The 142,665-nt window shown below is 52.4% G+C and overlaps 1 protein-coding gene across 5 annotated transcripts; it reads right to left on the reverse strand.

Annotated features, from left to right (window-relative positions):
* Window positions 1-8,343: 8,343 nt before the first annotated feature.
* ST3GAL1 (ST3 beta-galactoside alpha-2,3-sialyltransferase 1) lies at window positions 8,344-101,390 on the reverse strand. Of its 5 annotated transcripts, XM_032415707.1 has the most exons (10): window positions 101,107-101,390; window positions 83,571-83,724; window positions 60,841-61,069; window positions 49,638-49,692; window positions 25,898-26,810; window positions 17,807-18,003; window positions 16,669-16,848; window positions 16,029-16,074; window positions 14,558-14,677; window positions 8,344-12,729 (listed from the first exon to the last, which is right to left on the reverse strand). In XM_032415707.1, exons 5-10 carry the CDS (start codon window positions 26,207-26,209, stop codon window positions 12,556-12,558), a joined length of 1,029 nt encoding a protein of 342 aa, XP_032271598.1. In that variant the 5' UTR covers window positions 26,210-26,810; window positions 49,638-49,692; window positions 60,841-61,069; window positions 83,571-83,724; window positions 101,107-101,390; the 3' UTR covers window positions 8,344-12,555. The 5 variants fall into 5 exon arrangements, with proteins under 5 accessions (XP_032271598.1, XP_032271595.1, XP_032271596.1 ...); XM_032415704.1 differs by lacking the exon at window positions 60,841-61,069; XM_032415705.1 differs by lacking the exon at window positions 60,841-61,069 and having other exon boundaries at window positions 101,005-101,390.
* Window positions 101,391-142,665: the final 41,275 nt, after the last annotated feature.

The raw sequence follows: 142,665 nt of genomic DNA on the forward strand, positions 1-142,665 counted from the left end.
GTATTCTGCCACCTCATAGGGCTCATCTTATCAAATGAGAAGATATAGGGGAAAAAAATTTATGTATTAGTATTTTAATTTTTTTTTAGTTTTTTTTAAAAATTTAGGTGAAATCCATTTAACAATCAACATTTTAAGACGCACTACCCAGTGGCATTTAGTACTTTTATTGTTCTGCAACCACCATCTCTATATAGTTCCAGAATCTTTGCATCAACCCAGAATCTAACCCTGGGCCCATGAAGCAGTCACTCCCATGGCCCGCCCGTGGCCGCACGGTGCCCGCCAGCCCTGGCCACCACTACTCAGCTTTCTGTCTCTATGGATTCACAAATTCCAGCTATTTCACATAAATAGAATCCTATAACATGTGGCCTTTTGTGTCCGGCTTTGTTCACTTCATATGATGTTTAAATATCAGGTGCATCCACATCATGACATTTATCAGTACCTTATTCCTTCTTATGGCTGAAGAATATTCCATTGTATGGACACATCGCGATCTATCCACTCTTCTGTTGAAAGACAACTAGGTGGCCTGGACCTTTCAGCCCTTGTGAATAGTGCGGCTAAGAACATTCACGTCCATATGTCTGTATACCTGTTTTCAATTATTTTGGGTATATACCTACGAGCAGGATACCTGGGCCATATGGCAATTCCATGGAACTTTCTGAGGAACCACCATGCTTTACTGCGTGGCAGGTCCGTTTCCACTTGCAGGGGACAAGCATTCCGGTGCTTCCACATCTTTGCCCACATTTGTCATTTTCTGTCTTTTTGATTACAGCCATCCCAGTGGGCGTGAAGTCGAAGCAATCAAAGTCCTGACTAACGATGTTGAGCATCTTTTCCTGAGCGCATTGTCCATTCGTATAACTTCTTTGGAGGAATATCTATTCAAATCCTTTGACAGTTTTTATAAACTGGATAATTGGGTTGTTTACCTTTTTGTTGTTGAGTGGTAGTTCTTTATATATTCTGGAAATTATCGGGGAGATGATTTGGAAATAATTTCTTCCATTCTGTAGGTTTTTTAAAATAATTTATTTTTAGTACCAGTTAGAAATAATTTAAAAGAAAACTATTATGTATTGGTAGCTATAACATTCCCTCATCTGTCTTTCTCCTTCCCTAGCCCTTTTTTCCTCCTTCTGTTTATTCTTGCTCCTTCTCCTCCTTCTCCTCCTCCTCCCCCTTCCCCTCCCCTCCCAATTCGTCTCCCTCCTCTCCCCTCCCCCTCTTTCTTCTTCTCCTTCTCCCCCTCCTCCTCCTTCTCCTTCTTCTCCAGTAAGAGATTCCAGTCATAACTTTCAGAAGTTTTCAACTCCTTTGGGATGCCTGGATGGTTCACAGAGGAACATTGCAAACTGTTCCTTTATGGAATAATGGAGCTGGTCGTCCTCCAAGTGATCCGTGATTCCCACCCATTTGAGGACCTTGAGCCTGGGAGTGCAGCAAAGCCCTGCCCGAGTCTTGGCCAGGAGCGAGCCCCAGCAATGGAAACCTGGGCCTTACCATCATAGATCCCTTCCATTCAAACCACTTAGCTCCTCACACTTGCACTGTGGGAATGCAGGGTGGTTGCAGTCACGAGGTGCTCACTGTCCAGCTGGGAGATAGCGGTGGGACTGTGTGCAGAGCTGGGGAGTGCAGAGGGGCTTTAGGCCGGCCTCCGCAGTCCCAAGTCCTGCCCTGCCTGCCTCTGACTCATGGGGTGTTGTTCTCAGCCAGATATTTCACTTGTCAGCTCGAGTTTGCTCACCTGTTGCCGGCTGGGTGTTGCTCAAGGAGAGCAAGAATGTAAAGCACCTTATAAAATATGCATTTTATGTAAATATGCTTTCAACCACCACACCTAGCATTCTTTTGGTGACGGCACTTTAGATTTCCCTACTCAGTCTGGTCTGCACCCTTCAGTGCTCTGCATTTTCCTGAGGATAAAGCCCAATATCCCCCAGATTCCCAAGAGAATGGGATCCTGCCTCCCTTCCTCAGTGTCATGAGCACCTTCGGCTTTGTGATTGTGCCACACACTCCTCACCTCCGGGCCTTTGCACACACTCCTCCCTCTGCCTGGCACCCCCTCCCACCCCTTCCTTGCTTGAGTCACCATCCTCACCCCTCACATCTCACCCGAGTGGCCTCTTCCTCCAGGAAGTCTCCCTTGATCTCCCTAGACAGGCTCAGGCCCTGGGCTCCAGGGAACTCTGAGCTCTGTAGCCACACGTCACACTGTTTTCTTTTTTTTTTTTTTTTAATTTTTTATTGTTATGTTAATCCCCATTCATTACATCATTAGTTTTAGATATAGTGTTCCATGATTCATTGTTTGACGTCACACTGTTTTCTGATGGCTTGTTTGACCATCTCCACCAGAAAAACAAGATGGTTACATCAGGGAAGTAAAGAACGTCCTCCCACGGCTGTCGCAGTGCCCTATACCCCACAAATGTGGGTGGATGAATAAATATGGTCCCTAACCCCAGGCTGTCCTAGGACACCTGAACCCCCAGGCAGGGGCCAGACCGAGGTATAACGCACACGGGGCCAGTTGGTATGTGCAGAGTCTGGCTCTCTTCTCATCTGACCGCCCTGGAGCCCTCCCAGCCAGCCTCTGTCCTCACGCCGGCGTGCCCCGGCCTGCTCGGTCCGTCGCACGGGGCCAGGGTCAGGATGTCCCGGACGCTGCCCGCCCCTCCCCTGGCCAGGCCGGGCCACGAAGGAAGCATGTAGCCCATCTCCTCTGTTATGTGGATTAAATGTGTGCTAACCTCAATGGCCGTCCCTCGATCCTGGATTTCCAGGTCCCGTCGCGTGTGGGCTCCAGGGAGAAAGAGGGGATGCGAGTCACGCCTCCATCCAAGTATCCACCAGTCTCTGAGCCTCATGCAGATGGCACCACTATCTTTTTCATGCGGCTGTGGGGAGACTTCAAGGAGAAAAGGCCTGATAAATGCCTGGCAAACAGAAAGGATTCAGACAGCGGTAACACTGCCCCGTTTGCCTTGCACGCACTCCGTCACTCAAATACACACATGCCCATTTTACAGGTTAAGAAACGAAGGTTCCCAGAAATCAGGATTTCCCCCCAGCTCACAAAGCGAATGAGTCACGGAGAAGGGCCGCAGCGGGAAGCCAGCAAAATTCCAAGATCTGGTTGTCCGTCCGGCCCACAGGCCCACAATGTCGTGTGTGGTGAGCGCACAGAAAACTTTCAGCCACTCCACGCTCGCTTGGGGGTTTTGACCTGTTCCAGCTGGGCCAATGCTCTTCCTCCTGACCCAGTTCTCTTGGCTGAGTGCAGAGATATCCGTCTCCTTATCTGGAGGGTTTTGGAATTGATACTTAAAGCCAAGTTTTTTGTTTTTTTTTGTTTTTTTTTTTTAAAGTTCTGATGGGTGTGTGTGTTTTCTCCTGTGGTTTTCATCTGCTTTCTGGGGCCCTACAAAACGCTGAGTGGGAAGCTGTTTGCGGGGGGCGGTGGGGGGGCGGTGGAATCCATTACGCCCTCTGGTGGTTGCCATCGCTGGGTGGCCCGGTCAGCGCTCTCGGCCAAGGTCACAACAGGAACCTTTTTGGCAGCTTGGGCTTTCCCAGGGCAGGACCTGTTCTACCACCTGCAACCAGCCCGCGGGGGCTCGTCTCCAAAGTGCTTCAGTCTGGAGCAAAGCTGACAGTCCCCTGGCCCCCTGCTCTTGTGGGAAACGGAGGTTTCTCATTCTCAGCCAGGACTCAGGAACTCAGGACCTTGCTTTTGAAGTCTTGGGTACACCCCTTCCTTGCTGGTACGTTACTCCACCTCCTAGGGGTTCAGCCTCCTCATTAAATTCTCCTCTAGTGGGGGATTGTGCGTCTTGGCAGGATTGATGCAGGATTAAATGAGATTAATGTAGGCAAAGCATTTGGCCCATGTGGACCCACTGCGAAAGGGAACCATGGTCATTAACAATCTCCCACTTTTCCTGTTGTTGCCGCTGTCTGGCTACCTGCCTATCCCCCCCTTTGGACTGTGGTCTCCTGATGGCAGAGACCTTGTCTTGTCCAGCCCCAGCCCCAGCCCCCAGGGTCCCTTGGTGGGTATTCATCAAATGAAATGTATGTAAACATAAAGTGTATTAGTTCTCCCCACTATCGCATGAGGCAGATAGATCAGGAATCATTCCCACTTTTGCCGAGAAGCCCCATGTCTGGATCTAGGTCTTGGACTCCTGGGGCGTGTGGGGGCCCGTGATCCAACCAAGCCCTCTTCATGGGGGGCCTTCAGGGGGAAGAAAGCTTCAGGAATCTACACATCTACACCAACCAGAGCTCCCTGTTTTGGATAAAGGTTCAGGAAAGCCAGTCCAGAGGTTATAAAACATGGAGGGGGAGGAGTTCTCAGAAGTCATGAGCAGCTACAGGAAGGCGAGGCTGGACATAGGCAGATCCGCAGACACCCTCAGGGCATTCAGCTTTCTGTAGTGTAGTTTACACAATCGGTAAGCTTCTGGAAGGCTTGAGAAAAGATGTTCTCAGTTGATAGCAATCACAGCCCCTGGCTCTGGTCTTCTGTGCTCCAGGAAGTGTACCAGGCACACGGAGGGAGCTCCCCGGCCTTGCCAAGAGGGAGGCTCGCTGCCTGGACCTTGGAGGCATGCCTGGGGGTCCTGAGGCCCCTGCTGCCGTCCCAGCCCCTGGCTGCTTTCCTCTGGCTCCCAGCAGCAGCTGCTGGAATGAGGACCACGTCCCTAGGGGCCCACACTTATGGTTCTGGACTTTATACCCCCCCATTCTCCCCAAACCTTTCTCTTGCTGCACCTGCCATCTGGTTACACCATTGTCCCTTCGTGCCCTGGTACCCGCCATCTTGCTGCCCACTCTCCCTCATTCCTGGTGGACTTTGCAAATTCGTTAAGTGTGTTTCTACCCAATTTGTGCCTTTATTCCGGTGACTTTAGTGTCCCTGGGGAGCTCATGTATAGAACCTGCCCTTCTGGGCCCTGGACATCTACACTCCCTCCACTTCCTCCCTCCACCTTCTGGCTCACCATCACCTGGAACAATTCCATCCTGAAGGCCACTCAGACACCTCATGCCTCATTTCTCCCTAAAGTCCTCTTGGCCCTGGCCTTGGGGCACCACAGAGCCCCAGGGACCTGTGGCCTCTCTATTCACTCCTTCTAGTCTCCTTGTCCTGTTCCTCCTCCTGAGACTGTCCCTACTCACCTCTTGCAGTTTCTCATCCAGACCCACAGCCTCCATGGTCTATAACCTGGCAAGGTCCAAGTCTCTGTGTCCAAGGGGCAGGGGTCATAGGGCCACAATCCCGCCTTCTTGCAATGAGCTCTGCGCTAACAGAGAGATTGATTCAGGAGCCTATTGCTACTTGTACTTTGGGTCCGGCTGAATTGGAGAACACGGCTTAGAATTGCGGCAAAAGATCCAGTTTGCTCTTGCTTATCTCATCGAGTTGAGCTGACTTTTCTATCCCTGGATGTGGCCTCCCATCTGCAGCAGGCAGGCCAGCCTGGAGTGAGCCCCTTGGAGCCCCAGAGATGGGAGCCAATATGGCGATGGTTTCCTGAGCTCCTCGTTGCTGCGTTCACATGGTGGTAGAGGAGGTGGTGGGAGTGGAGGGGGGCAGTTTCTTTTGTCTCTTCTTACAAGGGCACTAATCTCATCCTGGGTCCTACCCTCATGACCTGCTCTAAACCTGATCACCTCCCAAAGGCTCCTGTCCAAGTAGGATCAACATATGAATTTGGGTTAGGGCTTCAACATATGAATCTAGGGGACACGATTCAGTCCATAGCAGTGGGTTGGAGTTGAATACAGCCCGTCTCTGAATCATTCCGTGTGCTCGCAGAGTGTTAGGTGTAGCCAGCATTTCTGAGAAGCAGGTTACCTGGGATTCACCTATCCTGTGAGGACCCAGTGTTTCAGCTGAAGAAGACCAAGAAGGCTTCACCTTGTTCTACGGGGCTCCAGGGCGTGGGCAGGTCCAGGGTGGGCATTAGAGGGGACGGAGCGAGAGGGGCACATGAATACCTCAGCATCATCCTACAGATGGTTATTGTGTCAGGACCTGAGCCCCACAGGTGCCTCTACTTGGTAGGTGTTGAGTCAGTGAACGAAGGAGAAGCAGAAACAGAGGCGGGTCCTTCCCCAGCAGGTGCAGAGGGACCCTTGAATCAGTCGGGGGCATTTCCTCGCCAGGCCCTAGGGCACAGGTGTCCTAGACCTCACAAGACTTCTTCACTTAGGAGGGGATGGGTCTCTGAATATATAGAATGTATTCTTTTGTGACATGACCTGTAGTGAATCCTGGTGTCAATAAACCAACTGCCTAAGGCATGCCTGGGGACAGCTGGGGAGGTCCTGGGACACCCTCCCCCTTGCTGGGTGACACTGTAGTCTCCCAGGACAGGCACGCTTTGTGGCACTCACTCACAGACGCGGACAAAGTGACCTTTGAGGCAGACATCGAAATACTGCGGGAACAATAATGATGATAGAGGAAGGAAAGGAAAAACAAAAAAGAAGTAGCACAAGTGGAAAACATGCATGATGGTTGAATCTGGAGAACAAGCCCGTGGGGTTCATACACTCTCAATCCACGCGTATATTTAAAAACCCTCATGTTTTAAAACAAGAAGCAATTAGAACATCTCTTCCCAGGAACTTCTTTTTGATTCCATTAGCTCTTTGCTGAACAGTCAGGTGTGTGTTTGGAGCAGCCTGAGGGGTGCGCCGGGGAGGACCTTCCTAGGGTTCCCACCACCAAATCCTGGAGGACCTGCATTTGTGGGAGGCACGGAGGGTGCACAGCAAAGGGGGCTCTGGTTCTTGGCTCCTCTACCTGCGCAGGTGCCAGAGGGTCCTAAAGAAATATCTTTAGGTCCTCGGGTCTCTCTGTGGAGGGCCCTGGCTAATTCCTTTTCCTTCCCAGGCTCCTTCCTGCCTGGGACCAGGTGGACAAACCCCCACCTGGCTGAGTGAGCATTCCTGATGGGTTCTGCCTGCATGTGTCGCCACCTGGTGGCAGCTTTCCCACATTCCAGCTGTAATGGGAGCTCTCCCAGGAGAGAACTTGGGGGAAACTGGGTCTCTAATGGAGGGGGATGGGGGCCTGTGTTAACAATACCTGAGAGCAGGGAGCTGATAGGGTAAGGATAACGAAGTGATGCGGGGGGAAAAAAGGAAAAGGAATGCTAAGAGTTGAAGCAACCACTTGGAAAGCAATCAGAAGTAACCCCAAAGCCCCCAGCAATGGGGGTAGGAGCCGGGGAAGAGGTCCAAGAAAGAAGGGAAGGGGGCCCTCTGCTCTGAGGACTGCCTTCCAGAGGGTCACCGCAGACCCACTTCCCAGATGAACCTGGGAGACTCCTCTTGGGAGGCGGCAGAGTGACAGGGAGCCCTGGATCTGCAGAGGGAAGGCTTGCCTTGAACCCCACCTCTGCCCTCAGCTGGCTTTAATTCTGCACCCATTTGCACACATGGAAACCAGGCCAGCCCCACAGGGCTGCTGTGAGAATTCAAGATCATGTCTAGGGAGGCGTCATGCAAAGGGTCATCTGCCACACCCATCGGAAGGTATTATGATTTACACCAATTTTACATTACAGAACCCCAATCCTGGATTTCTGGATCTGTTCACAAGAGATTTGTGCCAACTTTGGATCAAACTTGGATCCATCCACAGATGTACCCATTTATTGGGGAAAAGATGAACCTTAACTCAGCCCACATGAGGCCCTGGCCAAGGCTGTTTCACTCAGCAAATGCTTAGAGCAGCTGGGGCAGATCTCCTCGGGCAGGCCTCCTGAGTTGCTTTTATTCTTTTTTTTTTTAAGATTTTATTTATTTATCTGAGATAGAGTGAATATGAGCTGGTGGGGGGGAGTGGGGAGGCAGAGGGAGAGGGAGAAGCAGACTCCCCGCTGAGCAGAGAGCCAGACTCGGGGCTCGATCCCAGGACCCCAGGATCATAACCTGAGCCAAAGGCAGACACTTAACCGACTCAGCCACCCAGGTACCCCGAGTTGCTTTTATTCTTGATCTCCCACCCCCTCTGACAGCCAGTACCGTCATGTCCCATTTGGCAGAGCGGGCAGTCGAGATTCAGAGAGGTTAGGGGACTCATCATAGTCACACAATAGCGAGAGGCACCGTGGCATTTGAGAGGCTCCCGCTCTGAACCTCTGGGCACTTGGTCGGGGGGGACACTAACCGAGGAGCCCCCCAGCAGGTGAGCCTTTGGGGCTTCTTTAGGACTGAGAAAAACCCGACTGGAAGCTGTGAGGGGCAGCAGGAAAGCACGGCCCTCACAGAAAGATGACAACCACCCCCGAACGATAAAATAGCTTTGTTTTAATTCACTTTGATTTGGATCACTGGAAATATTCCACAATAAATAAAACAGAGCCGAGGCTGGGGAAGGCAGACTCCTGCTAACTTCATTCAAAATGCATCCAGAGTAGCGCTCCGCTACCACACAAACATGGGAGCGAGGCAAGAGGGGAAAGAAAGCAAATTTTAAAATACCAACAACGAACCAAACATGATTGCAAAGAACAAAAAGTGCTCGAGAAACTTTGGCTTTGACGTGCATCCGGTGAAGTGCCAGCACCTGTGGGACGGCCCCTCCCGTCACGGGCCCGGGGTAAGCCTGGCGACTGGCTCGGGGCCGACCGCAGCTGGGCACACACGGCAGTCCTGTCCTTGGCGAGCAGCCGGGCAGTGGGGTCAAGTTCAACACGTTCAATGCAAGGGCCGGACGAAAGGGGACTCTCTATCTCTCTTTCTCGAAACCCGTCAGCCCGGACCGCAGGGGAGGATGACCAGCCAGTGGCCTGTGGGCACGTTTGCTTCCAACCAGATGTCCACGATGGACACGATGATGACCCCGAGCTCTCCGGAGGGGCGAAGCAGCGGCTGGTCCCCGATGGCACGTGGCCCGCGGCCAGCCACCTTTGGGCTTGCGCTCCCCTGGAGAAAGCGTTTTTGGTCATGCCCACACGAGGGACAGTGAGTTCTTTTCTGTTTTCCATTTTTCTTTGTGTTCAGGCTGCCTTGAAGAGAACTGTTAAAGCAAACATTACGGTTCTAAATATTCTCTGTGATTCCACTCCACCCTGGACCCAGAGGCCCAGTCCTTCTGGCCCCCAGAACTTGCAAGAATCGCCCTCCCCACCTTCTTGTCTGGCTTTCCCATTTTCAGTCCTATTTTCTTGAATCTGGCTCCTCCCATTAAGCACATACCCTTAAAAGCATCACTTTAAGAACTTCCTTTCCTGCCCGATGGTTCTGGAAGCCAGAAGCTACGAACCCACCCCACTCTCTGCCCTATCAGGTGGGTGAGGGCAGGGGCTCGGGGTGGGGGAGGGCATGTGGAACCAGGTGCTGATTTGCAGAGGTAACTCCAGCTCGAGAAAAATCGGTCTCCTGGCTCCATGGGGGTTGGGGAGGACGCTGAGCTCTCCCTTCCTCCTCAGCCCCGTCTTTCTGGCTTCAGGCTCAGCACTGACTGCAGGCAGGGACTGACTGCTCTCTGCCCGGGGCCTAGGACTGGTCTCCAGGGAGCAGGCAGAGCCCTGGGCTGGGAGCCCAACAATGGGGTGGACACTCGAGAGCCTCCTCTGGGGGTGGGGGGGCGGGGGTCTCGTTATCCTGCCCACAGCACGCAAACGCTCTGTGGGAAATACTCCTGTCTGATTCTCAGCTACCCTCGCCCCACGTATGGACGCCAACTGGCTTAAGCCCATCGTGCATTCAGTTGTCCCCCATGGGGATTGGCGCTCTTTGGTTAAGACCCCCTGGCTAAGCCAGTGAACACAGAGATGTCTGCTGGGGTGGTGGGAAGAGCCAGGTTGTCTCCCCCACGGGAGGGATGGCAGGAAGAGGCAGACACCAGAGCTCCCCAGGGCCACCACCAGCAGCCTGAGGAGGAGCCCGGTGGGGAAAGGCAGAGCTGCCAGAAACCTCTACCAGGTCACAGTTATTGAAGATGCTGGATGGAACCCAGCTGGGAAAGGCCACCCAGGATGCCTTAAACATAGAGCCAGTGGTGTTCTCTTTTTGCTCAAAATGTTCGACTTGCCCTCTCTGTCACAACTGACTCACTTTTGCAAGTCACATTCCTTCTCTGGGCCTTGCTTTCCTCCTCTGTGAAATGGGAAGGCAGGCGGGAAGGCCTCTCAACAGCTTGAACGGCCTAGCGGGAGGGAGGGAGGGACGGACGGCCAGGACCAGGCAGCCGGTACACAGTCTGCTCACTCTGGGGACCTGTTCTGACTCCACCAAGCCCACATGCAGATGGCGCGCTCTGAACGTGCCATCTCTGAAGGGACTCAGCTCCCAGGACTCGGGGAGGAGCTCGGGTGTCCTCTCTGCTCCCTGTCTCAGTGGGCACTTTTCTCAAGGGATGAATCAGCCAACCAACAGATGCCTGCTCTTTGGGGATTTACGAGCAGAACAATGACCTCATAGTGATGTATGAGCCTTTATCGGTCAAGGGAGTCTTTCGTTTTGGAGGTTTTTAAAGCTGGAACAGGTTTTTGTTTGTTGGCTTGTTGTTACTTTGTTTTTTGTAAACCACTGTCTGGATTCTACATCTCTGAGAATCTAGTAAGAGCTACGGAAGAACTTCTCAGGAAAATGCTCCTACGCACAGGCTTGGGGAAAAAAACACAAGCGTGGCATGCTATTCCTGGGGCCGCCTGTGAACCGCACGAAACCGCCTGTGGCCCCGAGCTCCCCAGATGCCTCCCTCCCTGTTTGTAGAGGGAGAGGCTGAAGCCGAGAGCACAGCTTGCCACAGTGCGGCAAGGAGCTGAGAGGACAGGACCCGTGGCTCCCGACACTGGCCTGCTTCCCACTCCACCAGGACACTGTCACATGTCCTCAAAGTAGCAGTGGCCTGTTAGGAAATGCTCTGGACAGGAAAAGTGGTTTCTCCGATTCAATGTCAGTAACTGGAGCCAACCATCACTGTCCTCCTGCGTGTGTGACCCCACTCCCCACCTGGCCCCAAGGCAGTCCCGCTGCGTTCTGGAGATTCGTAGCCTGAGACTGAACCCAGTCCACAATGACGGAGAAAGAAGGTGGAGCTGAAGGGAAGGAGGTACAGAGCACTCCACGAACCTACCAACCTGAAACCCCGGGATCCACCCAGCGGCGAGCCCCCAAGCCCTAGATGCCCCCCACCCCACGTCTGAGCTTGATTTAAGCTCCCCACACCCCGGCCGCCAGGTGAAGAAAGAGCAAGCTTAAATAAAACTCAGGACCAGCCACAGAGCCACAAAGTGCACGCAATGTCAGTTGAATTACCAAAAAAAAAAGAAAAAAAATCAATCAATCAATCAATAAATAATCAGGTAGGCTGATGAGGATGAATCAGAGCAGCCTGGGAGAGAGAGGATGAGGTATGTCTTCTCCCGCTCTGAAGGTCATGTTCCTGGGATGGCCCTGCAGCCCCCAGGACGCTGTGCCGGTGGCCAGTAGGGACTTGGCCCTGAGCGTGGGCTCCTGGAGAAAGTGCTGGCTGGTGGAGGTTCTGGGTGTGGCCTTGGAAGGTCATGGGCACCAAATCCAATAGCCTGTGAACATGAGTGACGTTCCCCGGCTGATGCGCCTCTGGACAGCGTTGAGCATCATCCTAGCTTTGTCCCAGCTCAGGCACTGTCTCAGGAAACTAGAAAAGATGTCCCCAGCTCTAGAGCAAGGGGGTACGATGCCGGGGGTCCCCCCCATTCCCGAGTCAAGGCTTTTGCCTTATTTCAGCCAATGCACACATTTCTCCCCCAAACACAAAGGCACATGGAAGTAGTCAGATCTGCTCTCAGCCGTAATGATCGCCACCAAGATCGATGACTCAAGGAGACATCAGCTTGGGAAGAAGACATCCGCTGGAGTCCAAAATTCTTTGCCAAGTGTCTATGAAGACCTTCGGGCTGGGGAGCCTCTCCTGGCCACCAGAAATGAGCTTTGGGAAGACAGCGGGGCGGGGGGGGGGGGGGGGGTTGTCACCCAAAGGGGGGGGGGGGCCAGGCAGCGTGCAAAGATAGGTGCCATCTCGCCCCGGTGTCCACGTGGTCCAAAGAGGCTCTGTCCTGAATTCCTCCTCACTCAGAAAGATCCCAGCAAGAGTCAGAGTCTGGGAGTCAGCAGCCCCAGACCCCCGGGGAAAAGGAAGGTCTCTGCCCATCCTCCCTGAGAAACTGTCCTTCACTTGGGAACACAGAGTCTTCAGTATCTGCCCCCTCCCCAGAAGCCAAAATGACTCTAGCGTTTGGAGACTGGATCTCCCCCGCATCTCCCCACCTTCCCCCAGCTGCAGGACAGCACTGAGGGGGGTCTCCCCATCCAAGGCCAGTTCTGACACTCGCTCTGCAGAGCCGGCAGGGCTTGGGGGCCCTGCTGAGTAGATGCTGCCAAATGCTGGGGTGCAAGAGGCCGCGAGGGGCACCTGAACACACCCCCGAGACCGGCCCTCAAAGTTCCCGGGTCAGAACGGCTCCAGCGAGAGGCTGGGGCTGGCCACGGAGAGGCGGGCTCTGGGGCTCTTTGGCAGCGTCATCTCCCCTTAAATATCCGGATTTTATTGATGGATGCCAAGGTGGCCGTCACGTTGGACTCAAAGTCTCCATCGTGCACCCCGGTCTTGCGAAAAGCCCCCGCCGATGGGTTGTTCTCCCAATAGTGATGCCAGTTCCCCTTACTGTCTGCCCCGAAGCCATACAAGTCCACCTGCGGGGACAAAGCACAGGTCAGATCCAGAGGGCGGGGCCACAGGTAGAACCTCTAAGAAGGGGGCACCTGCAGGTTAATCCTCGAATCTGCAAACACCATGTCTGAAGATTCATATAAGCCTTTCTCCCTATGAACCCTTCTAGTTCCTTACTGGACCTCCCAGGGGCTTCGTGCAGCAAAAGCAAGTTATGTGAAAGTCAAGTTGAATGCCAGAAGGCACAATGGGAGGCCCTGAGGGAGGTGGGGCAGGAGAACCTCCTCTCCAAGGCCTGTGGAGGGGGGAGGAGAGCGGGGTTGAGAGCAGGGCTCCCAGCTCTGCCACCTGCTGGTAGAGCCTGGGACTGCCAAACCCCTGCTCTGAGCCTCACTTCCCTCATCTGGAAAATGGGGCCAAAAGGAACTACCACATTGAGGCAGGTGGGAGGAGCTGATCTTTTTTTTCCCCTGACGCTAATTTCCACGTGGTCCAGGGGCTCTCACTGGCCAGTGGCCGGGCTGGGAGGGCTTTCCGACACATGACAAGCATTTACTGAGCCCTTATTCTGTGCTGAGCACTGCGCTAAATACATCAGAGTTCAGGCAGACCTTCATCGGGGCCACCTGCGTGGGTACCGGAGAAATTAGGGACACAGGAGTCAGCTGTCAGACCTCGGAGCCCGTGAATGACCATGAGCACCAGTGAGGGACGGGGGCTAACCTCAGGGCTCCCGCACACAGAGGAAGGCAGGGCCAAGGACTCAAGGGATCTAGGAGAGCAGGTGCCATTTGAATTGGGTCTCGGGAGGTGAGCTAAAGATGTCCAGGAAGGAATATTCGAGGGCCCCCCAGGGAGAGGAGCTGCTCTCTGGGCTGCAGCGTGGAGGGCAGATTTGGGGGTGGGGGCTGGAGACAGCTCTGTGGCAAGTGCAGCTTTGTCCGGAATGCCAGCAGGACCACAGCCCCCCAACAGGGGTGAAGAGACGAGAGTAGCATTTCTGAGGGAGCCAGGGGAGATAAGAGGGGGATGCGGCTTCTGGCAGAGACACCAGGTTCTCGGTGGCCCTGCGGGGTGGGGGCCGGGGGATGGTGACAGAACAACCCTCCCTGGGATTTCACCCAGGAGCCAGGCGGGCTGGCGGTGGGGGGGCAGCTGCGTGTGACCCAAAGGCACATTCAATGGCTCTGCCTGACGTGGGGCCGGGGAGGAAGTGTGGGGGTGCCGTGGCCCCTGCTGCTTCTCTGCCCGGGGCTGCAGCGAGCCCCCCACATCACTGATGGAGACGCGGGCACGGCCTGGAGGACGGTCAGGCAAGTCCACAAAGGGGAACACGAAGACGCTTGGCAAGATCACTGGTTCTCCACCTCGGGGAATACCGGGACCCCCGGGTGCCTGGTTCCCACTTTCTGGTGAACGTGGGCCTGGGCGTGGTCTGGGCGCTGGGATTTAGCTCCGGGGACAATTCTAAGGAGGGGCCGAGATTGAAACCACAGCTGCCCCTATTACGATCTGCTCCGTGATTCTGCCCCCCACCCCGCCCCTCCTGAGCTTCCACCCACTGGTTCTGACTCTGCCTGGGGGCCCGCACGGAGGGAGCGGGGACTCTTGCTCCGGAGAACATCACTACTCCTTGCCGCCCACCCTGAGAGTAGCACAGAGACACACTACAAGCAACAGCACAGAGACCAGCACTCGGAGCTTCCGCAGCAAGACCTATGTCGGGGCCCCGGGGCGGGGGCGGAGGAGGTCCGCCCGATGCGTCGGCAGACGCTCACACTACGCTCTGGGAGACGTGGCAGGAGGAGCCCTCGCGGCGGCCCGGTGGGCACGGGGACGAGGCTGGCGTACCTCATCGCAGATGTGTAGCGAGAAGATGATGGAAAGGATGCCTGTGGACGGGTACCGCCCGTGGCCCTGCAGCCAGCTGTCGAAGACGTACTTGATGAAGGCCGGGTGGTAGATCAGGATCTGCGGGAGGAGGACCCAGCCCTTCGTGAGCCGCTGCCAAGGGCCCCGAGCACCTGCGGGGTGCCCCCCACTGTCGTGGCCTCGGGGGACGGAGCAGTGCACAGGACCAGCGCCCCCGCCCTCGTGGGCCTGACGTTTAGTGGGAAGGACGGGCAGCAGCCTAACCACGGGGCGAGAGGATGCTGAACCACAACCATTATAGGAACGTGGAGAGAACTTAAGCAGACAGACAGTAAAACCGGAGGGGAGAAGCCTCGGGAGAAGGAGACATCCGAGTCGCATTCCTGTCAGGCCAGGGAGGTTCCAGGGAACAGTATGAGTTGGGGCTGGGGACATCCCTGTGACACTGCAGGAAACACAGGCATGGGGACACCCGCTCGGTGGGCTACGTGCTAGCCGTCCCCCTCCTCGTGTTACAGATGAGGAAACTGAGCTCAGAGAGGCTAAGCGAGGTGCCCAGCGTCACACAGCCAGGCTGTCTGGTAGCAGACCCGCCCTTGACTGCCCCCTCCCCCCGCCTTGAGGACAGCGAAGGGGCTTCTCAGGCAGTAGAGGGTATGCATGCAGGTCCAGGAGGCCCAACGCCAGCCCCCAGGAATAGACTGGAGCAGAGGACCATGAGGTCTCTGCTGAACCATTCATCTCTCCGCCTGGCCTTGAGCCACTGGCCGGGAGGCTCTCCCCTCTACCCACTCAGCCCTCCAGGGATTCCCATGTGGCTTCTCCCCTGGGCGCTGCACCCCAGTGCGAAGGGCAGGTGCTGGAGCGCTCCAGTTCCAGCCACACCATGAACGAGCTGTGTGTTCCTGAGCCAGTCCCTTGACCTCTCTGACCCTGATCTCATAGTGTGTGCAAAGGACCAGTGTGGTGGACACGTCACTTCTTTCATCTTCTGCCCTTTGCCCAGGTCTTGGCCAACCCCATTCCGGGGGCCCACTGGGGCAGATGGAGACGGGGGGCAGGAGGTGAGGTCTGGCTTCGAGAGGCTCACACCGTACAGCACCGGTTCTCACACTGCAGCCCGCATCAGCATCCCCGGAGGGCCGGTAGAAGCCCAGGCCGCTGGGCCGTCCCCTCGCCCCAGAGTTTCTGACGCAGTAGGTCTGGGGTGGGCCTGAGTGTCTGCATCTAGGACCGTATCCCAGGGATGCTGCTGGGCCGGGGTCCCACGTGGAGAAACTTTGCCAGGGTCAGTCTGTCGAGCAGGTAAGCTGCGTAGGGGCTCTGGCCTCCAGCAGCCCAGGGACCCCAAGGGCTCTCTGCACCCAGGTTGCTGGCAGAGGGGAGACGGGGCTTTCTGTCATCAAACTGAGCCTCAGCTCAGAGGACAAGGACCTAAGCCTCGACTTACCTTATTCTTTTTCACTTTGATCTTTGCGGGGACAGGAACATAGGTGCTGCAGAAAGAGAAAGAGCAGGTGGTTAATGTGGCGAGGGGGCCGGGCTGCCTGCATGCAGCTCTGGGGATGGACCCTGGAGAGGGAGAGGGCGGTAGGGACGCCCCTTCCCTGCCACAGCCCCGTGCTCCTGTAGCAGTGGCCCAGTATGGACACCAGAGGGCGCTCCTGGCTAATTTGAGAATGTTTTTTAAATGCCGCTTTCCCCCTACAAAGCTTAAGACCAGGGGACTTGCTCCGAGCAAGCCCGAAGGAGGCTGAAGGAGCACAGCTCACTGCTGAGGCACTGAATGATGAGCCCCACAAAGTCCCCCTTTCCATCTACAAGGTTATGTGTGCCCCAAGATGAAGGTGCAAATGCCCGGCCATCTGGCCTTAGTTAGGGGGGCACTTCACTCTCCTGATCCTGTGGGAGGGGGCGGGAGGAGAGGGCGGCTGCGGGCCCAGGGCTGGTGCATTCCAGAAGGAAGTCTGGCAGGGGAGGCATTCGGGTGTGGGAACAGCATGGTGGGGGGCACGGAGGATCAGTGAGGGGGTGGGGCAATGGCCTCTCCACCCCCCACATTCCCCCCCCGCCCCAGGGGGGGCACTCACTGAGAGATCGTGCCCGTGGTGGTGGCACTGACCACCCACTCCAGGTCGGTGGTCTTGAAGGGGACCAGGACCATGCTGACGTTCTCCGCCAGCTCCCTGAAGCTCTCGGGGTACACCAGATGGTGCGTGGTCTTGCTCCCGACGTCCATCTCAAAGCCCGCCGTGGGGGCCTTGTTCATCCTGGGGGAGAAGGGACAGAGGGACACGCATCGCATCACATGGGCGCTGCTTCTGGGCCCCAGCTCCCTCAGCTGGGAAATGGGGATGATTAAGACGCAGCTAGAAAGCTTTTGCTACTTTCTCTTTCTCGATCTCGAGCGAGCCCGGCCATTGTCACCATTGCTGACCTACCGTGTACAAAGCACCATCCTGACCGAGTAACGCAGCGCCTTGCACCTTAATGACAACCGTGCCCGGGAGGTATTCTGTGGTCCTATTTCATGAGGGAAGAAAACTGAACGCAAAGAATTTGTCCCGGGACACAGAGCTAGTGGGTGGCAGCCTTGAACTCAGGTCTGTCTGATCCAGAACCTGACACCTCTCCCCTCACCACGGACATTCCTGCTGCATGCCAGGTACACCAAGGCCCCGAGAAGCCAGGCGTGTGGTCTGAGACGTGTGGTCTGAGACATAAATGCGGAGATCACAGGAACAGGAGACCACTCCAGAAGGCGCCTGGGGAACAGCAGTCCCACCGCCAAGTGAACAGTCGGGGGGCGGGGGGAGATGACAAGAAACCAAGGATACACAGCTTCCCGGAGGATCTATTTTATTGGGTGACAGCGAAATGTATTTACGTTAAAAGCATATAGTTTTATTATGGCCTCGATTGCAAAATGGGGCCGAATTTTAAAGATTAAACCAGTCTTCAAAGAAATCTTGCCCTCTCGCCAGGCCTCTCTGTGCCGAGCTCCAGCCCCGCTGGCTTCCTCCCGTGTAGGATTTCCCATTGGGGTCCAGAGAGGCATGGCTGGTCTGCCTCCTTCCTACAATGCACAGGTGGGGAAACTGAGGCCCACAGGGGGTCGTGGCAGGGCCTGGGGTCTGCGGGGAAGTCTGGGCGTGCTAGCACTGGGGTCTTGACCTCCTGGCCCTGAGCCAAGGTGCCTCTGGGAGCTCGGAGGGGCCGGGCACTCACCTCAGCACGAAGTCGTGCCTGTCGATCTGAGGCCCGTACCAGGACTCCCTCAGGTTGCCGGAGTTGCCCACCACAGCACATCGCCGGCAGCCCACCGACCTCTTCTCCAGCAGGGGGTCCACATTCCCGGGCACCACCTGGAACAGCTCCCTGATGGTATCGTTCAGGTTATTGGGTTGCTTCTCCCGCTGGAGCCTCTGTGGGCCGAGGACAGAAGGAGGAAGGTCAGCCCAGCTGTGCTGCCTCTGGCCGGGGCCGCTCAGCCGCCCCCGTGCTGGGCCCCGAGCTCCCCACTTGTGCTCACGGGGCCCCTCTCTGCTGGGCACCTGGAGACGGACTGAGGGGGCTCAGACAGCCACTTCCCCCTCCCGAAGCCCGGGGGCCGCTCAAGGAGATGGGAAAGAGATCACCTCCTCATTCTGCAAATGCTTTTTGAGCACCTACTATGTGCTCGCTAATGACACCGGGTGAGAGGAAAAGGGACAGGTGACCCTCCAAGGCCACCTCCCTGGCCTCGGCTCCCTTCATCCTCCTGCCTACCCCCCGGGGACCACTGGGCTCCAGCAGGACCAAAAAACCAGCCCTTTGCTAGATGCATCAAGGCTTCTGACGTCTGCCTAGCAAATGTTTTCATTCTCTAAGACTGAGCTCCAGACTTCTGACTTCCTCACTCATGGTAAAACCTGGAGACATTTCCTAAGCAGTATCACCTCTGACCCTGTCACCAGCCGCAGTGCATACCATACCAGATTTGAACTGTAGACGAGAAGGACGCCATGGGGCCCAGACTGGTTGAACCACGTGTCCCACATCCAAACCAAGATTTGAACCCAGGCTTTCAGAAACCCACTGAAAATTCTCTCCCACAATACTGCCCGTCTCAGACCCTTGGAACCTGGACCTTCAGAAAGCCCATTCCCTGGGGCTGCAGGGCCTGGGCAGGGGGTGGGTTGGCAGGGGTGGAGGGGAGAAGTGGCTGTGGGGTGAGTCCTACCAGCCTCTCCCAGCCCCAGGCCCAGGGCAGTATCTGGGAAAGGAAGGTTAGAACTCGCTGTGGCCATTGTCTAGGAGATTTGTGAGGGGCATATGCGGAGATCCAGAGGCATGCAGCCCCCCACCCTGAGACAGGAGGAATCAGATCTCCAAAGGAGAGGCCCCCCAGGAGTGTGGCTCCTTTAGTTAAAACCTTCAGCGTCTCCTCCAACATGCCATGGGAGACCCGTGGGCAGCAACATCTGGACCACTCAGCACACCCCCTGGGAGGGTTATAATAAATAAAAAAGAGAAAGAAAGAACAAGTGTTGGAGAGGATGTGGAGAAAGTGGTCCCCTCGTGCATTGCTTGTGGGCACGGAAAATGGTGTGGCCACCATGGAGAACACACACAGAATACCCACGAAAGGCAGCGCTTCCGTTCCCAGGGATGCACTCGGAAGGACTGAGGGTCACACACAGTCTCGCACACCCATGTTCATAGCTGCATTAGTTGCCAGAGCCAGAAGGTGGAAGCGACCCACATGTCCCCCGGCAGGTGAGCATATGAAACAAGGGTGGAATGTCATGCAGTCATAAAAAAGAAGGGAATTCAGGGTCCTGGGATCGAGCCCCGCATCGGGCTCCCTGCTCAGCGGGGAGCCTATGCTTCTCCCTCTCCCTCTGCCCCTCCCTCCGCTCGTGATTTCTCTCGCTCTCAAATGAATAAAATCTTTAAAAAAAAAGAAGAATGGCTGGGCTTTAGAAACACACTTAGTGACCTAAGCCAGACACAGGACAAATATTCTAGGATTCCACTATATGAGGTCCCCTAGGGGAGCCAATTCATAGAGACAGAAGGTAGAAAGGCAGCTAGCTGCCAGGGTCCGAGGGAGGGGTGAGGGGAGTTCGCGCTGAACAGGGGCAGGGTTTGGGGGCACGATGAAAAACTGCTGGCTCTAGAGGGTAGTGTTGGTGACACAACGGTGTGAATATCCTCAATGCCGATAAACTGTACACTTACGAATGGTTACGATGGTAATTATGTTATGTACATTTCAACACAATAAAACATAACAATCCCCAGATTAAACACCTGCTTGCGATAAGATCTCCCGGGGCAGCTCCAAGCTCCCGGATGGGCGGTCACCCAGGACCTTGCTAACTCAAAGAGCCTGACTCAGTAGGGCTGGGCTGAACCCAAGATCCTGCACTTCCAACAGGTTCCCAGGCCATGCTGCTGCTGGTGCGGGTGGAGGGCCCCCGCCACGCTCTCCTGCAGGCCCCTCCACGGACGTCCCCGTGGTTTGAAGTCCTGAGGCCCCAGGAGACGTGACTTGGGAGCACAGCACAGGCAATGTCTTCACCTGGTTCTGACTGACTGAACTCATTTTTAATGGCTCATTTCAGAGAAGGAAAAAAAAAGTAAGTTCATTTTCAAAGGAAATCTCACATCCCTGCCACAAGTGGAAGGCAAGGATTACTTGGCAGAAGTAAAAAAAGTAATCGCACCCAACCATGGAAACAAGACAACGTTATTTGATTCCCGCTCATACTGCTGCTGGCCCGGGCACGCTGCCCACGCTTCGTTAGAAGGAAGACGGGCACGGGACTGGAGAAGTGCATAACCAAACATCGGGCCAGATTAAAGTCCTTGCACCCGCAAACAGCCAGAGAATCACCAAGGCCTCCAGTCCTCGCGCTGGGATGTGCAGTTCTTGAACGGCCAGCCCCGCCATCACCCTAGCCCCAGGCGGCGTGTGGTTCCACGTCGGTGATTTCGGACCTGTTACAGTGCTTTGCTGTCAGGAGTGGAGACTGAGGCCCAGGGAGGAGAAGGGCTAGGCCATCGGGCGCGTGCGGAGCCGGCAAGAGCTTGGGTGGGAAAGCCGAGCTGTGCTCCTGCAGGTTAGAATCCTAACTCGCGCACCTGCCCGCTGGGTCAGACGGGGCAGGGCACTCAGTGCTGATCTGTGTCCCTGTGCCTGTCCTCCTTGGGAAGGGATACTCCGATGTCCCTGACTCTTGTAAGTGATAGCAAAAGGACCACCAGGCTGCTAACTTGCACATGGGAGGGCATGTTGAAAAGTTCAAAGACATCCTCCCCCTCTCACTCTTCCGGAGGAGCTTCCAAGTATCCCTCTTGGGCAGCACTCCACAAGTGCTTGCCTACCGGGGGTTAGGGCTCCTTGAAGCTGCACCGTGACCTCGGGCAGGGCCAGCAAGCGGAGGCTAGAGTCAGGGGTACAGGTGCGTGGGGTGGGCGCTGGCCGCAGCGAGGGAGGGTGGGGGACACGGGCTCCACGGCGCGGTCCACTTCAGCGGGCGGGGGCCAGGGAGGCGCACGTCCGGGACACACACTCAGGGCACAGATGGGGAGAGCCTCACTCACTCCTCCTGCACTTCTGCCTGATGGCATGGGGAGCTTGGGGGTGTAACTGTGGCCCAGACTGTCCAGCCTGGAGGCAGGACGTCTGGCGTTCTGTACCCCCCGTCTCAGACCCCTGTGTTGGAAAGAGGTACCCTCTCCTCCCACCCTTCCTCTCTGCTCCGCCCAGTGAACCTTGCTCTTCCTTCCATGTCCAGCTCGCCATGCGGCACCTCCCACAATCCCCTCAAAATACTGGTCTTTGCCTTATGCATGTGCTTGGCACGCAGGTCCCCGGCCACGGGCGTAGTGTAATCGGCAGCTGCCGTGGGCTTGTCTGTCCGGCCCCGAGCATCCGAGCAGCAAGCACGGACTGACAGACAACACCCGCTCCGTGTGCTGAGTGAGTGAATGACCTCTGCCACGGTTGACACGCATTCACACATCCACCGGACCCATCGCTGCAGAGCCCCCATCGTGTGCTAGATGCCGCGTGCGGAGGGCAAGCGAGAGCAGGCAGGCGTGCCGGCCTGGGAACGCTCGTCACAGGCGGCAGTGTGTGTTCTGTGCTTGTACGCCAGGCCCCGCGCGAAGGACTTCACAGGCATTTCCTCATTACTCCCCGTAACCGTCCTATGAGCAAGGGCGTATGAGGTACCCATTTTACAGCTGAGCAAACTGAGGTTCAGCGAGGTGGAGTGGATGGCCCAGAGCCCCCAAGATAGCTTGAATACCCCGACCTGACTGCAGAGCTCGTCCTTGAACTAGAATGTCATCCGACTGTGCCCCTCACCAATGAGGCGGGCCTGACAAGTGAGAAACGGAGGCAAGGTGTCTTCACAGGGTGTGGTGAAGGCGGGGGGCGGGAGGGCTCTGCCTGGCAAGTTTGGCCTGGGGCCTGGCCAGAGTGGCACTTGGCATCGGACGGGGGTATGATTGTCTTTTGTGCACTGAGCACGATGCTTGGGGCAGGAAGCTGTCTCCCGTGGGCGGGTCCAACAGTGTGCGGAAATGAGGCCGGGGCAGAGGGGACCCTTGTCCTGGTGACTGGGACGGAGGTGGGAGGAGAGGCCCACAGGGTCCGCAGGCTGCCTGAGGGCGGGTGGGGGTGGCCCCGTGGGATCGCTCCTGTCTTCCTGCTCCCGCCGGAGCTTACACCTGCCCTGTCTCACACCTGCCTTGTCTCCTTCGCCTGCTGGGATTGCGATGCCCATTGATGGCGACCTTGAAGCTCAGAGGCGGGGTGGGAGCTCGAGACCCCACAGTTCTGGCCTCAGACTCCTCCTGGCTCAGCTGGCCGGCCCGTCACATACACCCCTGTTTCCTGGGGAAGGAGGCATGAAGGGTCTGTGGGCCTGGCTCTGCCCAGGGCTTCTCATCAGGATCAGATGGGTGTGGGTGGGGGCCGTGCCCAAGGGGACAATGGAGTCAGCACCCTGATGCTGCACTCACCAGGTGCTTTGCCATTCCCAAGGCACCTCAGTCCCTTAGCCTCCAGCTTCCCACCGCTCCTTCTCTGATCCACCCAGTCCTGGCCTCCCTTCCATGGAGCAGATGAGCAGCCGTGGGCAAGCGGAAGGGGAGGCAGGGGTGTTGGGACAGGCGGCCGAGTCCCAGGTCGGGCTTCGCACCGATGGCCGAGTGGCCTCAGTCTTCACGGGCCTGGGGGCTCCCTCGCACAGACTAAGTGGGAGAACAGGGACTCTAGCTGTCTGCTCTACCCCAGGGCTCTGAGGGGTCTGGGACAGAGTGAGTCTAGGGAGAGTTTGGGCCTGCCTCCTGGTCCCGTGGCACCAGCCACCTGCCGCTGGTTCTGTGCTCCCAGTGGGCTCCCCCCAGGCTCTGAATGTCTGAAAGGCAGGGGCTCTGTGGTCGGGGTACTGGGTCTGGATCTGCCCACGCGCTTGTCCCAGCTGCCTGCATGCAGATCTATGATGCATCTTGGAATTCCCAGGGTGGTTTTGATTTCAAATATTCTGTGTCTCTACGTGGAGAACAGGAGATCTTGTCCCATGTGGTATGATTCTTTACTCAAGACATGTGACCTCTGTGTTGTCCGGGAGCCCAGAAGCTCTACAGCCCTGCTCCTTTCTATTGATTTCTATTCACAAGGGCTCTCTATCCCCACCACCCGTCCCTTCCAAGTGGCCACGGGGGGCTGAGCTCCAGGGAAGAAGGGCTGCAGATAAGGGCTGGGGCTGGGGACATGGGAGAAAACTTAATAAAATACCAACAGTCACTTGGAAAAATTTTTGTTCAGCCTTGATAAGCGCTGGGAGGGGGGAAGCACATTCATTATTACTTGCCCATTCAGCCAGCAAAAATAAATACAAGTGTTAAAACCTAATGTTTGCAGTGTCATAGAGAAGCTGGTGAGGCGGCTGTTAGAGCCTCAATCTGAGGACTCAGCCAGACGAAGAGGTTCCTCAGAAGCACTCTTGATAAGACCTAGAAAATCAGGAGCAAAACCCAGGGACCGTGATGCCACATCCTAATTCCTAAGTCTAGAAGGCACAGAGCAGGTCCTGTGAAGATACACAGGTTATAGCAAGAAACCGAGGTTTTTTGTTTCTTGTTTTTTTTCTTGTACCTTTTTATCCGTCCTGGGCTAAGCCAACCTGAGAGTTTTTGAAACTGCCCTCCCCGAGGACCTTCAGGAAGGAAGCAGATGAAGTCGTCCTGGCTACCTACTCTAGAAGTTTCTCATCACTACTTCCAGGGGCTGAATGGGACGTGCTGTTTGGAGCAAGTCACTTTCTTTTCCGAGTTTTTTTTCCCTCCCCCCGTGGTTATGGGGGCAATTCTGCACCCCCTGTCCCCTGCCAGGGTCAACTGGCAATATCTGGAGACATTCTGGTTCTCACAGCTGGGGGGTGGGAGACTCTGGCATCTCATGGGTAGAGACCAGGGATGCTGCTAAACATCTTACGATGTGCAGGACAGTCCCAGAAACAAAGATGTATCCAACCTCAACTGTCACGAGTGCGAGGTTGAAACGCTGCCCTAATCCTTGTCAAGCCTGGTCCGCTGCCTCCTTTAGCAGACACTAGAATCTTCGAGGGGGTGAAGACCCTGCCTGTTCTGTTCTCTGTCACCTCCCCAGGACCACCCCAGGACCTGCACCCTGAGGTGCTCAACACAGCTTAGTGAACCAAGACTGAGCCCGGACATTCCGATCCACTTCTTCTGAGTCACTGTAGACTCTTCTAAGCTGTTCAAAGAGACCGTAAGCTCCCAGATTGCAACAGTTGCTTGAAGAGTTGCTGACTGGGAAAGCCGGCCTCTTGCAGGAAGGCCCCCCCTGATTTTCTCAGCCTACACGCAACTCTAACTTCTTAACATGATATAGGAAGAGCCTCATGAGCTACATCAATGGCCTCATTGCTCACACCCCACCCCTCACTCACATTCGGATTTTAGCCATGATGCTCTGCGCCTCCAGCAACCACACAGGCCTTTCTCACACCTCCAGGCTGATACGCACACTGGTCCCTCTGGAGAGCCCTTCCTGCAGTCCCCGCCAGGACAACCTCTCTGGGTCCTTTAGGAGGAGCTCCACCACAGTCTCCTCTGGGAAGCCTTCTCTGACAGCCCCCGCCCCGGCCCCAAGGTGGGTCTGGCGCCCCTCCCCTGGGTCTCCGCATTTCCTGGGCCACTTCCAAAGCAGCACATATCAGCCCGGCGTGTGGCTGGCTGTCTCCTTCTCTCTCGCCACCCCATAGACCAGAAAGGGGAGGCTGTCTTTTCGATCTCAATATATCGGTGCCTGGCATATAGTAAGTGCTCAATAAATCTGCAAGGAATAAATTCTTTCTTACTCCCCTTCACTCCATTTTGGGGTTCAACCACCGGAATAACCTTCAAACCACTAGATCAGATCATGGGACTCCCCTCAGATTCAAAGCAGCTTCCTGCTGCACAAAGAACCAACCAGAAGCCCCACCGGGGGGCTGCCCACTGCGGGGCCCCCGCTCCTTCGACAGACCCAGCGGATGCCTCCCCAGGGCTCCTACGCTCGCTGCTGTGTGACCTGTGGCACATTCTCTGGATCCTTCCATGCCCGGTGCCTTCTCTACCTCCGGTCTTAGCTCAAGTCCTGCCTCTGCAGAGACCTTCCCCGATGACCCCATTTACAGAGGCCCCGGACCCCCAGCCTCTCTCCATCACAAACCTCATATGACCTCCCTCAGGGCATTTCCACCTGAGCCTGTCTTCTTGGTTTCTTATCTGTCTCTCTCAGCCAGGACACAGTTCTGTGAGAGTGAGGACCGTGTCTCTTTTTTGCATCTCGGTATCTGTATTGCGTGGAACGAACCTCCACACAAGTATGTCCAAGTCCCAACTCCCTGTGAACGGGACCTGGTGGGAAAGCGTCTTCACAGCGGTTATGAAGCATCTCGAGATGGGATCATCCTGGATTTAGGGAGCCCTGAACGGAGTAACAGGTGGCCTTGCAGAGAAAGGCAGAGAGAGACGGGAGACGCAGAGAGGCCGAGAGGAGAGGGTCAGGTGGCGTGATGGGTCTGTCGTATTAAGGCACGCAGTTTGTGGCAACCCGCTAAGGCAGACACGGGAAGTGAATACAGAACGCCCTGCTCTGATTTACACATCGTGGACCCTCCATAAACGGTGGTTGCACGAACGAATGAATGCCACCACCCCGAATCCTGCTAGGCACCTGGCAGGGCCCCCCGGCCCGCCCCCTGCAGCCACGCCCCGCCCGCCCCGCCCAGCCCCGGCCCCGGCTCTCACCAGCCACCACCTATATGTGTCCTTCTCCAAGAACGCGTTCTGCGTGGTCAGCAGCGGCTGCATGGACCGGTTGAACCTCTCGTCGAACCAGGCCGACACCTTCTGCTGGCTGATGCAGCGGGCGCAGCTGCAGGGCCTGTGCGTGTATTTAATGAACTTCTTGAAGTTCTCCGAGAGCTCGACGACCATCTGCTTGGGAAACCAGGTGGTGGTCACCATGGTGTGGGAGTAGTTCAGGAAGAAGGAGGTGAGGAAGATGAAGAGGACGAGGAGGGTGAGCACTTTGAGAGTCCTCTTTCTCATGGTCACCATTTCTGCCGTCCGGACGGGCGCCTCCCGGGGCTGGCTGGGCTGGAGGAAATCACGCCTGGTCCAGGGGGAATTTGGAAGAAAAATCCCGGAGATGGAGGCTCGGTCACAAGGTGAGGCAGGGATTCCCAGGGGGGCCTCCAGGCCTGCTAGGGCCGACTTCACTCCCGCCGGGCGATGGCCACGCCTGTGTGCGGGACATCACCCCGTGATGGTCTGAGGCTAAGAGGACCCCTCTGGGGGGCTTGGCCCTTCTTGCATATAATTTGTCTTTTCAGGAAATAAGTAGGATGCTTTGTCAGCAGTCCTGGAACAGCCAACAATGTCTCTTGAAGCTTTAATCAAACTTAATAAAATGACTTCCTTTCCCATCCAAAGGGGTTGAGGGGTAATTAATCTTGGTGACAGTGCAGGGACTCTCGGGGGTGAGGACCTTGGAGGAAGGGTCACGGTGCAGGACAGAGGCACGATGTCTTTGCCACTGTCCTCCGGAAAGGGTGATGGGTGACGATGCTTAATTAGAACCGGGTCTTTCCCATGCTGTCACCAGAGATGTGGCCGTTAAGCAGCATGCCGGATGGAGGCACTGAGGCTTGCCTGTCATCTGCACAGAAAAGGAGGAAGAAAACAGGATGAAATTCTATTACCTTGTTATAAAACAATCTTTCTCTCTCCCCACCTCCTCCAGGATAAACTCCGTGATCTTCTGCTCTGGCGTCAAGCCAACATGGTGAGTGGCTCTGGACCATTTATTTACCCTCTTGAGCCTTGGTGTGTGCATGTGTATGATGGGATGTTAACGCCCATTCTGCAAGGTCTGCTAAGGGACACAGGGGTCACCCTGCCATCTTTCCTGCAACCAGAACTGGGTCCATTTAAGCATTCCACCAAAGTCGTGAAATGAGTCAATGATGCACATACAGTGGAATGCATACGGATTGCTGAGTACCTGCCAAGTACATGCTACTTTCTCTCTCCTTCACTCTCTTTTGGATTCTGAATTTCAATAAGAATTGTAGGCTCCTGCCCACCTCGGCATTCAAGCTCTGCCTGTTTGCCTCAGTCCTACAGAGTAGGCTTTAGCTGGCCCAGGTTCAAGTGCCGCTTTACCAGCTCTGTGGTCTTGGGAAGTTAGTCAGTCTGCCTGGCCCTCAGCCTCCTCTTCTGTAAAGTGAGAAAACAATACCTCCACTTACCAATGGTTACAAAGATAAGATAAAATGCTGTAGGCTGACACTCTGGAAAACAGTATGGACGTTCCTCAAAAAGTTGAAAATAGAGCTACCCTATGATCCAGCAATTGCACTACTGGGTATTTACCCCAAAGATACAAAAGTAGGGACCCGAAAGGGTACGTGCACCCCGATGTTTATAGCAGCAATGTCCACAATAGCCAAACTGTGGAAAGAGCCAAGATGTCCATCGACAGATGAATGGATAAAGAAGAGGTGGTATATATATACAATGGAATATTATGCAGCCATCAAAAGGAATGAGATCTTGCCATTTGCAACAACGTGGATGGAACTGGAGGGTATTATGCTGAGCGAAGTAAGTCAAACAGAGAAAGTCATGTATCATATGACCTCACTGATATGAGGAATTCTTAATCTCAGGAAACAAACTGAGGGTTGCTGGAGTGGGGGGTGGGGTGGGAGGGATGGGGTGACTGGGTGATGGACACTGGGGAGGGTATGTGCTCTGGTAAGTGCTGTGAATTGTGCAAGACTGTAGAATCTCAGATCTGTACCTCTGAAACAAATAATGCAATATATGTTAAGAAAGAAAAAAAAAGAAGAAGAAGAATGTAGCAGGAGGGGAAGAATGAAGGGGGGGAAATCGGAGGGGTAGACGAACCATGAGAGACGACGGACTCTGAAAAACAAACTGAGGGTTCTAGAGGGGAGGGGGGTGGGAGGATGGGTTAGCCTGGTGATGGGTATTGAGGAGGGCACGTTCTGCATGGAGCATTGGGTGTTATGCACAAACAATGAATCATGGAACACTATATCTAAAACTAATGGTGTAATGTATGGGGATTAACATAACAATAAAAAAATTTAAAAAAAAACAACAAAAAAAATAAAATTCTGATATCTGGACTAAAAAAAAAAAAATGCTATAGGCTGAGCTGCTGGGATCTATTAGGCAATTGCTAAGCTTTTCCTTTTTTCAATGCCTACATGAATGAGTATTCTTGAATGATCCACTCAAAGCCGGACACGATGGGCCATGCATGTACATCTACTTCCTCCAGCAGTCCTCAAAGTAGACTGCCAGCCAGATAGGGGGTCCCCATTTTGTCCTCAGAATAAACTGAGATTCAAGGAGATTAAATGACTTGCCCAAGGTCACGGGGAAAGGAGGAAGCAGGACCTGAATCCAAATCCACAGGCCTCTGATTCCATGTGCGTGGAGGGGAGGGGGCACCAGGAACTGGGGGCAGAGGGTCTACTCTGGGAGCAACACCCTGTCTCTCAACTGGTCTTCAGTGGGAAGAACAGAGAGAAAGGGGGAGTGTATTTCCATCAAAGAGAGCACCTCCTCAGATGTCCATAACATGAGCCCCCAGACCACACTGCCTTTGTGCTGTCACATCTCTTCACTTGAGCATGATGTCTTTGATCTTTTCTTGGAATGTGTCCCCTGTCCACGACCCAGTCTCTGTCTGGTCAATTCGTCCCCACCCTTAACATGTAGATGTCAATGAGCAGGATGCATTTTTTCTAGGAAAGTGACAGTTGAAGGGTTATTAATTACCTTTTGGTAGGAAAAGAGGGGGGTGCTCAAGAATCAGGCTAAACCCATAGTGCTTCCTGGAGACATCCAAGGTCCAAATGTGCGTCTACTCCCTCAACTCTTCAGCTCAGTTGGCAAGGGCATTTTGATTCACCCACTTCTCCATTTCTCATTGTTCAAAACAACCTGACTCGTATTTATAACCTAATGGTGTCCAGGGTCATCCTTTCCAGCCACCCCTTGCTCCTCTGGCAAGAAGCAGCTCTGTCACTGGAGTGAGATTAACCTGCTTATTTTCAAGGGTGGGCTCTGATTTAATTTGGCTGGCAGAGATTCCTAGTCCTCTTGGTCCTGGGATGGGTATGTGTGCTAATTCATGGAATCACACTGAAACCCCTGACTTGTAGGGAGGGAAGAAACTTTATTTTGTTCTAGCTATTTGATTTTTGCATATAAAAGTCAGGCTTGTGCTGGCCATTTCATTTTATTTTTTTACTATGTAATCTTTTTAATTTAAATTCAATTAGCCAACATATAATATGTGCTGGTCATTTTAATAGCTCATGTGGAAGAGGTAACAGCTGAACAGGGCTGAGACAAGTGGTGCTGACTCCCTGATCTAGTCATACCTGCAGTCTACCCTACACCTCAAATTTTTAATGACATGTGATAATAAATCCCCTTTATTGCATAAAGCACATTATTTATATAAAACTTGAAGCAATGTGACTGACCCACAGGTCACAGCTGCTCCTGCCCAGGCTGACCCCCACTGTGCAGAAAGTCCATCCCATCCTGCTTGGTTCTTACTCATTCTTCAGGAATCAGCTGGTGCTGACTCCTGGAGGAAGGCCTGCCCTCTCCTGGCAGGAGTAGGGTCCTCTCTTGGCTTCCACGGTGCCGTGGCTTCCCCTCCGCCAGCACTGTTTACTTATCTGCCTCTTCCCTGGGTTGGGAGCCCCATGAGGATAGGAGCTCAGTCTCACTCATTGTTGGGCGCCTGTCACCTGGCATGAAGGAATGCAGAAGCGAATGAAGGGAAAGGCAAGGGCCAACAATTCAGAGGAGAGATGTGAGCAGAAAAGCACAGACCAAGAGTCAGAAGACTCTGATTCTCAGGCTGCACCACCCATTTGCTGTGTGACTGTGAACAAATTACCTGCCCTCTCTGAACCATTTCTTCAACTGGAAAATGAGGATAACACCGATTCTGTCCACTTTTCTGGGCTGTCAACCGGGCAAAGTCTGTCTCGTTGTCTGATTCACTCACTATCTATTTTCTAGGGGCCTGTGGTGGGCCAGGCTCTGGGACAGGTGATTGGGACACATCATGAAATATTCTAAGGTGGAAGCTTTGTAGGCATCTGCAAGACCCTGGTGCCTTCAGGAGAAAGGAGGCTGGTACCCCTGGATCGACGGAAAGGAGAGGAAAGGAGAAGAGAAGGCATGTGTGGGGTGGGGTGGACAGCGTGGGGCTGTGGAAGCCATTAAGCAAGACTAAGTTTGCTCTGAGTGACGTGGGACCCACTGAAGGGTCTGAGCAGAGGGGCAACACGGTCTCACTGCATCTGTCTCGGTAATGAGCACAGCCCAAGACGCTCTCGCTGACTCCGCATCCTGATGCCAAGGTCAGAGACAAGGTCACTCAAATAGATGACTGTTGAACCACACAGACCAAATACAATTCTGAACGAGGGGTCAGGTTCCCGACAATGTCCTGGCTCTGCAAGGGAGGTATTCATGGTCTAAGCTGATGCTGGGGTAGGGTGAGAGTGGGGACAGAGGGCGAGGCTGGGCTGCAGAGGCAGGAGAACTGTGACACCCCCCTCCCGTCCACTCAGCACGTGGTGGGAGCCGCATCTCTGAGGCCAGAGTGCGTGCTCGGGTCCCACCGACCTGCAGAGGCTTCTGAGCTGCTATCAATTAGTGCTTTTCAAAGCCTTTTGAAATAAGCTGCAGTGGAAAAGCAAGAACACCCTTCCACCCCTTCCCTGGCCCCAGGGAAGCAACGAGGAATGCGTGACTTCCCCGCACTCCGGTAAGTGAGGCAGCCTGCAACACCTGGGGGAACGCCAGCCCTGGCTCCCTGAAACAGAACCCAGACCAAGATGCCATGTGCGCGGCGAGGGAGGCCAGCCCCGCCTCCCCAAAACAAAGTAGGGGGAGGACACGGCTCCCTGTCCTGCCTGCAGAGTGGCTGATGTCTCGCAGCCACATAGTGGAGGACAAGCATATCCTGTTTGTCCTGCTCTGCAGATACTGAGCTTTTTACAGACAGAAGGTTTGTGGCAAGCCTGCCAGTGTCGTGCAAATCTACCCGTGGCATTTTTCCAACAGCATTCGCCCACTTTGCGTCTCCGTGTGACATTCTGGTAATTCTCGCAGTATTTCCAACTTTTTCATTACTGAATTTGTTGAGATGATCTGTGATCGGTGATGACAACAGGCTGAAAGCTCAGATGACACCACTTTTCGGCAATAAAGGATTTTCAAATTAAGGTATCTATCTTGATTTTTAAAGATAAAAGGCTATTGCACTTTTAATAGACCCCTATAGTATAAATGCAACTTCTTTTTTTTTTTAAGTTTTTTATTTATTTATTTGACAGAGAGATACAGAGAGAGCACAAGTAGGCAGAGCGGCAGGCAGAGGGAGAGGGAGAAGCAGGCTCCCTGCCGAACGAACAGGGAGCCTGACGTGGAGCTCGATCCCAGGACCCTGGGATCGTGACCTGAGCCAAAGGCAGACACTTAACCGACTGAGCCACCCAGATGCCCCAAACGCAACTTCTGAATGCAGTGGGAAACCAGAAAATTCATTTGACTCGCTTCGTTACAATGTCCACTTTATTGCGGTGGTCTGGAACTGAACCCACGATTATCTCCAAGGTCCGCCTGTCCTGGAGGAGGCACGGAGAATGCGTATGTGACAGTCTAACGGGGTCACCGGCACAATGTTGAACACACATTAGCACCCTTTCAAGGGTCCAGAAAGTCAAGATTTCTCAAAAGAGGGTCCCTAACAAAGATAAACCCACCCGGGCAACAGGGAGACATTGGCAATGACCAGCCACTGATAGATAAGCTGTTTCAAATGCTTGGAAAACGAGGTGAATGAACAGCATGGGTTTCTGAATGTTTAGTTCACACCTGCTCAAGTGCACGACTCTCCCCAGGCTGGGATGCCCTCCTAGCCCTCTGCAGAGTCCCCTGCACGAGGGCTGCTGGTAACATCAGCACTTAGGTCTAATAAGGAGGTGCTGCAACTGTCATCTGTGTGATCCTCACATCAACTGGGCAAAATGGATAATCATGCTTATTTCCCTGACATACAAAACTGAAGCCCAGAGAAGGCAAGTGACTTGACTAAGGTCACACAGCGAGACAGTGGCAGAGCCAGCACTCTGACCCAGGCTTCTGCCTCCTCCCGGATCTTTCTACGTAGCCATAGCTGACCCTCTAATTCATTAATACCTGCTCTCATCTTCATTATCTCCTTTCTTGTCATTCCTTTGGGCTTGAAATCTGTCATCTTTCCAATTTCTTGAGACAGATACTACATTGTTCACATCCTCTTCTGCTGTGTGAATTAGGGTATTGCGTTCATTTTGGTTATTGTCTTTCTCAGTTCTAGAATTTCCACCTGAGCAAAATTTTTATAAGCTCTAGTTCTTTTCAGGTGAAATTCCCCACCTTGTCCATCTTCCTGAAATTATTCATCACAGTTATTTTAAAGATTATGTCTGCACCTTGTGACATCTGGATAGCATAGGGGTCTATTTCTATTGTCTGTTTTCTCTCTTTATCTCTCTTTGGTCATTTGGTTCTGTCCCCTGGCATGCCTGGTAACGATGCATACTGTGTGAGCCAAAAGCGTAGAGACTCTGGAGCAGGCTGTCCTTATTCAGAGAGGAAGGTGCTTTCTCCTGGTCGGCAGGTGGAGCAGGGGCATGTTACTTTGTTCCAGGTACCAGGGTGACTGGGGCCACACTTCAGTTTTCACAGTGACTGGTTATTTCCAATTTGCTCCCACTTATTTCTGGTTTGCCCCCACTAATAGGCCACAGCCCTTCTCAAAGGATAGCTGGGATGCCTACCGAGGCGCCTCCTCCTTGCATGTTCTCACCTCTGATCTCCCCTGCACTGTGAGGTTGTCAAAAGCTGGGTCTAGCCTTTTAGTCTCTCCGCTGCTGTTTGTAGCTTGGATTCTCAGGCTCTGGTCCCAGGCAGCTGAAATACTGGTAGATGCCTTGGAAGGAAGAAGAGATGCAGAGCATTCCCTCTTTTCTCTGTGGTTCCCTTTGCTCTAGGTTCTTGGTCGCTTAGGTTTGTGCTGACCCGGAAGTCCTGAGTTCTATTTTTAATGTAATTTAATTTGCTTTACTCCCAGCCTCGTGAGACAGCCCAGCACTGAGCTGCCGTGCTCTCTGCCTGCTTTTGGAGCCTCCTACGAGCCAGCACATCCCTCATGCAAGAAGGGAGCTGGAGTATCGGGCTCCGCCTCCCATTCATCGCCCTTCTCTCATGGATCTTCACCTCTCAAGTCCTGGCTGCCTTGGCTGTTCTCTTAATGCCTCCAAAGAGCTGGATTTCTAGCTCATTCAGCTTTTTTAGTCCTTGGTGGGAGAAATGGTCTACAAGCCTCTGCCACTGCTGGACGTGGAGGCCACACTCGCTTTCCTCTGCCTCTCTGGATGCCCGGTGCCTGGAATGGAGTCCTGGGTGTGGGGGGAGCTTGGAAAATCCAGAGAAGAGGGCGGGGCCCAGAGAAGCCCCGAAGGTGCCACGCAAAGCAAATCGCGTCACACCAGCCAAGCGAGCAGATGGTGGGAGGGAAGGCAGCAAATCAACAGGCGGAGGGCGTCAGCCGCAGCCTCTCGTCTGTCACCACCTGCCCACCCCCAGCTCCATCTGCTTTCACTTTGTCTCCACACACACCAGCTTCAGGACACAAGGAAGGATGACTTCCCAGCTCAACGCATCCTGAGAACACTATGAGTAGTTACAGGGATTTAGCATCCAGGAGCCTGCTGATCATTGATCCCACTATGTCCTGGCTTTTGGCGTCCTGGCTGCTTCACATGGTGGCCCAGGGTGGCATGGAATAAGAACTGACCTTAAGCTTTCTATCAAAGAAGATCTATTCTTTCCTGAACTGCTATCCAGCCCTGCCCTGTTCGCTAGACACACGGCATCCATCTAGTCTGGTTCTGTGAGGCACCTGCTAGTGGGTCATGGTCAACGGCTGTCGGAAAAGAAAATGGCGCAGACAGACCAGGGTTCAAATCCCGATTCCTCCCATTCCTAGCTGTGGGCTCATGGGAAAGGCACTCCGTCACTCTGATATCGGTTTCTGAATCCAAGAAGCGGGACTAATAGCACCCACCTGGAGGGTTGTGGTAGATTTAAAAGACGTGCCCAGAAGTGACCAGCCAGTCTGGCACAGAGTTGGTTCTAAATGTGGCACAGAGTTGGTTCTAAATGCCAGTTCTCTGCCCCTCCCCAAGGTCTAGGCCCTCATTATGGAAAAAAAAAAAAAAAATCCAACAGGACCCCCGGCTTGCCTTCCTGGCAGGATTATTTAAAAGAACAAATGAAATCAGGCATGAAAGCACCGAGGGGCATTATGACAATGATGATCCCACCTTGCTCCATGAGTTGCTTCCATCCATCCAGGGACTGCTTCCTGTTCTACTGGCCATGACCTCTGAGAACCTGCACGGAAGGGGCCCCTAAGTAATGAAGGGGCTAGGGGTTAGCAGAGTACGTGCAGTTCATGTGGCCCAAGTTCTCTGTGCAAAGGTTAATGCTCAGAGTGCCGACCTCGTCTGCCCCTGGGGGCGTTAGGACATCCTGTTTCCTGCAGCTTGCAAGGCCCCTAGGCTGGATACAGTCTACAGCAGTGAGGACTCTTCCATCCCTCCTCTGTGCCCTCTCCCCTACTGCAGGGCCTGAAAGTCTGGAAACCACATTTCCTGGCTTCCCCTGCCCGGAGGGCTCTGGATGCAGCTGCGATTCGTTGGACTGGCAAAAGGGAGGCAGGGCCGTCCTCCCTCCCACCGCGGTGGAGGCTGCTTCGTGCTCCGAGTGCTGGACCCAGAACCACCTGCCTCCCTCACCTCCGAGCTGGCTTCCTGTAGTTTCCCAGCCTCAGGACCTCAGCCTAGAGTAGTAGGACAAGGACTTCTCTCCTGTCACCTTTCCAACAACTTTGCAAGCACCAGATCCCCTGAATCCAATCCTTCAGCTTAAAGTTTCTGCCTCAGTTTCTTCGTCCGTAGCACGAGGATAAGAATGGTACCCACTTCCCAGGGTTGGATCGAGAAAAACATGAGTCAAGGTAGGTCAATTGTGTAGAGCAGCGCCTGGCACACCCCGAATGCTCCTGAGTGTGGGGTGTTATTATTGCCGCGGGTTCTGTTTTCCCGCATGGAGCGCCAACACCCCACCCCTACATTTCTGCCCCATTTCTGCTGACAGATTGGAGGCTGAGCTCAGAGAGGGGAAATGACTTGTCCAGTGACCCAGAGATATGGCGCCAGAGCTGAGAGGGGAGCCAGGCCCCGGATTCCACGACACGCCTGGCCTCAGAGATGGAACCACTCTGTTCCCACGGCTGCCCCTGGCGGGGCTGTTGGCACACTTCCCCGGGAAGGGGCTGGGAAGGCGTCACGGGCTGAGCCCAAACACAGCAAGAGAGGTCTGGGAGCTGGTCCAGCTGCTGCGGCCCGGGGTGAGGCCCTGCAGGAAAGTCCGAAGGTCCTGAGCCCCTGGCAGTGTGACCCCAGGGATGGCACCTCGGCTGCCTGAGCTTCGAGTCCCTCGTCCATAAACGGGGGGTAAACACCGCCCTTGCCTCTGAGGGAGCTGCAGGGCAATAGTTAATCTGTCAACAGGAAGGAGGGGTTCTCTCTGGCAGACCCTATTCTAAGCAGGACTGTAGATCACACTGCCTGAGCCCACGACAGTTGTGGTGCTGGAACCGGGGATTACCTCCATCTTTCAGAGGTGGGAACAAAGGCCCCAGCGGTCAAGTTCCCCGCCCAAGACCCTCCACTGGTAGGTGGTGAAGAGGAGTTGCAGGCGAGGCAGAGCCTAGTGGGGGGTGTCCAGGGGTCTGCCCTGCCCTGGACCTGGCATCTGAGCCGCAGGAGAGGTGAGGAGCCCCACCGGGCAGTCCCAACGGGGTCTGCATGGGGCCCAGCTCAGCAGCTGGCTCGGGGCGAGCTCGGGCCCTCCCTGCTTGTTTGGTTCTCTTCCTGGTGGGCTCGCTCCAGCTCAGCTCCACCCGCTGTGAGTCAGCCCCGAAGCTGGCAGCTGGATCCCCACGGCCTGGCCCAGACCTGGATGCCCTCAATGTCTCGTTCTTCCCCTGGGCCAGGAAGGACCAGCCACGCTGCATCCCGACCCTGTTCCCGGCACAAAACATCACCCGAGAGAAACCTGGCCACAGTGAGGTGAGGCCTGAGAGGTGGCCCCGGGCACGCAGACGTAAATAGGGGTGACAGGCTCCCGGACACTGCAGAGTGGGGAGTGGCTGCTTCTCTCCTTCCAGAGGAAAAACTAGGTCTCTAATTAACCCAGCCAGCAGGTGCGCTGACCCTGAGGCCTCTCTCCTCCCTGTGCCTCCCAGGGGATGAGGGACAAAGGAGACAGCCCCCGCCCTGGGGCAGCAACCCTGTGGTCCGGCAGCGACACGGAAGCACCTCAGGACTTTAGGCCAGTGCTCATCTCTGGGCCTCAGCACCTCCTCTGTACAATGGGACGACGATGGCAGCCCCTGCTCACCCCAGACTCCACTAAGAGAAAAAAAGTTAATGCATACGACATGCTTAGCACTGACGGTCACTTTCCAAATGGACCATAACAGGTAGCCCCCACGTAATAAGAATGTTACCTAGAGTACTGAATGTGTAACATGCATCAGAATCAATGCTAAGGGTTTATGGACCTAGAAAAGTGTCTAGAATGATCCTGACCTTCAGTAAACGATGGTTGTCATCAACATTAATGTTGAGGAAATTTCACCTTGCCCTGGTGTCAGTGTACATTTGGGCAACTAAGAAGCATGTGTGTGCGCTGCAGGGAGGAGGCAGGGTTCAGGATGAAGGCCTGTGCGAAGCGGAGCACTTACCACGCAGTTACCGTGCACCAGACAGACACCCCCCTCTGATCTGCACCCCGCCACTCCCTCTGCAGATTCTCTCTCTCCCTTTGATTCTCTCTCTCCCTTTGATTCTCTCACACAACCATTACTGTGCACTGGGCATGCAGCAGCAGCTCTGTCCAGTGCTGGGCAAAACAACGGTTAGAGAAAGTAAATGGCCTTCATCCTTGCCCTCCTGAAACCTAACTTTACAGAGCGGGGCAGAGGCTGAGATCATTAAGGGCTCACACGAAGAATTGAGAAAGGCTGTGATGGATCAATTCTGTGGGCCGACTCAGCTAGGCCATGGCGCCCAGTCGGTTGACCCAGCTCTAGTCTAGGTGTGGCTGTGAAGGCATTTAATCTATGTGGTTGCCATCTATAATCAGTTGGCTTTAAGGAGACGATCCGCCAAAATGTGGGTGGGCCCCATCTAATCAGTTGAAGGCCTGAAGGCAAAAATTGAGGCTTCCCGGAGAAGGAATTTTGTCTCAAAACTGCAACAGAGAAATCAAATCCTGCCTGAGTCTACAGCCTGCTGTCCTGCCCTATGGATTTTGAAGCTGCCCATTCCACAGTACATAAGCCAAATCCTGAAAATGAATCTCTTAACACGCATACACCTATACTCTACGGGGTCTGTTTCCCTAGAGAACCCTGACTGATACAACTGTCTTCAGTGCTACAGAAAAGTGGGCATGGGGTGGGGCTGGCAGGTGCCCTAGGAAGTGGTAATGGCCTGAGGCCTGCACGGCAGAGAAGACAAGAGGCTCCGGGCTGGGGAAGCTCTGGGCTGGGGAAGCTGCAGGTGCAAGAGGTCTGTCGGGGATAGCAGGTGAGTCTGAAGGAACTGAAAGAGAGAGAGGCCAAGCCAAGCAGAACCCCAGAGAGAAAGATGCAAGGTGCAGCTGGCCAGTGGGCTGGGGCCACAGGAAGTCCCAGCAGGGTTGGACACAGTGAGGTTTCCAGATCAGGCTCAGGGAGGTCAAGGCTTGCCCACATCAGGCTGCCAGGATGCAGAGTCAGGGCTGAGAAATGGCTCCTCCCACAGCAGCAGCCTCCCACGGCCCAGCCTGTCGGGGAGGGCTGGATGTGTGCACCCATGCCTTCGGGGGGTTCCGGCGGGAAGCTGGGCATCTGGGGGGCCCCTCCACCTTTCCCACCTTGCTCTGTACCAGGGGCTAGCCTTAGTGCGGCATCAGTGGGCTCCCACTCTGGCTGGCTTCCTGTGGATTTGGCCCATGGGAACGCGGTGGGAGACTGGAGAGAAAGGGGACAGGGACTGGGGGCTCCGGCCCCTCCCTGCATACACTGGCTGTGTCTCGGGGTCTTAGCAACACCTCTGATCTCATCCTCTCGCCTCCTTAGCCCTAGGGCTGGAAACATCCCACGGTCTCCATCGCCAGGGATGGCCCCGTCCCTGTGGTTTCTCTGCCCCAGACCACGTCCTCATAAACCCCCCTTTCACAAGCTGCCCCCCGTGGCCCATGCTGAGGACACCATCTGCATGCTGCTGAGTGGCGCGGGTGGCCCCAGGGTCCTGCCTGTTGCAGGCGCCAGCCCTGCATCTCTAGGAACAGCCCTGGCAGCCTCCGAGGATTCGCACGAAGAGCTGGTTTGGGCCAGCTGGACGCCCAGAGCCCTGGCTCCCCTCCCGCCTTGGGTAGCTGATCTTTCTGGAAACTTCCCAACCCTGCAGCCCAGGAACTCACCCATCAGGAGGTCTTCCACTGAGATGGTCTGGAGCAGCCACAGAGCCAGAGGCTCCCCCTGGGCTCCCTTCAGGTTCCAGACTCACCACATTCCAGGTCCCACTAGGGGGCCCTCTAACAGGCCCCGGCAGGTGACAACCACCAGCTGCTTCCAGGGCCCGCCTCCCAGAGGAACCCGCAGCTGACTGTAGGCAAGACACAGGGCCAGGCCCCTGCAGCCCAGGGCGGCTCCCGGTGCTGACGGCAGCCTGACCCCCAGCCACTGCACAGCCCCTCTCTGCCACCCGTTCACCTGCCTCTCCCATCCGCCGGCCCTCGGACTCCCGCTAGACTTCAATATCAAGCTGGTTTTGCCGGCGGACAAAGGCCCACAGGACATCTCTAACCGGCTCGGTGGCCACTGGCGGGGTCTCCTCCTCATCTCCATAATGGTTTGGCAGCCTCAACCGCCTCCCAATCTTCCCCATGCACAGTCTGCCCAATCGGCAGTGTCAATATCTGGCACGTTTTTGTGCTGGACTCCTAGCAAGGTGCCCAGAGGATCTTTGGGACAGGTACCCTTCCCTCTGCTTTGGGGGGAGGAGGCCATTGGGCTCTGAGAGGCTACACAACTTCTTCGGGACTAGCCAGGGGGTGAGAGAGGCAGTTCCAGGTCCTATGGGGAAGGCAGTACTATCAGTCCCATATTATAGATGGGAAAGCTGAGGCCCGTGGCCTCAGGATACTTTCTCAAGGTCACACGGCTAGGAAGGGCAGGGTGGATTCCCGAGTCTGCTCTTCAGTGCTGCTCCGGCTGGCCCCTCACCTGCGCACCTCTCACCCGGCCTCTTACCTCTCACCTGTGAGGACACCTGAACTGCCCTGCACACCCCAGCGGCATGTCGATCTTCACCTTGAGCCAGTGAAGCCAGACTGCGCCAGCGCCGGGATCCAGCGCATGGCAGTTCACACATGGACCTGCCTGCTCCTAAGGCACACGCACCTCCAAGACATGAACCCCAAGGGCCCTGGAGACTCGGAAGTGGCGGGCCGATGATAACTGGAGAAGAGGGAGGGCTCCATGGAGGAGGTGGTCGTGGAGACTGAGGGAGGTAGAGAGGGTGGAGTAGAGCAGGCAGTTTCCCAAAAGTGCATGGTGGCGGCGGCTGCGGTGATAGGGGGCGCCTGGCACAGTTTCGGAAATCAGGGTGCCCTGAGTGGGTGGGGCCAGCTCCTGGAAGTCTTTAGGAACGTGGACTTTGGGATAAAGGCATCGGGGAGCTACTGATGGTTTGTGAGCAGCACACAGCAGTGACAGGCAACCGGCATCAGGAAGCTAGACTGGACGGGGTGGAGTCTGAGACCAGCCCTGTGTCCATCCTGGTGCCTTGGGAAGCCCATCTCCTTCGGGACCTGTTTCCTGACTCCTTCCTGTGCTGACCTGACCATCTGTCTGCCCAGGTCCCCCACACCCAGGCGGTGCTGACCGCTTGAGAGAGCCCCCTTCTTGGGCTCAACAATCCTCCTCTCCTTACCCTGGTACCTCTTGCTTGCTGGAGGGGAAAAAAAGATTCCCCGCAGCAGTAATAGTGAGGGGTTCAGAGCGGGCGGTTTTGAGAAGTGCGTCTGAGAAACGTGATTAAGCAGGATTAGGGTCATATGAGAAGCAGTGGATATACCTTCATATTTTGAGCTGCACAAAAGGAATTTAAATCCACAAATCTTCTTATGTGTGTAGCTTGAGTGGTGCTAAATTCAGAGTCTGAAGACACCCTTACAACATGCAGGGCATGTAATGTGGTCAGGACTGCATCTGCATGGCCAGGCTGATACCTGAGCCCACCTCCGACCCCGGAAAAAAAGGGGGGACTTCCCCGATTTCAGTGGTGTCTAAGTCATGGCAAAGGAAAGACTATTCAGAACTCTGAGACCCAGACCCCCACCCCAGCCCTGCCTCGGGGGTCTGCCGCTGGTTCTAAAGGGCTCCCGGGTAAGTGACAGGCTGGAGTCCTGGCTGGTGTAGAGTGAAGGTTTAGATAGTTGAGGTAAGGTCCCTCCCAGGCCCCCGACTTCCAAGGAGAGATTTTTTTTAACCATTTATAGGGGCATCCAGTAGGCTCCTGAAGGGGTTGAGGGGGGACGATCTCTGGTGATGTCCAGAATGGGGATTCCGATTGCAGGATCAATGCAGTGGCTAATATGGTGGGAGGAGCCCAGCACCCTCCAGGGTTTGGAAATGGGCAGGAGCCCCAGACGGCAAGCATGAGTCTGGTACGAACCATCCCAGCAACCAAGGGTTGAAGGGGTGTCATGATGTCCAGTGGGGTTACTGGGATAGCGCTGTCCTGACCTAGACCCCCAGAGCCCACTCGGGAGGAGAAGGGCAGCTACCCTCAGAAAGAGCTGCCTGTTCAACTCCCAGCACTCTGCGACCAAGCCACCTGTGTGGGGCCTTCCTGAGCCCACACTGGGAAAGGAGGGACATCTTGCCTCGTTGACAAGGGACTTTGGAAGAGCCCACTGGGGGGACCGGGAACGTGGGTGCCTGAAGCAGATGGGCAAGGCTCACATCATGGGCTGGGGAGCTTTCAGAGCAGCTGAAACCAGCCAGCCCTGTGAGGCTCAGGGCAGCAAATACAACAGCACAGGGCAAGCCTGGTCAGCGGGGGCCCAGCGAGTAGGGCGCAGTGGCCAGTGGTGACCTGGCACGTGGGGTGAGCGTGTGGGAGGCGTCCCCAGAGCTGGGAGCAGCCAAGCGAACAGGAGGGCTTAGAGCCAGGGAGAGAAGGAGATACTAGTCTTGGCATCCCAGAGCTGGTGAGTCCTGGAGAAATCCATGCACAAGCATGTCAGGGAAGGAGGCATGGGCACCTGTCCCTAATGTCCACAACTGGGTGCCAGCATCCAGCTGGACGCTTCTCCTAGGGCTCATTCAGTCATCACAACAGCTTTGCAAGGGGATGACACTTCGTCTCGCGTAGCAAAGGCCGAGGGGATGAGCTCAAGGGCACACAGCGAGGGACGGGCTCCAGATTCAACCCGGAGTCAGCCTGGGCTGGGTGCACATGCGAAGCACCTACGGTGCTGCTGATCCCCTGCCGGGTTTGTATTTTAAAATATTTCATTTATTTATTTGAGAGAGACAGAGATAGTGAGAGAGAGCTCGAGCAGGAAGGAGGGGGAGAAGCAGACACCCCGCGGAGCAGGGAGCCTGATGCGGGGCTCGATCCCAGGACCCCGGGATCATGACCTGAGCCGAAGGCAGACGCTTAACCATCTGAGCCACCCAGGCGCCCCTGGTGTTTGTGTTTTAAAGCACGTAGGGATGCTGGGGCCTGGGGAACATCCAGGCAGCTCTCTCCCCTTGGCATTACTTCCTGCCTCGTGTCGTTAGCCATCATGAAGATGCCTCATCATCTAGCACCTGCTGGCCACTCGGGCTCAGACAGGTTAGAGGACCCACTCAGGGTCACTCACCTGGGAAACAGCGGATGGAGGCAGAGACCTCAGGTCTAGATGCTATGTGGGAAAGTGGAGAGTCAACGGGGGTTGCAGCTCCAAAGGCTGATTAGCTGTGTGACCTTGGACAAGCCACTTGACCACACTGAGCCATCCCCTGCCCCTGTGCGCAAAACCAGAACAGTAACAGCACATGCCCTGTGAGTTCTGGGAAAGAACATGAGCCAGTGTAGAGCTCTGGGATCTACCTGATCCCTTCTCTGTATGGATCTTGAAAGCAGGCATTTCCAGCTCACTGACTTCTGCCCAGTGCAGCTCTAAAAGCTGGCCGAAGAGCTCTATTCCTGGTAACTCACTGAATCTGTTAATCTGTCCACCTTACAGATGAGAAAATGGAGGCCCAGGGAGGTTAAGCCAGGATCATACATTGTGTAAGAGTGAAGCTCAAAGGTGATCCAAGCCAAGGGAAGCCACAAAATGGAGCTTTTCAAGCTAAGTATCTGCCCTTCAGGTGATGGAGTCTATGACCTCCCCTGAGGGTGTGCCCACACCAGCAGGGGGACTGTCCCCACTCAGCCCTGCTCTCCCTGACCCCTGCAAGGTGCACACAACCGCTACTCACCCTCTATCAACGGAGGAGGCAGGTCGAGCGGGAGAGAGGGAATGAGTGAGTCCCGATGACCCACAGGACAGTGAATGCCCTTGAGGCCGGGGTGCCCCTGCCCCAGCAGAGCCGGCCGCCGAGTGGGCATTCAACACTGGGAGTCTTCCGCGCACCCCCACCTGCATCTCTGCTGAGTGCTGGGGTGGGAGACTGCACAGCTTGTCCCCGGCTCCCCATCAAAGGGCGCCCCCCCCCACTTGGGGAACACAGCACCTTTATGGCACTTTCTTACTCTGCCCAATTTGCTCTAAAACAGGTGCCCTTTGATCTCCTACAGTGCACTGCAGAGAGGTGAGCTTCGGAAAGGCTGCCTGCTATCCTGGGGTCGCAGAGACCGAGGCTAGACAGGCTGGCCTTGGCGCAAACCCGGGTGTAGTGGTGCATACACAGTGTGCGGCAGGACTCGCGATCCGAGTATCAGCACTTCTCTTTTGCCCGCCGGGGGACCTCATGAAGCCTTCCTTGTCTTTGAGCATCCTGGGCCGACGCAGGGAGCACACGAGCTTGTGTGTGAGGGATGCCGAGATAAGCCTCGCTCCCTCCATATGGACAGCACGGCATGGGGCAAAGGACCAGATCCCGAGACAGGGTGTCCCACAGGCTTCCTTTTGCTCTTTTCTTTGGCCTTTTGGGGTCCCGACCCTTTACACCTTCTCCTTCCCTGCCTTAGTGAGTGACTAACAGCATCCTTTGCCATGGAAGACACTGGTGGGTGAATTTTGCATCAGTGTGTGTGTGTGTGTGTGTGTGTGCGTGTGTGTGCGTGTGTCTGTGTGTGTGTGTGTTGTTAGAGTTTGTTAGAGCTACATATCAAACATTGCTATGTTCTGCAAAGAAAACGAATAATCAAAAACCCAGAATGATGAACCATCGGGCTGAGCTCCCTTCCTCTTTGCTGTGTTGTGGTTTGTTAGGATTTCAACTCTACTTCTTTAGGACTTCAGCGCAGTTGTTTTGATCTCGGGGTGAGCCACTTCCGCTGAGGAAGCCGTGTCAGGATGTGTCAGGATATCGCCATGGACATCTGGTTCCGCTGGCGCTCGGGAGCCCGGTGCCTGGTGGCCGAGATGCTGGGGACGTGGTGATAAGGACACGTGGAGCAGTGCTTGTGACATAATGGACCTTTGAACTGTAAATACCAAGAGTTGTGAGGACTCCCTGAGTGTGTGGTCCGGGCGAGGCTCCTCTTTGCTGACCTGAGTCGCTCTCCGGGGACCTTGGGACACTTGCTTCTGCCTTGACCAGGCCATTTCTGGTTGGCAGTGGCATTAACCCGCTCGGCGGTCTCCGGAGGAGAAGGGCGCCAGTTCCTGCCTTGGCGAGGCTCCCCCGTGGGCAGGGGCGCCGGCCGGGTACCAGTCCCTGGGGCACTAACCTTGGGTGCAGCCCACCTGTCGCCCACTAGCCATGTGCCCCAGCATCGAGGGACCCAAGCCGGCAGCTTTTACTTGGAAGGACTGACTCCACAGACACACAGCTCGTAGAAAGGTACACCTCAACTAATTCGGACTTGACTCTGCCTGAAACAACAGTGTAATCAATCACTGCTTCTGAGCATGTTATTTCTTTAATGGCTTATTAAGAGACATCACCCTATAGACTACTGGCTTGTGAAATACTACTATTATAAATTACCATTCCCGCAGTGAACCTGTGTTAAATTATTGCCAAAGAGCATCTCAGTCTCTGAGCATAATTTGCCTCGAGTAAAATATTCTGGCCAATGCAGAAAATAAGCACACCATCTTCAGATTCAACTTATATTTACGAGGCTCACACAGTATGCCTGGCTGCTAATTTTCTCCCTATTTGACAGGTAGACATAGAGAGATGGGGGCTTTCTGATAAGCCGTGACCTGGATCCAGCCCCAAGAACCTTCACTCCTTCCTGTTTCTGGAGCTCAGAATCTGTGAGTGTTGACTGAGCTGTCATCTTCCCCCAAATTTAGAAGGGGTCACTCTGAGCCCTGACTCCGGGCATGAAAGGTGTGAGATCTCCGCACTCCCCCTCCCCTTCACAACAGCCCTTGCCCACACCCCGGAGCCTCATGGCACCTGCCAGGATCCATGACACACGAACAGGCTAGCTTCTCAGTCAGCAAGAGGGAGACAGGATAAACGCAAAGCTTGGACCATAGCTTTCCAGCCCCTCCACGCCCCTCTCTGCACATGCCTCACACTACCCAAAAGTCTCCAACAGTTCCCTCCATGCCAAGAATGAAATCCAAGGCTCTGGCCACAGCCTGCAAGATCCTACTAGAGCTGGCCCTTGCCTACTTTCTGACTCCACTCTCCATGCCTTTTCTTTGCTCACTCTATTTACCAGCCCCGTGCCCTCCACAAGATGACAAGCACACGACGTGGGGACAGGCTATGTGCACTGCCCAGATGCTCCTCCCACAGATAGGAGGCTAGCCATCACTTAACGCAGGATGCTGGGTCCCATGTCAACTCCTTGGAGAGACTATCCCTGCACCTTCTGCATCCCTGAATAATGATGTCTATCACACTCTGCATTTCGCCCACCTGTTTTCCAACATTATATACTTATGAACATCTGAAAAGATTCTCCATGCAACTAGGTTCCTTGAACTCAAACTCTGTTTTTGTTCCCCAACATGTTCCTAGAACATCGATCTTATATAATCTTGAATAATCACCTGAAAGGTAGGTACTATCCCATTTTACAGATGATAAAACTGAGGCTAAAAGACGTTGAGCAATTGCAATTTACCTAATCTCACGATTAGTAGGTGATAGACCCAGGATTCAAATCCAGACATTTTCAATGCCACCCTATTGTCAAGAGATGCTACTTCATGGGTCTCTGGCATTCCCATGTGTCTTACTGGGCAGGCTAAGAATGCAAGGCCCCACCAGTCCTATATCTGGATCATTCCTCAGCATTGCATCTGCAGCAACCAATTGCAAAACATGAGGTAATATCTTTCTCTGGGACCAAAAGATGGCTCGCTTACTGTTTGCTACAAAATGCTGAATTTTATAATCAGGAAAATGCCGTTGCTGACGGAGCCACTTTTCTGGCTCATGCATCCCCTGGCTGGTGAACTCTGTGTCTCAAGTGCCACCTGCCCAGGAACACTTCCCTGGTTCCCTCCCCCTCCCTTCCCCTCAAATTCATGTGAGACGACTATGTATTGGAAGGAAGGGAGCAAAAGAAAATTTGATTTGATCGAAGAAGGCTAAGCCAATGAATTTGGGGCAGACACCGTAGAAGACAAATTAACACAGAGAGGAGAAAGTTTTGAATGTTCACATTTTTGTGACCTTGAGAGCGGCTCAGCCATGAACTCTCTGGAGTTCGATCAAATGAAGAAGCTGATCAGGCTGAGGCTAACCTGCCACTGAGAGCACAGACCGTGTCTCATTTTGTTCAAGGTCTCTGGTACTGTACCCACATGGGGGCCTGCTTAATGGGTAGATGGACAGAGGGATGAGCCAACGATGCTGACTCGCGACAGGCTTGCTGGTCGACCCGCAGATTACCTGCTCCTTACCAGCAGGAAGGGCTGGGCTGTCTTATGCGTTTTTGAGAATTCCTTTTGGGAAACTTTCAAGGGGTTCACAGGCCAGGAACCAGGCAGAACTGCTTTCTAATTATTCTTTATCCGGCTGAATGAGATTCAGTTAATGGAACACTTAATAAGTCCTTCTGGGCCCCAAGGAAAGAGAGACATTTCTCTGCTCCTGGAAATGAATTTCTGGTTCCACAGCCACAGAGCCCAGATCAGGGAGAGGTGAGGACTGCTTGAAGCTCTTAACTGAATGCCTGAGGCAGGATCGCCAAGGTCATGCCCTCAGCATTGGGCATCCCTCTGCTGAGAGCCCCAGGCCTACCTAATCAAAGGAGAGTTCCTGGAAGGCTCGGTCTCAGTGCCTGGCTGCCTCCTGCCTCGGAGGCAAAGGCTTGCGGCATTTCAGGATCACAGAGGAACGTAGGAAGGACCATACCTCTCTGCTTCCTTTTCCAGGTAGGGAAACCAGGGCTCAGGGAGGGGACATGACTTGCCCAAGGTTGTACATGAGTCTGTGTTGGCCCCAAGACTAAAACCTGGGGTCCCTAACTCTCCAAACATGTCCCTTCCAGCACACCTGGTCCATGAGCTGCTCCAACAGGCGCCAGACAGGTGTCAGTATCCACACAGATGGCAGAAGAAGTGACCCCCAGGCAGGACGAGTCTGTCCGAGATCACAGCCCACTACCAGCCCTGCCGGGACACAGATGTGTCTGCCTCTGCCCCTCCCCCAGCCCCACCCCCACCCCAGGTTCTGCTTGCTGGACTTCCCTCTCCCGAGATCAGTTCGAGGTCAGTGGTACAGCCCCAGCACAATTTCTTGCTCTGTTTCTGTAGTTTTGGAATCCAGGCTCCTGCCCTGCTTAGAAAGACAAGCCTGAAGTAGTGGATCAGAGTCCTGGTTCAAACATACGGTTTGAGAAAAGAATACCAAGCAAGGCACTATTGGAACTATGGAACTATTTCAAATGTCACCCAAGAGTTGACAGTACAAAGAGGATTAAGGAACGAGACAAGTAGTTTCCTATTAGATATACACCTTCCTTCTGCCCCATTCAGTTCTGTTTGACTTTTCTCGCTACACAGCCACAACCCCCTGCCTCACCCCGCAGACACATGGAGGGTGGCAGATGGAGGAAACAATAGAGACTGGTAGCTGTGTTGGCCCCAGGGCCTTTGCACACGCTGTTCCCCCTGCCTAGAACATTCTTACGCTAGAATCCACATGGTTTGCTCCCTGGCTATATTCATGGTTCTGCCCAAATGCCCTCCTTGGAGGGGCCTTCCCTGATCAACCTAAAATAGCATCGCTGTCACTGTCCGCTTGCTCAGCTGCATTTTCCATCACAGACTTAATCACAAAATGACACTTCACTGTATACAGAATTCCTTCTTTGTGTGCCTGTCTCCCTGTACCAGGAGGGCAGGAACGTCACCGGTGTCCCTGCCTGCTGGGTCCCCCATGCAGAGGACAACAGTGGGCTCTCCACAATGTGTACAGGCTGGAGGCAGGGTGAAAAGTGCTCAGAGCTCAGGAAGCAGAGGTTCATTTGGGTTTGTGTGTAGTGGGAGAAGGGGGGGCGGCCCTTGGTCATTTCTGTGCCTCAGTGTCCTCACATGGGAAATGGGATGGTGACAGTGACAACCTCAAAGCAGTCCTGCCCACGGATGGCCCAGGGCAGTGTCCAGCTCAGGGCAGGTGCCCTCTCAACCTGGGACCTTGTCTTGGGGGCCTCTTTGTCCCTGACCGAGCAGATCAGCCACCCCCAGGAAGGGAAGGCAGAGTTCAGCCTATGGACTTCCTTCGGCTTTTGCAAAAACAACAAAACCAAAAATATTACAAAACCACACTGTGCATCTGTGCAGTTGCCGAGGGAGGTGGCACACAAGCCCGAGTCCTGCTTCCTGGGGTCGGTCCTCTGTGGCTGCGGCAGGATGTGGGGCACACAGCATGGGACGGGGACACCTGCTCTGCTGGGGGGCCCACAGGCCTGGTTCCCAGAGAGCTTGGAGCCTCGAAGTGACTTCCAAAGGGAAAGCACTTGGCAAAAAAATAAATAAATAAAATAAAATAAAATAAAAAATTTTTTAAAATTCACACACTGTGATGTGTAAGAGCCAGGCCTAGAACCAGCTTTCCAGACTTCAGGAAGAGGACATTTGTTAGCTTGTGGTTTTCAAATTTTCTTTAAACTGGAATCTCCCCCAAGCAGAAACTAGCCACTTAAACAGCGTTTCCGGGTGAGGTGGGGGTGGGAACTCCCAGCCCAGCTGCTGGGTCTCACCACCCCCGAAGCTGGTTTGCAAATCAAAGTCACACCCCCTTTACCCCCAGTCCAGAGTGTTCTCTGAGGATTCAGGAGACCAAATCAGGCAGTTCATCTGGGGTCATGTAACTAAATGGGTCTTGTTCATTCTCAGGTTCTAGGAAACAGGTTCTAGGAAAACTTCTGAAAACAAAAGAGTGGGTTTCAAGGATGAGGACGTGGAGACGGGTACCCCTAGTGACGGGAGGGAGGGGACGTGAGAAGCAGCAGGACCAGGAGAAAACAGGGAGGGTCAGAGCCACGGGGACGATGCAGAAAAGGCTGAGGGAGAGGGTTAGGCTCCGGCCGGCCCCTAACGGCATGTGGGAGGAGGGTGCTGGGCGCCCCAGTGGGTGTCCGCCCCAGGCCGGACCCCACCTCTGCCACCCGCCCTGCCCTCCTTCTCACCACGAAGTCAAGTGTCCTACTTTCTGAATCACAAAGACACATCCACGGTCGAAATAATCTACCGCTACAGTGTGCACGTGGGACGGGAGACATGCTTTATAATCAGCGCAGAATGCATTTCTCGTGCTGTATTTGTTGGTGACCCGTTGATGCATTTGAACGTAGCAAAAAGGGCACACACTCGGTTAACCAGAACTTTCCAATGATGAGAGGAACCTCCCATTCCCCGAGCACTGCCCAACCGCTTGGGGTAAGAAAGCACTCTGCCTTCGAAACATCCTGTCTGTCTGGAGAGCCTACTGTGTTCTGGGTACCCCAGGAGAAACAGCGAGAGATACAAAAACCAGGTCACAGGTCTCCCCCACATGCGTGGCGGGGGGACAACCATTTCAACACAGTTTAAGGCAGAGAGAGCAAGCAATTGAGAACACGGGTTCTGGAGTCACAGAGAGCGGGATTCGAATCCCAGCTCTGTCACTTACCCGCTGTGCGACCTCGGGGGAATTCCTTAACCTCTCTGAGACTCCGTTTCTTCATCTGAAAAACAGGGAAAAAAATACTCAGACTCACTGCAGGGAGAAGGCATGACAATCTCTCCAGAGAGTGCCGGCAACGTGCTCAGCTCACACGCACAGAGTACGCATGAAGTGCTCTTTTGATGGCCAAGCCCCGGCAGGCCCCTGGTGAGGGGAGAGAACAAGTCACCTTCAGTGCACAGGGTCCGAGTCAGGAGAACGAGTGCAAGACTGTGCTCCGAGCGGAGAAGTGAGAGCCCCATACTGCCTGATCTCTGAGACCACTTCCTGCCCCAGGTGGAGGACTGGGGGGGTGGTGTGTGCTCATTCGGCCATCTCTCGTGCACCTGGCAGGGTTAGCTGCTCTGCACCCGCCGCTCCCGGCAGTCCCTGAGGCAGTTCCAGCCTCCCGGCAGACCGGGGAGGAAACTGAGGCTCATGCAGAGTGGCCTGGTGGGGCCACAGGACGGGGCTGGAAGCCATTCTGCCCGGATGACAGAGGACAGAGGATTTTCAGGTGCACCTGCAACGGGACTAGTGGCGAGTCCCAGATCACATGGCAGTGGGGGAAGGTCTGATTCTAGAATATTCTAATTGGCAGGAATCAGACAGCTGGGCATTTTGCAAAGGGAGAAGTTACTTGAATCTGAGAAGTAGGGAGGTGTTTTAGCCTTTTTTTCCTAGATGCCGAGTGGGGGGAGGGCCCTTCCTAAACAGTAATAAGGACGGATGAAAATACCCACTCTGCCCGTGGGATGAATAATAACCCCCAGCTTGCAGCAGCTTCAGCCGCATGCTGTCTTGGCTCTTGTCACCTGTGAGGCATGCAAAATGCTTTCCCTCTGGGAGTGGGGTTGAAGAGAACTTTCTGTAGCGTTCCAATTTTAGTATGTGTGCTGCCAAGGCAAGCAAGAAAAGCACTTTCTGAATAGTTAAGACCACCTGGGCTTCTTTCTCTCCCTCTCACCTGAGCGCACCTGCGTCCGTGGACCTGAGCTCGCTGACCTCTGCACATCAATAATGGATGACCCAGAAGCCCATGGATGTTAATAGTACATAGCAGCCGCCCCGGCCAGCAGGAGGGAGTCAGTGCCCAGGATGGGCTGGCCTGCCTCTGACTCTCCATGGACACAACATGAAAGGAGACATTTTTAAGAACTATAAAACAGTTTAATTAAAAGTAGTTACTTTCCAGAATAAGCAACATGGGTTGGGGACACCCTCTCTCCCGCCGCATGCAGGGGAACATTGAAGGGAACGCAGCCCTGCGTAAGTAACACTGGTGAGCCTCACCCATCGAGCCAGTGGCTGGGGGACCACCAGCCTGTCACTCCTGGCTGTGCATCCTTCGGTGAGCCACTTACTCCACTGTGCCTCAGTTTCCTCATCTGTAAAGTGGGGAGAAGGATAGTGCCTAGCTCCTGGGTTGCTGAGAAGATTAATATGGTCAACACATACGAAGTGTTTAAGGCATGCCTGGCTGGTAGTAAGTGCTCTCTAAGGGCTAAGCTGCCATCATCACCATCATTACCATCACCACCATCACCATCATCATCACCATCATCTCCATCATTATCATCATTTCCATCATCATCACCATCATCATCACCATCACCATCGACATCATCATCACTACCACCATCACCATCATCATCATCTCCATCAACATCATCATCTTCATCACCATCATCATCATCACCACCACCATCACTATCATCATCATCTCCATCATCAACATCATCATCACCGTCCTCACCATCATCACCACCACCATTACCATCATCATCATCATCACCACCACCATCACCATCACCATCATTACCATCACCATCATCCCTCACTGTCTCTACCAACATCATCATCATATTATCACCATAAGCATCACACGACCATCACTAACATCATATCATCAACATCATCATATCATCACCATCATCATCATCACACACCGTCACCATCACCATCATGATCATCTACTCTGGGCCAGATGCGACACATCTTATGGAAAGTGTCATTTTGCTCCCATTTCCCAGATGAGGAAATTGAGCCTTTGAGAGAGTCAAAATGCACTGAATTATTCATCATGCCAATAATTAATTAGCAGTGAGCTGGGAGGAAGCCGAGAACTTCACATGGTGCCATCCACCCTGACACTGTTAAGCTGAGCTGAGTTGAGCCACATCAGGCAGAGAACTTCGAAAGGCGGGCTGTCCCTATGTCCTGTGATCTTTTTCTCCGTAGCTGGTGGATCCCTCTGCTAAACAAACACCCTCAGACACAGCTCTTCCGAAGCAAAGCCAGATGTGAATTGGGAAGAAGAAACAAACATGGAGTTTGGAGTGTCACCACTGAATCCCAAGAGGTGGCTCTGAGCCTGGTGGTTCTGTCTCTGAGTGGCTACTCAAGATGAATACCCAGACTCATGAGCAAGACCCAGAAACTTTCCTGGACACAAGGCAGTAAGAGTGAGTTCTCCTGATGCCCATCCACACCCAGCACTGTCATGCGGGGTCATTATGGTGCTTTATTGGTGGGAGACAGTACCTGTGGGAGGGGGTTGCCGAAATACTACCACTTTGGAGTTTACAAAAGCATCTTTGTAAAAAGAATCTCTTGGAGTCAATTTTGGTTCCGAACGTTGCCCAGTTGCCTTGGTGTAGGCATCAAAGGCCCTGAGAAAATGAAATCTGCTTAGATTTTGCTGGCACAACCTTTGGCCTTTTTCTTTAAAAAAAAAAAAAAATTCCAGTGTAGTTACCATACAGTGTTATATTAGTTTCAGATGTACAATGTAGTGATTCAACAATTCTCTACATTACTCTGTGCAGCATTATTTACAATAGCCAAATCATGGAAGCAGCCCAAGTGTCCATCAATAGAAGAACAGAGAAAGAAGATGTGGTATATATACACAATGGAATACTCCTTGGCCATAAAAAGAACGAAATCTTGCCATTTGCAAAACACTTGCCTTGATGTGTTGGATCCTGGTTGGCACAAGACAATGATGTGCCTCAAGTCACAGCAGGTTAGCAACACCCAGGGTTCCCCAAACCTGGGTGGCTCCCAGTAACTGCCTACCACTTCCCTGTAGGATTCCAAGAAGTATTTTCTGAGCACCTGGTCTGTACCAAGGGATAGGTGCCAAGGACATAAAGATAAATGGAATGAGGATTCACCACTATGGGGAAATACGCAATCAGTATAATGGGGGACAAGCAACAACCAAGCACTAAGAGCAACCTAGGTTCTGTTCAGTGCTTCCTTGTGAAGCTCTACTCCCCATGTGACTGTATTTGGAGACAGGGCCCATGGGGAGGTAACTGAGGTTAGATGAGGTCGTAAGGGTAGGACCCTAAGCCCACAGACGGGTAGCCTTGTAAGAAAAGGAAGAGACACCGAAGAGCACTCACAGTGCACCCACACAAGAAAGGCCAGTGAGGACACAGTGGGAAAGTAACTGTCTGCTAGCCAGGAAGAGAAGTCTCAAGAGACACCGACTTGGACAGCACCTTGATCTTGGACTTCCAGCCTCCAGAACTGGGAGAAAATAAGCTTCTGTTGTTTAAGTCACCCAGTTGTAGAACTCTGGGATGGCAGCCCCAGGAGACTCACGCAGGGCTGTAATAACCATCCCCATTTTGCAGATGAAGAAGCTGAGGCATCAGGAGGAGACATACCTTCCTGAAGGCCACACAACTACTAAGTGGTAGAGCCAGGTGGTCAGACTTATGCATCTGGCTGCAGAGCCCAATAGTTGATGGCCAACTGTATTATGCAAATATTTATTTTCCCCCTCCCTGCCCCCTCCCTGTCACCGCGAGAAGGCTATACCTCCCCACTCCATTGATGTTGGGTTTGGCCCTATCTCTTGCTTTGGCCAGTGGGATGTGAAGAGGTATGATGTGTACCATCTCGAAGCAGAAGATTTAAATTTGATTATGTGAGGGTTTTTTATGTGGATTTTTCAGCTCTGGCATGATTGTGGCATGCCCTAAAAAATGACTACCTTTAGCCCGGGCCTTAGAGATAACTCAAGGCACATTGCTGGCCTGCAGTTGACCCACAGTCTACTTGTAATACGAACAAGAAATATACATTTGTTGTAAGTCACTGAGACTTGAGGATTATTTGTTATGCAGCAGAGTGGACACATCTAGGGCTCATTCTATAATTTTCCTATCTCCAACCAACCAACCCACATTCCATTTGTAAGAATGCAGTAGGTGCTCATGAGATCGGACTTCCAGAACAGGCTCTGTCCTTCACCAGCTCTGTGGCTTTCACTTCTCTGGGCCTCAGTTTATTCATCTGCAAAATCGGGGTAATAATAGCACCTGCATCCTGGGGTTCTTGCAAGGATTCTGCAGGAGATGATATGAAGTTCTCAGCACAGTGCCTAACACAGTAAAGGCCCACTATGACCACGGTTGCCACGTAGGATGACGGCGTGATGTGTTAAAGCTGAAGAAACATGCCTGGGTTCAAATCAAGTGCTCCTTTTTCAGCCCATCTTACAGCTAGTGCTCCCTCGGCCAGCCACTGTGGAGGTCCATGTTCTACAGGAGGAGGGCCAGAGGCTGGTCCTGCTCAGGGAGGCAGCAGGAAGCAGGATGAGGGGGGAGGAGGGAGGCCCTTGGTTCTTATGAAGGGGAAGATGTGCTCTCCTAGGCCCAGAGTTGTGGAAGCACGAATTGAAAAGAAGGGTGGGAAAAAGGTACTTTGAGGGGCTGGTTCCTCTTCTCTCATTCCTGTCCCACTTCTTAGAGGAGAAACTGAGGCCCAGAAAGGGGAGTGTCTTCCCCACGGTCATACAGCTGGTTAGCATCAGAACTTGGACTAGAACCTTGGTCTCCTGAGACCAGCTCGGGCATCATTCCACTGCCTCCTGCTCATTTAGGAAGAAATGAGACTCATTCTTTGCGCTGGCTCAGAAGACAAATGTCAAGTTTCTCTATCCTCGTGGGTTGATTTACTAAAACTCCACAATTCAACAAGCTTTTCTTTAAGTCACTTCAAAACTCCCCCTTCTCTTTCTGGGAAACTCAGTCCTCTTCACACACCCTGGCTCCTGGAGTAGGCAGTGGGGTAATCTGCTGTGAATACTGTTCAGGGCATAAAGCAGGAGTTGGTGGTTGCTAGATTTATTTTTTTTTTTGGGGGGGGTCTCTGTTTACTGGTTTGCTTTCCCCAAGGCTTTCAACAGGCACTGTGCAAGGAAATTCAGCACAGGAAGGTAAGGCTCTGCTGTCCAGAGCTGCCAGTCAGGAGTATGAGACTGGATGCTCTATTTTAGAGAAGAAACAGACTGTGCTGGACAGGGAGGGCTTCAGGGAGGAGGCAACCCTGGCCCTGGCTCTAGAAAGATGGGAAGAACATGACAAGGCCAAAGAGAAAAGGAATTCCAGAATCTTGTAGGGTAAAGTTTTGAAAGGGAGCAAGGAGGACAAAGGTCTCAAGTTTTTGTTTCGTTTTTATTTTGCAGGGTAGGGGCAGAGCTGACAATGAGTAACAGATAGAACAGTCCACAATTTCAACTTTCAGGGAGCGTAACTGAAGTGAGCTTCAGTTTATTCATCTGAAAAATGGGGGAAACTGAGGCCAACTCCAAGATGTATAGAGAACGGAAGGTAGAGGTCGTGGGTCTCTCCGGAGCAGAACTCAGATCTGCTTACCATCCAGTATCATAATGTCTCCCTCCAGGGGGAAAAGCTGGGGAGGTCTGCTTGTGGGCCATTATAAAAGATCACGGTCCCTTAGCTGTGAAGCAAAGCCACGGAACTTGGGGAGCAAGTTGAAATGACGCAAACATGAAGCTCAGGCTGCCCAGCTGTGCTGGGAGTGATAAAGTCCTTTGTCTCTGATCCAGGAAACTCATGTCTTCTGCCCATATCTGCCATCAGGCTGATGTCTTAGGCAGCAAGCAGAGTAACACCTCAAGATTTTCACAGTTCTGCACGGCCACTGGCCACATGTGGCGACTTTTAATTAAAATTAAATATAACGTAAAATATAGTTCCTCGGGTGTATTAACCAAATTTCTAGCACTTCCTGGCTTTAGGTGGTTGGTGGCTACTAGACTAAACAGTACGGCTATGGATCATTCCCATGCCTGGGAAAGTTCTCTCGGTGAGCCCTGGTCTAGTAGATAAGAGCTCAGGGTGTGGGGCTCAATCCTTCCTCCTACCACTTGCTGGCCGTGAGAATGTGAGCAAGCTACGTCACCTCTCTGAGTTCCTCTTCCTCATCTCTAAGACCAGAAAAACAGGGCTGATCTCGTGGGTTCTTGGGAGGATTCCAAAAAATAACCCCTACAAAGTATACCTAGCCTGGGCCTATGGGGAGGGCTCCCCAAACAAGAGCTAACATTTTGAGGCATTGAGCAAATGCCAGTTGTCCCTTCACACCACAGGGAGGGTGGCGGCAGGCAACACGAGGGATACGATGGAACAGGAAGGAAGGTGGCAAAATACAGAGGGGCGTAGGAAGCCAGGCCCAGAGGTTTGGCCTTACCCCAAAGGCAAGTGGGAGCCTTCGAAGATTGTGGGCAGAGGGATGCCTCTTCTCGCCCTACCCAAGCTCACCGAGGCAGTGTGGGGAGAAGGCAGATCACAGACTTTGGCGCAGAGGACATGGGCGAGATTCTCCCACTACCACCTCTGAGCTGTGAGGCCCTGGGCAAGGCGTCGGACCTCGAGAGCCAGGGCTTATGCCTTGCAGACACCGGCATTGTAAGACCCACCCCGATGGGTTACTGAGAGGGTTAAGTGAGGTACCACGTGCAAAACTCTCAGAACAGTTTCTGGCACACAGTAGGGACACTAAGGAAAGAAACTCCATTCCTTTTTTCCTCTCTGGAGAGAAAGGCTGGCCTGGAGGATGAGCAGGAAACCTGAGTGGCACCAAGGGGCAGGCGATGGTAACCAAGAGCTGCTGGGCTTTCCTTAGGTAGCAGATTACTCCCAGTGACCTCTGGACTCCCTTCACCTGGAAAGGCAGGTTTCAGGTTTTCATTTGCCTAGCTGGGGTCAGGCTACTTGGAAGGCTCCGGGTCCCTGTAGAGCAGAGATGCTGTTGGCACCCAGCCTGAATGGCCATTCCCCCTCAGCTGCTGTGGCTGTTGGCTCCAGAGGACTGTCCCGGCTAGACAGGAGCCGCCTTGCCTGGGAGGAGCCCACAGCCTGGCCCCCTTCACCCTGGGCAGCCCCCGGAATGACTGAGGTGCCTGTGATTACACGATGCTGGCATCGTTTGCCTCCGTGTTGGAGCCAAACCTGTCGTGGGCACACTTTGTGCTCAGGGTTCCCGTGGAGTCAGCTGAGGATGGACTGCAGCTGGAGGCATGTCCCTGCTTGGCTTCTCTCCTCTCCCTGCCCTCCCCAGTCTCCCTCACCCCGCCTTCTCCTGGAGCACCTCCTTAGTAATCCACGCATACCGAATGCTTGCCTCAGGCTCTGCTAGCAGGGAACTGAGATCCCTGCATGAGGCTGGTCCGAGCAGTGACTGCCAGTAAGAGAAAGCCTCAGGAGTGAAATGCTCTCAAGTGCCCAGAGCTTGTCAAGAGCAAGGAATCTCTTCCGCAACCACCTGGTCCAAGCCCTTGGCTTTATATAATGAGCAACCAGGAGCCATCGGTCATTTAGCAAGGACTCCTCGGGGCCCAGAATGTGCCAGGCCCTGTTTTGGATACGGGTGATACAACGGTGAACAAGACAAAGCCCCTCTCCTCTTGAAGCTCATGCATCAAATCAAACAGCAGAGCATGGTGAACACTTCTGCAGAAAACAAAAGCAGGGGCGCCTGGGTGGCTCAGTCGGTTAAGCGTCTGCCTTCGGCTCAGGTCATGATCTCAGGGTCCTGGGATCGAGTCCCGCATCGGGCTTCCTGCTCCTTGGGAGCCTGCTTCTCCCTCTGCCTCTCTCTCTCTCTCTCTGTCTCTCATGAATAAATAAATAAAATCTTTAAAAAAAAAGAAAAAGAAAACAAAAGCAGACAGCGAGACCATGGACGACAGGGAGGTGGCACTGGAGTGAACGCTCAGCCGAGCCTCCGAATGAGTCGGCCGTGCAAAGGCAGGGGTGAGGGAAGCAGAGTTCAGGCAGAGGGGAGAGGCAGAGCGAGATCACAGGGCAGAAACAAGCCGGCCGTCCTCAGCGCGGGGGCCAGTGCAGTGTGAGTGTGCCCAGCAGAAGGGGTAATTTTACGAGACGAGGTCAGACAGCGAAACAGGACCTGATCATGTCAGCCCGGGAGTGCAGGGACCTGTCAGCCAACAAATGGGCAAAGGTGACTCCTCTGGATTCCCTTTTCCAGTCACTTCCTCCGAGTTGGCTCCGTCCTTGGGAAACCAGGAGACTCACCCATTCCCACTGGAGCTCCCAGGCCAAGACCACCTCTCACATCGCATTTTCAATACCAGAGATTAAGCCTCGTGAATAAACCAGTTAGTAGCCTTTTGAGCAATTTTGAGCACCAGCTCCACGTTCCAAACTGCTTCTCCGGGCTTTCCTGGGAAGGTGCCCATCAGACACGAGGCCAATAAATATTTCATCATCCTTCATTTCATCCCACATCAAATGAGACACGGCTGCAGGAGGCGTGGGGAAGACCGGCTGGAAGTCATCGGAGATGAGCTGAGGCAGAGGGTGGACTTTGGGAGGGGCCCGAGGCTCTCAGAAGGCAGCTAGCTGTACCTTTTGCCACTTGCTTGCCAGACAACCTGAAACCAGTGCTGAGAGCATCAGAAGCCTCAGTCTCCTCCTCTGGGAAATGGGCACACCAGTAACCTTGACAGAGTGGAGTGAAGGCAGCTCATGGACTCGGCACACGGGGCACAGGAGCCTGGTCTCATCACCACTGACAGCATCGCGTGCCTGGGCCCGGGAGCGGGGGGCTCCTCCTCTGCCCAGGGGCGGCCACCATGGCTGGGAGCAGCTTGGGGATGCAGGGTGAAATCCCTCATGAGGGAAGACTGGGGATGGAGGAGGAGTCTGAGGAGGCCAGCCTCCGGTTCTTTCTTCCTGAGTCCTTACGCTGTGCAATTCTTCCATAATAACCAGTAACCTTTTCAAATAGGATTTTAAGTGATCAACAGAGGTGCTCGTGGCTTGTGGCCTCAGAGGGCAAAGGAAGGAAACCCTTGCCGTTCTCCCTCCTTCGGTCTCCAGCATTATTATCCCGTGCCCAAATTAAATCCTTCTGATAGACTTGCCCATTTTGGCAGTAAATACTCATCTCAGGGGTTTTAAAAGATCAGCAAACACGGTTTGGAAATTCTCATCAAGCCAAAGCCTGCTAAGGACAGAGAAGCAAGGTTATCCAGGTGTATGAGGAGGTAGATAGGCAGGGGATCTGAAATCCCTGGGGAGGCGGCGAAGATGAAGATGGTGGAAACATTCCGGCACACCTGGTACCACAGAAGGGCGACTGTCTTTAGTGATCAGCTACTATGTGCCCAGCACGTCACATACAACACCTGCCACTTACTACCTACTCCCACGTGCACCGTTACAAACACTTGATGTGGATTAAGCCATTTCATCTTCCGAACAACCTAGCATTCGGGGCCTAGTGGCCCTGCACATTAGGCAAGCACAGAGAGGGGAAGTCACTGGTCCAAGGTCACGCGGCCAGCAGGTGGCAGAGTCAGTGCCTGAATCCAGATTGCCAGGCTCTGGGACTGACGCCAGCAGTGACACATGACCTTAGTTAATCTCCCTTCCCCTTGGCCACAGACCTACAGAGTTCCACATGATCACTTAAATTCTTAAGGAGTGCCCACTGAGGTGCAGAAAGGTGAAGGATCTGTCTGTGAGTGTCCTCAGAGCCTCAACCCCAAGCCTCGGGTCTGCAGGGGGCCCTGAGGCTAAGCAAGCCAAGGGGGTGGGAGGTAAGCAGGGAGGGAAGGAGGAGAAAAGCCACTGGGCCCCGCAAATCCAGGGAAGTAAATACATCTCCCCGTTTGCTCTTTGCAACACCAGGTGGGGTTTATGAGTTTTTAATTAAAATTTTTGACAGACAAGCTGTATCCTACGTGCAGCACTGGGTGTAAAAAATAACTGCGAGATCGGAAGAAAAGGCTAGAGGAATCAGTCTCCTCTGGCTTGGTATAAAATTCACATGCGATCCTTTAACATCAGGCTGACAACCCGGTCCACAGAAGGGTCCAGATCTGGGGGGAGGAGAGGGGGCAAAGGGGACTGGCTGCTTCTGTGGAAGTTGGGGGTTCTCACTTGGGGTCCCATTGGGGCTGCCTAGGACTAGCTAGTTGACTGGACAGGTCTCTCAAGTGTCCCCTGAGAACACACTTTTCAAGGTCAGTGGTGAGAGCAAAGGTCAGAGAGGAGGGCACGGGGCAGAGGAAACCCCTCTGGAGTGCCATCCTCCACTCTGGGCCACCGTGCTCGGGGTCCCGATGCCGCTGGCCCTGACCCAGTCCTGTGCCTCTCCCTGCAGGGGACTTGGGACTGGCCAAGGTGCAGGGCCGTGTCGGCACGTCCAGGATGCTCTGTCTAGAACCAACTGACGGAATTAATCACTCATGGGGCATTTGGCCCACACTACTTTTGAGTATTTTTTTCTTATTCTAGCTCCCCCCGCCCCATTTTATCTTGGAGTGGGAAAGTCCTCTGTTGAGCATAAAATTCCATATTTACATAAAGGAAAAGATGGAACACATTAGAAATGCAAACTTCCCTAAGGCAGGAGCCGTAAACTGGAGTCTGGCCCCGTCTTTGTAAATAAAGTTTTATTGGAACAGAGTTGTGCACATTTATTTCCATAGTGCCTGTGGTGGCTTTTTTGCTATGACGACAGGCGAATAGCTGTGACAGAAAGGCTGTGGCTCTCAAAGCCTACAATAGCTACGACCTGACCCTCTAAAGAAAAAGGTGTCTGGTGCCTGCTACGGGATCAAACGCCCTGAGCAACAGTGAAAAATAAAGGCGAACCAAGAAGCCTATTTGCAGCCTGCCAGGCACCTGGCTAATATTCATAATATATAAAGAGCGCTTACAAAATAAGGATACGCACACAATTTCTAAAAATGAGGAAAGGACAAAAAAGGCAGATCAACAGAGAAGAAATGCAAGTGACCAATTAGCTATAAAGAGTGGCTCCAGGTCACTAATAATCGAAGTGATACACACAACAAGGAGATGTCATTTCTTACCTACGGGAATCTCAAGGATTCAAGAATGATCCACAGGACTGGCCAACCCCTAGTTCATCCTTCTTCTGCCCGTCTCCCGTCGGGTACAGCATGCTCCCAGGCAACGGAGAACGGGTGTGTTTTGCTGTAGTTTCAGGGTCACCAGGAAGCTCAGAGTGCCCCAGAGCCACATACACTGGCTCTCTCTCGTGTTGCCAGCATGGCGCACAGAGCAGACGCGCCTTCCATGCTGTGGAAGGGAAGCAAATGGCCTGGGGTCAGGAAAGAAGGGGCCACTTGTGGCTGCCCTTCTTCCTTCTAGCAAGTGCCCAGGCTCCTTCCGGTGAGTCCCCTCTCTCCCTTGCGTGCCTGCTCTGTGGGACGGTCACTACACAGGCCGCCTCTCCACGGCAGGAGTGGAAGGGTCCCAGGAGGCTCCTCAGACTTCTGCGTTCTCAGGCAGTGAGATACCCTCCTGGGGCTGTGACTTCGGAGCAAATAAGTGAGGCTGGAAGGAATGGGGGGGGTCCTGCATTCTCGGGGCACAGGTGGACACGTGGAGTCCAGATATGACATGGGTGTGCCTGTTAAGACCCCCGAGGTCCTCCGGGTTCTTGGCCTTTCCAATCCAGGGCTCTCTAGGCTTTGTCCTCACTCCTGCATCTCACGACAGCTTTCCCAGAGAGGGAAGCAAGCCTGCTCATTTCCATACTGGCTCCGTAGCTAATACCAAGCCCTACCTGGGAAATCTATCTACCTCTCACCATCCAGCTAAACCCTACTCCCACTTCACAGCCCAGATGATCCACCCCCTTTTCCTCAATGTCTTTCAGGGTGATCCCCCTCCCCCACCCTACTGTCTTCTCCATTTTCTGGACCTCTCTGTTCTCCTGCCCGGCAGGCCCCAGTAGAAAGGTGTGCCTCAGAGGGGTGAGCGCCTCCCCACCATCTTGGGGGGCAGCACCCTCCCATGAGATGCCACCAGCCAGCTGGCCCTCCCTCCAGAAACTGCACCTTGCTCCTGCCTGTCCATGGGCCACCTCTTTCTGCTTTATCTCCCACATTCTCCCTTGTCCTCTCTGTTCCAATCCTACTAACTCCATACCTGTTCTTGAATTCTCCAAGCTCATTCTTGCCTCAGGGCCTTTGCACCTGCTGAATGCTCTGACTCCTATTATTCCTGCTCCAGTTCAAGAGGAATTTAAGGCCAAAAATAATTTCCATTTCTCTAGCATTTTCTTTGGCAATCTGGATCCATCTGCCAGACTACACTCTCATAATAAATAGCTCTGTGAGGTCAGCAGGGCAACAATTACTATAATGGCTAGCCAGTGTCACGGCTAGGACATCATGAACTGGAACTGCTCACAACTCTCATAATTCCAAGCCCAGGTTCATTTTCCTAGGCCACGAGGCTGGCCACAAAGGAGAATAAACATCCCCCACTCCCCCACAGGCAGACTCTTTAAGAATGCCGGTTCCAGGGTAAGGACACGTCCTTCAGTCAGACTCCAGGCACACAGTTGGTGGGACCCTTCAGAAAGAGGCCAAAGGCGTTCTCTGCACTGTCGGGCTGAGATCAGTAGCTCCGCGAGCCTACAGACTGCCCACAAACTGCTCTCCAGGCTGCAGCAGGACCTCGCCATGACTGCCCACGGGTGGGCCAGCCGCTTCCTGTTGACTGGCTGCCACTCAGAATGTGCCCTGTGCCAAGCTCCTGGCCAGGCTTTTGCTGGAACCATTCCAGGGTCATTTCTGGCAGCACAGTGGCTGGGTAGTCCCATGCAGGAGGGCTCAGAAGCCCCAGCCCTCCTCCGGACTCTGCCATTGCAAAGCTGTGTGACTTAGAGAAAGGCCCTATCCCTCTCTGGGCTTCAGTTCCTGCCTCAGAGAAAGGTAGCACCGAGGGGCCCCTCAGGGTGGTGGAAAATGCGCCTACACTAAGCCACAAAGGACTGTGTTTTATATCCCTCGGGTCACCACCCCCTGGGGGACCTTGGCAAGTTCCCAAATTCTGAGCCTCGGTTTCCCACTCTGTCAAATCTGGTGTTAAATCAGAGGGTGTTGAAACTGCTGTCTCATGGGCCTATTTTGTCTGGGCCATACAGCAATTGACAAAACTCTGAATTAGCGAACACTTTTATCTTTTTAAAGATTTTATTTATTTGTCAGAGAGAGAGAGAGAACACAAGCAGGGGGAGTGGCAGGCAGAGGGAGAAGAAGGCTCCCCGCTGAGCAAGGAGCCCGATGCAGGACTCGATCCCCAGACCCTGGGATCATGACCTGAGCCAAAGGCAGACGCTTAGCCCACTGAGCCACCCAGGCGTCCTGCTAACACTTTTAAAAATCAGAAAACTTCACATAAAAATCTGGACCTCTGGCTTCCTTTGCTAAAGGAAGAGAAGATGCAGGAGCCCGGGGCTCACATTCCCCCGGGGCTAAGCAACAGTCATCTCCTTTGGTCAGAACCTGGTCAGTCTGCCGGTCTGTCACAGACCCCACTACTCCCTATTGCTGACCAGGCCTCTTTATCCGTCTGTACTCTCCACACGGCCCCTGCGGACCCAGGAGACTGTGACCCCTGGACTGGATATTCTAAAGGCCCCCTCTGCTCTCGCTTTCCGTGACGTTCCTGATATTCACACGCCATCAGAGGCCGCCCTGCCATCCCTTGGGGTAGGGAGCGGAGGGCTGTCTCTCGTGGGTCTGAAGGCTGAGGCCCTGCCTTTGCCAGGATTCCCATCCCCTGGTCAGCGGAAAGAGGATAGCTCCTGAGCATACCAAGCAGCCATAGGGCCACGCAGAGCTCCAGCCGCCGCTGCGGCCTCTATAATGACCTGCAGCCTGTAATCAAGCCCCATTGAGAGACCTTAGGAAGGAGGGCTTTTTCCATTTTCTGATCATAGAATTTCAGGGTTGGAAGGGACTTTAAAATGGCATCTAGACCAACCCATCATTACTGTCTTGCTGTTGGGCCAGCACGCTGGGAGCTGAAAAATTTAAGATGCGGCAAAAGGAGCCCTCCCCCCGCCCCGGAGTCCTCCCAAGCTGCGGAGGCCAGGAAAATAAACAGGTAATGACAATGCAGGATTACAAGGGCTCTGGGACCCCACAGCTACCAGGCACTCAGCCATATGAAGGGCCAAACACTGCCCGTAAATAATCTCCCCTAATTCTCAAGAAAACTCTCCCAGGAGGTGCCATTTTTCATACTTGGTTTGCAAGGGAGGACTCTAAGGCTCAGAGAGGTTAAGGCCCTTGGTGGAGGTTGCACAGCCCGTAGGGTGCTGGAGCAGACTTTGATCCCAGTGATGTGAGACTCCAGAACTGGATTTGTACACACGACTTTATCCTGCTCTTCTGGAAGGGCAGCGCGGGGAGCAGAAAGGAGAGGCCTGGGACCAGAGCCTGCTGAAGGGGCAAATGTCTACACTTCTCTTGAAGGACAAACAGAAGAGCGAGTGAGCTTGGGGTAGGGGCGCGGCTGGGCTGAGGGCAGGGCAGAAGTCCGGGACCTCCTTAGCAATCCAAGAAACGCACATGCAGACAGGAAGAGGCATCACTTGACAGCGATGAGCCTGGCACGAATTAGCAGGCGCTGTGATGCCAAGTGTCCAGGGTACGTGTAGACACAGAACCTCATGCCGGGCTAACGGGAAGGTAGACTCGTCAGCCATACAAGAAGCCACCGGCAGCATTGGGGCAAGCGACACAGAGGTAGGCTCTACGCCCCAGCAATCCTACTCCAAGGTGAACGCCAGAGCCTTCCAGCGTATGAAGGAGAGTACGAAGTGCATTCCAGAATGTTCTTTCATGTGTGAGAGGAAGAAAAATCATGGTTCATAAAAATTTTTTTTTAAAAAAATGAGGAAAATGTTTCTGTTATAATGTTAAGGCGGCAGGAGTCAGGAAACAGGCTGATAACATCCTGCATCCCTTGTAGGATGGCCCAGGAGGTGTCCGGGACTGGATGCCAGGCCCAGAAGAAGAACTCGAGAAAGGAATGCAGGCAAGGATTGTTACTTCCAACACTCGTGCTTGGGGGCCTGCCAGAAGGTCTTTACGTTCGCCCCCACTCACCGTTCATTCATCCCATACATACGGAGTGCACACCTACTGAGCACCAGGTAATGCGCCGGGCGGGAGGAGGGCAGCAGGGAGCCAAGTGGATGAAGCAGCTTAGATGCGCGGTGTTCCAGAGACTCAACAAAGAAGCAAATGCGTAATCGGTCAGAGGTGCAGAGACCAGTGACGAAGAGTGAAGAGTAGGGCCCAGAAGGAGCCCGCGGCTTGGGGGTGCGTGCCTTTTCGTGCATAGTCTCCGGGGAGCTCCTACAGCAAGCCTATGCCAGCATCACAGAACCTTCCGTGTCCTGATGCTTCTGCCTTCCAACCACTACCAGTCGTCCCAGCTTCGGGCGGAACTTAACCTGGACCACCATGACTCCCAGAGCTGCTTCGAGAAAAGAGCTTGAGCCTGGCCCCACCTGGAGCCTTCCCGAGCCTTCCCTTGGATTCTGACCTCGCTTAGGGGCATCACGAGAGCCCCTCCCTCCCCCGCAGAGGAGGCGGCCTTGCTCTTGCCTGCTGTGCAAGACCACAGCCTTCTGTCCAGAACAAAAGGACGTTCATGTGGGGCATCGAAGGCCTCAGACGGTTCTGGCTTCCACTCTGTAATTTCCTCCAGGAATCTCTGCTCCAGGAAATGGCCTGACGTGCGGTTTTGTGCCCAAAGAGATTTATCACCATGTTATTTTTAATAGTGAAATGCCAGAGGGCTCCAGCGTGCCCCACCTGAAGGAGAGCATGAAGAGCAGCGTGGTATGTTCAAGTACCCGTCCTCTGACGGAGAAGTCTCCATCATTAAGAATGCTCATGAAGAATTTAAAATAACATGGGGAAATATCTGCTGTACTGTTAAATTGGAAAAAACAAACAAACAAAAGAAACAATACCAGAATCAGAATTATAGTCTTAACAAGAAAGGAACCAAAAATGGAGAGAAAGGAAATACTCTAAAATGCTAAAATCAGTACTTTCTGGGACAGTTTTGTTTTGCTTTGTTTTGTTTTGTTTTGTTTTGCTTTGTTTTCCTCCAGGCCACTATACTTTTCTCTATTTTCAGGATTTTCTTCAGTGGTCATGGCTGCTTTCGTGGTTGTAAAATACGGAGACCAAAACCAAAAAACCCTCAACAAATAATGGCACCTTTAAAACCTTCTCTCGCATCCCAATGCTGGGCTGGCGTCTCCCCAGAACCTTGACCTAGCAAGCTCCCAAGGGCTGTATTTAAGGAGAAAGCCTCCCAGGATTTGGGATTTCATTTCCAGGGACTTAGGCCCAAAGCAAAGAAGGAAAAGTAGGGAGCGGTAAAGAAGACCAACAGGGACAGAAGGTAAGGGACGTGTGACCGCACAGACCCAGCAGAATTTTCTAAATTAAAAAAAAAAAAAAATACAAATGGCTCCCAGGAATGAGGGCTTGGAAAGATTGTCCCGGACCTCCATGCTCCCCAGCTGGAAAGACTGTGGGAGGCGGCGCTGCCCCTCAGGAATGTAGACAGGTCCTTCCCGGACTTTGAACGCTGCGGCCCAGGCTCACTGTGGTTGCACCTCCTCATGCCCTCCTGGTGGGGACGTTACACGATGTCACATGATATAGGTCAGAGCTGAAGGTCCGGCTCAGAGAGGTCATCCCACTTGCCCGAGGCCACACAGCTGGTCAGGGACGGAGCAGGAAATGGGACTCAGGCCTCCTGATCTGACCCAGAGGTACTCTAACCCACAGCACAGCTGGCCCAGGAACCACGCACTGGCATCCAAAAGCCTGGGATCAGATCCAGGTCAGAGGGTCGCTCGGCGGCTGTGGGCCTTGCCCATTAGCCCCCAGGAGACCAGGTTTCATCTGCGAACTGGAGGTCCCCCGTTCAGCATAGACAAGGTGCCGGGCAAACGGGCGTTAGAGCAAAGAGACCGGGATGGAATCTCAGGAGGAGAGTTGGCTGCACTTAGACATTTGGCAGGCTGTTTCCACACTGCTTTCTGGCCTAATAGAGCCGGTTGCTGGCCAACTGTGTTCAATGCCTAATTCCAAACAGATGGGTCTGTGCCCTGCCCCCACTCCTCCTCCGTGGCCTCCCTCCCCTCCCTCCCCCCTTGCTCCAGGGGCCTCCTGCCTCTGACCAGACTGGGGGGGGGGGTTGCTGCGCAGGGTCGGGGGAGGGACAGCCCTTTCTGAGGGCTTGCTGGCTCCTCCTAACACCACAGAGGCGGAGACGGGGGATCTAGACCTGCATTAGCCGAAGGATGAACAGACCCCATCCCCCAGGCGTGCCTCTGTCCCAGCACGATCAGGTGACAACCACCATACGGGTGTAAGCCTGTTTCTCCCCACACGCCAAGATGGATGAGGGCACGTGGATGAGGGCCATGCTGCCTGAGTCTGATTCTGGCTCTGCCAAATCTTTGCTGGGACCACTGGGCAAGTGTCTTCCCATCTCTGCGTCCTTGTCCTCCTCTGTAAAGCAGGCGTGGCCATGCTGAAACGAAGCCGCATTTCAACGAGCCAGAGAGTTTATGCCAAGACTTAGAAGAGGCATGCCATGGGGTGGGCGGATGGGAGGGGGAAGGGAGGGGAGAGATCGGCAGGGCAGTCACCTCTCCTGCTCTGTGTCAAATGCACAGTCCTCTCTCCTGGGATTCCCAGGACCTCCCTAGGGCCAGCAGCAGGGTCGGCACTCTCCCCACATAACGGACTGTGGACCGCTCAAAAAATATCTGTCTTTAATGAGGCTTGAACAAGTTGTAATCATCCCAATTGTTCAGATGAAAATCAGAAACACAAGAAGAAGTGAAGAACTCGTCCAAGGTCACCCGGCCTGTACTCGGCCCAGCCAGGACACAGACCCAGGCAGTGCCCCCAGGACAGAGCTCTTAACCACCAGGCAACACGACCACCCCCGGTGGACAGCACCGTTCTGCAGGCGAGTGGATCCCGCCGCTTCTCCCAACGTCAGCGCTGAGTGGGAAGGCCAGCCTGGGCTCCGGGCGGCCTGCAGCGGGGCGAGCTCCTGAGCTGAGGATCCCTTCCTGGCCTCACACATGACGACTCACCCCAGCCCTGGAGGCTCCTGGATGCCGGAAACCCTCACCCCTGCTGTTCCCTCTCCTATCATCCACTCCCCAGCCGGCACTCAGGGTCTGGGCTCCCGTAGATTATTCGAGATCAGGAAGAAGAAGACAGAGCCGATGAAGAACTTTAAGACTCCCCACATCCAGAGCCAGCCAATCCATGTGGCGTTCTCATTAAAGGGTCTGGCTAATCATAGCGTTGGCTTCCATCAGCTAATGTCTTCCTTTTTACCCAGACATCTGTCTCCAGAGAAAAAGACCTCCACTGAGGGGCCAGGAGTCTCACCGCTTGGGTTACTGAGATACGATTACATGTCAGAGAGAAACGAGAGAAGACTGGGACTTTCCGGCAACAGAGAAACCACGTAAAACCCTGCCAATTACAGGCTGAGCAAAAACACGGAGCTGCCACAGCCTCCGGGGTGGAGAGAGCCCAATGTGGTTTCCTAGACTTGCAACACTGCCCGGAAGAGGTCAGAGTGGTTGCTCTCAAGGAGTCTCCGCATGAAGTTCTGCAGCTGAGTGCAGTGGGTGGGATGTGCTGCCGTTCGGCAGGGCACCGTGGGCGGGGGGAGCTTCGGGAGGGAGACAGGAAGTGGGGACAAGAGGCCACATTTGCTGAAAACCCAGGGCGTCGGGATGGCTGGACACTCAGGTACATCGGGGGACTTAATTCTCAGAACACCTCGGCAAGGTGGGCCTGGCAGCCCCAGGAGCCAGAAGAGAAAAGAGAGGGCCAGAGAGGCAAGCGGACCTGTCCAAGCCCACCCGAGTACTGATTCTTGAACCCAGATCTGGAAACCAGATCCCAGGACACCCACCCATAGCAACTAAGGTGCATATCTGCACTGTCACCCCCAGAAGAAGGGGCTGCTTTTTAGCAAAGGATGAGGTGAGAGGTTGTTTTACTCTAGGTGGAGGGAGGGACCTTGGCTCTGTTTATTTATAGGTCAAAAGTCAAAGAAGGGGTTTGAGTGTGTGGATAAAGCACTGGATTAGGAATCGAATCACGCAGCTTTAAATCTCGCCTCTACGATGAGGGATACCTGGGTGGTTCAGTCGGTTAAGCGTCTACCTTCGGCTCAGGTCATGATCTCAGGGTCCCGGGATGGGCTCCCTGTTCAGCGGGGAGTCTGCTTCTCCTTCCCACCCCTGCTCGTGCTCTCTCTCCCTCTCAAATAAATAAATAAATAAAATCCTTAAAAAGAAATCTTGCCTCTACTATGAATGCTGTGTGATCTTGGGCAGATGACTTCAGTTCTCTGTGCAATGGTGTCCTCAGCCAGAGAGAGGGGGTTGGAGTGGTAGCTTGTTCGATCTACATGGTTCCCTCCAGCTCTGGATCCTATCTACTTCATGTCAGCTTGGCATTGAGGGTTATGAGCAAAGGCCCCAGCGTCCAGTCTGTAGGTTCAAGTCCCGACTCTGCCCCTGCATTAAGTGAGCTCAAGCAAGTCACTTTCCTGTGACTCAGTCTGCCCTGTATAAAATGAGGATAATGATATCCGGGGCCTAGGCTGTAATGACAATTAAGTGAGATAATATGTGTGGAGCACGTGGGGTTTTCCAGAGCCTGCCTCAGTGTATGTCAGGACTCAAGGCAGGGCCCACACAGAGCCCAGGACAATCTCAATGCAGGAGGGAAACAGCTTGCCTGCTGGGGGTCTCACACCTCAGTGCCTCCTTTCTGGGGGACTAACAGCAGACAGGAAGCTCCATCTGCCCCGACCCTCACCCCAGCTCCGTGGACAGGTCAATCCAGGTGGGTGCTGGTCAAGGCTGGGTGCTTAGAAATCTGTGGGTTTGTCCACTGGGCTTCCAGAAGGGAGGCATTCCCAGGATGTCAGAGTCTAGAGGGCTGAGCTGAATCCTCCCAGGGGAACCTCGAGGGGACTGCGCCCATCCCCACCCAGGGCTCATTAAACTCATTCCAGAAATGGTGCAGCTGGAGGGGGGGATTGAGTCTAGTGCAGGGGTGGGGGGGGGCAGCTTAGGTGCCTAGAGGGAAGGGGCGGGTCTAGCCTAGAAGACTAGGCTCAGTAGCTGCGGAAAGGTCATCCCCACGCTCGCTGACCCATCCCCGGGCTCACTGTGCCCGGCACCGGGCTAGTCCCCGAGGACGCAAAGCTGAGTGCAGCACAACGTACGTTCCCCAAGAGCCCCCTGTCCCGCGAGGGGCCATAGGAATTAGCAGACAGTACATACACAGGCTAATCCAACTCTTTCCCTCTACAGCCTAGAAGGAGTCAAGACCAAGGGCCAGTAAACCACAGCCCACGGTCAAACCTGTCCCGCCTCCTGTCTCTGTAAATGCCATCTTACGTACACCCACTCACTTAAGCACCGCCCGCAGCTTCTTTTCCTCCACAGTGGCAGAACCGAACAGTCAAACCCGAGACCATCAGGCCCGCAACGCCGAGAATATTTACAGTCTGGCCCTTTAGAGACCAAGTTGGCTGCCCCTGCAAGCGTGGGGCCACCTGAATCCCTCTGGCACACTCCACTGTGTTTAGACGAGAACATTCCACCAGGACAGGGACAGGGGCAGGGCCCTGTGTGGAAGCAGATGGGGCATCCATGACAGTTGCCCAAGGAGGTGGCCCTCCTGTTGAGGAGGTAAGGGCTGGGCAGACACACTTGCTGGCTGAAGAAATAGGGGTTTGGCACTCCCGGCAGAGGGACGGCTCGCCTGAGGACACGTGGACTGTGCCAACGCTGAGCTGGTTGCACCTACGGTGTAGGCAGAGTGGGGCCCGCGGGCGGTGCGGGACAGCTAATGCTCAGGAACCAGGCACCAAGGCCTCTGGGGCAAACCTGGAGCCGCCAGTCCCCATCCGGATGGAACAGAGCAGCCAGCGAAGGACTTCCCAGCTCTCTAGCCTAGTGCAGGTGACATACATGGAGTTCAGGCCACGGTTTCAGAGGTGTACCTAGTCTTTGCCCCGTAGAATTTAGCATCTAGCAGGGGAATCTGACAGGCAAATGCCAGGCAAGATGAGCTGAGTGCCTGGGAAGGGCACAGAGAGAATGTGAGCGGGGTTCTGAGGAAGGAGGAGATGGGTCCATTTGGGACCAAGATAAAAAGGGTCCCAGGGGAGAGCCAGCATTTGAGGAGGGCCCTAGGAGCTCAGATGTTGGGGGTGGTGCTCCCGAACAAAGGTAAGAGGTCATGAATCTCAGGACCGGCGGGCTGTCCCACTTGGCAGGTAGAAAACTGAAAGACCCAGCTAATGGGGAGACAGACGGGCAGGCAGATTAACCTGCCTACGCAGGATGGCATAGGCACCCAGAGGAGGGGTCCAGGCCCAGTGATGGGTGCAGGCGTAGTTTTCCAGAGGAGGCGATGCTGTGATTTGAGGAGCTCAGGGAATTAGCCGTAGGATGTCACTGCCGTCCATTGAGAGGCACAGTGTCACACTTGGGAGATGCCAGTCACCTAAAGCCCAACGCGGCCACCACGACGGGCCTTCCCCCTTCCTCCCTCACCATCTGCTAGCCCCTCACTTGCTCGGCAGCCCTGATGTCTGCTGCTCAGATGGCCCAGGGATGCTCCTGCCCCCTTAGGGTTTGGCAATGGCTGTCCCCCAGGTGCCACGTGGACAAGGCTGTCACCTCCTCCAAGCCTCCTGAGAGCAGCCAGCCCCAGCCACCCTCCACTGGCAGCTCTCTCCCTCAGCACTTCTCACCCTCCTACAAATGCTAGACTCCACTTGCTAACTTCGGAGTTTACCAGAAGTTCCCCCACCCGAATGTACATTTCACAAGGGACTGCTTGTGAGTTACTGAGGCCTTCTTCCCAGCTCTCCGAAGCCCACCTGGCACGAAGAGGCATTCAGTCGATACTTGCTAATTGAATTAAGGAGTATGCCAGAGTGGGGAGCCACAGTCCACACCGGCGCAGATGGAAGAGGAGCCAGCATTTCAGCGTGAGATCTCCCGGATTCCTTCACGCGGGTCCCATGCTACGGCGACATAATCCAAGCCAACCTTTTATCTTTTTATTTTTTGAACTTCTGTGTATTTTCAAAGACTAAGAGGATGCATGTGCCTTTGTAAAGCTCATGCTGCGAGCTTCCAGACAAAAGTATTTCAGGACAAGGCTCCCAGCGTGAGTTGCGCCCTTGACCGAGCACAGCGCTGCCCATGACGTGCAGCTGGGGTTTCAGGAAATCCCTGGGCCCAGGCGCTGTGGGCTCCTTCTTTGATTTCGGCCCTGCCCAGTGGCCAGATGTTCTCAATCGGGTGGCTAAATGAAGATGGTCATGTCACCAGTAAACAGAGGAAGAGAAAATGAGGAACGTCGTCAAAAGTTGTCACCAAGCCCTTGATCTGGTTTCCAGGGAAGCTAAGAGGAGGGGAACAGTCTGCCGGCCCCCCTGGGGTCTGCACAGCTGACCTCTCATCTGGGTCCTGCACTTTCGGTTCTGCTCCATGAGGCACTCGTTGCACACAGCCTTGGCTGGCGAGGGGACAGAAATGCTGCCTTAAGAAATAGCTGTGTTAAAAATTCAGTTTCTTAGAAATGATGTGAAATGGGTGACTTTTGCTGTAGTAACTTAAAAAAATATTTTATTGGCATTAGTATATGTATAGCATATGCTATTTATAGTACCTACACACACAAACACATGCATGTTAGCATAGAGTATACACATATATACACATATATGCATGCATCTGCATGTGTGTGTATAGATAGATAGCACACATAGCATTTAATATGTGCCTGGCACTGTTCTAAGAGTATACATATCCACTCATTTAATGCCCATAGTAATCCTATGCAGTGGGTCCTATTATCCCATTTTATAGAGGATGGAAGTGAGGCACAGAAAAGTAATCTCGTCTAAGGCCACTCAGCTGGTGGCAGGTGGACCCGGGATAGAAGCTCCCTTCTCCCCTAGGCTGCCTAAGCTGCTTAAAAAGCCATCTTCTCAACCACCGCACCTACACTTCTGAAATTATGTTCCCGGGACCCCCGGAGGTCACCACGTCCCTTCCAGGGAGTTCATGATGCAAACCATTTTCATACTACTACTAAGACATTATCTCCTTTTCCGTGTCTTACAAATGCACAGGGGAGTCTCCCAGAGGCAAGTGACAAGGGATTTCAGCACAGATAGAATGCAGAAGCAGACAGGAGAACCCAGCTGTTCTCATTTAAGCCAGACACTGGAGAGATCGGTAAAACACCAGTCTTCTCACTAATGTTCTGTTTTGGCATGTTTTTCATCACCTGTATGTTACCGCGTGATTCATTTATTATTGTTATTTTTCAAGGAAGGCATACATCTGAAAAGCACTTCTCAATGTTCATAACTAAGCGAGACATGTTACGAGAGAGAAGCCATGTCAAGAAAAGCTGTTTGGGGCCATCGGTAATGTTTAAGACTAGAAAGGAGTCCGGAACACAAGCAGCTTGAGAACCACTGCAGGACAGCCCAGGCGACGAGGCTCCACGCCTCGTCCCACAGGGTCCTGGGGAGGGCACCCTTGGCGGTTTGGACAGGACTCCTTCTGCCTGCTATGGGAGGTAGAGCCTCCCAAGCCCCTACCTGCAAAATGCCCGAAGATAACCCAGGTGCCGAGACAGTCAATATGCCTCTCCCCGCTGTGTGTGTGTGTGTGTGTGTGTGTGTGTGTGTGTGTGTGTGTTCACCGGTGTTCACGTGTGTGTGTGGCTGAGAAGCACAGCTTTGAAAGGATATCTTGTCTTCCCTCCCTCACTCATTCTCGTATCCATTCATTCAAACCACCAAGGAACTAAGTAGGAGCTGGGCAGGAGCTGGTGCAGCCGCTGTCCATTAATTTGCTATTCTTGACTCCTTTTATTGCGGAGGGATGACTTCCGGGCCATAGCTCTGTGGCTTCCCCCTGGATGCTGGAATGCTGGGAGCCCCCAGGGTTCCATGGAATGTGGGCATACTGTGCCCCTCACAGTCCAATGGCACTCTGAGTTCCAAGGAGACCCATGGAACTTTCAAACCCTGGAGTTCTGCAAAATTCCTGAAGCCTATAGGGTCCAGGAACCAGAGCAAAGGATTTGCAGATGTTGCCGACACCCAGAACGTCAGCATCCCTGTTCGTGCTGCAGGAATATATTTTTCCCTGTGAATTACCAATACCCCAGCTTGACACATGAACATGAGAGGCGCCTCCAGCTCCAGTCCCACCTGCACTCAGCCGAGAGCACCGTCCTCCTCCCATCATAGAGAAACACGCAGTAACAGAAATGGTTAAGTCCTTCGGTCCCACCACCTGGTGAAACATCACACAGCCACATAATGTGACAACCCTTCACGTCACCTCCAGGAGCACTCCCTGAGAGACCCCAACTCCACCCAGGTACCAGGGCTGCAAATGGGGAAGGACACGGCCCCTGCCCTCAAGGAGGTTCCAGTTAACTGTCCCTCTGCGTGTCTCTGAAGGGCAGAGAGCCAATTCCATTCTATTCAACCAACAGAAAACAAATCCATGGCTCCTGCCCCAAAGCCTTCCCTTCCTTCTCGTTTTCTGCTGGCCAATCCCCCAACACAGAGGATATTTTTAGCACCTGGGAGGAAGTGTTTACATGAAGGTCATTGAGCAACATGGTGGCATGGCCCTGGGACGTCCCATGCAAGGCAGTGCTTACCAAATGGATTTCAGACAGGCTGGCTTTGGTTCTCGTCCACACTCTTCTTCCTTCTCCCCATTACCCAGATCAGAAAGGGTGGTTGGCTACTTTGCCAGGTGTGCTTGCTTAACTTAACCTGAGGCATGCGCATCATAAACAGCTCTTCCAGCGAGCATACAGGCGGAGCTGAGAGCAGCTCAGGAACAGTGGCTAGTCCCAAAGTGAAAGGACCGTGAGCTCCCAGACATGGGATCCCCCCCATTTCCAGTTCTTCAGAAGCTGGAGGCGGAAGTCACAAGAAGTGTGGAAGGCTGGTGGATGCCCCAGAGAACTGAAGAAGAGAGAAATAATCCCCCAGGGGGCCCAAGTCTGCGTCTAGCCCAGCTGAGCGGTCAGCTAGCTGGACATCATGTTTATCAACCCAGCAGCTGGGGCTGGTTCTGTGTGGCCGAGACAGGCGGTCAACTGTGCCTGCCTTCATATATCCATTCTTGGCTCTGCGCATGCAGAGCTGGACCTGGCACAGGTGGGTTTTCAGTAAGTCCCCTTGAAGAGCGAATCCCAATCCTGCTCCCCAAGGAGCTGCCAATCTAACAGAGAAAACACACATGGGCACCCGCATGATGGGCAGTGTGGTCAAGTCACACACGGGGGTGCTCTGGGGGAGCCAGGGGGAGGTCAGGGGGACAAGTTGGGGGAAGGGATTCCCAGAAGAGGTGACACTTGAGGCATGAAGACGGATGATTTCAACAGGAAGGTACAAAGAGGAGGGTGTTCAGGTGGAGGGATGAGCACATGCAAACCACACGTTCCAAATCCTGGGGACGTGAAAATTACTTCATTTAGAAGGAATGCTATTTATGATAAACACAGAACATGCCTAGATCTGTATAGGGACATCTATACCCACAGCCAAAGCCACATCTATACTAAGTACTATAATTCAAGCGCCTGACAATTAGCTTTTTCGATTGTGATGTAAGTAAGCGCCTGACATTAAACTTTTGATTGCCAAAACATTCACTTTGAAGACATCCCTCTCTCTCTGGCTAGATGGGTGATGGGCATTAAGGAGGGCACTTGTTGTGATGAGCACCGGGTGTTGTAGGTAAGGGATGAATCACTGAATTCGACTCCAGAAACCAATATTGCCCTGTCTGTTAACTAAGTAAAATTTAAATTAAAAACAAATAAATAAATAAAAATAAAGACATCCATCTCCAAGACATGCAACACCAGCGACACAACGAGATCAACAGCACACCGCCCCACCCACGGAGTTCCCCTTTTAGAAAGCCGAAGGTGACAGCTTGAAGTGACCCCACTCTTCCCTTCCCACGCCCTCATTCCTGCTTTTATGTTTTCAATTCACCAATAAAGAGTAAGCCTGCAAAAACCTGGCACCCCACCCCTCAACCCCAGTAAAGGCAGGACCCCAGTCCCCTCACTGGCTCGGATCTGGGGCAATGTCCCAATGACCACAGGGGCTCACCACAAGGGGCGGGGCCCAGGGGAGCATCCCCCAAGGGAGCGCCCCCAGCAGTCCGAGGGCTTAGCCCGACCCAGAACAGTACTTGGAACACAGCATTGGAAGTCAGGACTGCTGTGTGTCTGGAAGGATCCTAAGCATCTTTACATATATCAACACATTTGATCCTCACAACACCCCTATGAGGATGGCACTATTGTCATCTCTTGGGTCTGTTTGGCCCATGAGAAAACACAGATCAAGGCAGGTGCCGTGGCTTGTCCAACATGGTACAGTAGGCCACAGAACTTGGATCTCAACTCAGGCCTTCTGTCTTAACAGTTTACACTCTCCATACTACTCTAAAAATTTCTCCGTGGTTCGTAGGAGCGTGGTGATAAGGCCGGGGTCCTGGGTGGGGCCCAGGTCATGGTGAGCCTTGTCCGTCCTGCTGTGGAATCTGGACTCTGTGCCGGGGCCAGGAGCGACATGGACACTGAAAAGAGGAAGGACATGACTGGATGCCGTTGGGGAACAAAGGTTATTAGTAAATGTCCAAATGCTTATCATCCAGGCATGACTGGAATAAAAATTAGTCATTTGAGGTCGACTCAATCTGTGGGCATGGCTTCCAGAAGCACAAAGGAAATTTCCATGCTTCTGGTGGTCTGGTGGCCCCCCCACGCATGTCATCAAGGCCTCAAGGCCTGGCCGCAGTGGTTATTCCGGAACGTTCGTCCTGCCATGGAAGATATGGTTATTCTGGAACGTTCGTCCTGCCACGGAAGAAATGTCTCGGCTGCAGCCAGACACCTGCCCCAAGCTTGGGCGGTGGAGCGGAGCTGTGCGACAGCACATCCATGGCCCGCCAGGGTGGCTCAGCTAGGAATAACAACACGGGTGACGTGTCACATTGACTACGGGCCAGGCACCGGGCGCGGCTTTGTGCGCAGCGTCTCACCCTGACAGGCCCTCGCGGGTGGGGGGCTCTGTCTCCCCTACGGCTGGGAATCAGGGTGGCAGAGCCGGAGAGATGCAGATGGAGAAGCCTCCAGGCCCTCCTCACGCCGAGACCTATTCTGGTGAACCCTCAAAGCTCACATATCCCTGTGGGGTCCCTCTCCCCTGGTGGGTGGGACTGGCTCCATCCTCCCAGGGGAGCCAGGCTCATCAGCTTAGGGACCCGCAGCTGGTAGGTGGAGTCAGCGTGAGCTTGTGCTGAGGCTTGTTGCTTTCCCACTTCCAGCCCGGTTGTCAACCAGGGCTGGATCTTTGAGCCCCCTGGGAGGGCATGCACCGTTGTCAACTGCCCCGGTCTCAGGCAGGGTGCCTGGCCTTTCTAGCAGATGCTAATGATGCGACATATGCCTGCAAAGCCTCCTGCGGCCATGGTGAAGAGCGTGTGCTCTCAAGTCCAGGAGGGTCTGTGGGTCCCCCGCTCCGTTCTCCAAACGAGGTGACAGGTGCAGGGGGGCACGGGCTCCGAGGGCGCTGGGACCAGTGAGGGACCAAGGAGGGCTGCTGCCGGAAGATACAGCCCTGCCACAGGGTGGGAGAAAGTGCAAGCAGAGCGAGCAGGCAGAAGCCCGCACTGTTAGTGGTACGAGAGCAGAAACCAGGTCTCCGTTCCTCAGCGCTGGTTCTCCTGTGTCCGGCTCTCAGAAACCGCCTGTGGATAATGTGTGGACAGATGAGCCTGGGGGACTGTCCGGGAAGCAGGGGAGGGCCGAGCGGGGTTTCCAGCCCTGTGAACACGCAGTTACCATGTACTCTGGTTTTCCGTGTGTCCCCCTCCTCACCTGCTAGCGAGCCCTGCGGCGCGCTGGTAAAGCTCCGTGTGCAGGTCCCTCACACGTTATCCCGTTCTGTGCATGTCCTTCGGCCCTTCTAACCTCAGCCCCTCGCACCGTCTCTGGCGCACTGCTCTAAGAGTCAGGCGGCAAGGATCCCGGACGGGCGGAACAGCGAGGGGCCTGGGCTCCAGAGGCACAGAGCCCGCCTCCTCCACTCACTGACAGCTCGCCTCTGCGGCTGAGTTCCGTAACCACTCCGTGCCTCCATCACTGGTGAAACAAGGAGAAGGACGGAAGCTCCCAGGGTGCCTGCGGGGGTTAAATGTGTCGACGCTTGGGGCTCTTAGAAGAGCACGTGACCCACAGCAGACCTTTGCAAGTGCTGGCAGACACTCTGCCAGCCCCGCTAACCCCAAGGTTCAGGTGATTGCTCAGAAGGCAGTCCCGGAAGTGGGATCATAAGGTAGACCCCCTGGCAGAATGGCCAGGAAAGTGCCTTTGAAAGTCCCAGCAGCACTCAGAAGCACAAAAGTCTTTAGCTCTCATTGGTTAGCCCAAGAACAAGGGCTTGGAGGACCTCGAAGGTAAGACCCCACCAGAATCCCCACTACCAGCATTCCCGCCAAGTCTCCGTCCTCAGCCTTCTGCTGCAAAGAACCCCTTGTGCCCAGTCACCCCTGTGGCTCCAGGTACCCCCGGAGAAAAGGCATTCTCCCCCACCCGGCAGGAGGCCTGGCCCACACCAGGGAAGCTTAAGCTCCAGCCCCTGGCTGCACCCCACTTAACTAGGGCTTGTGTTTCTTTTTTGTTTTTTAAGGTTTTATTTATTTATTTGACACAGAGAGAGAGAGAGTGCGCACAAGCAGGGGGAATGGCAGGCAGAGGGAGAGGGAGAAGCAGGCTTCCCCCAGAGCAGGGAACCCGATGCGGGGACTTGATCCCAGGACCCTGAGATCATGACCTGAGCCGTAGGCAGACGCTTAACCAACGGAGCCACCCAGGTGCCCCTAGGGCTTGTCTTTCATTTTAAATCCCTAACTTGTATCATTATTTCTTAAAGAGGCCTCCCCAAACTCAGAACTGCATCTGTGCTACCGCTGATCAGTTAATTTGTCTGTTTCTCCCACTGAATCACTACTATCTCGAGGACAGAGCTCTTGTCTCACTGTGTTTCATCCCCGGTCCTCGGCACAGTGCCGGGCACCCAGGAGTATCTGCTGCCTGAATGAATGAACGAATGGATGAGAAGGAAGGAAGGAATACCACGGCCTGAACTGGAACCTCTCTGCTAATTCCACTCACTCCATGTGGATTCCCTCCTTAAAACCACCCAGGACGAGCTCACCTTTTTGCACCTGCCAGCCCTTCAGCTCCTTGAAGCTGGCCCCCAGGTCTCCTCTCTTCCAGAGCAACGGTCCCTGTGCCCACAACCGTTGCTCTTTCCTTTAAGGTGATCAGCAACAGAAATTTCACCCGCATCTCACTGCTGCCCGTTTCCATATCTTTGACCACCAAGACCACTTCTTATCTACTCAGAGCCCTTGGCCTCCAGTTCGCCTCTGGGCCAGCTGATAACAGTTTGAGTTCTGAGGGAGAGTGCCCACGTGCGTTGACTCCTGAGGCCTTAAAAGATCCACTGGAGCAGGCAGGCCTGGCTTTCCAGGGTGAAGGCCACAGTCCCCATCCGTCCTCTGATCAGCAGCCCAGGCTCCTCGTCTTCACTGTGCGCTCCCTCCTCTGGGTAGTGTGACTGGATTCTAGCCACGGCTCCTCCGAGCGCCCCTCCTGGACCAGCACGCCACATTGTGCTCCCCACCCCACCCCACCTCACCCAGTCCCCGCCCGGCACTCTCCACCCCACCCACCCTGCCGCTGTGTATTTCGGTTCCTGCTTATCGTCCATCTCTTCCCCTTCCTCACCCCCGGCCAGCACGTGAGCTCCCTGGGTCTCTGGCTGCCCAGGACAGTGCCTGGCACAGAGAAAGAGCTCAGAAATAGTTGTTGATGCACGAACGGAACTAGCATTTATCAAGTTTGCCTCCTACAAATGCTCTGCTGGGAGCCAGGGATACAAATGTGTTCTCGGTTAAGGCCTCTGGGAAGCAGAGGCTCAGGGGGAATACCCCATGGCAAGAGAGGAAATGCCCTCTCCCCAGAGAGGCCCACTTCTGCATTCACGCCCTCAACCTGACCGAGGGCTTTGCAAGCACAGGGCGACGGCCAGGCACCGCCCCTCCCCCCAGGACAACGCTCGCGCGCGCACGCACTGGCCCACGGTCACACCTTCCTGCACCTGTGCGTCTCTGCACACCCTGTGTGATGGGCTTCGGGACCCCATCAGAGATGCAGGCCACAAACACGTGCCGGGAGTGAAGGACGTGGGCGTCCACCGACATGCCGTCGCCTTCCTGCTGCTAGGAGCCGCAGTGGCCGTGGGTCCATGGGGACAAACACTTCCCTCCCCTTTCGCTCGGGTTTCCTTCTAGGGTAGCGGTGTCTCCGCGGGCCACTGGATCCAACGCTGGCAGATGAGGGACAGGCACTCACTGTAAGCTTACCACATCTGCTAGTTGTACAACTTTGCAGAAGCTAATTACTTTTTCGGAGTCTCGTTTCCTCGTCTGTACTCGGGCCGCTGGGTTGTTATGAGCAGTAACAGTGAGGGAAGGATCTGAAACAGGGCTTGACCCACGGTTTAATAAATGCGGTGGTCTGGGGTATTGGCAGTGGGACTGGGTCAGCATCATTAAGACAGACGTGGATTTCAAGAATGTTGAGGCCAGCATCACCAGTGTGCGCTCACGGTGGTTTTAATATATATGTAGGCTGACTTAGAAATGATCTAGATGATGTGCCTACATGTATATGATGGGTATGCATGTATATGCGGCTACGTACACACGGGTCTACAAATACGGAGGTGCGCGTGCGCGCGCGCATGGGCATATACTCACACACGTGTGCGTGCACACACACCCACACTCCCTACTTCCCAGCTCTGTCTGCTCAGAGGGCCTAGAGGCAACGTATCTCAGTAGCAACGGACATACCTCATGACCAAAAGGTATTTCTAGACACCACTCTCCATGGAAAGGAGCCAGGGCCCCTTGACAAATGGCTGATTCCATCATTAACCAAGTGATAAAGCCAACATCACGGTAGTGGGACAGACCAGCACCGGCCTTCCAATTATGAGGCACCGAGAACACCACATGAATTCTGCAGGATGCCCAGCAAAAGCATGAAATCTAAATGTAATCATGCGGGAGCATCAGACAAACACCAGCTGAGAGACGCTCTGAAAAATAATTGGCTTAAACATGTCAAAAACATGAATGTCACAAAATACAAGACTAAGGAAGTTTTTCAACAAGGCCACGTGCCAAATGGATTTTCTTTTGCTGGGAAGGATTTCACTGGGGGCCCTTGGTGAAATCAGAATAAGGTCTGAGGATCAGGTAACAGTAGTAAACCAATGCTAAGTTTCTGACTTGGTTCTACTGTCGTTATAAGAATCTTCGGATTTCAGAAAAAAAAGAGAGAGGAAAGGATAGAATGGATATAGGGTAAAATGTCAACACTTAAGGAATCCGAGTGAAGGGTATCCAGGAATTTTTTGGCTCTTCTTGCAACTTATCTGTAAATTTGCAATTATATCAAAATTGAGCAATTGAAAAAAAAAATGTAATTGAAAAGCATACTCTGGGTTCATGTACTGAGAAAAAGTGAATATAGTGCTTAGCACAATAATTTGAAGCTATTATAACAATAATTATTATTACCAGAATCGTGCATGTGGCACATAACAAGCTTGAAATGGATGGACGATATCATCGCTGTTAATATCACCCTCATCACCACCACTGTTGTCCCTGATACGCTCGGTACTATATACTAAAAATCAATACCTTTTCTTATCATTACTTCTAATTACTTCATATCTCCATTAAGCTCCATTGTTTGAAGGTCCACTATGGAAACACCTGTTTCGAGTGCTTCCAGCACTCACCAGCAATGTTGAAGAGCTTAAAAACCAACCAAGAGAAGAGAGGCAGGGCCCATTTCAGATCTAGATGTACAGATACATATCAATTCAATCCTTTTCCATCATCTGAATCTCTGCTTTGTTCTTGCTAGTTCTTGTGCAACCAAAGGCCGAGAAAGCCCAGCTCCTAAAGACACAACGTGGGGCCTTTGCCTATAGGCCTCCTGGCCACCTAGAGTTTCTTCTCTGTTCCCTCTTGGGACCCACCCATAAATGCTGTGCAGCTCAGTGACTGGCCCTCTTATTCTACACTGCACTTTGCCTTATTCAACAAGTAGAACCTCCTATTATGCCCCCAGTCCTGACCCATCCAAGATGGCGGGACTATTGCCAAGTCCAAGCTTCTCCCCATGGGTCTGCTATATAGAACTGGTTGTGCTCAGCCCGATTCTGAGATGGGATAAGGTCCCAATCATCATTACTCTGTTTAACACATTCTTTGAAAGTAAACCCACGGTTATCTTTTGTCTCCATCATTCCTCATTCTTCCAAGACTCACGAACACCGTATCTTTAGCTCACTTTCTTCCTCTCCCTGTTTCTTATCTCTCTTGCCCCATCTTGAGCCCATGGGGAACACTATGGCCATTGCTTCGTTCCCTTTACAGGAGGCCCTATACTCTATCTGATCTTCCCATGACCATGGAAAGGCTCATATTTGTATCAACCTACTTGCATATATAAAACTGATATAACTCAAGGTCCAAGTGGCTTAGTTTTTACATGGACTCATATACAGTGGCCATAGTTTGGCTGCCCAAAGAAATTTTAGAAGTAATTCCATTTTTATGGATAGGTAGGTAGATAAATAGATCGATGTCCTCACCAATAATCATATAGAACAGCCACACACACATGTACATGGACCAACCTTCCTTCTTCCACAATGGTGGCAATTGTATCCAAACTGAGTGAGACACTCAGGGCGAAGAGAGGCATTCCAGGGTGACCACAGGTTTCCCCAAGCCAGCTTTCCTCACTGATGGAAACTTCCTCAATGTGCACTGTCCAAAATGGTAGCCATAAGTCACATACGGCTATTGAGCACTTGAAACGTGGTGAGCGTGACTGAGGGTTGAATTTTTAATTGTGATTAATTTCAATGAATTAAAATTTAAATAGCCACACATGGAGTGGCTACATGTGGGCAGCTTAGCTCTAGACCAGGGGCTGGCAGACTCTTTCCATGAAGGACCGGACTGTAAATATTTGTGGCTTCCAGGCCACACAGCCCCTGTCACCACTGTTGTTGCGGTGTGACGCATAGCTGAAGGAAAGAGTGTGGCTGGGTACCAACAGAAGCTTGTTTATAAAAAATGACTGGGCCAGTTTTGTCCTGTGGGTCAGAGTTGAGTGCTAACCCTCATTCCAGGACAGTGTCATTCCAGACCTTCTTTGGGGTGGCCCGCACTGGTCATACGAGGCTGTTCCTAATCCAGTTTCTACCTACTTGTTTAATGAGAACACAGAAGGCTTTCCTTTTAAGAAAATGAGGTTGTTTGATATTCTAATGACCCTGCATTTTTCCCTGAGGTAGAAAGTGTTCCCTCTTAATGGCATATCCCTGGGAGAGCAGGCCAAATTACAAAGAGACCAAGACATAGGGGGACATCTCTCCCCCGCTACTCAAGTTAATCTATGGAAGAAACCAGAAAAGGCAACACCTCTCACTCGTGCTGGCGGAGAGGGTAGTCATTTACCTCAGGGGGCTGAGGGACTGTCCATCTCAGGTCCTCAGAGGAAACTGTCCTGGCCACAAAGCTCAAAGTGTTTGCTCACCACAGGTCCTGGCGATGATTATTACTTCTATTGGTATTTCCAGGTCAGAAAGTTTGATTCTGAAAATGGTCCCAGCTGGAAGGGAAGAGGAGAAAAGTTCAAGTCAGTTTTGATCTTTAGTTCATCCACTGTCTTTTGAAGATGACTCAAGACAATTCAAAGGCATTCGCCCATCGCTCCACCAACTCACCCAATGATTTATACATCAAGTATTTTTTTTAAATAGACACCTATCCTGTTCCATGCACACAGCCAAGTACCAGAGACAGAAAGGTGAGGAGACCATAGTTCATACCCTCAAGAAGCTCAGCCTGGTGGAGAAAACAGACAAATAAATAACTCAGGGCAATGTGATACGAGGATGTGAGTGATATTTGGGAGAGCTAAGGGAGAAATGACTAATTCAGTATGAGAAGAGCAGGTGGGTTTTTAGTTGCTCCTCACTCGAGTGAAATGCTGTGTGACAAAAAGAAAAAAACTGGAGGAAAGTGTCTCTGAGGAAGAGGATAGGGAAAAATGCAAATAGTGAACAATAGTGAACATGTGAGATCAGGGTTGGGATGCACCACCAGGCTGAGGCCAGGTGGGAGAAGGCTTTGGAAGGCCCCACCTGAGAGAAAGAACAGAGACCCCTGGTTGAGCTCTTACTGTGTCTCAAGCACTGAGAGATGGACAGACCACACGTTTTCTCACGAAATCCCTGGGGTGGTCTCAATGACTATCCCATTTTATGAATGGGCAGCTGGGGTTTGGAGAGCTCCTGTGAACAACCCTGACCAGGATGACAAAGGCAGTTAAGTGGTAGAGAACAGCCCCCAACGGGACGCCCCCATTCTGTCCAGTTCCACAGTCCTCATCTTAGCCCCTGGGACAGGTTCATAGAGTAACGGCCCCCATTTGCTCAGGCCACCTTGTACACATCCTCCTTAGCAGTGTGTCTTTGCTCCCTGTCCCCACATGAATTGAGGTCCACTTCTCCACCCTCTGAATCTGAACTCGGCCATGTAACTTGCTTTGGCCAATGAGCCAATAACAAAAGACACAAATAAAAGCTTCAACAGTGCTTATGTCCAGAATATCCCCCTTTTTCGCTGCTAGGAATCATTCTGCAGCCACATTACCCCAGCTGAGCTGGTCCCCTGGTGCATAGACCACACCACTGAGTCCCAGCCACACTGCCCAGACACAAGAAATGTCCAGTCAACCCACAGAATCAGGAGAAATAACAAATGTTTGTTGTTTTAGGCACGAAGGCTTGGAGCTGTTTGTTATGCAGAGAAAGCTCACTGATACAACCACCAAGTAATCGTTACACACACAGCAATGGTGATAAAACACAATGAACTCACAACTTGGAGAGAAAGATCAGCCCCGAGTTGGTGATTCTGTGAGATGTGCAGGGCCAGGACTAAGGCAGGGCGGCTGTGGGATGGAGGAGAGATGGAAGATTCAAGAGCTATTTTAGATGCAAAGTCAACAGGATTTAGTTACAGACCGACCCAAGATTTGTCTAAAGGCGCCTGGTGTTGACAATAAATAGATTCTATTTGGAGCTCGCTGAGGGAGTGGGATGTTTCCACGGAAGACACACAACGTGGCCTGAGCCAGAGCAGTCAGGGCTCAGTGTCACAGAAAAGGCAAGCTCCCGGAATGAAACTTTCTTTTCAGCCCCTGATATTTGACAGAAGAATGAAGACGGGGCGCTCACAGCCCCAGCCTCCGACCTGCCCCTGCCACCTCCCCTGAGACCAACCCCTGCTTGTAGCAGCCCCCAGAGGGACCTTTGTAAACTGTAACCCAGACCTTCCTCCCTCCCAACCCCAGCTCACACCGTCCCCTTTCCCTGGGCACTGCCTACTCACCCGTTAGATTTCACTATCAATGGCCCTTCCCAGGGACATCTTTGCTGACCGCCCAGACGGGGCCAGGCACTGTCACTACCCAGGAGTCCTTGCACTCCCAGAGAGCATGTGTCACTAGCCTGATAACCCCACGGGAGCACGAGCGTGCCTGTCCCACACACGCACTCTGCCACCACCACCCACACACCACTGGCCACGTGGGAGAAAGTCGGTTCCTATTTCCTGAATGAGAGAATGAACAAAACAATTCGTTCACGTGTCACGCGCCCAAGATGTTTTCTTTCGCCTACTCCCTTGCACACGCCAAGCCGAATTAGCCACCTCACCTTCGGTTGCCCATGGCTTCCTGTGCTTATCTTCAGTCCTTTGCACTGGATTCCCAACCCTGACTGGCATGCTGGCGACTATGGGATTTCATAAGCTAGAACCGTTCCCCAGGTGTCACGCACCTTCCAGGCCCTAGGTGTCTCAGCTCCTAACACAGCGCTGGGATGCTAAATGCACAGAAAACGTAATTATCCCACTCTATTATCTGCTCATCCCAGGGGGCAGCCTAATGATCTACTGAGACTCTCCTTGCCTTTTGCTTTTTTATTTTATTTTATTTTATTTTATTTTATTTATTTATTTGAGAGAGAGAGAGAAATAGCAAGAGAGAGCACAAGCAGGGAGGAGAGGGAGAAGCAGACTCCCCATTGAGCAGGGAGCCTGACCCCAGGACCCTGAGATCGTGACCTGAGCCGAAGGCAAATGCTTAACCGACTGAGACACCCAGGTGCCCCTGCCTTTTGCTTTTTAACACGCACCCTGAAAACTTCTTCTGGAATGCCATACCGTGGCTCTCTTCCCGTGCCTTGCCATCCTTCATCTCCCGAGACCCCACCTGTTTCCCTCCCTTCCTTCCCCGGCCGTTCGCCCCTTCATTTCTATCCGTATAACCAGCAGCCACCAGGTACCTTCCCAGGCCGTCAGCAGCCAACCGCTGGGCTTAAACCCAGAGACTCGGAAGCAAGAAACATTTCCACCAACTCTATCTGCGGCACAGGAGATTGGGAGCCCATAAATCATTCCTTCTTCGCCCCTACTAAAACATCCCCATCGGCAGGCTCCCTGCACCATCATGCACTAGAACATGACAAATCTCCTGAGAGATTCTGTTCTCTGATTTTGGTTCTTTGGGGAGCGGAGCAGAGGACTAGACGCGAAATTCCACATCACTCCCAGAGGAGTGCTGCCAGATTGCTTAGAAATCCTAGCCTCTCCCTCCTCCACTAGAGAGGTGATCATCTGGATCATTGTGAACACTGGGCCCCGCTGAATAATAGTGCTGCCCTTTCAATATACAGACGTCTTTTCTCAGAGGCCTGTGGTCATGTCCTATCCCAAAACAGGGTGCCCAGCGGCTGGCTGTGCCGACCAGGAGAGGCTGCTCAAGCCAGGCTGTGTGACTGCGAACGGTCTTGCTCTGAATCTTAGTTTGCGCCTTGCTAAAACAGACGCCGTTCCTGCTTCTACTACTTTGCAAGGCCGTACTGAAAAACAAGTGGGTAAAAACCAACATGAAAGCACTTTAAAAACAAAAATTGTAAAGTGAAACTAGTAGTAGGAATTGGGGCAGATATCACTTTAAAGGGCTGGCTGGCGCTTTCCCAAACTAAGCCCTTTGTTCTCAAAAGCTCTGCTAATCTTCACAGTGATGTGACCTCAGCTGTTATGTGTATCATTTTGCAGATGAGTAAGTAGAGGCTTGAAGAGGGTAAGCAACTTACTCAAGGTCATGGCCAAGATCGGAGCCTGAATGATAAACCAATTCCTCCCCGGTGGAGCGAGGTGCACTTCACAGCGGCGCTCACTGAGCCTCTCTCTGGTGCGCCCTGCGGGCTCCACGCCCTGCCCTGGCGGGGACAACAGCACACTCTCGGGTCTTGGCACACAAGCCAGCGGCCGCACCACCCTGCACTGGGGGGAGGGGGAGACGGTCAGCACACAGGTGGGTAGTTTCTTAATCTGAATTCCTGTCCAGAACACAATGACCGCGGAGAGTGAGATCAGCACGGAGACTGTCTGGCAGATCTGTCTGCAGAGGGGACAGGTGACCCAGACGTAGGAGGTGCAGGGGCAGATCAGGAGCCAGCGGTGAGATGACCCAGAAACACCTGGAGTAGGAGCTGGGATGCCCGGAGCAGGGCTGCTGGCCAGGCTCGGTGAGGGGAGCAGGGCGCAGGGCAGGGGAGCCCCAGGGGTGCAGGGGCTGACTCGAGGGTGGAGGGGCTGAGCGGCCCCTTCCCGATGCTGCTGCACTTCCACCCCCCGCCCGGCCTGGAGGACTGATATGAAAAGCACCAACTGGGGCAGGAAGCACATGTGCTTGCTGGCAGGAAAGCTGTCCTCCCATGCGGACCCGCCCCCTCGGAAAGGGCTTCACCCAGGGACAGCCCTCGGCCTGAGTGGATTTCTGGATTCGGAGGCTAGGTGCTTCTCCAGGGCAGAGGTTATCACTACCAACGGTGGATGGATGAGTGTGGACAAGGAGGCCAGCACCGGGTGCATGACTTCATGCAATCTTTGCAGCAGTCCTCTGGGGGGCAGGGGTGTGCAGGCTGAACCCCCATTTCACAGATGTGCAAACTGCGGCTCTGAAAGAGTCAGGTCCTTTGCCCAAGGCCACAGGGCAGGAAACGGGCCAAGGTGCAGTTCAAAGCCAGGGCTGCCTCCTCCAGGTACACAGGCCCTTCTCCTCCCCTTCTAGCCTGGCTGGGCTCTAGAAGGTCATCAGTCCGTGTCCCCCTCGCCCCCCCCCCCCCACAGATCCCTAGTTGGGGGCAGTGCAGTTTACTGGTTTGCACCTCTGCTCTGGGCTCCCAGCTCTCTCCAAGCAGCTTCAACTTCGGGTTCCCAGCGCCAAGCACAGTCAGCTCTCAAAGCCCAGAGAAATGAAGACGTGGGTGCTACTCGCATGGGGGGCAGACGCGCCAACACGGCTGGTGATTACTCCCACGTGCACCAGCCGCCGCCAGCCTCCACCTTCTGGGGTTCCTCCAACGTGGGTCTGGCCGAACCTCTCCTACGTGCAGCAAGGGATACCTCGGCCACACCTCATTACTGAAAGAATGCAGGCCGTGCAGCACTCCCAAACCACAGCTTTGCCGTTTTTCCTCTTACACCCCCTTCCTCTGAGCACGTGATGGGGAGGGGCCCTGGTTCTGTCTCGGGTCCCATGGGCACTGGCCCTGTCCACCCTCACCGCCGCTGCCACCAGGTCCCACCGTCTTCCAGCTGGAAGACCGTCTGTTCTCTGGGGCTCTCCCCCGTCCTCTCCTATTTTATTTCATGCAACTCCTGGCCAGGAGGCCAGGCAGTGCTACCCCAGAGACAAGTGGGGAGACTGAGGCTCGGACATGGAAGTCACTTGCCCCAGTCCCACAGTTGCCCCAGAGCCTGTGTTCTCCTGGCCCTGGCTGCCCCCTCGGCCCCCAGGCCTTCCCTGCCGGGGACACTGAACTTGCCCTCAGAGCAGGGGGACGCTGGGGGCTGCACCGCCTCCTAGGGGCTGCCCAGAACCGCACTCCGATCTGGGAGGAACTGGGAGCCACAACGCATGGGTTTGTTTGCCAGGCAAGCAGGGCCTAATTCAGGAGGCCTGACCACGGACTTTTGAACAAGATTTTGTGGATGAGAGGGCAGAAGGAAGCTTGTGCTGATCAGGAAAACCTTGAGCCAGAGGACAGGGCTGGCATCACACAAAGTCTGTCTGTGCTGAATGTGACCAGAGCGCCACCAAGAACCATCCTATTTATAGCCCTTTGAAATATGGCTGGGGAAGGAGGGGGGGCTTTGTTCTTTTGGCCTCTTACCTGATTCTCAGGAACAAAGGGAAGGGAGGTGGGAGGGAGGTTGGTGACAGGCTGTTGGTATGGGCAGTGAGGGCAGACACACTGGGCCCGGGAACCTTCTGGCCCATGGGCCTTCGAGAGCGAGCCATGGTGGTGTGGGAGGGGGCATAACAGCCCCCAACTCGACCCAACCTGGGGGACCTTAGGTCAAATGGCCAATGCCAATGAACTTCGGTTTTTCCAACTGTCAAAATACTGATAATAAGAATGACCACAGAGCCCTGTTTAGAAGGTTAAAAGGAGTCCAAAACGTCCAGTACATGGTATTTCCTGGGCAGAAACTCAGGAAGGGTAAAAGGGCAGACAGCCACCAGAATTCATAAAACCCAGCACAGACTTGCTCAGAGGGAGGTCTACAGGAGCCCGTGGGCGCGGGTGGTCTGGGAGATGGGGGTGTAAGCGCCACGCCAACAACCTGGTGCAGGGGGTCAGGCGGGAGACCCGGCCGCTGGGGTCCCTGGCTGCGGGCCTGGGGAGGGCGTGGGAGGCTCGCTCTCTAGGACACCCTGAGCTTCCCAAGTCGGGCGGAAACCCAGCCATGAAGGCAGGACTTGGCAGCTCGAAACTGTGGGCTGGCTTCCAGCCCTGGCTCTGACCGCTAACAGGCTGAGGAACTGCATAGGTCGGGCCTCTGAGCCATCTGCTTAGCTGTAAGACAGAGGGCAGGGAATATCCAAAATGTCTCGTCTTAGGTGTGCTCACCTGCCTCTATGGTCCAGTGGCCACACCACAGCCCAGGCCACTCTCTCAGCCTTAAATTCAGATAGCCTGGGAGAGTTGCATCCTACCACCTCCTCCAGGCAGTCCTCCATGGTTGGAAGCTCTGTGTGAGGAAGAGCTTCTTTATCCACAGAGGTGTCCAGGACAAAAGGCCACTGTGTGGGGCACAGATCTCGCAATCAAGAGGACAGAATAACCACCACATGGGAGAGTGGAAGTGAGGAGCCAATTCGTGGGAGACTGAGCAAAGGGTTTCTAAACTTGAATGATGATGATGATGATGATGATGATGATCAGAGCACACACTCAGCAAGCCCTTAGGGTGGGCACTCTGCAGGGCACTGTTCTAAACCCTTTCCAAGTACCAGCTCAACTCCTTTAGTGCTCATTTTAGTACCCCGTGGGAGGTAGATAAGGAAATGGGGGCACAGAAAGGTAAAGCAACTCACTCAAGGTCACACAGCTAAGAAGTGGCAGAGCCAGTATTTTTTATTGGGCCAACCAATGAATGACTTAGTAGATGAATAATTGAAATCTTGGACTAGGGGAAGGTTGAACAAGGGCACTGCTAAGCCTCTTTGCAAACGCTCGGATTCTACAATTCTTTCTTGTTTCATGCTCTGCAAATGCATGAACTCTGTCATTCGTTATCATTCAATCTACTCACACACCCCTCCCCCCCAACCTCCCTCCGGTAATGGTCACAGCTTAGGACACCAGGGCTCCTGCTCAGAGAAAAGAGAAACCTCCTTTACTTCATCCCAAGGGCAGATTCCCAATGAGGCAGGCATACTCCGATATCCAAAACTGTTGTTTGGCATGGCAGATCTAGGCATCGGCTTAATTTTTCTAATCCTAGAGTTCGCAGATCGGTTTTGCTCAGTTCCGTTTACTCCCGGTCACAGGTAGAGACGGAAAAATAACAGCAGACCTTCTGTTGGAACCAATTCTTCAAGCCACTCCGAGAAAAGCGTGTTTTTCATTTGAAATTTCTCGTAGGCAGTGGTGCACGATCTCACGGGCTTCTCAACTCCCCTTTGGTTTAATTTCCTTTTTTGCCGAAAGACTGAGGTTTGAAATTTCAGATTTTGCTTTAGGAACAACCAGGAATACCCCCCACAAGGACATTCTTGTTTGTGGTAGCTCCTATGTTTCCCAAGCAACCGTCTTTCTTCATCAGACTCTCCACCAGGTGGTAGGATTAACAGTGTTTTCAAGGAAGAACAGCAAGCAGACCTTTCTCTCCATTGTGACGATGTTATTAAAAGGGAATTTTCCAATGTTGCAAGAGCAACTTTTACTAATCATTTTACTCAGAGCAGGCCCTGGGAGTTGGGTGGGTTTACACGCCTGGTGACAAACTGACTAAGCCTTTCTGCTCACAGTCCTGTCTCTGCGGCTGGCTCCCAGCCCTTCCTCAATCCCCAGGCACCGTGGGGCTCTCTGAATTCAGTGTATGACAACAACCCAAAAGATGAGTGCTTGTAATCAGCCAACACAGGGACCCGGCGCAGAGATTTAAACTCCCACCAGACTGCCAAGGTTAGCTAAATAAATCCATCCAACCAGCACCAAATGGGGAATCCGGGAAGAGGTCTGGAGTCCCACCCGCGGGCTGGGCTTGGGGACAGATACTCAGTGTGATGTGTTCTCTACCCGCACCTCTTAGGGAGGCTGTCCCACCCTTCCCAGTCCCCGCATGTAGAGATATGGGATGATCCCGGGAATTACACAGCATGGTGCCTGAGATTTGGGGCTTTGGGCAGAAAGGAGGCAGTTAGGGATTCTGGCTCTGCCACTTTCTAGCTATGTGACTTGGGGCAAGTGGCTTCACTTCTTTGAGCCTCAATTTCCACATTTGTAAAATGGGATTAGGGAAAAATGTACGAGCAGTGATTTTATAGGGCTATTATGGAGACCAGGAAAGTAATATTAAAGGAAGGGTCAAGCCTGCTGATGGAAAGAGCACACCCTGGCCCAGCCCCACGTGGAGATGCTGACGGTAGACCCCGGCCACAGGCAACCCAAGACAGCCATCACGGAGGCTCCACAGTTCAACTCTTGCGGTTTTCTAGAAACTCCATCAACTGAAAGGATATTCTTTGAAAGCCTCAAGGACAGAATGCACACAATCTCTTTGCTCTGTTCATCAGTTTACCCTGCAAAAGACTTACAAGCAAGAGTCCCAGTTCTCAGGCTCTGCTGGTTGTTTCTCTCCCCTTCTCTCATAAATCCTGTTTATGCCTTTGTTCCTTGCCTTTGACCCCATGTCCTCGCTGACTTCCTCCCCTTGACAAGAGTATTTACATGCAAAATAAGTACATGGTTGGGAAATCCCCTAACTGAATGTCCAAGGTATTTGTTGACAGGTTCTTCCTGGGGCTTCCACTCTGTGATCTGCCTCCCTGGACCTCACCAGCAGAACCTGCCCTGGGCCTCTCCCCCAGGTCTCCCCCGGTGATGGAGCGCTCACTCTGGCTTCCTAAAGCCCAAGCTGGTCCTCCACCAAGTCGGCTTCTGGTTCTCTGGGCCGACTTTACAGGAACAGTAAGCACTCGCCATGGCTGCTATCTGATGTTATGTGGTCTTGTGCTGTCCTGTGCTGTGTTGTATTATGATGATAAAGGCTGGGCTCCTTAAGTTGACTCTAAGATCTACTTAGGAAACCAAGACTTCGATTATGTTCCTTTGCCACTATTCTCAGACTCAGCCACGCAGATCGGGGGAGCCTAGGGTGAGGTGGAGAGAGCAAGGCCCCCAGGGGCAAGGATGAAGGGAGGTGGCCCCATCAGGGTCAGAGGCCTGGATCTGCCTTTTCCCAAGCACAGGCCCTTGAGTGGACCAGGTCATCCGACTCATCTGGACAGTTCAGGTGGGAAGGTGGGGGCTGTGAGGGGTAAGTTGAGGAAGATGTGTGCTGGGGTAGCCAGGCTGTTGGAGGCATGGGCTTATGACTCCCCACTCTGCACAGAGGAAATTTGGGGCACATGGAAGGAAGATCTGCGTGCAAGAGACCGTGTGACCTTGGGTCAGTCACTTCCTCTGCAACATGGGGAGGACCCTCATCCTAGCCCAGCACCTAGACGAGCTGGAACGGAGTTCAAACAGGGTCAGGGCTACAGATGCCAAGGGCTGTGAACGCAGAGCTCGGGGCTTTCAGGAGGGCTTTGAGCTCTCAGACCGAGGGCGGCTCTCTGAGGCTATCACACTAAAGACAGGGAGTGGGGACACAGCCCATCGTTACTGGGCCAAGCGATTCGGGAGGTTTATTTTGGGCTCCAGTCTAGCCTTCCAAGGAAAGAGGTTTTCTTTTCTTCTTTCCTTTTCTTTTCTTTCCGCTGAGCCTTTTATTTCTGAAAAGGTAAATGCCCAATTAGATGGATTTTCATCTTTCATGTGGAGTTGTTTTAGGCTCTTTGAGCATGAAACAATATTTTGGAGTCATTCCACCCTCTCAGTTAGAGAAGAAGCTGGGTCTGCTTTGGTTGTGGTTTTTCTTTCTTTTTTTTTTTTTTGGTTGGGTTTTTCTCAACAGCCCTCTGCTAAGTAAATATTCATGAAGAGAATTTTTAGCCACTATGGTCTGTTAGTCCATAAATCCACTCAAATGGATTTTTTTTTTTTAATGTAGCAAAATCTATCACAGTGATATCTATTTGGGTTTGAAGTTTTTGAAGATAGCTGGTGAAATCCAAAGAAACGATTTTCTTTGCATACCCACATGTGGACCTACCAAAAGTCATCTGAAACCCCCTTTTTAATTCTGCCAGTAATTTGGAATGAATGTTCTTTCCTTCTCAACTTCTCTGAATTACTGAGATTTTTAACTTGCATTTTATATTCTCTTAAGGGCTCCAGAATCAGACTTGGTTAGATAACTTTTACATACTTTAGAAAAAATACACACACATAGAGTCAGGAGAAATGGTCCAAACATCCCCAGATATTTTTGTAAGGAAAAAACTTTTAAGACAAAAATATTCAAACAGTATTATCTGAATATGGAATAGACCAGAAGGACAAGAGGGAGCACAACCCGCCCCCCCCCCCCCCCCCCCCCACACACACACACTCACAACCTTGGCCCTCTCGGGAACAAAAGCTAACATCTGTTCAGTGACTCGTTCATTTTTCACATCAACTGTACGGAGTATCATCCCCATGACAAAAGAGGAAACTGAGACCCAGGAAAGGTAAGTGACGTGATCACTGAGCAATAAGTGATAAGTCTCAGACCCCGAAACCTTAATACTGAGGCTACTCTGCTTCTCAAAGACGGTACTGAAATTGTAAATGTCTTTTTTATTTTTTAAAGATTTTTTTATTTATTTGAGGGAGGGGATGGGGGAAGGGTGGGGGGGGAGAGAAACAGACACCCTCCTGAGCAGGGAGCCGGATGATCCCCGGATCCTGGGATCATGACCTGAGCTGAAGGCAGATGCTTAACCGACTGAGCCACCCAGGTGCCCTGAAAACATAAAGGTCTTAATAATAACATCTTACTCTTGATTCTTGCATCTTACTAGGGGAACAGAGCACAGAGGTTAAAACTTGGGCTCCCACCAGCGGTATGGCCCTGAGGAAGGGAGTTCCCTTCCTGCCTCCAGCTCTGTCCTTTGTGGATCCTGTGACCACCCACGCCCCTGGCTGCTGTAGAATCAAAGGAGATGACAGGTGAGTGCAGGATCAGCCTCCAGTCCTGTCCAGTCCCCGAGAAGCTCCAACAAGGAACTCCCTGGCCTCTGGCTGCTGGGTGAGCTCAGCTCTTGGTGGCACAAGGATTGTGAAAAGCAGGCAGGACAGAGCAAGGTGGCAGCCTTATCCTCCTGGCTCTTCCCCTCCAGGCTGAGGAGAGAGGCTTTCTTCAGAGGCTTCGATCAGCTCCTATTGCCACAGTCCTGGTCCCGCTCACCCATCCCTCCATCTGCCCCTTGGGGGGTTGGGTAGGGGACGGTGGGGGGTGGTAACTGGGCTCAGGTCCTGCTACATCCCTTGCTGACTTCCCTAAATACCGCTCCCAGCTCTGGAGACATTCCCTTTATTAAACTCTGCTCCATTTGTGAGTGTATGTTTCCTACCGGAACCCAGGACGAGTCAATGTTTAAAATACTTGCCACTGTTCTGGGCATGCCCTAAATGCTTAATAAAAATTCGAAGCTACTGCATTTATTACAATAAGGCAGGTCCCTGGCCTCATCCTGTGGACCCCTCCCAACTCTCCCGGCAAGGGTGGGAATTATACAGTGCCATCTACCGACTGAGCAAACGGGAGACTCTTCAGAGGTTCAGGGACGTACCCAGGGTCCTCAGCCAGGAGCAGGTGGGGTATCAGGACCAGGAGCTAGGAGTTCCGAGTCCTAGGCCAGTGGTTGCCCTGTCTGGATCCACCTGACTCAGTAGGAAATACCCTGACCCCAGTGTCCTGTCCCTAACACTCATCCCAGTGTGAACCACGACAGACCGAGCCTCCTCCGGGTGCCTTCAACCCTGACACAGATCACACCCGTTGCTAAGCCAGCCAGGCCACACAGGAGGGGCTCAGGGTGCACAGCACCCTCACTTGTGCACTCCCCTCTGCCCCCAGATACCCCTGCTCCTGGCAATTCCCTGTGTCATGCCCTAGGGATAAAGAAACTGTCAGCTTTATGCAATCCACAGAAATGAGAAGAGCAAGCTGCTACTCTAACCCAGTCATTCGGCCTTGCTCCTTCCAGTGGGGGTTACTAACAAACCATTAAACATTAACTCCAGCCCTGTACGTCAAGTGTTTCTCCACGAGCTTTCCAGAACGTTCCGCCTTCCGTCAACTCTTCTATTTCCCACATGCTCTGTTCGGATACCATGCCTCCAGCATTCAGCACTTTCCCTGCTAACCCTCCTGCACAGGCTCTTAGCTGGGATATGAGGAGGCCCCTCCTGGGGCACTCTCCCGTGCATGAATTTTAATCCTCACCGTGCATCCGGAGATAATCACCCACCTGCACTTGAACCCTAGCCCCTGAGCTACAGGGCTTGCCTGAGCTCACCCAGCTGGACACAGTCCTGTGCCTGAAAACCTGGGCACTGTCCCCACACACACTGCCTGCCATGCCTTTAACCCCGTCTCCCCAGGCAGCCATTTAAATCTGAGATCAAGTATAAGGACAAGGATTAAAGCTAAAGCACCGAATTTTATTTTTCTTAAAGCGAAAGCAAAGCAGCTAATCTCTATCTTACATACCATCACTGCAATGCCCATAACCCTTGGAAGATCATAATTCGGGGACCTGCACTCTGGCTGAGCAGCAATGATAAATCCCACCAAAGTAAACCAGAGATCGGCACCTACTACAGGAACGGGGCCGTATCGTTGAGCCCCTAAAATCCCAGTTCCCTCACCCCTGCAGAACCACGCAGAACAGACAGACCAACACCCAGTCTGTTATTTTATTTTACTTTAATTTCTCTTGGCAGGGTGCACACCACTTTGATTAGACATCAGTTCAAAGCATTCAAGAAAATAACTTTACTTTCCCGCAGTCTGATTCCCCTAGGTATTTAGGCTTTGTCTCCTCAGTGAATCCTTCCGTGGGTCCCACAAGGCGCAGGAACCCGTTCCCTTCTCTGTCCCAGCTGTCGGCACACGCACGTGTCCACCCCGTACAAACACCTGCGAAATGCTCTTCATGCCCCGGGCGCCCCCCCACCACACGGTGACCTCTGAGGGGCAGGCCAGAGGTGGGGGGAAGGCAGAAGGATCCATCACATGTTCTTCCAACCCTATATTTTCAGCATCTTGCATGGTGACCAGAACATAATAAGTTCCTAATAAATGTTGGTTCAACTGAAATCAAAACAATGCAACCAACAAGACCCAAGAAACAATAAAACCCCAGGGTTCCCAAGGAATGCCAGTTTCCAACGAGGAAACTTAAATATGCAGAAAAGAATATGGGTGTGGGGAAGGGGAAACAGAGAGGTCTCACCTACTTGGGAGTTTAGGAGACCTGCGAGCGTTCTAGGTCAGCTCTGTCACCCAGCGTCCCATGATTTCCCCTCTGGGCCTCCGTATTGTTTTCATTAATATGAAAGATTGAATGAAATTATTTCTATGAACATTCTCAGCTCTTGGAGTGGGAAGCAAATTGGTCCTGGTGAAGTCACCAAGGTTCTTACTGGCCACACACATCATTGGGGATCCCCACAAATGTTACCGGCTCTGCCAACTTTCAGACCCCAGAGTCTGAAACTTCCGGGCCATCTCTCAAGGTCCAGTGCTGAGAATTGCTGGCGAGTGACTTCACCAAATGGGCATGGGCTCTGCGCGTCCGGAGAACTCTCTGTGAGTAAGTAAGGGAAGGGAGGCATCCCTGCATGGATGGCCCTATTGTCTGCGATGCCAGGAACATCTGGAAGGTTCTAAGGATGGAGCTGGAGCATAAGCAAGTAGGGTGCAGGCTGTCTTCCTGAAGAAAGGCTTTAAAGGCCCCAAAGCTATGTCAGCAGAACTCCAAGCCTCTCATTTTGCAGAGAGTGAAACTGAGACCAGAGCCTGGAACAGTGTGGGTGCCAAGTTACAAAGCAAATTGAGCACTAGCCCTAGGACTAGAACGGGTTTCCTCTGGGGCCCAAGGTTGGGCTCGTGTGCCCAAATTAGAGGAGAGAGCCCTCAGATCCTTGGGTCTACAAGGGGGTATGAAGTTTCCCCATGTGCTCCACAACTGAACAAAGTGCCTGTGAACCTTATTCTAGAATTTTCTGTGACCGGGCCAGCAGCTCTTCCACTGGCCAGTGGCGTTCATCCTTAGTGCATATAGGATTTACTAGGAAGCAGGATAAGCAGATGACTGGTGGATTTTTTTTTTTTTTTTTTTTACTTTACTTTGGTTGCTTTTCATGGTGTGGGAGGGAGCCTAGGGAGAGGGTTAAGGTTTAAATCCCATAAGGCAAAAAGCCCTGTCCAAATATAACTCCTCTGAGTCAGCAGCCTGCCACAAAGCAAGGGACTCAAGCAAGGTGAACTGACCCAGCGATTCAAAGAGGCCCCTTCCTGGGGGATGGGAGACTGCTGAGAGCTTGCCTCCAGGAGATATCCTGGCTTGGGGGGCTGCTTGGTGCAGAGGGGCGACAGAGACCCACCTGGCACAAAGCCACACACACCCCTGAGGCTCCAGGACCTGCAAGGATCCCTCACTACCAGGCCCACAGATGGATCCACCCCACCATACCTCGGGGACAAAGGCTCCAGACAGCCAATTCTATGGAGGTTCCCAACTTTAGCGGCGTGCTGGTAAACCCAGCTGAGGGAATGCCCAGTCTGTGCCTCCAGGTGGGAACACGGCCCTGCGGTCAGCAAGAAGGCTGCTCAGAAGTCAGCTTCCGCAGCTGAGGCAGAGCCTGGAGGAGCAGAATCCACGCCCCCTAGAGAGCCCTCTGCCCTCACTTCTGGCAACATTTCCCGTTTCCATTCTCAGGGCAGTGTTCAAGAGGGGCCCTGTGGCCTGCCAACCCAGTGAGGTGAGGGGAAGACCCTGCTTCTGCCCAGGCCCTCGCCTTGTCGCACGGGTAAAGCCTGGACAGCAAATGCGGGACCAGCAGAACGCAGGGGCAGCACATTTCCAGGCTTGTAGGGTTGTCCAAAGATGGAGGAAGGAGCTCCCTACTCATTGTTATTTATTTATTCAGCAAAATTAAATTTTTTGTAAGATGAGATTCCTTTTCCCAGACTTGAAGTCAAAGGTCGCATGAATATGTACATATGTTGTGAACGTGTGAACATGTATATCCCTCCGTGCACACACATTCACACAATTATATGTAACACTCTGTGCCACACATCTGTAAGGTAATAGTAATGACCCCATTTTACAGATATGGAAACTGAGATTCAGAGAGTTCAAGTCTCACGCCTGAACATCAGAGAGGGAGACGGTGGAAGACCGGGAGCTGGGCGAGGGCGGGGAAGGCTGGAATGGTGAACTCTGGACGGTCTTTTCAGCCAACCACGGGATTTCTGAAAATGGCCAGGCCATGGTATTTGGGGCAGGAAGGGGAGGTGCAAGGAGGGACCTGGAGGGAGCCCAGGCACCCTGCCTCTGGCGCCCCTTCCCCACCTCGGAGCCAAGCGGCAGTTTCCAAAGCAGCCGGAAGGGGGCACTGCACCTTGCCTTTTGCGAAAGTCCCGGGTGCCCTTACGCAGCTCCTGGGCAAGAACACCAGGCGGCTCCGCCCTCCGCTTCTAAGAACAGCCCAGCTTTGAACCTGGCACGTAGTAGGTGCTCAAGGCACGTCTAGAAGCCTAAAGGGCTTGATTCGTTGGATGAACGTGAATTCCGTAGTAGAAATAAGGAGAACAAGGAGAGAAGGGGACGTCAGGCCCCTGCCAACGCATTTCCATCTACAGGCCTTTGCAAACAGCCTTTCCCTACTGTGTGTCAGGCGCGGTGGCGAAGACTCTTGGACAACCTCATTCCCTGCTAACCTCGTTCTCCCCGCATTCCCCCCGTCCCAACACACACATTCGGCCTCCAGCAGGGGTGCGCGCTCGCTGTCTCCCTGGGGGCCCATCTCGGCCCAAATCCGCGGGGCGAAGGGGCCCGCGAGGAGGGTGAGCCAGAAGACGCGAGGAGTCCCTGGAGGTGGGCACGCGAAAGCCAGGGGGATGCCTGACGCGGCCCCGCGGCAAAGGGGTCACTGCCCTCAGGGACGGGGCCGTCTCCAGCTGCGGGACACGCAGAGCCCGCGAGGCGCAGTGACCCGCCCAGCCCCCACCACCCGCGCACTTCTGGGCGCGCACGTGTCCACCCGCCGAGCGCCCCCACCAAGCCCCGCGAGTGGCAGGCGCTGGCCAGGACCTTGGGGCGGCAGGCTGGAGGGACTCCGGGCGCCAGCCGCCGAGCAGAACCCAGACTCTGCAGACGCCCTTCCCCAGAGACGGGGCCTCGGGGCAAGGAGAAGGCAGACCCGGCGCAGCCTCAACCCCCATCTCAAGTTCAGCCGCGCTTCCTCCCGCAAGGTCACGCTCAAACACACGCTCGGCGAAAGGAGGAGCCCAAAGTTGCGCCACGGTCCCGATCCCGAATCTAGCCGTAGCCCCATCCGGGCGCTCTGCCCCAGTACCGCGGCTGCCAGCCCCCGCGCTCTCCCGAGGAGCGGCCTCTGCCCCGCGCAGGTCACACACCCGAGAAACACAGACAAGTTGCTAACTTTTGTCAGATTATGTCGCTGCAGCTGCGGCGCCTAACGGGGTTGGGGCGGACTCAAGAGTTTCGAGTTGCCTCCCCTGCGCCCACCCAATCGCTCCCTGCCCACCACGCCACGTCCAGCTACCGCGCCAACTTCTCCACCATCTCCGGAGCAACGTGGGCCGGCGGCGTCCCCGGGGGCGATGGCCACCTCCCGGATGTGCTCCTGCTCGCAGCGGATTTGGAGGCTCGATCGCAACCCCGTCCCGCCGCCGCGGGACCGGATCACCGGCAGCCTCCGCGCGCCCCCGCGCCCCTCGCTCCACTCGGAAGCGCCAGAGCCAGCCGCCCAGAGGGGACTCATCCCACCCGCGGCCCCGCTGGCCGCTTCGCCCTCTGGCGGCCCCGACCCAGGAGACTGTAGCCTGGCGCCGGTGCAGTGTCACTGGGGCCACCCAGGGACCGCTGCTCCGGACCTGGCGCAGGCTCCCCGCCGAGGTCCCAGCAGCTCTTCTAATAACGGCTGAAGATCCCGGAGCTCCAGCCTCCTCCTGGACCTCCTCCCTCTCCCAAAGACCCCGGTGACGCTGTGGCTGGGTAAGGGGTCTCCCTACGTGTGTCTTCCTCCGGGCGCCTGGGGTCTTCAGTCCCCACCTCCAGTGTGACACCCTCCTAGACCTCTCCCGACCACTTCTGTTCCCGGCTCCGGGCACTCACCCCTCCACTCGGAGAACACACTCGAAACTGCCCGAGCCCCAACTCCGGCGGACGCAGCCCCCCGCGCACCCCGGCAGCGTTGGGCTCGGCGCGCTCGCTCACCGCAGCTGGAGACACGCTGGAGTTTCCGCGGCTTTGGGGATGAGGGGCTCCGAGGAGAATAAAGGGGGGGGTGTCCCGAACACTCGCCCCCTTCCCAGCTCACATCGCTCCGTCCTCCTCTCCCTCCTCCTCTTCCTCTTCGTCCTCCTCTTCCTCCTCCCTCTGGTCTTTGTCTTTGCAAAGTGTCGAAACTGTCTGGCATAGTGGAGCTCCGCCGGCGGAGGCTGGAGCCGGGGAGGCGGGGAGGCGGGGTGAGGATGGGAGCGGTCTCGGGAACACCTTCCCCCGGGTGTAACGGGAGGGGCGGGCGGGCGGCCGGGGAGGGGCCGCTTCCCTGGCCGGCCGGGGCCGGGAGCGGGGCGCGCCGGAGCGGGGCGGGCGCCTCGGCGGCGCGTGGCCCTCCCCTTCCTCCGCCCAGCGCCCGCCCCCCGGGCCCGCGCTCCCCCCGCGCGCCCTCCGCCCGCTCTCGGCTCGGCTTTCCGCTCGCTCAGGGCTTCCTGCGAGCTCCGGAGCCACGTGGACCGCAGCCGGCTAGCGGAGGCCAGACTGGGGAGACGCCGGAGGCGGCGCGGGGACCGGATCGCCGCCCGGAGAGGGCTCTGCGGGGACAGCTCCGCCACACTCCGCGCCGAGGCCGCCGCCCACAGGCTGGCGAGACCAGGGAAGAACCTCCGGGGAACCCGGGCGGTCAGCCCCCGGGAGGAGATGGACGTGGCGGTGCCCCGAAGAGCCCGAGATGGGCGCGCACCGTAGCAAGAAGGGGCCGATCCCCTGCTGGCGACCGGGCAAAGCCGCCGACTTCCTCTAAGGGCGCGGGACTAGAGGTGGGATTCGGGGAGGGGGAGGGGAGGAGCGCGGCGGGGCTGGGGCGCTGGTAAGGCCCGAGCCCGGGGCCCAGTCCCGAGCCGCAGAGCGGCCCCCGCGGCGCGGCCCCCGCCCTGGCTCGCCTGCCCGCCACCGCTTTTTCCTCCCGGATGCGGAGGCTGCACCGCGCGGTCCAGAGCAGGGCGAGCGCCAGGCCTGGGGACTCCAGGCAGGGGCCGGTCCCGGGGCGGCCGGGGGCTGGGGCTTCTGGGACCGGACCCCGTTTCGGGCTCAGGTTTGGGGGGGGAGGGTTTGCCCTTTCTCCTTTAGAGGGAAGTGGGGGCATTGGAGACATCTTGCTCAATGGCAGAAGGCCAGTCTTAGAGACTAAATGCTGGACACAAGGTTTAAGAGGCATTAAAAAAAAATGTGACTGTACAGCTTTTATCCCCTTACAGGGATTGTACCTCTTTTGCAACTTTTCTGAGCAATGCTAAGAGGAAAGAGGCACAGTGTGTTCTGGAGGGCACTTAATTCTTCCAGCTTCCATTGCTTTCCTTGGAGAGGTCAGCCGTTTGCGGCGGAAGGGGGATAGCTCCCTAGCACATCATTCATCAGAGGGACACTGTAGTGTGTACTTCAGACCAGGGCCAGCTGGATGGGACTTCCAGCTTCCGATCCTGCCTTACCCTCATTGGATGTGTGATCTTAGACTAGTTTAGGTAGCCCTGTGCCCCAGTTTCCTCTTCTGTGAAAATGGGCCTAATAATGTCTATCCCATAGGTTGTTGTAATAATCAAGTGAATTCATACATGCTGAACCCTTAAAACTATGCCAATCATGTAGTAAGCGCCCAGTGAAAATTAGTTGTTTTGATGGTGGGCCTCCAACCTGGGCCCCCACCCCTGGCAGAGAGGTGGCCTGCCCCAGGGAATGGGTGAAGGCTGGTCCAGGAGACTTCTCAGCCTTCCTTGGGGGAGGAAAGGGGAGCTATTCAGAGCAGAGAGAAGTAGAAAAGCAGCAGACTGAAAAAGAGGGGGAGGAGAGAGTGAGAAAATTCACCACTAGAAAATTAACCATTTAGTAATTAGGACTGTGCCATCTTTTCCTAGCGGAGTCTGGAGAGAAGACCAGATTGGGCAAGTAAGTGGACGCTGATTATCCAGGTTTGTTCCACTTTGCAGCCAAGAACCAAAGTCAGCTCTTAATTTCAGCCCCAGGTTCTTGGCAGTTCCCCTAGGTGACTCCACAGTGAGATGGGAATTCCTAATTAAGTGACTCCATGGTGAAACATGCATAAATCATCACCTTATCTATAAAGATGTGCATCCCAGGCTCCGATGGGGTAACCTGGCAAGGCTTTTTCTGGCCCACATCCTTTCTGTTTTAATGTTCTTACCAGGTAGGAGAGAGGCCCCCCCCCCCTCCTGTTTATTCTAGTGTTGTGATAGGCCATGGAGACAGCACTTCTGAGACCCCTGGACCTTTCCGGGAGCCCGCATCCGGGGCTGTGTGTCAGGGCATTCCCCACTGTCACCCTGAGTGTGTCTCCGGACATACCCTGCCCAGGAATAGCAGTCATAGTCATTGCTGGGAGTGTCTGCACGGTGAGTCTCCCCAGGGAGCACTGACATTGATTTAATGCTCACACACACACCCTCCCCCACGTACTCTGAGCAACTGCAAGGCTCTCAGTAATAATGGTGAAAGAAATTGATTTCCCTCCCCCCCAACCCCCTTTCTTCACGCATCAGAATGGAAGGATCCTAATGGGCCCTGATGCCATCTGGGTGATTGGGCAGAAAAGGGCTGCCTGGCTTGTCAGCGGTGAGTTCCGGGCTGGTGCACACATGGAGGTTTGTTTGGGGCAGTGTTTTACTTATCACGGTTTGGGGGACCCAACTTTCCTTAGATGAAAGGAGTAACAGAGGGAGGGACTGACAGAAGCTGGAAGGAGAAAGACAGCCGGTCTTTCTAACTCTGGCTCTGGCTCTGTGGCCCTCCTTCCCCCCCACCCCTCGCCTTTTTCTCCCTCCTCTCGCCCCCTCTCTGCTCTGTTCTCTCCCTGCCCACAGTCTTCCTCTGTTAAGCCCTGGGGTCTGCCCTACCATTTTCCTGGTGGTTGCAGCCCCAGCCCTTCTACGTCGTGATGACTGTCGTAACACTCCTTCCAGTTTCACTTCCCCCTGTTCATCTGTTCTGGGGTTGAGTTTTTCCGGAAGAGGAATCTGACTGACAGGCCTCACTGGGTCATGGGTCAGCAATCGTGTGCCCATCTCAAGAGTAAGCATGTGGAAGGAGAGCTGTATATTTTGCATCACAGGGAATGCAGGATGCAGGACCCTTAAGCCCCTTTCCACCCCTGGGAATCTTGGGGGCATCTGAGCCAGTAGAACTAACCCAGAATCACTCTCTACACTAACATGTTACACCCAGCGTCCATGCTAAGGCAGCTGATTAATCGTGTCCAATCATGACCACCCTCATCTCTTTGCCAGAATTTGGCTTGGGAAGATGTAGATTTAATCCCTGTTTGGATCAAGAAGATACAGAGAGAAATATACTTGTGTCTTCTAGGAAAGGAGTCCTCAAGAGTCCTGGGAAGCTTCTCTTTATTTCCAACCGTACATGAATATGAAAGTATTTTTAACTCAGTAACTCAGTTCCTCCGGAAGGCATCTTGTGCCCATGAGGGGAGCCAAATTGAAGCTTAGATCTAGAGCCCTGATCACACCATACCTGAAGCATAATTCTAGTCTTTCTGCTGTATTAGTCAGTACAGTTCTTTTGTTTAAGCCACTTTATATCGTGGTCCTGTTACTTGCTGCCAGATGCTTGATAACTGATACATAACTATAGCCAGATCATTTTTCCCGAAGCTACAAGACATTCCCAAGCTCAAAACCCTTAAAACTTCAATGGTTACCATTGTCTAAGGATGCAAATCCAAACTTCTGAGTCTAGCAGTGAAGGTCCTCCTTGATATGGTCCCAATGTAGGTTTTTTATTCATTTTCTCCCAATATTTCTCTTTATGAGCCCTGTGTAACAGACATGATGCAGCCCAGAAGTTCTGGTTAAATGACATGTATGTCCTTGAAATTAACATGGATCTCCATCTTGCTGGGCCGGTGAAGATTTCACTAACAGCCATCATGGGGCTCTTCAACCCCTGCAGTATATAAATATCTGGAGGTCTCATGCAAGGCCTGGTGTGTGGGAACTCTGCTTCCTAGCAGTCCTCACTGTATCAGTAGAGCCTTTGCTGTTCTGGGTTGCCAGGCCTGGGAACACTTTTGTCCTTGGGTCCAGTCTTCCTGAATGTGTTCATTTCCTAGTGCTGCGGTAACAAATTACTACAAACTGGGTGGCCCCAAGCAGCAGAAATACATTTTCTCACAGTTCAGGAGCCCGGAAGTCTGAAATCAAGGTGCCACCAGGCTTGGCTCCTTTGGGAGCTCTGAGAGAGAATCCGCCCCGTGCCTCTCTCCCAGCTTCTGGTGGCTCCTGGCAGTCCTTGGCCTTCTTTGGCTTGTAAATGATCCCCTTGATGTCTGTCTCCCTTTTCACATGACTGCATGTGTCTATATGTGTATGTGTGTGTATGTGTCTGTCTATCTTCTCCTCTGGTAAGGACAGTGGTCATTGGATACTTAGGGCCACCCTAATCTACCAGATACTCTGCTAAGTGCTGGGGATGTGGAGATGGACAGAACACAGCCCCCACCCTCCAGGAGCCCACAATCTTTCAAGGGACTGAAGTTGCTGGGAATTTCAGCACATTGGGGCCATGCTGTGATAGGCTAACAGGTGGGCACTTAGAGGGTGTTGGTTCATGAGCTCAGGAGCCAACTGGGGTGAAATCTGAAACTGGCCCCATGCACAGAAGACAGGGAGAGATGGAAGAAAGAGATTGGTGAGTGGCAGGTTTAATAAGCAAGAGAACTTGTAAAGTCTTATCTTGGGGGCCTCAAGATGAGTAGACCTCTGAACCTACCTTCTAGAATCTTAAAAGTTTATAGAGAGGTCTTAATGAGGTTCAGTCATACACACCATCCAGGTGGTCTCAGCAACACTTGGCTCTCTCAAGGCTGCATCCCTGAAAACAGCTCCCACTGTGGGAACAGGATGCGGTTGAGGCGGTGTGTACATTCCAAGGACAAGGGAGGGGGGTGAAGACCCTCCACCTGTCTTGAGCCAGCTCTCCTTTCAGCTGGTGGTCACGTCCTCTGGATGACCTCCTCCACCCGGGGATAGCTCCTGGGGACAGGTGTCCTGGGATCTCAGGGTGAACGAGGAAGTGTGCGAGAGGCATGAGCTCATCCAGTTCACCCACAGCCTTGCAAGCCAGGTGGGGCGGTCTGGGCTTTACTCGGAGAACCGTTAGAAGCTCGGAGACTTCACAGAATTGGGCAGAGGCAGTGGGGACACAGCGACATTGACATGCCGGCCAGACCACTTGGGCAGCCTTGTGAGGCACGGAGGGGCTTGTCCAGACTGGAGGCAATGATCATTCCAGTAATCCAGGTGTCAGGGGTCTGACCGGAGGGAGGCGCAGAAGCCTGGGCAGAGGCAGATGAGTTTCAGAGGAGAGAAAATAAGCAGAACATGTCCACAATGGGTCAGGGGCCGTGAGAGGAGGGGGACACTTACATCTCTGTGTTGGCAACAAATGCGGCCATGACATTGTCAGGTACACTCTCCCAATGTCCATCTCCTACTTCTTTCTTGCAACGGAGTTACATGGTTAACACACACGTTCACACACGGATGGGCACGAGACATCTGGAGAGGCGACAGCCACCTCTCATGGCAAGACGAGCATGAGCATGATAGGGTTAAAAGCTAGAGCACATCCACGTGCCTTGGGCTTCTCGAGGCATAGAGGCTGGATTTTGAGACAGAGCATCGCAGGAGAACCAGATAGAAGCCATATGCCCTTGGTGACCCAGCTTCCGAAGTAACCGTAAGGTCATCCTTGTGTTCTGCTCCTCGAGCACTCGCAAGCCTGTCCAGACATGAGGGAGGGGATGGAGCAGCAGAGTTGGCAGTCCACAAGCAGTTGAATGTTTAGGACTGGGCAGCAGGACTAGATTCACAGGCAACAGGTGGTAGTGGAGACCAGGTATGGATGGCAGATCACCTGGAGATGTTGGGGACAATGAAGAGGGACAAGGTCAGAGCCCTGAGGACGTGGTGATTGTCAGTAAATGGTTATGGAATATATAATTCATTCAAGAACAGAACTTTATAGGTAGCCCCCCAGGTCAGTGGCTCTTCATTCTGGTCCCAAGCGGGAGAAGAATCACAGCCAAGAAAGTCTCCAGTTACTGCCTGGAGCCAGACAAGGAACCTTTAGAGTCTACTTTTCAAACTTCAGTGTGCACAAGGATGACTCCAGGAGGCTTATTCTAAGCACAGAGTCCTGCGTCCCACTCCCGGAGATTTGAAATTCACTAGACCTGCAGCCGGGTCTAGGAATCTGCCTTTTTAAACAAATTCCTTCTGTAAAACAGCCACAGGGGTGGGTGGACAGCACCTTACTCAGCCACTCAACCATAAATCCCAACAGGGCTGTGGACAAAGTCTTTTTGATAAGATATTCTGGCCCCAAGTCCTGGCTCTGCTACTCTGTCGCCACTTGCCTTTGGACAGTTTCCTTTCTCTGAAGACTTTCTTGTCTGTACCATTGGGAGGTTGAGTTGGAGCAAAGTTTTCAAACTGCTCTGTCGGACCGGAGGGGCTTGCACACTGGGTACCCACCTCCATCAATCCATTTCGCAAATATTTATTGAATGGCTGGATACGGGGGATATTGTAGTATCCATGATTAATTATCATTATGGAAGTTATTTCCAAAGAGAAGCACAAGCAAAGGTGACTTCAATTGTGCGTGCCCTTCCACGTGGGTTGCCATTTGGACAAACTGTTCCCAGGATGGAAACAACTGGCTTAGATAATCTTAAGGGTCCTCGCAACCGGAAACCTTTTGTTCTATGATGTTTTTCAATGATTTTATTTCTGAGTAAAGTCGAAACAAGCAAAATGCAATTACTGTATTTGAAATATGTCAAGGACCCCAAGGTTAACACTTCCATTCTTGATAAGAAATTGCGGGCTCTTTAAGGATCGAAAATGGTCTCTATCATGGTTTTCTGACATTTAAGAACCAGCACTTTCACCTGAGAAATTGAAGGAAAGGACAGACAGCGAAGCTGAGCCCTGCTTGCTTGCTGGAGGAAACAGCAGAGCGGAGGTAGGGCGGCGGCTCCAGCCAGAGGATGATTTTTGCTTTCTGAGCCTTCCAGTTTTTGTCTGCAGAATGGGCAGATGGTAGCCTCTCAGAGTCGTTTTAAGGAGAAAGATTATATATGAAAATTATTAGCTCTGTGCCAGATACTTAGTAAGCATTCAATAAATGATGGCCATTATTAATTTAAGTATCTTTCTTATGCATATTATACTTGTCAACATTCCTGCAAATGTTTTATAGATGACAATGGAAAAGTACCCAGTGTGGGAGTTGCCAAATACCAGGGCTCTGCCAGACCAACAGCGTCTCTCTGGGGGGAAGAAAGCCCTGTAATTCCCTCTTTTCTAAACTACATGCCTATGGAGTTGGCCTTACAATTTTGAATTTGCCTCCGCACCCCCCTCCCCTGAAGGAGAGCAAGTTACTTTTGCTCAGTAGAAACCAAGCCTATATCCAAATTTTGGATAGAGGATTTCCATATTTAAAAGGAAGAAAGATGACAGCCTTATATACTGTTGAGAAATTGCAAAGAAGCCCTGAAATAATTTCTCTGTATTTTTTGGTAGTCGAATAGGCTAACTTGCCTTGAGACTGAACCTGCAAGCATCTTTTTGTTCTCTTCTCTCTTGCTCATTAAAACCGTACGGAGACTGCACCCAGGCAGGAGTACCTCTAACACGTAGTGGATTGTGGAATGCAGCTGCACATCTGAGCTTGGGCAAAACATGTGGCTGTGGCTTCCTTATGTCTCTAATGAGAATAATGACAGACTTCCCCCTCTAGGATGTTGGAAAAGTTAAATAAGGTGGTTCTTAGACAACCATGCACATAGTAAGTGCGCAGTAAGCTAACTATTGCTATTTTCATGTGTATTGATGTACTAGATATTTTGGTGTTCGGTTATATATTTCGAACTGCAAACTCATAAAATATAAATTAATGTTAGCTTCTTGCATTTAATGATCTGCATGTAATGATTCTGGAGGCAGCTAAATTTACCTTGATGTTGTGTTGGGAGCTATAGCCTCAGTTTTAAGAGATGCGACATCTGCTACTGATTTGGGGTGTCAGTTTGGTAAAATCCTGTAAGTCATTGGGGTGCCTTAGGACTGTAGTCTATAACCAGACACGGGTGATTCCATCAGGCAGTAAAATAGCTGACTGTCAAAGAATCCTGTTCTCTGGGGAAGAATTCGGAATTTCACCTGTGCAAATCAGGCAGAAGTGTCTATAGCAATTAGGATTAGGTTCAGCAGCAGAAAACCCCAAATCACAGTGGCTTAATCAGGTAGAAGTTAATATTTCCTTTTTCTAAGTCCTGGGACACAAGGTTGGCATGGCATTCTATAGTGTCAGGGACCCAGGCTCCATCCTGGTTCTACAGTAGGGCGCACCATCCAGCCCCAAGGGACTTCCCAGTCCACGTTGGCTGCTCCAGCTCCAGACATCAAATCTTTGTTCCAGTCATTCAGAAGGAGATAAAAACATGCTCTTTACCTTTAAGGACATTTTCCTACAGATTGCCCACACCATTTCCACTTAGGATCTCATTCCCAAGGCCACTCCCAGCTGCCTAGCTGCAAGGGACACTGGTAAATGTAGTCCTTATCCTGGGAATGCATGCTGTGGGAAATGGATATCTGGGGACAATTAGCAGTCCATGCTGCAAGGTTAGAAGGGGTTAGAGCACTCAACCTAGATGCAGGGGCAAGAGTGCAGAAACAAATCCCAGGTGCACAGTGTGGACTTGGAGTAGCTTGTTGCCATAGTAACTAGAAAAAGCCTGAACATGCCAACTGTCTCGAGGAAAAAAAATTGTCCTTGTCCCTCAGACCCTGTGTTCTGGCCAGAAGTCTCTGATCGATAAGTTCGTAAGTTTACATCAGTCCTTGCTTGTGATGTTGAAACAACTTGTTTATTCTCCTAGTGCTGACCACGTTCCACCCTGGCAAAAGTTTAGAATGTGTTAAACAGAGTGAAGGGAAAGGAAATCCCAGAAGTAAGGTCTGTGGGGAGATCAGCATATGTTTGGTATTTGAAGTCTGCTTTATAATAAAAAGAAAAGGAAAATGTTTTGATACATTAGAGTCCGATTAGCCTGATAATGCCGATTGAAAATGTAACTGAGCTGTGGTGTAATTTAGACTTGTAAATTTCCATTGGAAAGGTTTTGTTGTTTGTTTTTTTTTAATTAGGAAGTTTACCATGTTTGATTGTTTAGAAGAATCAGAGAGTCTTCAAACTTAGTTATAAGTTGAATTATAACTTCACTAGATGATTTAAATGCTTAGGCAGGCTTTTGCAACATCAGTTTAAACAATGGAGGGGATTTAATGAATCGAGCTTTTATCTGGGCCAGTCCTTTGAAGCTATTTAGGGTTCTTTAAACACTGAACAAGAGACTCCTTGAAAGTAGTTGTTAAAATATAGTCTATGTTAAAAGAGATTTGTAGGTTGAATTCAAAGACCTAAAGAAAAAAATTTTTTTATTAATTTTTTTTCAGTTTATTTATTTAAGTAATCTATACCCAACTTAGGGCTGGAACTCATGACCTCAAGATCAAGAGCTGCAAACTCTTCCCATTGAGCCAGCTAGGCACCCCCCAAAATGGGTTTTTTAATGATTTTCATATTAAAACATTTTTCAATGTACAATAATAATATAATAATAATAAACAACTCACAATGCCAACTTCAACTTTTTCCTGTTTTAATTTATTCATATACAAAATAAGAGGGCTCTAAGGATAATTTCTTTTTTTTTTCTTTTTGTAGTTGAACTCTTTTTTTGTTTGTTTATTGCTTCACACTTAATCTTCTGTGGAACCCCCTGTTGGCCTTTGTTCTGAGAAATGGCTCTCCCCCATTCCAAGTAGTTTGGGGAAGCTTCCAGCCATGAGACCCTCCCCTTCCTCTGTTACAAGGTGGCAGGCATCCCACACTAGGCCTGTCATGCATGCCACGTCCCTGAAGAGATCATTCTTTGCTTCTTTCCACCTAGAGCACTAGACGTTACCTTCCTGCTTCTTGTTTTTCAGCATAGGGGTCAAAAGCATTGACTCAGAAACCAGATTTTGTGTGTTCACATCGTGGCTAAGATGTTACCTAGCTGTGTGACCTTGGGTTTATTACTTAACCTCTCTGAATCTCAGTTTTCCAAGCTATAAAATCAGCATTATAATCGTGTCCACTTTCATATTTAGTATTGTTCTAAAGCTTACATACGTTAATGTAAAGCTCTTGAATAGTGACAAACAGATAGTAGGTGCTCAATATATGTTTATTATTATTGTTGTTGTTGAGCTTTCCTTTCATTTATGTAGAATGAACCCACATTTTTCCATTGAATTCCATTTGCCCTCCTTACTCTTTTAACTGTGAACTGTTTCTGTTCCTTGCAAGCAACATTTTCTGGCTGAGACAACCCTGGTATAAAAAAAAGATATCCTCAATGCAGGGGAAGGGGACCCTTGGACCTCCTTTACCTGCTACAGCAGCTTAAGATCCCCTCCGTGGACCGTGGACACAGCTGGAGACCCATCGGATCCAGTCACGCCAAGGGCTCCTCAGTCTGTGCGCTCTGATATTTTTTCTCTGTTTACACCTGCAGTCCTGGCCCTAAGGGTTATGTGCTGAATAATGACCTCAAACTCTGGACAAATATGCAAACATATTTGGGATGTTCACAAGAATCTCTTCCCGTTAAGACAAAGGAATAAACTCATAATTTTACAATATATTCAGCAAGGGTCAATTGAAAAAGGAGAAAGGAGGTGGAGGGAGGAGGTGGGGAGGGAGGAGGAGAACGAAAGGGGGGAGGAGGAGGAGGGGGAGAAGATTACCATTAGCAGCAGCATCTCAGGACTACCTGGACATCCCATTGACACACTCAAGGTGTTCTTCTGTGATCCCCCCTTATCTGCAGGATATAAGTGATTCCACGTCAGCAGGACATGCAGACCTCCCTGGACTGCCCTTGGCTGCCTCCCCATCCCAAATCCTGCCCCTTCTCTCCTCGCCTCATCGTATTTTGTTTCCTAAGCACCAGACTCCTGTTGCATCCTGCGTATTCTATGTTCTCTCATCCCTCCATATTTTTGTGTATTGCCTTCTTGCCATCTTGTCCAGCCAGCCCTGACTGCTTGGCTTCAAGCCGCAGATGGCACACTGTCTTCCCTGCAACAGCCCCTGGTTTTCCCAGGCATGTTCTCGAATACCTCCCTCTCGTGCGCATTGTACCTTACACATAATCTCCCTTTTGCACTCAACAGATGTGACTGTCTTGCAGGCAGGGTGTGTGTCGCTCCCATCATTTTGTGCTCACCCCGCCTTGTCCCTGACCCAGAGCTGGTGATCTGGAACATTTACTATACGTGGTCTTCCCCAGACCACGCTATCTTTCTCTGATGTTCTTCCCCAGACCACGCTATCCTCTGATGCGCCCTTCCCTGTGCCCGGCTGTTAGGGCATAATCCCAACTGGACATTGGTTTTGGGGGAAAGCACTAGTTCATTTTCTGCATTTCCTTTTAAAAATGCATGATGAAGGCAGAGATTGTCTTCCTTTTTCCCTGCTAGGTTTCCAGTGCTTAACATGAAGAAGCTTAAGAAAATATATGTATTAAATAGAATACACCCATCCATGTATCTACCTGCAGATCTCTCGGTCCAAGACTACCATGCCCTTAAATGCAGTGATCTCCCCCGAACAGATGGGTTGTCATGTTCTGATCACCCCACCATGAGAAGCTGTCTGAGCTTCCCCAAGAAGCAGAAATGCGTTACTTGCAATCTGTAGATGCCAGGGTTTGGTGTCAAAATGAGCTGATTCTGATACCCATGAGCAATAAATCTGGTCCTGTGATACCAAGACAAAAAGAAAACATGTCAGTGCCACTCTCTGGGGACAGTGTGACAACATCAAAATAAACTCACGGCAAGTGCTGTTAGCTTGGACAGAAGGGAAATGTTTGGACTTCCCTAGACATGAGACCCCCAGGAAGGGGGAGGATTCCTGGGTGCATGGCTCCTCTCCGCACTCCCCTGCCGCCCACAGCCTGACAATGTCTCAGCCTGACCCCTTGAAGCCTACAGAGGAAGTCACAGGCTCTGAGTTTCTCCCATCGCCATTCATCTAGGAAGGTGATGAAAGAAATCTTACCTTGTTTATTTTATGCAATAGTTTAAGACAATATGAAGTGTTTTATGGACAGGTAATAGCTTCGAAAAAATTTTAAAAAGCCAAACCAAACCTTCATCTATCCCAAATTTCTGGGAAAGGTGAAGTAGCCATGTGCCAACCTATGCTGGGCACCCACCGTTTGCCAGCTCCAGTGTGATCCGGCAGACAGAGAAACAGACCCGGGAGCTCTAATCCCAATGTGCTCCGTTCCCTAGGAGACCCACTGTCACAGCGTGCACACCAATGCACCCCTCCCACAGCGGCCCAGGCCACCGGGCAGCAGCAGGAAGCTTTGAGCCCACAGAATGACACCTATTCAATAATCTCTAAGTTGCCAGGAATGCATCTAGCCCTGGAGTCGCATCTTGAGCCCCGAAGCTTAGGTCTCTACAGTCGTACTTTGTCCCTGCAACAGGATCCCACAGCTCACTCTGTAACCACGTACAAGTTACTTAACCTCTCTGAGCCTTCCCTTTCTCATCTGTAAAATACACGGAACTCACCACAACCTCACAGACCTCTTGTGAGCATTAATTATGGCATAATTTATATAAATCTTAAGACCATTTTATATAAGATCTCAGGACCATCCCTGACCCGCAACGGTGCTGGATTCACATTAGCGCCCGGGTTCTCTTTAGAGAAGAGAGGCTCAGAACTAGAGGAGCCCTTTATCAATTCAAACCTTTCATTTTATTGCTAAAGAAACTGTGGCCCAGAGAAACTCACTCACTTCCTCAGAGTCCTGCCTACAAGGTCACAGGAGAGTTAGTTGACTTGTACGTTTACTAAGCGCATAAATAATACTTACAATGTATCAGACAATGTGCTAGGTGTTCGACAAATACCAGTAAGCTTAATCTTTGCAGAAACCCTATGACGTAGGAATCATTGTCATCTGCACTTTCCAGATGAGGAAACAGAAGGTTCAGAGAATTGCCCAGTGACAGGCTTGTAACTAACGGAAGAGGGATGCAAACCCTGGCAGTCGTCCTCCGTCTGCCGTCAAGTCTGTGCACTGGACCACTGTGGCCAATTGCTGGAATGCTCCTGATGCTTCTTTAATACCCACCTCCAGCCAAGGGCACCTCCTCTCTCCCTCTCTGTCATGCTCTGCCTCCTCCTTCCTCCCTTCCTCCTGCCTCTTAGCTATCCTAATTAATAATAATGAGAGGGAAGTTACTTTCTCTCAGAATCCCACAGAGCAAAGGCTAGGGAAGCAAAAGCTTCCTTGTTATTACTTTACCGAGAGAAGAATTCCAAAGAAGCTGGAGAGAGAAGGGGGAGGCACATGGGGAGGGAGGGGAACACCCTGGAGGGTGTGATACCCCGGGGCTTCACTTGGTATTGTTCTATCTCAGGGACTGTCCCTAAGAGGCTCAGGAACTTTTGCACCAGGGAGCAGACTGTGGGGTGATGGGGAGGGAGAGGGAAGGGAGCAGGTTCACAGGCTCCCACTTCCCATCCATCAGAGATCTGGCTTCATGGGTCCCCGGCCACGGATGCGGGTCATGCCCAGGCTCCAGGAATCACGTCTCAGGAGCAACAGAGAACCCCCCCAGGGTGGAGGGGAAGCTTGTCACTGTGGGAGGGGCTGGAACCCTGCAGGGTGGGGTGGGAAAGTTGTCCAAGGTCAAGGTTGGACCCCTTGAGGGAGGCTGTGAGGAGCTGGGGTGGGTGCTGGAGGGCGGGGCCGTCTGATACACCTGCCCGCAGAGCTGTTGAATCCTCTCAACGACATCCAGATCCAGCCAGGAGCTCCCAGTCTACTGTATGTTCCTCGTTCCTAGTTTATGCTTAGGCTAATGGTCTCTAATTTGGGGCAGGTCTCTTTCTATCGCTTTTCCATTTATTAAATGGGATATTACAAAGATCAGATCAGCTAATGAACGGGCAAGACAGGCATCCAAGGTTACACGATGCGTGGATGGTAGGGCCAAAAGAAACATCTAGCTTTTGCAGTGACATTGGGGTACTTTTCAGGCAACACTTCAGAGGAAGAAACTCTTAACCATCTCCATGCCCACCACAGAGTGAGAACCTCATGCACCCTTCGTGGGCGTCGTCCGTAAATGGCTGTGCAACCCCTCATGTCAGGGCCACACGGCTGGAAACAGAAACCCATGGAGAGTCAAGGAAGTGCGTTCTCCTTGTTCCCTGCCTTCTCAGTTGTCAAAAAAGGGCTTCATTCCCAATTTATAAACGATGCCCCTGCCTCAAGATGGCATCAGTAGCTGATAAATACTCCCTTCTTTACCTGATCGTGGCACAGGTCAATGAAGCAACGACGATATTGGATAATCTTGACAAAACACGAGATAAAAATAATGATCATTTGTTAAGTATCTCTTAGCACCAGAAACTGTGCTAGGTGCTGTCTCTCCAGTAGAATTGTTAGCATATATTATGTGTTTCTGCCTTTCTGGGCACTGCTCAATGCAGGGTAATGTGTGCGACTCATTCTGTCCCTCCAGCAGCCCTGGGAGATCGGTACCGGTGTGAATAGTCTCTAGGTCACAGAGGAGAAAAATGAGGCTCAGAGAAGTTAAGTAACTCACCCCCTGTGACACAGCTGGTGACATGGGATTGCGATTACTGTTCAGGCCTCTGGCTCTGCTAGAGTCCATGCTGTGCACTTGTACTCGCTGCTAGTTAAGACTCAGCCCGGCTCAGCTGTGGCCCCCCCAGGGTTGCCAAAGAGCAACCTCTTTGTGAAATGTGCTACCCAGCCGACCTCCCCAGCCCTACCGACCCCTTCCCACCCTCCGCGCCTCTGCCGGTGCAAACCCTTATCAACATTCCAGTTCCATGACCTTGAACAAGTCCCCTTCACCTCGGGTCCTCTGTGTTCTTATCTGCAGGCCGAGGGGAAGAAACTCTTCATAAGGGTCTCAGGAAGCATGCTTGGCATTGTGTGGGAAACACATCCATGCCAGGAACCAAGAGGAGTTTAGCTAATGCCCACTTTCTTCCCTTCCGCCTTCTGAACTGCTGAACTTGAGCTGAGATTAGTTTGCAACATGAACCAGGTGCCTCCCACCCGATGTGTCCCTCCCGCACTTTGCATGAGCCCTGGGAGTGAGCACACTGTGTTATATTTATCACGGTATGTGTCTCTCCTCTTCCCGGGTCATGTAAGGGGAAAGCTTCTGGGTTCACCTCTTCATTACTGCCCTGGTGCCGCTCACGGTCTCTGCCAAGCACAGAAATTTCATAGATAAACACTCCGCTGGATAAACGAGTGAACAATGGAGTAGTGTATTTTGGGGTGCATAACAAGCATGCAATAATGATGTGACGACTTGGGATTTGACTTGGTTAGACCCATATGTGCCTGGCTGGATCTCCAGGGGGGCAGAGCTGACAGGGATGATCTTTTAGCTTTTCTAGGCTCAGCTCGGTTCAGCCAGCATTTTGCTAACACCCACAATGAGCCCAAGGTGGGGACAGGCAAAGGCCTGACAGTCATGAGGAGTTCACGGCTCTGCCCGCATTTCTGGGCTCATCATGCCAGTTCTTCCAAACTCCTGCACAAATTAGCCACTCGAGAAGCATTTTTAATGAATACACCTTTGTCCGTGTCCTTTGCCCAGGCTCACAACACAGGAGAAAAAGGAAGCAGACAGGCTCCAAGAGAAAAGAAATTTGAGGTGTTTACCTTCTACATTCTCTCTCTCTCTCTCTCTCTCTTACACACACACAGACACATATGCTGTATTTTCCAGGTTTAAGAGGAAGACATCTCAAGTAGGATGGAAATAGTGGGCCTGGCCCTCCTTCCAGCGGGGGTTTAAAATAGTTTGATGACTGTTTAGCCCGGATTTGCAATGGAACATTTCACACCCCCAGGAGGGACATGCCCAAGCTCCCCCCGCCGAGGAGGGGCCTGGCACAGGACATGTGGGGCCCGGACGCTCTCCAGATGGAGGCCACGCTGACATCCCCACAGCGGGCCTGTTGTTCAATTCATCAGCGCACAAAGGCATCCACCTCAATTAGCGTGATGCGCAGGCTAAGCAGGGCCAGGGGCCAGGCAGGACGCGCCGCACCGCCTCCGTCGTGACCAACGGGTGACAGACGATCCCACGTCGTCTGATTTAGCATGAAGGAACCACATTCCAGTGAAGATGGGGCCTGTCCAGGAGACAGTGTTAGTTAGTGCTGACAGGTGGTGGACCGGAGCTCCCTGCTCTGTGACCCCAGTAATCGACCTTCACAGGAGTAGCGTGAGGCTGAAATTGGACGAAGCCTGTGGATGGCCCGTGGTGGAGGACACGTGAAAGGACATGTGCCCCTTTTATAGGGAACAACTTCTGGAGAGGGCATTGACCTTCAGCGTAAAGCTCGATGACCTTGTACATGCCAGGCACCTGTGTAGGGAAGTGCCAGCAAGAGGGCACAGCCCAGTCTCGGCATTTTGGAAGTAAATACCTCCTCCTTCCCCTTCCCTCAATGTACGTTACCCCTAGGTCCTAACTGACAGGGATGAGAAAAAACCTTTGAAATGTAGCACGCTATTGGAAAACAGATGTTAACTAGGAAATTGCCCCAATTTATTACTGCTTTTGCTACAATTTTTTTTCCCACCAGGTATGTACCGAATATCGTTATCAACAATACGATGACCATTTATAAAGAATTTGCTTTGCCAAGAAGTTATAAAGACATGGCACCATCCTGTAGCCACATGCCCAGCTCCCCTTGTCCTAGTTGCTGCATTTTGAGAGACGCCCTCAGAGATTGCCAAACCTGAGGGTCAGTTCTCCTCCAAATCATGCCACTAACAAGTTACCTCCACTGGGCAAGTCAGCCTGCCTCCTGGAGCCTGAGACTCCCCATCTGCAAAACCTCAGGGGTGGGTGACATTTGCTTTTTTCTTTCTATGTGCTTTAAAGGTGAAGACTCCTCCGTCCCCAAGACCACTCAGGCCTGGCTCCCTCCAAATCCTCAGACACAGTTGGGATATTGCTAGCTTACATGGAGTCTCTATGCAATTAGAGACAGGTGCACCTGCTGGGTGGATGCAGCCGCACAGCGCAGGGAACAGGTGATCTCCTCAGAAGAAAACTCCCACTTGCTTTGGACAGATACAGTCTTGCACCAGGGAACACATTTGGCCAGAAGAGAGTGGGTTGGCTTTGAGCCTCTGCTCATCTTCTTTGTGCAGTGCACAACCTACAGAACTGTAGATGGTGGCAGCCTAACAGGTCTCTCCTATGTTGATGTAGACCTTTCTCACTCCTGACTTAGCTGACTTCAGCCTCCCTGACGGGGCCTCCAGCATGGATTCCCCCCCCCCCCCACTCCAGGCCGTGGAGTGGATCCTTGGCATTTGAGGATTTTCCTTTCTTGGTTTTGACTATTGCCAAACCCATTCAGAAGGTTCGCAGTAAAGGGATTAGTTTAGAGCAGTGGCACTCAACCCAGGCATAGCCACTCATAAGTTTGGTGACTCTGGTCCGATTCTTTATGCTTACCAAGTCTCTGTTTGCTCATCTGTAAAATGGGACAATGATGGGTGTCTCCCTGGGTGTATTGATTGGGAAGAGTAAACAGGGTCACTTGGGATGGCCATTGGACGCATAGTAGGCGCTTGATAAGGGGGGCTGTTCCCAGGATGGTTCTCTGATCCAGATTCTTTTTAAAAGCATAAAATTTATTCTTGGTGTGTGGGCCATAAAACATCAGCCATGGGTAGATTTGGCCTGTGGGTCACTAAGTATTGCATGAAGGAGGGCACAGGATGTGATGAGCGCTGGGTATTATATGCAACTGATGAATTATTGAGCTCTACCTCTGAAACTAATGATGTACTGTATGTTGGCTAATTGAATTTAAATTAAAAAAATAAGTATCTGAAGAAGTCATTCACCTTTTAATTTTTCAGTTATCCTTCATTGAATTTTATGCAGGAAAACATGATTGTGCGTGTGTGTGTTTGTGTTTTAAAAATTGGAAGATTCATGACATTTGTGGGGAGCTCTATCCCTCAATGACTGACTCTATAGTCAAAATACAAGCCCCCTTTTATTGAGTGTCCATATGTGACAGGCCTGGCACATCCAGTGTTTGACATATATTTAATTCAACCTCCAGAGGTTGGGATCATCCCCATCTTATCCATGAGGCCAGGGAAACTCAGAGTGGGTAAGTAATTGACCCAAAGTCATCCAGCAAATCAGAGGCAGAGCCGGATCCTATCTTGGTTCTGTTTGCCCTTCGAGCCCTGGGTTTTCAGCGCTGTTCTCTCCCAACCTCTACCTTCCTTAGCTGACCCCTTGGGTCCCATCCTGGGTCCTGAGCTGCCAGATTTCCCTAGTCCCAACCCCATCATGGAGAGGGATGGAAGATTCTGCTTAGCACCATTGGCATATATTCTGAGCCAGGTGCCTTTTGTCTCCTAGCAGTCTCTGAGTCCAGCAATGTTGGGAAAGAAGGTCCAAAAAGGACAGTCAAGTCCAGAAAATCCTCAAAGGAGAGAAGACAGGAAGGACTCAGCCAGCGCTGGATCCCGAAATCGCCTAGAGAATGGGAGGTGGGACACAGCTGTCTTATCTCTAAGCCGAGGGCACGAGCCAAGGCCACCACGAGGGGCCCCGGGGACTTCAAGGGAGAGACGTCCGGGTTGCTGCATAAGCTTCCAAGTGCTCTAGGATCAAGGCAGGTCAGAAATTCAAAGAAACCAAAGACGCGGAAACAAGAGGGGCAGTTTTACATAATATATGTCAGCAATGGTAACGAGGTAAGTGCATCACCAGAAATGTACTATTGATCTCATTGGGGCAGCAGAACATTTTGTCTTGCCAGAGGTTGTGAGGTCAGCCGTTGGCTGATAAGCAAAGCAGTTATAAGCTTTTCTGGTCAGATGATATTTTTGAGATGTTTGGAGCTGTCTGTGGTTGGACCAGGAGCCTGAGCCTCCAGCTATCCTTATTGCTAATGGTGAAAATGCCTCTTGAAAGTCTGAAGCGATAGCCCTAGACAGATGTTTCCTGAACTCTTATGAACATACAGATCGCCCAAGGGGCTTGTTAAAAATGCAGATTCTAATCCAGCAGGTCTGGGGCAGGGCCTGAGACTCTGCATTTCTAACCAGCTCCCAGGGGCTGCTGATGCTCCTGGTCAATGGACCATGCTCCAAAGTAGCGAGCCTCCCTGCACGACATCCTACACACAGCTGGCCCCGACTTTGAGTGACCTCCAGGAATCACGTAGGGTCGCTTTGCGAATCAGTTTATAGCTGAGTCCTAACAGAAGGAGCCACCACACTAGGGAACAGGATACAAGAGTCCAAATTTGGTCTCTTCCTTGTCTGTAATGGGGTCTTTGGCAAATTATTTTGGCTCTGAGACTCTCCATTTCTTCACATATGAAGTAGGGAAAATAAATACCCACAGAAAGGCTGAAAGGAGTAAATGAGGTAATGTGTGTAAGGAGACTCAGCGCATGTGTACATGTATCTGAGTCTGAGATTATTCCCAAGGCCAGCCCCCACTCCAAGTACCCTCGGGGCACCCCTGGGGGCCACAGACTGGAGCCCAAGAGTGCCCGTGGTGGGTGTCGGCTCCATGCTTGAGAGTTTGGAAAAGCCCTTTTTTTTTTCCAACATCTGTTCTCACCCTGTCCCCAGCCTGGATGTCCCTCTTTTCCCTTCTTCCTCGCATGTCCCTCCACTCCCTTGCTGTCACCACCCCCACTTGCTTACACCCCCCTCCCTTGCTCTGTTTAAAAGTTTGAAGTTCCCCTCTCCTGTCAAGATGGGGCCTTTCAAAGCCCCTCCTGCTGCCCAGCCCCTCAGGCCCCTAGAACTAAGCCCCACCAGCCAGGCCAGCAGGATGGACAGGGAGGAAACTGCCACGGGGCCCCTACCCCGACCCTGAACTGTCCTTCATATGGCTTCGCTCACTGGCGGCTTCCTACTTCTTCCTGACCTGGTTCATTTAACCTCAAGTACAAGCGCCTTTCATTGCCCCTCCAAAGGCTGCCCGCGCGTAGCAGGAGGGACCCTGACTCCCCGCTGGAGGACCAGGGCTTACCTATCAGCCCCGATGACACCACAAGCACTAGCCACAAAAGAAAACATAGAAACAGGACTTCTTCCAAATGCAAAATGTCTGTGCATGAAGGAACATTATCATCAAAGTGAAAAGACAGCCCACAGAATGGGGGAAATATTTGCAAACCGTATATCCAATAAGGGTCCGGTATCCAAAATACAGAAAGCATTTTTACAACGTAATACACACAAAAGGACAAACAACTCAATTAGAAAACGAACAAAGGATATGAATAGATATTTCTCTAAAAAAGATACACAAATGGCAAAGGAGTGCATGAAAAGGTGCTCAGTGTCATCAGGCGTTTGGAAAATGCAAGTCAAAATCACAATGGAATACCACTTTACACCTGTCAGGATGATGATAAAAACTTAGAAGAAGGAAAGTAACAGGTGTCCGCAAAGATGTAGAGAATCCGGACCCCTCGGCCATTGCTGCTGGGAATGGAAGATGCTTTGGCCATTGTGGAAAAGAGTTTGGGAGATCCTCAAAAAGTTAAACATGGAATTGGTGTATGACCCAGCAATTCTGCTCTTTGGTATATGCTCAAAAGCAAGTATTCAACAATTCTCGTCCATGAATATGTATAGTGGCCTTAGTCACAAAAACGAAGCGGTGGAAACAACTTGGATGTCTGTCAGCGGATGAATGGATCAACAAATTGTGGAGTCTGTCGGCCACAAAAAGGAATGTGGTTCTGACACCTGCTACAACATGGATGAATTTTTGAAAACAGGAAGCTAAGCAAAAGTCTGATTCCATTTATGAGAAATATCTGGAACAGGTAAATCCGTAACGACAGAACCCAGATCGGTGATTGCCAGGAACAAGGGGAGAAGAAATAAGGAGTAACTGTTCACTGGGTGAGAGACTTTAGTTTGGGTGATAAAGATGTTTTGGAACTAGACAGAGGTGGTGGTTGCACAACACTGTGAATGTAGTAAATGTCACTGAATTGTACATTTTTCATTTACTTATTTGAGAGAGAGTGTGAGCAGGGGCGAGGGCAGAGGGAGAGGGAGAAGCAGACTCTACGCTGAGCAGGGAGCCTGATGCGGGGCTCAATGCCAGGACCCTGGGATCACGACCGGAGCCGAAGGCAGACTTTTAACCCACTGAGCCACCCAGGGAGCCCTGAATTATACATTTTAAATAAAACCTTTACTTTTTTTATCATGTGAATTTCACCTCAATGGAAAAAAAGTATCAGAGGAACTAAAAGATACCAATAAAACACCCCCTGAGAGTGTCTAACTGTGTGACTCTGGGTGAGTCTCTGGGTGTCTCTGAACCCATGTTCTCTCTCTATTCTGTAGAAAGGGAAGGATGATAGCCTCCCAAGTGAACTGCTTTGACAGTTAGATGAGAATGCATCTAATATTAGCTAACAGGAGATTTTTTTAAATAAGAAAATAAAAAGACGTCCCATGCATATTTCATTTCAATCTGGTCAACGCTGGGCTTTTCCTCCTTTTCCTCTCTTAGAAAATCTGTCCTGCCAGCCACCTCGCACAAAGCCACTTAGTCACTCCCTCCCCGACATTTGTTAAGTTCTCCCCAGCTTGACGTCTTAGCTCTTTGTCATAAATCCCAGGAAGGAGGAGACCATGTCCATATTTACTCCTCTCGGCTTCTCAGTGCCTGGCCCGGCCCCAAGCGCACAGTAATGACACCAGCCGCCCTCTGCAGTGCTCCTAGTAAGCTGGCTTCTAGGCTAAGCACTTTACCCACGTGGTAAATTTTATTAAATTCTTGCAGCACTTCTATGAAGTAAGGATTGCCATGCCCATTTTGCAGATGAAAAGGCAGGTGCAGGAGGAGGGTGGCATCTCCAAGGGGCACACAGTTGCTGGGTGACAGGGCTGGGATGTGAGCGAAGATCTGTTTCGACTGGACCATAATGCTCCGTCCCTGGACTACATCCCATTCAAAAAACGTGCTGGACTGAGTTTGATTTGTTTCACGATTGGGCGTCAGCTTTGAGAGAATGTTGGCAGGAAAGGAACACAGGGGGCTGCCATGAAAAGGCATTCCTCTGACAGTCGGGAGACTTGTACCTTGGTCCAAGCTTTGCCGTTTTTCTCCCAGGGCCTCTGTTTTCCCATCTGTTCAGTGGGAGGGCTGGATTGGTCCTCAGTTACTGTAATGCTCTGAGTTCCCGTAAGAGGCTCTTTATCGAAGAATGAGAACTTCTCTTGGAGCGCCTCGTATTTTCTTCCAAGGGGAAACTGTAGAGAGTCATTGCACTATTTGAGAAATGAGATCTAGCTCGGGCTGACTTCCATGAGGTCACCTAACAGGTTATCAGACAAGAATATGGCAAGATCCCTCTACTGAAGGTGGGAGGGCTTCGCGGTGTGTCTGCCTCCGCGCTCCGCCCAGCACACCTAAGAGCTGTGGATGGGACTCTGTCATCAGCTTCCCAGGACCTCTGGGGGGAACACCCATCACTCAGCTCACGGCTGAATCCCTCCCCAGGAATTGCCCTTGGTCGAAGGGATCTGCCTCCCCCCAGGTCACATTCCCACTTCCAGGTTGCCTGCACGGCACCACTGGCCTATGTGGGGACACAAAGCCAGGCCCCCTCACCCCGTGGGGCCACCCAGAGCAGAGCTCCCAGAGGAGGGGGCTCAGCCAAGGGCTCTGCTGGGACCGCACCACCGTCCAGCTCCTGCCTCTGCCCCATCCTGCTTCCTTCCTGCCACTGCCTGATGTACCTCCCGCACCCCACCTTTTCCTCAGAGCTTGTTTTCCCAGGAAACCTGAGCTGGGACAATGGCATCATGGTTGTTTGGCCTTTAGAGAAGAAATAGAGGGGCCAGGGAGTGGCGTGACTTGCCCCAAGTCCCAGCTTGTAAGTGCTCTATCCTCAGGGGGCTGGGCTGCTGGCTAGTTTGGGGGGAAATGGGGGTTGGGGTCTGTCCCCATGGCTGCCTGTCCTTCCATACACAGCCCGGTTCTCTCTCATGGTGCAGCAGCTCTGCCCTCGCTGGCGCTCATGCCGAATATCCTTGACCATCTTCTTTCCGACTTTTTCCAACCGCTCTGCCTGCTGAAGCAACGTCAAGTTCCCGTGCGTGGGTGGTGATGTTAATCCACCGACCTCTGGCACGGCCTCAAATTTCTCCAAAGCGCCTCTACCTCCCTCGGCCTCCAGCAGGCTGATAGCGAGGGTCAGTGTTTGCTGCAATTATAACTGAGTATGGACAAGGGGAAGCCTCTGGCATTTCCTGAGCACCTGCCACATGACATGCGTCATGGCACGTGAACTCCGCCAACATCCCTGGTGGCAGGAACTGTACGTTCATGTGACAGCTGAGACAGTGGTGGCTCAGACGGTGAGGTGACTTTCCCAACCTAACTTCTAAGAAGACCCAGATTTTCCTGAATCCCAAGCCTTACTTTTTAATCCGAGTTTGTGGTTAGGCAGGCTCAGCTGCGTGATTGTGCTGGGGGTGAGAAAGGGGCAGAATATGGGGACCTAGCTATACGATGGATTGTTTGGGACACAGCAGGGGCTTCCCTGTCCCTTCCTTTTGCTGCCCCACTGTAATGAGGCCCCACTCCCTGGGCTCCTCCCAGGCTGCCCTCTGCTCTGGCCAGGAAGCAGGGACAAGGGGACAGGGCTAATCCCTGCTCAGCTCACTGATATTTTGGCTGAGACACAACCCCTGCAGTTGGGAATATTGGGTGGCAGGGCGACCTGAGCAGAGGGGAAAATGTGGCACGTGGGCAATCTGAAGTTGAGAGGAGGAGGAAACCCAGAATTCAGCAAGAGAGTGTCCGACCTTGTGCAGGGGACACTAAGGTGTAATGGGACAGGAAATCGGCCTCGTGCCTTTCCAAACAAACTGGGTAAAAATACGTTGTTTTTATCAAAAAGTGACAAATGCCAGAGAAGAAATGAGTGCCCACTTGTGGAGATATGCACCACCCCCGGGGACATCTGGCAGGCCTCCCTTACTCTATCCCAGTCACATTCTGACTCTGTCTACACCGGACTGGACCAGGGACCCGGAAGACTCATGTTTGCATATTAGTTAGTCAGTGGCTCTCAAACGTCTCTGTCCATTAAAATCATTTTGGGGGCTGATACCCAGGCCCTACCCCGGACTCATTCAGCCTGAATCTGAGCGCTCGTATTTTGTTTACTCTCCACGCGTGAGTCTGCCATGCAGCCGAACTTTGAGAACCACCGGCTTCCTATCGGTTGATTTTCATAGAAACCTTCCAAGGATAGGTTTTCTTCTTCTCATTTTGAGACGTCTGTCCACCTCAAGCGCTGATGCTCTCATGGCCCTGCTTGCCTGTGGAGGCGGGTTTGGGGCACATTGAGGACACTGGGGACACGGTGGCCAAGCGTCTGGAGAGGCCGCTTGGGCAGGCAGCGAGATGGGCACGGTCGTGGTGGGCACCAGGTAGTCCCAGAGCCCCTGCTCGGACCCGGCGGGCATCGTGCAGGCTGCAGGGGACATGCCGAGGGATGCAAACTTGGCTTCTGCTTGAGGAGGTCATGGTTCACTTGCTTCAAATCCGAGCTCCTGGATTGCACCTGGGAATTGGCTAGAAGTATACATTGTTGGCCCCCAGCCCAGAGCTACTGAATCAGAATCCTGGGTCATGGGGTTCAGCAGTTTGTGGTTTGACAGCCCTCAGGGGGATTCTGATGCCTACTCCAGTCTGAGAGCTACTAGGCAAGGTTTCTGACGTGGGTCGTGGGAGACAAGTCTCCAGAGCGTCAGTTTCCTTATTCATCGGATGGGGCAGATTATCCAAATTCCATAGGATGAAATCAGAGCATGCAGAATTACCTAGAGAGCAGTAACTACAACAACAACACGTTTAGAATTTTTTTTTTTTTTTTTTTTGTCACCAGACCCCTTGCCACATGCTTTTTCTAGATCATCTGAGTTAACCCTCCCACCAGGGCTACTCTCTGCCTCATTTTACAGGTGAGGAAATGAGGTGCAGAGGCCCAAGGATGCTGCCTAGGACAGTCCGGGTCCAGGGGCCCTGCACTGAGCCCCTACCTCCCACCACAGCCTGGCTCCACTGGAGAAAGTTGAGACTGAGCCATAAGTAGGACCCACGAGAAGGTAAGGGCACTGAATCTCCCAGACTGCCAGCTCCCCTCTCCTGGGAAAACAGAGAAAGAGGGAACAGGATGCTCTGTTTCCAAAGATTTCTATCCAATACGGGACATTTTTATATGGAAGACTGGAGTCTTGGAGCAAGACCAAGTGAGAGAGGGAAATGAGAGAAGCAGGCTGGAAGGGAGGGCTGAAGGTCTGGCACATCTCCATCACTGGAAGAAAAACGTGGAAGATTTAGGTAAAAATGTATCAACGCTGTGCTCCAACAGGTATCAGAATGAGCAAGTCAATGAAAGGCTCCTCAGAGGATGGGAACCACATCAGCAGAGGCAGCTGAGTCCTGAGGCGGAGCTGCATGTGGAGATAGGTGGGGGACGGGAGGGCTTGCCCTCTGCCCCTTGCCGCTGGGTGACCCTGCACCAGTGCCCTGGCCTCTCTGAGCATCAGTGTGAAGCATTTTTCAGGTGTTATCTTACTGAATTCTCGTAATTACTGGGACACACCGATAGCCTGGCTCAAGCATCAGTGGGGTGTGGGCACGCACGCGCGTGTGTTCCGGTTGCCGCAGCCACCGGTGGCATTTGGGAGGGAGAATTAGAGGTAATTCATTCTCACCACCCCATTTTCCATATGCGGAAAGGACTCGTAGAGAAGACACTTTGCACTGTCTCCATGAGCAGGACGAGAATGCACTGTTTGTGCTATTTTTGCACTGGTTAAGGGCAAGAGAAAAGGAGCCTGATTGGTTCAGATCACATCCTACCACGTCCTAGCTGTGTGATCTTGGGCAAGTGACTGACCCTCTCTGTGCCTCACCTAGTTAACAGAGCATAGCAGCGCCTAAGGATTGTGGTGGCTGCCAGGTTAACCACTGCATTTACACGCCCGGACACAGATGCTGCAAATTCGTAGGTAAGGACAGAATGCATCTACCAATCCAAGCACATGAGGATGACACATCACGGCCATGTGCTTGGAACATAAAGTGGTCAGAAGCAGAGTCTTTGGAGTCAGACTGACACAGGTTCAAGGCCTCTGTCTGACCCCCCCCCTTTTCCTCACCTGTGGGCCTCCCTGATTTATAAGTGGTTGAGATGATTAAAATGCAAGCTGCCCGTCGAGCTCTGACAGACAATTAGCCGGTGCTTCTTGCTGCTGCCTGATTCTTTGCAGAGAACAGCATAGAAGGCGCTTGTCGTAGCCATTCTGAGGGACACACGTGGATTTCCTGCAGGCAAGGGAGGGGATGGACAGCTCTGTCACCTTAGCATCATTTTTGTTCCTCTTGTGTGTGCGTGTGTGTGTGTGTTGCTTTTTGCTTTGACATATATTTTAAAACCCACAAAACACGGCAATGATTGCTTTGTATGGGTCCTCATTCACTTCTGTTTGCCCTCGCCAGTGTCCTCACACCTCGGTTTCTCCCTGGGACAGCCTGCCTCTTGTCCAGAGAGAGTGGTCACTGTTTTGTGTTCCTTTCTGCTCTGGCTTGCCTGAAAAATGTCATTTTCATTTTTCAAAAGTGATTTCTGGGGCCCCTGTGGTGACGCAGCTGGTTGAGCGTCCTACTCTTGGTTTCTGCTCAGGTTGTGATCTCAGGGTCTTGAGATGGGCTCTGGGCTCAGCATGGAGTCTGCTCAAGATTCTCTCTCCTCCGCTCCTCCTCCTCTCTCTCTCTCTCAAATAAATAAATAAATAAATAATTCTGTGTAAAAAGCAACTTCTACTGCCTCTGTAGAATTCTACGTGGCATTTTCTTTTGCAATTTAAGGGTGTCATTCCATTGTCTTCTGGCTTGCATCCTTTTTGCTGAAAGGTCAGCTGTCAGCCATACTGCTGTTCCTTTGAAAGAAATGATTGTCCTTCCTTCCTTCCTTCATTCCTTCCATTCTTCCCTTTTCCCTCCCTTCCTCCTTCCCACCTTTCTTTCCCTCTTTCTTCCCTTCCCTCTTTCTTTAAACAATAAAGTATCACGAATATACAGAAAAATGCATTCAGCATACATATACATGCGTATGAGTGGATGAACTCTCACAAATTGAATGAACCTTCATGCAACCACAACATCTGCAAACAGATAAAGAAGAAGATCATAGTCAGCTCACCCAGAAGCTTTCTTGTCATGTCACTTCCACTAACTACTCTCCAACAAGGGCTCAACTCCCACTTCTTTTTTTTTTTTTAATTTTTTTATTGTTATGTTAATCCCCATACATTACATCATTAGTTTTAGATATAGTGTTCCATGATTCATTGTTTGTGCATAACACCCAGTGCTCCATGCAGAACGTGCCCTCCTCAATACCCATCACCAGGCTAACCCATCCTCCCACCCCCCCCCCCATAACCCTCAGTTTGTTTTTCAGAGTCCATCGTCTCTCGTGGTTCTTCTCCCCCTCTGATTTCCCCCCTTCATTCTTCCCCTCCTGCTACATTCTTCTTCTTCTTTTTTTCTTTCTTAACATATATTGCATTATTTGTTTCAGAGGTACAGATCTGAGATTCAACAGTCTTGCACAATTCACAGTGCTTACCAGAGCACATACCCTCCCCAGTGTCCATCACCCAGTCACCCCATCCCTCCCACCCCACCCCCCACTCCAGCAACCCTCAGTTTGTTTCCTGAGATTAAGAATTCCTCATATCAGTGAGGTCATATGATACATGTCTTTCTCTGTTTGACTTATTTCGCTCAGCATAATACCCTCCAGTTCCATCCACGTCGTTGCAAATGGCAAGATCTCATTCCTTTTGATGGCTGCATAATATTCCATTGTATATATATACCACCTCTTCTTTATCCATTCATCTGTCGATGGACATCTTGGCTCTTTCCACAGTTTGGCTATTGTGGACATTGCTGCTATAAACATCGGGGTGCACGTACCCTTTCGGGTCCCTACTTTTGTATCTTTGGGGTAAATACCCAGGAGTGCAATTGCTGGATCATATGGTAGCTCTATTTTCAACTTTTTGAGGAACCTCCATACTGTTTTCCAGAGTGGCTGCACCAGCTTGCATTCCCACCAACAGTGCAGGAGGGTTCCCCTTTCTCCGCATCCCCGCCAACATCTGTCATTTCCTGACTTGTTAATTTTAGCCATTCTGACTGGTGTGAGGTGGTATCTCATTGAGGTTTTGATTTGGATTTCCCTGATGCCGGGCAATATTGAACACTTTTTCATGTGTCTGTTGGCCGTTTGGATGTCTTCTTTGGAAAAATGTCTGTTCATTTCTTCTGCCCATTTCTTGATTGGATTCTTTGCTCTTTTGGTGTTGAGTTTGATGAGTTCTTTATAGATTTTGGATACTAGCCCTTTATCTGATATGTCATTTGCAAATATCTTCTCCCATTCTGTCAGTTGTCTTTTGGTTTTGTTGACTGTTTCCTTTGCTTTGCAAAAGCTTTTTATCTTGATGAAGTCCCAATAGTTCATTTTTGCCCTTGCTTCCCTTGCCTTTGGTGATGTTTCTAGGAAGAAGTTGCTGTGGCTGAGGTCGAAGAGGTTGCTGCCTGTGTTCTCCTTTAGGATTTTGATGGACTCCTGTCTCACATTGAGGTCTTTCAACCATTTGGAGTCTATTTTTGTGTGTGGTGTAAGGAAATGGTCCAGTTTCATTCTTCTGCATGTGGCTGTCCACTTTTCCCAACACCATTTGTTGAAGAGACTGTCTTTTTTCCATTGGACATTCTTTCCTGCTTTGTCAAAGATTAGTTGACCATAGAGTTGAGGGTCCATTTCTGGGCTCTCTATTCTGTTCCATTGATCTATCACAGGAAGGGCTTTAACAATGCCCCTGTCTTGAGAGTGAATAGTCTAAGTATTGAAGAATAAAAGTTTTCATTGCTCAAGGTGCTGCCTGGGATTCCTGGAATATGAGGAAATGTGTTTACAGTTTAGTCCTAGGTCCTGGATATGACCCAGAAATAAGAGCAAGCAGGGCAAGCAGAGGCACCTGGCTTATGATGGGTCACATCTATCCATCAAACATTTACTGAGCACCTAATCTTCACCAGGCATTGAGCAGAGTGCAGGGGTATGAAGGCGAGCAAGACATAATCTTGGTCTTCACAGAGATTTGGAGAAACAAACATCAATACTCGTGCTGACCACTCTGTGTGAGGAGTGCTTTGATTGTACATGCAAGGTGGGGACTCCACAAGGACAGGGTCTAGCTTTTCCCAACCCCACTGTGTCCCTCATACCTGGTACAGTTGCAGGCATGCAGTAGGCCCTTGTGGACATGCCATATGTTGAGCGTGAGGCTGGGACTGACTACTCAAGAAATCACAGAAGTAGAAGTTATCTAATATTAGAAGCTGCGTACCTATGCACTTACTCATTCATTATTCATTCTTCATCACCTCGGGTGTTAACTGAGCCATTTGCTCTTGTGATGGTCATAGTACAGGAGGAAGGGAAGATGAATAACAGCTAAATTGCAACATATTTGGAACACACTGCACCGAGGTCAAAGTTGTATGGGGCTCCAGGAGAGGAAGGGCCAGATACAGCAAGGGAGGGTGCATGGTTTCCCAGAAAAGGTAACACTTGAACTGGCCTTTAAGTGCAAATGGAAGTTTCCAGAGGTGCAAAGGGGATGTGGTGAGGATGTTTGCAAGAATGTGAGGCCATTACTAGGGAACTTCCCAAATCCTGAAGACCCTGATCTTAGTAGAACTGACAACACATTACAGTGCAACCATGTGTATGAATGTGCTTTATAAACTGTGAAGCACCCTGTGAATGACCCCGGGAAGACTAAGCAGAGGAACAGTAACTTGAATGTTGGTACATTTTGGCGCTACAAGTCCACAAGAGGTGTTGGCTTTGGGTGGACACAGTATCACTCTTGACACCACCATCATACACAGAGCTTTGGTTAACAATACTTCCAGCGGTGCACTTGAGAGTCGTGAGGCCTTTGGGACTCCATAATAATTGGGTTTTGTACTCATTCTTGTACTGATTTATTCATTCATTCATACATAGTAGTGGATCTCTTTCTTCATAGGAGCTTCACAGAGACTTCATACATAGACCAACCAAAGTGGAATTACTTTGGTGGAAGGTAGAAGGGGGAACCTGGCCAGGACCCCACCCACTTCATCTACCTGGAGCCCCACTGCAGCCTCTGTGGTGCTTCAGGATTTCCAGGGAACACAGTTGGAAAATGTCCCCTGGAACGTAGAAAGTAAGACCCAAAGAGAGCAAGTGACTTGTCTATTAGCTGAGCAAGACTCTTTCCTTGAAAGCACTCAGGAAACCCAGCCTCACCACAGGCAAGGATAGAAACCATAGCCCTGAGAGGTCAACTGAGGCCCCTCCAGCCCTCACTTAGGATGCCAGACCTGCCCTGGACGCTCGTTCCCTGACTGCCATCCCCGCTCAGATACAATTGGCAGAAAGGGGACAGGTATAGGGAACAGGGCAATGAGCCTTTAACTCTGCTCCTGTTCTGTATTAATCACACAAACCTGGGAAGCATATTTGCCTCTCTGAGGCTTAGTTTTCTCATCTGTTAAATGGATGCATATTGAGAGGATTCAATAAAACGTGCATCAAGCACAGATCCCATGGCTGGCACAGAGCTGGTCTTCGATAAAGTGGGTCTTTGGTAAATGCTGTTTCTTTCTCCCTCATTGCACCACAATTTTTATTAGAGGTATTTTCACTTGACCTTGCAGTTTTGGGCTCGTCAAAAGATAATTAGTCATGGGCGTCTCTGTGGCCACAGAGCAACATTTTTCTTTCTCAAACCGCTAACCTTTGAAGACAGTCACCCTTTTAAATGGACCAAAATGACTCTGTGGTTGCTATCCTTCTCTCCGGCCTCCAGATTCTGTGAGGGGAGGGTTTGAAACCACCTGGAACAAGAATAAAAATATGGACCAAGAACAAGCAGCAGAAAGGCTCCCAGCAAACCCATTGCCCTTTCAGCTGGAACTATGTTCTGGAAGGACAAGTGAGCCTGGAGAACAATACACAGTTTTTTTTATTGGTCAAGAACTGGTAGAGCAGGAGTGGAAGGTTTTAGAAACTCTAAAGAGACTCTGGGTTAACAGTTTGCTCGTGACCCATCACTGAAAATCCACTCTGAGCCAACTCTGGTCTGAATGTGAGGAGTCAGAGCTAGATGAGAACCATGTTTTCCAAAGAAAGCAGGGATTGCCTACTAAAGATGTGGATGCTGGCACCCCAGCCCAGAGGCCCTGGTGGCAAGGACTGAGGACATTTAGAAAAGCTGTGTGGAATTCAAAGTCATTGTTAATGGGAGGGATAGGTGAGTAGGGAGGTATGGCTACAGGCCAGGGGCCCTGCCTACCATCATCATGGTCCTCAGGGAGGCGCCCTGTGGGGTGATGCCAAGCTGAGTCTTGAAGGTCAAGGAGGAACTGGCAAGTGAAGTGTGAGCCTGTGACGAGTGTGGGCAGAGAGTTCTTAGAAGAGGAAGAGCAGGTGTGGAGAGAGGCAGCTCAGCATGGCCTTGTGTGGGGCCTGTGGGGGGATGGGGCTGGAGGTGGAGGGGCAGCCGGATCACGGCAGGTGTGGGAAGCTCTGATGGCCCTTTACCTTTTGGCTCTTGGGAGCCTTCAGAGGGCTTTGGTAGGGACACGATAACACCCGAAATCTATTTTGGAATGAACACCATGGAGATAGGGGAAAATATACTTACAGGGGCAAACCAGGGGCAGGGTAGTTGTTGAGGGACATCAGGAAGAGCCTGGGAGGGAGGAGGGGGAACTGAGTCCTCCCAGGAGCAGTGGGAATGGAACCATGGAGCTGGGTAAGAGTGGGAGATTCATTTCATTTCGGTGGAATGAGGGATGCATAGGGCAGATCCTGGGTCTCTGACTGGGTGGTTGCAGGGAACATGCGGCATTCTCTGAAGGACAGAGAAGGTGGGAGCAGGCTCATGGTGATGTGTCCTGTGTGGTCTCCCAAACCCCTCTTGACATGGATGGAAACACTGAAATTAAATCCCAGAAGGTTGGCTTTATCAGAGTGTGACTCAGACTTTGTTTATAAACATCAACTCCTAATACGTCAGACTTGACCCCTAGAGACCATCCTAATGAAAGAACCAAGAAGGGGGTATTCACGTGTTCAGATGTTGGGTGCCGCCGGACCAGCCCCCAGAGTCATCTCTGTCACTTCCTTCCTTGTGACAGTGGGCTTGCTATTCAACCCCCTTCCTTCTTCATTCGTAAAATTAGGAGGCTCCCCCCAGTCAGCAGGCTGGTCATGAAGATTAGACAAGATGGTGAACACAACATATTTAAGGCCATGGTGGTCTCCTCTGAGCTCAGAAAATATTTCTTCTTCTAAATAACCATTGTGGTGATTGGATTTCTAGCCCATCCCTTCTCACTAGGGAAACCCAGAGGGAAAAGGAAGTGGCTTTTTCAAAGCCAAATAACCACTCAGTGAAAGAGTGAGGTCTAAGTCTTAAGCCATCCTGCTCCCAGTCCTCGTTCCACTCCTCAGCATGGGGCCAACTCAACTGTCCCTCCCAGCACCAGGTTCCTTCTTCCAGACCTCGAGGGTCAAAAGGGCCCCAAAGCAGCCCAGTGGGCCATGGAAAGTCCTAAGGTGGCTTCTAGGATTTGCGCAGTTGAGTTTCTTTGTGGAATTTCAGAGCAGTGAATACAAGCCAACAACATACACAACTGGCCTGACCAAGAGGCTGTTGAGATGGTGCAGTCTGGCTTCACAAGGCCCTTCTACAAACATGGCCAGTCAATGAAAGAAAAAGCTATGTTTAAGTGCTTGTCTTATCAATGCAGTGATAATGACCACTTCAATCAATGTTCCCTCAGTAGTTAACACACTTCAATGGTTTGGTTGAGATTCCACCAGTGTAGCTAGTGTTTCTTGAGCACCTACTATGAGCAGATGGAGTGCTAGGTGCCTTCCCATGTTCGTCTCCACTGAGACCTCATGACCACCATATGGGTGGGGTGTGGCCATATTACAGTTGAGGGACTTGATGCTGCAGAATAGTTTTAGAGTTGAGTGAATGCGTGGCATGGCCAGGATGGGAAGGCAGGTGCTTGGCTCCGTGTCTGGTGTCCTTTCCACCACAGGAAAGGTCACTTCACAACAGAACCGACTGGTTGTTCAAGCTGGGTTGATTTTATCCCACGCCAGCAAACCTTTCCAGCACAGTTCCTCCAGAGTCATTGCAATGATTGACACCGTGCCCATTTAGTTGAATGGTGGTCCGACTAGTTGTGCCTGGGCAGACACAGAAATATTGATGACCTCATCTCTCCCAGGACCTGTCAGGAACAGCATTGTGAGGCAGGGAACAAAACTCCCCCTGCCCGCGTCTGAACCTTCAGGGATGTGCCCATTGGGTTCTCTAGGGGGGCAAGAGAAGAAGACAAAGGCAAGAGGAATCAGGATGTATTATTATGAGCCGTTAGCAGATGCCAAGTCCTGTGGGGCACAAGGTTCAGCAGGTTGTGTGGGGCTGAGCTGGGTTCGGATCCCACTTCTGGCACATCCTAAGTGAGCAAGCTCTGACACCAGTATTAGCTTACTGTCTCCTAGTCTCTGCTTCCACATCTGACAAAAGCTTTCAGAGATCGTGGTGAATATACAAATAGTACCTCTACTGGAAATTATATTCACATTCAACTCTCAATCTCAGACGCCAGGCACGGAGCTCTGTGGTTGAAAGGTTGGCTTCCTAAGCCAGGCTGCTTGGAGTCAAGTCTGGGCAGTGACCTTGAAGCACTTCATTTGATCTAAGTCTCAGTGTTACATTTATTTTTTTAAAAAGATTTTATTTATTAGAGAAAGAGAGAGCAGGGAGCAAGATGTGGGGCTTGATCCCAGGGTCTTGGGATCATGACCTGAGCCGAAGGCAGGCGCTTAACTGACTGAGCCACCCGGGCACCCCCTAAGGCTCAGTGTTTTAACTCAAAGATAGAGATAGTAACACACTTGCTCGTCGGGTTACTCTAAGAATTAAACCTATTTACTCTCAGCTCAGCCTGAGAGCGGAAGCCGAGAGACCCGGTAGAAGGAGGTGCAGTATGGAGTGGTCCAGAATTTTAAGATAGGAATCGAGTCCTATTCACCAAAACACCAGAGTCATACAGATCTGGCTCAATTCTTGCTGCACAGGGGTTGTTGTGAAAGCAAGAACTTGTGCACGAGAAAACACTTCAACTGTGAAAAGCTCGACACATGTAAGGTAAGGTCGGAGCTCATGGTTGCGGCCATAGGCATGGCTGTTCTATCCTGGAGCACCATGTCCGTGTCTTCTGGTCTCTACCACCGTCCTGGCACAAAGGGAAGCCAAGTCCCCCCAGAGCTTGGCTCAGTGTGTGGCACACGGATGGGGTTCCTGGTGTTCGCTGAGTTGTGTAAGTGTCTGCTGGTGGGGGCTTACTGATTTCCCAAGACTCTGGGCCCTCCACACTTGACACGGAGTGTCAAGCTCAAGTATGCTCAAGTATGCTTGAGCTGCTGCTACTTGTGCTAATGATAAGCACACGTGGACGGTGCCTTGCGAACTTCAGTGCTTCACCAATGTTCACTAATATTATCATCTGCCACGGGAATCTCCAGGGCCTCTACCCTCTCCTGGGAGGGCAAAAAAAAAAAAAAAAAAAGTAGTCGTCTGTAATATCCTTCATCTAGCATTTTTAATATGCATGTTGCCATTCTTTTAAGAAGAAATGGAAATTAAACCATCTCCAGGATTTTTTTTTTCCCCTCTCTCTCTAAATTTGTGCATTGGCACAACAATGTCCTTCAGTGCAAATCTGAAATCAAACCATGTTCTCCTTGAGTGGTCATTTTGAGATTTGCACGTTTCCTGGGAGAAAAGATGAGAAGGAGTGGTTGATTCTGCAAGACTTCTGCCTCCAAAGAGACACCGTTGACCATCAACAGTGTCCCGTTTTGAGCCTGGAACACAGCCTGGGCCACACTCAGACCCTGTCCTGCATCCTCCTCGTGGTGGCTCTGACCCAGACACAGTCTTTTTCTCTAAATATTCTAGCTACACAGCTGCAGGTGCCTGGGGCAGACTGCCCCTTGAATGTCTGATCTTGTTCTAAGCCATTCCTTCCATCAGGGAAGGTCTCTCCCACACGTCCACTTACACGCCATCCCGGACACTGAGCAGGGCATCTATTGTCCTTGTTCCCAGGGACCCACCCTCGGGTCTCTGATCAGAGCATCTGATGTTCCCCTGGCACACACGTCACCCCCACGCCACTGCCCTCTGCGTAAAAGTCCAAGTCCTTGCTCACGGTTCCAAGATGCTACGTGCTCTCCCGTCCCACCTCCTCTGAGGTGCTCTTCTCCCACCATCCCCAAGGTCAAGGGGACACTTGCTGCCCCTCAAGGCTGTGAAGCCCCTTCTGGCCTCAGGGCCTCGAAGACATTCTTCCTTCCAAGCCCAGGCACTCACTGTCTCAGTCCTCAGCAACTTTGGCTTCTACGCAGTGTCGTCTCCTCCTCTGGGGACCTTCCCTAACAATGCTTTAAATGTGGCAACTGCCTCCCCTCCCCCAGGCACCTCACCCTATCCTTGGTTCATTTGGCTCCCGAGCATTTTACTTACTGCACCTGCCTGTCGTGTTTTAGCCATATGCAAGCATCCCGTGGGCAGGAAGTTCTGCCCCTTCTGTCCCGACGTTGCCTCAGCTCTCAGAGTGGTGCTTGGCTCATAATGTTCCTTAAGGGATGTTCTGGAGTGAATGTAGTTTGGACAAGGCTGGTGTGCCCCGTTCCCTCTTCTGCTTACTCCACGGATGGCATGCTTCCTCCACCTGCCCAGGCAGCACCTTCTACCCCGCTGGTAGCAGGGACTGGCCCAGGGAGAGTCCTTCATCCCAGGAGCTGTGAGCAGGAAGCTCCTCTCTTCTGCAGAGTTGCCGAACTGATAGCAGGTGGCTCCCAGCTGCGGGAGGCCACTGGCCATTCCGTAGGGAGATGTGCCCAAGGAGGAGCCCCTGAGAGCAAAGCCAAGCCAAGAGGTGACGAGAATACTGCCTCAGGGCCTTTGAACTGGCTTTTCTTTCTGCTAACTCCCCCGAGTCCATCCATACCTGAATCCCTACCTTTGGGCCAATAACATCCTTCTTTGGTTTAAGCCCGTGGGAGTTGGGATGAGGCCCCCTGCACCACGAAGCATCCTGAGTAGTTTCAGTTAAAGTGCTTCCTCCCAGAGAGGCTCTCCTCCTCCTCCTGGAAGACCAGGTTCGCTCTTTCCTCTCCCTTGTCCCACACGTTCCTTTTTTCTCCATGATGACTCTCCTATTGCGTTGTAATGGATTATCTGCCTCTCTGATCCCCCACCAGTCTGGGCATTCCTTGAGGGCAGGACCTTATGTGAGTCATTCTTAGACATTCTATACTAAAACAAACAGTAAGTATTTGTTGAATAAACCACTGAATGAATGAAACAGCTTGTGGCCTCCCCCTGAGTAAGTTTCATTTAGGGGTTCATCTGTGTTCAGACACATCTGACCCGAGCGCCTTGGGTCTCTGGAGACCTCTCGGATGCCGATTTCTTTCCACGTGTGTGTGACTTCTCGAATGGCCAACCCAGAGCAAGCCGAGGGGCTGCTTCCTTCTCTCCCAGATACCCGCCTGTGTCACTCAGGGTAGTAGCATTTCAAACAGATTAAGTATAGCAAACTGAGCCCTGAGGCCTATTAGAAAGTCCTTTTGATTAAAAAATACCTTTTATTTCAAACACCGAGAGTCAAAGAGTTTATGTTTTTAACAAGTGTTTCATATTCTGAATTTGATTTTCTTTTTCACAGTGGAATGAAAGGAGAACGGGGGGTGGGGGGTAATGTATTGATAGTTGTCCACGCAGTCAAAGCGCTCATTGGCGAATGATGTTTGGAGTGGGGAAGGCGGGAGTGAGGATGGTATGGATCGGTGATTCAGGGGTGCTTCAAGCCCTTAAGTCACAGATCAGGGAGCAAGCAGAGCGACGGAAGAGGTGGTCTTGTTTTGGACAACGGAATGATGGGCAGCTCCCGGCTTGGAAGCTGCCGGGGCCGGTGCATTTTCCCAGGGATCTGTGTGCAGAGGCCCCGTCTGCAGGACCAGACATCTCAGTTCCTAGCCCAGCAGGGGTATAAGAATATCAACAGCATTCGACAGAACTTGAAATTAAGTCTTGCCACCAGCAGATCTCAGAGTGAGGGCATCCTATACCCCATGCTGAATTATTCCTCTGGGGGAAAAAGGTGACAGACACCAGCACCTGTCTTTTCCCTCCTGGGGAGGGAGCAGCCTCAGGCCTCCACCCCCGCTTGCCCTGGGCCTAGAAAATCTAAAACGCTCTTTCGAAGACTCCCAGCACGGACCACATGCACTGGTATGGTGCAAAGGCTCTAGGATCTCTTGCACTGGGATCTGGAGACTGGGTCCCCATCTGCCGCCCACTTTGTACTTTCTTGGAAAAGCCATGAGACTCCTTGAGCCTGTTCAGTGGAATACTGCACTGCTGGGTGACCTCTAAGACCCCTCCTGGTACTTATCCTGCTAAGCCTTATGGGGTTTTTCTCTATCACAACTGACCCGTATATCAACCACAGGGAGACATGACCGGTCCTGATTAGCTAAATTTGTAGCAAGAGGAGCTGGCCAGTCCAGCCTGTCTCTGGGAGCACCTCTGACCTGTTCAACAATAAACGTGGTGAGCACCGGCCTGGGTGTGTCCTCAGCCCCAGGGATTGTGGCCTGACTCACCCGCATTAGCTCCTGGACCTGCTAACCTAATTGGTTCCCTGACAGCCATCAGCCTCTGGCTGCAAATCCTTCTTGGCCACAGCTATTGCAGTCCCAGCTCTTAACCTTGTCTTACCAATGCCTTCCGTAGCTGGCTGCAGCCTGCCTCCGACCTTGCTTCATTTCTAGCCACATTCCCCACGTCCCTTTCCAGGACACACCGCGCTTATTCAGGCATCTGCCCTTATACCCACTGGTCTGGCTTGGGGCACCCTTTCTCCTCTTCTCTGGTCAGCAAACTCCTACTCATCCTGCAAGAGCCAGCTCAAATATCCCCTTCTCTAGGATGCCCTTTCTCATCTCTCCAGACACACTGAATACGATTGACTTATATTTTCCCAGCACCTCTGGCGATAGCCATCTGCCTCTCCCAACCCTCACCCCATTGAATCTCCACCCATCTCCAAATGATCCCTAATCTCCCTGACAATATTTACTGAAAAGAGCTTGGCATTAAGATAGAGATAGGCTCAAAAACAATTGGTCCCCTCCCCCTCCAAGAGCAAAAGGCAAATAGATGGTCACGGCACAGTGTGGCCAGGGCTGTGGCGGAGGAAAGCTCCAAAGTCAGCGGGAGCACAGAGCACCTGACTCACCCATCTGCAAATGCATGCTTAAACATCGTTAGTCTCCCCACTGGACTTGAGCTCCCGTGGGGGCCTGGGTTTTCATCTTAGCACCCCAGGCCTTGTCAGCCAGCGAGGACACTCAGGCTCTTGAGTGTCCTGCAAGACAGAGCTGCCCAAGACCCCACACAGCGGCCCGGGCAGTCAAAGGAAATGGTTTCACTTAATAAGTTTGGCGCTTCCAATGCAGTTACAAAAGATTATCGTTTACAGGTATCTGATATCTGACTCCTGAGACAGCGTTTGTTGTGTTATTACCGTTGGTGACACACACTTATTTATGTAATTGGTGGATCAGGGTCACTCCTCTTCACCATGGGGACGGGGGCAGGGGGCGTGTGTCGGTTCAACTGTTAGAGTTTTTCCCCTGTGTCTGTCCCAGGGCTCATCCCAGGACCTTGCACGTAGCAGGTCTTCCCAAGTATTCGCCAGGCGATGGATGGACGGGAAGGGGAGCTCAGGGTTGGGGCACAGGTTGCCTGCCCCTGGCTTGTGCATGGGCAGAGAGAGTCACCCAAGTGCTCTGCTGAAGCCCAGCAGCAAAGAATGGGAATGGGCTGATGACGGTGACGCCCATTTCTTCAACTTCCTGACCCTAGGCAGCAGACGATGAGGGCGAAAGTAGGGGTAGGGTTGAGGTTGGAATGGGGGCCCCACTTAAGCTAGTTTTCACCTTTCCTGAGGCGATGCTTCCCAGAAGCCGCACATGCACACAGCTTAGAGTCAAATCCTTTGTATCCATGAAATCTACATATATACACAGAAATAACGCGCATTTGCATGTTTCTATCATTTATTTTTACTAACTAGACATGGAGTCTTTGCATCTACTGAAAATACATAAATTATTTGTTTTTATAAATTGTAGATGGTGTATTTATAAGGAGCGCATGCAAATCGTGAGTTCACGTTCTGAATATATAATTCTGCCTACTGGCATTGAGAGCCATGTGCCAAGCTCTGTGCCCAGCACTTTATATTCCTTATTTCGTTTTGTCTTCATAGCTACCCCATGAAGCAGATACAATGCAATGCTTTTTAACTTGCTCCCTTTTTAAATGGAACCTTTTTAAAAAAAATAACAGAGTCTACGAAAACTCCAATATACAGAACAGATGGAGGTTAGCTTTATGGTTGCAGCAGACCTGGTGACCTTCTCAGCCTTCCTACCTCCCTGAGCCCACCCCACCCCCCACATGCAGGAGGCAGACACAAGGGTACTGGACTCTCAGGCTAGAAGCTCACCGCTTACCTGCTGCATGATTTGGGGTCGGTGGCTTCTCCCATCCAAGTACTAACCAGGCCCGACCCTGCTTAGCTTCCAATATCAGACGAGATCGGGCGCGTTCAGGGTGGTATGGCCATAGACAGGTCGGTGGCTTCGAACTCAAGAGTCCCAGCTTCCTTACCTCTAATACCTCCAGAAAGTTCATTGTAAGAATTAAATGAGATAATGTATTAAAAATTAAAAAAAAAAGAAAAAAAACCTTAACTCATTGCCTGGCACAGAGTAGGTGCTAAATACTTACGGTCTGAGTTTGATTCCATCTTAGGCTGGGTTCTCTAGAAGTAGACCCCGGCATAATTCACATGGAAGTGGTGTATTTGGAAGTGTTTGCACCAAATCATTGGTGTGCTTGTAAGGAAGTAGGTTTGGGGAGGGCAAGGGGTGAAGCAATGCTGGGATGTCAGGCAAAACCCCGCAGAGGGTGACTTTTGCTCAACCCTGCTGGGGAGGTTTGGGAACAGGGCAGGTCAGAACTTCAGACTTGTCCTTTCCAGAGGCCAAGGGAGCTGGGGTATTGATATTCCTGCATCCATTAACTCGAGGCTGCTCCTAGGCGCTCTGCTCCCTGCACAGACCAGCAACGTGGGCTCCTGCTGCCTCAGGGCAGCCCTCCAATGTAATGATGGGGTGACAGAGGTGCTGTTGGGAGCAAAAATGCCTAGAGGCTGGGTGCTTTGAAATGGCAAAGTTTCCCCAGGGGAGTGGGCGGGGAATCCTACTATGAGCAGTGACAGCTGCAGAATCCTAATATATGATGGTCTATAAGACATGTTGGCACAGGTTAGAAGAGGCTTTTATTCATCATCTGTGCCTTTGCTGGACCAAGTCAAAGGGCAAAGTACAATCAGCCCTGGCATCCCGCTGGCTTTCCCCTTGGTGTCTGGAATTTCCTTCCTGGACAGGCTCCCCTGGCAAAGAGATGGAAGACCTTGTTTTCCTGCAGAACAGAGCTCCTCAGGGTACTGGAGACACACCTGTGCCTTCAGCTACAGCTTAGAGCCAAGAGGGGGCACATTTTCAAAGCAGGTGTGCCCAGAGGAGAGCGATGGAACCCCACTGGAGAGCTAGGCACCCTGAGACAAGGCTTTCTCGAGGACTACTCCATGCCGGGTCCTTAGATAACTCTCTGTCCTTTGATCCTCACACCAGCTCCATGTGACAACTTGCTCCTCTTGTTCCCATTTTCTATATGGAGACTGTGATGCTCAGAGAGGTTGTGTAACTTCCCTGAGATCTCAGAGCCACTCAAAGCCAGAACAGGAATTCCGAGACTGATCTTTTGGGTTTTGCTTCACCATTCTGCCCTTCAATTAACCTAAGAGATCTGGGAGCCTGGAGGGAGACTTTAACATTGCTAATTGGAAAGAGGCTGCAGACATATTGCCCAACCTGTAGAATGCACTCTGGGTTCTCCAGGTGCTGCCCCCAGACCTTGTCCAGCTGCCAAGCCTGGAAGCAAATGAAACTTCAGGGAGGGACAGTCTT

The sequence above is a fragment of the Phoca vitulina genome, unplaced genomic scaffold, assembly GCF_004348235.1.
Source record: "Phoca vitulina isolate PV1807 unplaced genomic scaffold, GSC_HSeal_1.0 scaffold18, whole genome shotgun sequence".
In the NCBI taxonomy this organism is placed as follows: Eukaryota; Metazoa; Chordata; class Mammalia; order Carnivora; family Phocidae; genus Phoca; species Phoca vitulina.

Bases quoted from the DNA above. Each gene is read 5' to 3' on its own strand.
- ST3GAL1 (XM_032415704.1), bottom strand. From the start codon at position 26,209: ATGGTGACCATGAGAAAGAGGACTCTCAAAGTGCTCACCCTCCTCGTC. The intron at 14,678-16,028 runs GTAAGTCGAGGC...CTCCTCCCGCAG, and splicing joins TCAAAGTGAAAAAGAATAAG to ATCCTGATCTACCACCCGGC. The intron at 12,730-14,557 runs GTACGCCAGCCT...TTGTCCCCGCAG, and splicing joins CGCTACACATCTGCGATGAG to GTGGACTTGTATGGCTTCGG.